The sequence below is a fragment of the Poecilia mexicana genome, unplaced genomic scaffold (genome assembly GCF_051168715.1).
Source record: "Poecilia mexicana isolate PSO_F unplaced genomic scaffold, ASM5116871v1 scaffold_16, whole genome shotgun sequence".
Taxonomy (NCBI): domain Eukaryota; kingdom Metazoa; phylum Chordata; class Actinopteri; order Cyprinodontiformes; family Poeciliidae; genus Poecilia; species Poecilia mexicana.
Window position 1 is genome coordinate 11472566 of NW_028263385.1, and position 130983 is coordinate 11603548.

A 130983-nucleotide genomic window follows, 5' to 3' on the forward strand; every position below is an offset into this window, starting at 1 on the left:
TCATTCTTGTAATATTGCTGGTATTCTTTTGGACAATGAACAACATTCATGTCGACACACTGAAGATTTATTGGATTAGCCTTATATACTGCAGAGAAACATGTTATTCACTCCATCTTTTCAGTGGAAGCAGAGACAAAGATTTTGTTCTCATAACATCATTTCTCTCACCTCGCACATTATTCTCATCCACATCTGTTGATGCATATCCTGCCAGTTGAATTCTAGCACCAGTAAACAGGTCAAAATGGACGACAACAATATAGAAAATCAAAGGAGTCATCATGAGGAACAAAGCAGGAAAGAACAAAAATAAATCAATGAAGGACTTCTTCCTGTGAGGGCCATATAACTTTTCCCTTCTCTGGTGGGCGGCCGGAGTCAGTTTGTAACAGAAAAGGTGTGATGATTGTAGGAGTGCCTAAATGTAAAAATGTATTGTTTTCCAGAAAGCACAATCAAATAACATTCTGTGGGTTCTTCACAGAAAAAATCCAGGAAGGATTATAGTCCGTATTTTCCTAACTATGAGCTGCACCGGACTATAAACCACAACTCCAAAGTTTTTATTTTTTTTTTAAATCAGTAAACATAAACATATAAGCCCCAGATATCTCTGCCGCTCCACAGGTTTTCCACAGTGATGCAGCAGCAGAGGGAGGCGGACACCCAAAACTTTAGTCATAACAGGTCAATTGAATATCACATTTATTACGTTGAAAAAGAAAAGTTGCCAAGTTTAGATTGAACTGAACTGATTACGGTAGTTTCCAAACGGTAACTGTAACAGTAAAAGTGCTGATCCTTCGTGTCTGCTACTAGCATGTGCTAAATGAAAATGGGCACTTTCTTCTTCTTCTTCTTTAGATTTCAACAGCAGCTTGCATCCATTATTGTTGCACTACTGCCATCTACTGGATCCTAATATCTATACCTCAAATTCTCATAATAATCCCAGTATTATTTAAAAAACAGTTAAATAGCATTTCCCCTCAATGCTATTTAACTGATCAACAACATTCTCAAATTTCAATTCCCTATTAAAACCCAATTCCGTTTTAATGGGTGCGTTTTTCTTTTATTTCCAATTTTGACTTCCAATGATTCACTTTGTAATGGTCTCGCTATGGTGTCTTGTACCAAAACTAACCATCAGCCAAACTCCTTTCACACGAGTCAGGAATAATTAGTTCTTCCTTTATTTCCATGTAGAATGGAGTTAAACTGTCAAAACACAAACAACTCAGGATGAGCTCAGAGCAGCTAACAGAAGTGTTTTACATTCAGATACATACATTAGAAGTACAACTGATACAACAGCTACCTCAGAATGCTATGAGCTGCAATGCTACGTAACGACCTAAGAAATCTTAGCAGCCTAGTTAGCAATGACGTAGCACATAATCAAATCGCCCGCAGATATTTCCAAAACTAATTCAATAAACAAGTTACTTCTTTTATCATATGTTAACATAAAGGCTCGTTCTGAAGTATAAACTGCTACTTACAGGCATTGCTTCGAAGAACTCGACCTGGAATGCGGCGCTCATCTGCTCTACCGCTATCAAACAACCGTACTGATTAAATAACATAAAAGTCAAGCAGTTCCCTAAAAGTCCAACAGATGGCAGCAATGTGCCATGCAAAACAAAACACCCACAGTTTACAGGACACACTTCCTGCTAAAGAGCCCCCTGGTGGTTGAAGAAAAATCCACATATAAACCGGAAAATACAATATATGAAAAACAATCTGAATGCGCTCTGGTATAGAGCTTTGGAGCGTGACGTCACTGCTCTAGTCTGAGGGGTATCAGCGCCATCTTAGGGGTCCATAGACAACAGTCTCGCAGTATAAAAAAAAAACAGTCTCGCAGATTTTTTCAATCCAAGTTACTTAAAATAATTTAGCTATGGTACGAACTTGCTACGTTATTGTCTGTAATGTCCGATCACACGACTGAAACAGTAAAAGGATATAAGACGGACTTTGGTTTCACTATTATCCTGCTTGGAAACAACGTGAGGAGGCTAAGCTATCGGTGCTAACGAAAAGAAGACGAATGTCCTGGTATCAGCGGTGACACGTCTTGATATCACGTTCTCCAAAATCCCCAGATACCTACAAGTTTCCTCCAGACATTTCCTTTCTGGTGAGTGTCTAAATTTGCTTTGTTGGTTTTGTGTCATAATGTTGTTCTATGATTTTGTCCGAGTGTTCTTACGTTCAGTTTCTGTTGTTTAGCTCGGGCTAATATTGTTTATGTAGCATAGTCCGAGTTTTGTCAGTGGACATCGAGGTTATTACATTATTGTGAAGTAAACTATTTTACTAGTGTTATCAAATTTACAGCTTTAATAGCGATGTGTTCTGATATGTCCTCTTAAAGGCAAACCGACGTATGAAATGGATGAGCTCAATCCTGACTGGGGTCCAGCGCTGAATGTGGGTCACTGCGAGGTAAACGCCACAACATCGGACCGACATGGGCGTCAATTAAAGAGGCGATACAGCAAAACCATCAACAGGTTACTGAGACTGATTTCATTATTTACCCCAGAAGAGGTAAATAATGAAAACACAGTAGCAGAGGCAACAGAAGAGGAGCAAGTTGGAGAGGCTGAGGAGGAAGGAACCCCAGGAGAGGAGCTCAGCAAGGCTGCAGACTCTGAAGAGGAACAGGAACCATTTGTGTTGAAATACAGTTGGAAGTGGCTGTTCTCTCATTTAATAATTTAATGTATTAAACATTCATGAATCGTTTGATTCAAGCACTTCAAGTTGCATGTAAACGTGAAGAAAAGAATCACATTTTAAGTAACAATTTGATATTTAAATATTCAGGTAATAAACATACATGTAATGAGATTATATTTTTAAATAAATATTTTATGTGATTAAAGTAAACAATTATATAATCAGACATCTGTCAAGACACTGGGTTTTTGGGTTTGTTTTGCTTTTCATTTTATTAACTTTGTGTTTCAATTCACTTAAGTGGTTCATGGTATTTAGTGTAGTTAGAATAATATTATTGCTTTTCCTTGTTTGTCTGAGTCCATGTCAAGCCTTCTTTAATGACTATTCTATTTTATCCTTCTAGTTATTTCTTATTTCAGCCTCCCTGCAGGGTTTCTAGTAATGTTTATTTCTTAATTTGATCACCATAGGTTCAGTTATTGTTTCATGTCTGAGTCTGTATCTTTCTGTGTCATTCTAGTTGGGTTATTTCTTTGTTTAGATCTTCTAGTTTCTCTTGCTCTGTGTTCCTTAGTTCTTATTGTTAGATCAGCCTTGTTTCTACATCCACATAAAGTACGTCCACTGCCTGCTGCATTTGGGTCCACCGCCACATCATGACACAAACCAGATGAAAGAGCCCATCTTTAAACATTTAATGTGTAATTAAACAATAAAGGTGACAAATTTTATGAAATAGACCACACTTTAATAAATATTTGTTGTATTTAACATATTTCAGGTAAGTGAACATGTAATGACATAGATCCTGGCCTAGAATTTTATGCAATTGAACATTACGGGTAACAAGTGATGATCATCTGAGGTAATACATTTTATGAATTTTCTTTTTTTTTAAATATAATTCTGGTTAAAAAAGGGGTCAAAATGGAATAAAAATATGCCTAATCTATAGTTTAATAGAATAATTGTACACAGATTTTGAGTTAATAGGTTACATGACCTACAAGCTAAGAAAAATAAAAAATTTGACTGCAGAAATAGCTAAAAAATATATAAAAGGTGTTCAAATGTAATAAAGGTGAGTGTGCCTCATCTATACAATCTAGTAGAACAATTTCAAGCAGATTGAGTTAATGGGACACAATTTGGAAGCTACTGAAGAAAACATTTAATATTAAAATTATTGAATATGACTTAATATTAATAGAGGATAGTGTGCCTCGTGTAATAGCATGAATGTCCACTTTTTGGTATCAGTTGGTCACAAGACAAAGCATTTATGCACAGGAGTGTTCGGAAATTGACAGCAGCAATGTGAAACTCCGAGCGCTTGTGGAGAGACTAAAGAACAGCTGGCCGAAATTAGCGTTCATAAATCGGATCAACCTTGAGCTGAACGTCTCTTACTCCGTGGAGCTCGGTTTATCCAGTATCCAACTTGAAAACAACTTTACTGCGGTTGGTAACACAATGAAAACACCGGTGTTCTGAATAGTTTGTTTTGGTCTGTGGACCCCAGACATGGCGCCGAGCGACGAAAACGTCATATCCTGTGACGTCAACTCCAAAGCTCTATTGTTCAGGGGCCGGACCAAATGTGGAGGTGGGCCGGATCCGGCCCGCGGGCCATAGTTTGGGGACCCCTGGTCTAGCTAATAAAGTAATTGTTTTTATGTGCAGTCTCATTTCTTGCTACTTATTTGTTAACTAAGAGATAAAATGAAAACTCAGTTAACAAACTGTTTTAATCAGTTTTCTGCTCCATTATCAAGACAGTATTTAAGAATAAACACTTTTTGACTGATAACCTTTAAAACTAGTCAATACATGTGAATTTTAAAACTGCACTTATTCACATTTGTACGGATGTTAATATCAATATGACAGTACACAAAAAAGACCAAGATTTTTTTTCACATTTATTGCAAAGGAAAGCAAAAAGAAAATAACTCTGTGCCCCTAACTGCCAATATTTCCACGTGATTATTTTCCAAACTATATCACTTGTTTTACTTGAGTTTCCAGCCAATTTATTCATATCAAACCGTTGTTTTAAATAATAGTAGCTGCTGAAAATTCCCCTAAGATGAAAACATATTTGTATAATTGGTATACAAATATGGTATACAAAACTGCGGCCTGATAAAGTGTCAGGCCGCAGTTTGAGGAAAATGCCTTTAATACTAACGTATTAAAGGCACTATTAAAAAAGAAACCAAAATATCACACCAGCATTCTGTTCTTTGTAAAAATTACTTTTGCAGTCTCGTTTACGGTTTTACATTGTAGATATAAATATCAGCAAAATTTTAAATTTTGGCTGATTAGTACTGTTAAGTTTAGGGTAATTAACTGCTGGCAATATTACAATATTTTTCTATGAACTTTACAATTACTTATATTTTTACAATCTATTTCTGTATTTTCCACATTCATGACTGTCAAAATTACTTAGGATATATGTTTATTGAGTTATGATAATTCCACGTATTTTCTACGGTAGTGTAATGTTTTGGATATTATGGTCAGTAACTGTTGGTATTTCACAGTTTTCTTACCGTAAATTTACGGAGTTTTTTTGCAGTGTTGACTTACGGTAATTCCATGTATTTTCTACGGTAACAAAATGTTTTGGATATGACAGTCAGTAACTGTTGGTATTTCACAATTTTCCACCGTAAATTTACTGACATTTTTTTGCAGTTTCCACTTACGGTAGTTCCATGTAATTTCTACGGTAATGAAATGTTTTTGGATATGACGGTCAGTAACTGTTTGTCTATTACAGTATGTTACCATAAAATTACTGACTTTTTTTTACAGTGCAGGAAATATGTTGTTCCTGTTTCATGGCTTGGCCACACTCTCTCTCTGTCTGACTATAATTTCTTGTCATTAAGTACCAGAAGAAATAGAATTAAAGCAAAGTTTGCATGAGACAAAACGCAACAAACACAACCTGATTGATTTCATTGAAGTTTGAGTCTACTGTTGGGTCTAGATGTTACTTTATGTGATAAATTTTAAAGGTATATGAAGTATTGTTACTGTGGAACTAAAATCTCCAGCATGGGGAAATGGGATGAGCTCGCGTTTACTTGACAAACTTAAACAATGTAAGATTTACAGTATCCAGAAAAGTATGTTCATAAGTTAATTTCCTGTTTGCGAGTCAAGTACACGTTGAGAAACCACACTTTGTAGTTGCTTTCTGGGGGCAGCAAACCACCAACTTTTCACGTTTGCAGTGTATTTAACCAGATAGTTTCGTTTCTCAGAGAATGTTAAAACCTTACCAACTGTGTAGCTCATTGCATCGTCTCCCTGCTGGTATGTAAGTAATTATTGAAAAGAGACTAATTGTTGTAATTTCTGTTTTGGTTGATTTTTTTTTTGTTTGTTTTTTTTTTTAACAAACTTTTTTTTCTAAAAATGAAGTGGTAATTTTATGATAACTCCTATTCAAAAAAATTTGAAAAATGTAAATGTGGTATCAGTTTTACAAATAGGACATATCTAACAAGTCAGTAGTAAAATATTATCAGTAGCAGTACTTTGAAAAGATGTGAAGATTGTGTCTATTTGAAATAAAGAATCGCAGTCTAGATTAGTAGGTCGCGTCAGAACTTGATAATGCTGCCAAAGCTTTCCTCTCGTTAAAACAAACATTTTCAAGTGATTTTACAACTTTCTATTGGTAATATTGTGTCTTTGTTCTGGTAATATTATGAATTTATTATTTTAATTCAAAATATCTACTAGAGTGCTCCAATACTCTGTCATAGAAAATAAGACCTATGAAGAAGAACTAATACGGAAAAAACTAAGACATATAAATAACTCATAATTAAAATGTGCTCGTTCTTCCTGGTTTTAGTGAGAAAGCGAGCAACATCGTTCTGGATCAGCTACAGCTGTTTGATTTGTTAGTCAGAACTGTGAAGACACTGTTGCAGTAATCAATGCGGCTAAAGATAAACACATGGATGAGTTTCTCTAGATCGCGCTGAGACATCAGTCCTCTAATCCTGGAGATGTTCTTCAGGTGATAGAAGGCCGACTTTGTAACTATTTTTATGTGGCTCTGAAGGTTCAGGTCAGAGTTCATCACTACTCCCAGGTTTCGGGCCTGATGCACAGCTTCAGTTTTTTTTAGTTTTACAACTGAAGCTGTGCATTGACTCTTTAGGCCCAAAGATAATAACTTCAGTCTTGTTTCTGTTCAGCTGGAGAAAGTTTTGGCACATCCACACATTGATCTGTTCTAAGCATCTATTCAGTGACTGCATGGGTTCTGCGTCACCTGGTGACATCGTGAAGTTACTATTAAGTTAAAAATAGCTTATTGCTGTTTAATTTAATAGTGAATTTTAATCAAGGGGGGAAAACACCAGAATCAGGAAGGGCAGTAGAGAAGAGAAAGCAACTATAAAATAATTTTAAATGGAATTTACAAATAGCAGCAAGTTTCTTAGTCATATTAAAATATAGGAATTTTACTCACTGGTTCACTGGTTTGTCTTAAACCAGTGAGCCTTTTACATAGCACAAGATTTTTAAGACTTTTAATAATTATTGTTTAAGTTTAAGCATTTTAATGTCAAACATACATAGGAAAAAGGAAGTGAAACCAAATAAAATTAAAATAGGTTATGTGTGCCAATTTCTTAGTTATTTTTGGATTTCTTGTGGAATCACTAAACTAAAACATTTTAAGGTGGTTTAACTTTAATACCTTAAAAATGCAACATAAGTCAAAAAGAAAATTTTATTGATCTTAACCAAGAAATTAAAGGTCACAAAGTTGATTTAACAACAAGAGAGAAGTTGCCTAAACATTGTTCATCTAAGTTTTAACTTAATACTGCAATTTAATAATTACTTTACAATATGCAAGAAGACAACTGCTTTCGCCTAGTTAAAAAGACACATTTCTCTAATATTTTTACTCACTATATCAAGTTAAAATAACTACTTATTTTACTCTAGAACAATTCAAATTCTTGTAGTAGACACAACTAAAAGTGGCTCAAATGTTTTACAGTGTAAATGCTTTTATAATTGTATGACTGTGTTGATCCCATATCTCTTGTGTTGTTTTGTGACATTTGAAAAAAAAATCTAATTTCCATTTGTATCTGTGGTTTGATAATAAGATATCTGATGAAAAGTTGGAACTGTAAGATAATGAAGGGGAAAGATTTAGCTTTAAATGGGTGTTTTTTTGTGATTTTTGTGTTTGGGCTTGGAGGTTATACTTCCATGTCATAAATCTTGAACTGTGTCAAAAGTGTGAAAGACAAATAGTCAAGCAAGGCCGACACGGACGTGGTCTGCATGGTCTTAAAAATCACGTGAAGCAGGCAAATTGGCATAAGGGAGATGAGAAGGGGAATGATGGTTAACGATTTTATTACAATAAATCTGCAAAAGAAGCAGTTAAATCCCCAAATATTTAAAGCTGTAAAAGCCGAACAAAAGAGAGCGAATTGAAATACCTGATAACTAAAACCCAGATAAACGTCTTCACTTTACAATTAAAGTCTGTATACCACCGGATACATAATAAAGATTGATTATTTTGCTCTATATTCTTGACTCTAAAATACCAATGTCACCAAGAGCAGGTAACCACAGAATATATTTTACAACATTTACCATTTCCATACCTACAAAGACAATGTAGATGAAGCCTGGCTCTTTTTCCAGACGAGGCTTTTGTGTGGCTGAGTGAAACAAACTCTGGCATCTCATTTTTAACAGATAGTTAACAGCCAAGAAACGTTAAACCCTCCTTAGCCTCAAATATGTGCAGAATAATATGCATAGTTGTATGAACACAAAAGGATTTGATTAATACTGATTGGACCACATTCAAGGTGCAGTCCTATGATTCTGGGTGCTTCACTGGAGTAGCGAGCTTTACAGATGGGTGTTATGAATATGTGTCTTTCTTCTAAAGGCACTGAGTAGTACAGGAAAAAATCTGGTTTTCACCTTTGCAGCTGTGCACCACATCACACCCTTTGCTGTTTTGACTGCTGCAGCTGACCTACTTAGCACCTATAGTTTCTCTGCCAATAGTTTATTTTTTTCTCCACCAATTTTCTTTAAAACCTAGAGCTTCTTTTTAACTAGGAGTCAGACTCAGACAGCTTTGTGTAATTTTGTCTTCAGTGCCACTACTGAAACACTCATAACATACAAGAAAAAGAAAAAAAATTTTTTTTTTTTTTTTTGTGGACAGAACGAGATGTGGGTTTGTTTAATATATTGCTTATCCCTCCCGTACATTATAGGTTTACTTTTAAAAAAATTTAATTCTTCATACATTTTGAAACAAGCTAAAGAAAAAACCCTCCTTCTTTCTTACAGATGTAAATGATGGAAGGGGTCATGAATCCAACAGAAGAAACCACACGGTGGGCTTACGACGTAGATTCGTGGCCAAATTATGATTATCCGCATGATTATGACTTCGAGGAGCATAATACTTGTGGCCCAAGCTCAAACTTTGTAAATGTGTTCATCCCAGTTGTGTACTCACTGATGTTTGTTGTGGGGATCCTGGGGAATGGATTGCTGCTGGGTGTACTGATAAAGAGCAGAAAGGTCTGGAGCACAACAGACACTTTCATCCTTCACCGAGCCGTGGCAGACGTCCTGCTGTTGGTGATGCTGCCCTTCTGGGCTGTGGAGACTGCCAGTGATGCTGGATGGGTGTTTGGGATGTTCTTCTGCAAGGTCACTGGAGGTGTTTTCAAGGTAAGTGCTGTACAGTAAGAAACACGGTGTAAAAAATGAAAACCACTTTCTGTGACTGATTTCTTTTTATTTTCAGATAAATTTATATTGTGGGAGTTTTCTCCTGGTCTGCATCAGTGTGAGCTACCTCCTCTCAATCATCCCTTCAACCAAAGAGTTCATGAAGAAGAAGCCCTGGGTGGTTCATGCCTGCTGTGTGGTGGTGTGGATCCTCTCCATTCTCCTCTCTGTCCCTGAATGGATCTTCTATACAGTAATAGAATATGACAAAAGTAGATGTATTAATCATATAGATGTCGGTATCCATAACGTTTCACTCGGGCTGTACTACACATTTGGATTTGCGTTTCTCTTAGTCGTCCTGGTCTTTTGCTTCTTCTGCATCGTGTGGCAGCTGTGGTGTGGCACCAAAGGCCTTCAAAATCAGAGAGCTTTCATAGTTGTAGTAGTTGTTGCTGCAGTTCTCTTTCTCTGCTGGGCACCGTTCAATATTACTGTTTGGGTGTACAACAATAGTGTACATCATTGTAATAGATCTCTGAACATAGCTTGGCTTGTAACTTCTGCTCTGCGTCACTTCCACTGTTGCCTAAATCCCATTCTGTTATTGCTTGTGGATGTTAAGTATCGGCAACAGCAGCATGTGGACCAAGACATCGAACTGACAGCTCAGGTTTCTTAGAAGCTACTAGAGTACAGCAGCTAAGTGGGAACACAATATTGATGAAGTAACATTTTATTTTATCTGCCTCTCATAGCTTCTTCGTTTCCTTTTTCTGGCAACCAATCAACACTGGTGAACTAAAGAAAACATTGAATATGCTATGATTTTTTTTTATTTTTTTTTTTATTCTTTTTACATTTGAACTAAATAAGTGTTTTTGTACTTTGTTTCAGCACCACAATTATACAACAGATGGTTTTGAGACATTAGCATAAGGTAAATGAAAACATATCAGTTTACTGAGAGCATTGTTTGTGTCCGTGAGGCTTTTTCTGATTTGAGCCCGACTGGGAGTTCAATTATCCATTCAAAGCCATACTGAGCGGTCAGTCTACAGCCTTCAGTCCACATGTCTCTAATCATTGCAGTTTTCCATCGATCATAAATGTGGCATTTTTTTTTTATAGTTATCTTCAATTACAAAATCATTTAGCTTTGCAAGAAAAAAGGAAAGTCTCAAAATTCTGATTTGTATCCATCATTAATTCTGCAAGTACATTTTAAATGTTTTAATTTTTTAATCAGAGCTGACCATATGTTGTAAATGAAGTGTTTGTGTTCTGAAAATGTTAATCATAAAACAAATTGGGGTTGGCGCTCCTTATTTAAATGACAAATTCAATGATGATTAGCAAAATTTTGTTTCAGAGAGTAAAAGACAAATAGTTCTTGCTGTTCATTTTTATATTCAGAATTAAGCTCAATAAGTAAAATATGCATTGACGAAATGTTTGCTTAAATAAATGAAAACCTAGATCAATAAATAGTATTTTAACAGACACATTCTTACATGTAAAAATAAATGTTAAAAGCTGACATCTGCCAGTTATGGTAAGAACAAAAAAATAAATAAAAGCCTACAAAAGTTTAATGTTTCTATGAATTTCCTCTGTTGCAGTTTGCTTGTTCCCCTGGTGCCTCAGTGGGTTTCCTCCAGTTTATTCCCAGATCTCACAATGATTTTTTTTAAGTGTATTAATACTTAGTGTGTGGGAGATGTTTGGCCTTAAGATGAACAGATGTCTCCACTGTCTTTCCCCCCTGCTCCTAGTTTTAGATCAGTTTGTTTAAGAAAATAATTTGCTATTATTTGAAGTTTATTGCAAGAAGTGTGTAATAGAATACACACGTATATAGTATAACAAAATCCTCCGCAGTGTAGTTTAGTGGTGTGACATTATGTCGTGTTTCTTGCTGAAACATTCATTTGTAAATAAAAAGTTTATGAATCTGTATGCTGTGAATTCTTTTACTTCCCCATCTGTTCCCATCCGTCACACAGGCAACGATATTCATCCGAACCTTTACAGAACAGAGTGACAGGAAATGGTTTTTAGAGGGAAAAAATCCCCACCAAGTAGCATTAAAACTTTATCAAGAGACAGCTTCAAACAGGGACAATGTAGGAAACCATCAGTAAAAACATAAACGGTGAAGGGTCATTACTTGATTCTGAAAGGCCTACAGGAGGGAAACTAACAGGAAATGGGCAAAAAAATCAAACACCCCAGAAACACGGGATCAGTGAAAGTGTACAGGACATTAAAGAACAAACAGCACCACCATGTGGCAGCTAGCAAGCGGCACAGACAGTTTTTTTTGTTTGTTTTATTCTGCAGGTGAAAGTTGCTTCGTCTACGACTGAAACCTGAACGACCAAATACATTTTGTGGCAGTAAGAACATATAGTTAAAAAAAACAAAACAAAAAAAAACATGCATTCACCTTCATAATCTGCTGTAAATGTCACTTAACATTCATTTGTAAATAAAAAGTTTATTTACTCCCACTTTTATTGCTGATTACAGCAATAAAAGTGGCAGCACTGAGTTCTTATACACCAGGAACAAACTTTCTCACAGATGCGAATGATGGAAGTTTCTATTAATTCATCAGATGAAGGTCAAGGTGTTCAGACCTGGCAGATGACTTTGGGGTTGCTTGCAGTCTGACAGAGTATGAAACTCGAAGCAGTGTCTGTTCCTGTCCCAGAGTTTCATCGAAACTGGACACAGAAAAACTGGGCCTTTTTTCCCCCCAGTAGATTAGATTTCTACAATGGTATTTTTCTCCGTAAAAATAATATTTTGAAGTTATGTGGGCCTGCTTCATTCAAAGACATTCAGCTGTGATGTGAAGTTAGGAGGATTTTGCAGGGCTTTTACGTGTGAAAAGCTATTTAGACACTTTACACACTTCTGTGGCAGAAAACACCAGGAACTGTCTGAACAGGTAATCTTGTTACACCATCACTCTGCATGTTCAACAACTGCCATCTCAATAATCACTGCACGTGTTGACATGTACAAAACTCCCATAATGTTAGATTTTGAAGACCACTTCAGCCATTATTTGACATGCACAAGTGTCTTTACTGTAATTCCAAAAAATAAATGACATACAGACAGACAGGGTATGTACGCCAGCCCATTTGTTCAATATTTTGACCATTATTTGAGGCATTGCTAATTTATTGTGACCTGGTACAGGACTTGTGTCAAGAATCTTTCTGTATCCTTTTCAGTCCCACTTTCCTTGGATAAATTGTACAAATAATGAGAAACTCTCAAAGCTTTCCGTATCTTTGGAGTACTGCTGTCACCAGCTTTACTCCAGGGACTTAACATTTCAGTTACAAAATCAATAAACAACTTTCGTCAGACAAGTTCAAACAGGAATATTTTACTGTATGTGATTTTTCCAAACTAAGGACAACATTATTATATATAGAAATTACATTTAACCTAAAAATATATATTTCTATAGCCAAAGTTTCAATTCTTCTGTTTTATTGTCTTTGGGGGAAGTTTCGAAATATTCTGTGATTTAAAAAATGTTTGTTGCTCTCCTTACTTTTAACTCCTTACTTTTAAGATCTGAATTGTTCTTCAGGTCTGTCTAGTGAAACAATGAGCTTTGACAAGAAATGTTTTGGTGACTTGCTAGCAGAGCTGTGTAAAGAATAGAAACCACAGATTTGATCTGTTAAAATGTACTTGCCTCAACTTGAACAGTACGGTTATTCTCTCTCACTCTTTGCTGCTGCAAGATAAACAAAATAAGACAAAGACGAAACTGAAAATGATGCAGTTTTTATTATTATTACAGTTACAGTCATTGCATTCCTGCTCATAAGGCCTGGCGTGACGCAGCAGCACCGTTCCCTTGTGGTCAGGATTTGATGTCCAACCCACCAGAGACGTGTTTTTATTTCTGGTCTGGTACGGCCACAAGAGTTCTCATTGCTCATCCTTCTGTTTAATCTCACTTTAGACTAAATCTAACTTCTGGTGTCCAGATTTGTGAACTATGACATCTGTTTACAGTTTGATAAGTTAATATTTCACGTTTTTAGATTGGCCTCATAAACCGTAGTGGAAACACAAGCTCATATACTGTTATTTGATTTTGCTTGAATAACCAATCTAGTTTTTATTTTACTTTCCTTATCTAGTGCATTTTATGTTTATAACAGTACATGAAGTACTGGGAATCGATTAACCAACTACTAGTCATTTTATGATTTAAGTATTGCTTTGTCTTGAGAAATGTGCAAAAATCCCAGTAGCATCATTTGAAAAGCTCTTAGAAACTTATGCAAAGCAACTTGCACTTGCTGCAAAATGGAGGCTCCATAAAGTACTGAATTTCAGAGGGTGAATAGCAATGTATGTTCAACTGTTTTTGTTATTTTGTCCCATTTATCGTTTCCTTCACAATAATGGACTGGAATGTGGCACCAAAGCAAAGCGCTTTGTTTCTCTAATATGACACCTGTGGAAGACACAGTTGACCATAGAGGAGAAGAATGAAGAAGAAAAACCTCTCTGGATGAAGCTGAGATGATGACTCAGACTTTGAGTTACTTTCACTGCAGCCTCAGTCCCATCAGTGCATTTTTTTTTAAGATATGAATATTCAACATTAACTGCAGAAGTTCCGTATAAAGACAACTGATGGTGCAATTCTCTGACATGTTCTCAGTTTATCAGTACACATCGGTTCAACACAGACAACAATGATTCAGTAATGTTCACAATGCATTCACATGTTCCTCTTTCCATTTACTGACAGGGTGGCAGTTCAGCCCATTCACATCCACTGGAAGAAGCATAAAGTATTTCTGGATCCACACCAGCCAAGAAAGTTATTTAATAAGTTGAGCAATGCCAGATACTGATCGGTTCAGATTGTCCCAGAAGAATTAACAATTGATTTCTACTTCAGACATGAGAAAAGACAAGCAGAGGTCTAAAGGGTGTCGAATAAGTACCTAGAGGTTATGCTCATGATAGTCTCATAAAAGTGCATGGTATATTTTAAGCAGCCAAAGTTCAGCATTTGTCTGTAGCAATGTTGAATGTTGATCCCAAAGGAACTGGGAGAAATTTGCACATTTTAAGGAATCCCCTCATTCACCTTTTCAGTCTTTTAGAGCAGTGTTTCCCAATCCTGGTCCTCAAGGCACACTGCCCTTCATGTTTTAGATGTTTCTCTGCTTTAACACACCTGATTCAGATGCAGGTTGATAATCAGCTACTGAAATCAGGTTTACATAAGCAGGAAAAGATCTAAAATATGCAGTCTGCATTGAGGACCAGGGTTGTGAGACACTGTTTTAGAGGATGTCTGGATCATTCATATTATTTGAATGAAACATTAAAAGTCAGCGACGTCAATTCAAGGGAAGCTGAGAAAGTAATCAATGTTTTTACATAAATTAGAGGAAATCCTGCACAACTAAAGGCCATCATCTGGAGCTTGGTTACTCCAGATTAACAATAGCCATTGTTTACTCCTGATTAAAACATGAAGAATGCAAATCAAAGCATTTAAAGGAAGCTGAGCCAAAGATAAGGAGCTTTAGTTTTGAATTTAAAACCACTTTCTATGAAACAATATTTTACGTAATTGAATCCAAAGTCCATTCCCAAACTATTTCCTGATTTTGTCTTTTAACTCGGATCACAATTTGTAGATTTTTTTTTCCAGCAAATTCAAGAGGAAGATGTTTTTTTATATGTATTGAAAAGTTTAAAATAAGAAGGGGCAAATTTCAGTCATGCTCATTGCTTTTACACAAACAGGTGTAAGAAATTTCCTGCACAAAATGAAGATAGAACGGGCTCTACTGTGGCTACATGTGACATAAAATAAAAATGAAAATGCACAACAGTTTACCTTCGCTAATTTTATTCCAAAATTAAAGATGAATCTTCTTGAAAAGGCTCAAATTGGCCTTTGATGTAGTAAACCTTGTGAGATAAAACAAATTAAACTGGATTAAACTTTGTACAGTTAAAAAAATAGTGAATTCTTTTTTCCAGAATATTTCAGAATAGTTCAGTACTCAGTGTGGTGAGACTGTGGCTGCTGTGTAAGTTTTAGTCGTGTGTCTGTTTCTCCTGACCACAGGCCAACTCCCCGCAAATTCCAGACTCTGCTACTGACAAGTCGGCACAGCCTCATGGAGGCATTCAGCTTTTCTGTCATGCTTTTGTATCAAAAACCACAAATGCAAGGACGAATATGCATTAGGAACTGAAACATTTTACATGCATTTAGCAAGAGTTGACTGTTTTAGAATCCTTTTGATTCAAAAAAAGGATTGATTGATTGATTGATTGATTGATCAGTATTTTTTCCAACTTAAGGGTCTGTGATAGTTTTGATATCTGACATGTGTTTTCACTATATTCATTGGTCCTCCTTAATGTCTGCAGTCTCAGACAGTATTCTTGCCATGTTGGTGTTACTTTTACTTTCTACTTTCACTTTGCTCCTTCTGGTTCTAATTTGTTCATCTGTACGCCTAAATTACCTTTACTCCTTTGCTCCTTCAGTTTAATATAAAGCCAAGCTTTAGTCATAGCTCCCTCGGATTACCACATCCGGCCTTATCGGGGTTTTTTGTGCTTCCTTTTGTTACATTTTGGGTTATATTCAATTGCCATGTTCCTTCCTATGATTAAAGCTATTTTAAATTTCTTCTACCTGCCTCCACCTTTTCAGTTCAGCATTTGGTTTGGCAGTTTCCAACCTTGTGACATTTTGCACGTTGATATGTTTCCATGATGCTGGGTTCATGCATAGCAACTAAAAATATACTCTGCTCAGCAACGCAGTAGCTATTGCAGCTAACATAACTTCAAGATAATCTCATGCAATGTCTAAAGGTCAGCAAATAATTGAGACATTTCTGATGTTTAAAGGAGTTAGTTTCAAAGAAAAAAAAGCCTTGATGACATTCTGAGGAAATCATTTACATCATTCAAACAGGAAGCCTGACAAAGGTGTAAAAGCAAACTCACAACCTAAACCACATCGGTACAGCAGGAACAGGCAGCTATATGTAACAGAGGAAAAAAGTGTGCTCCAGTATAATGTGTAACATTTAACTGATGCTAAAACAAAAACCTTCAACAGTGTGTCTCCACTGTTTCCACTTCATTTACATCAAACACAAACGTTTCCTTCCAGCAGATTGGGGGGATTTGAGTTGGCTCACTGTAAGCTTGTTGCTCCTGAAGGAGCCAACCTTAGCATTATGAGCTCTTCCTCCCTTGAGACGTCTGTATGCAGTCACCCTGGTTCTGCAATGCCAAGTAAACCAACCAGGTTTCCCTTAATTGCAAACTGATTGTTCAAGTCAATCATCTGACCTTTTGACGAAGGCCGAATGCGCATCTGACTCTGACAAAAGCTAGAGATGCAAAAGCAGCTTAGTCAGTGTGTCTGCGGTGCAGCAAAGTGTTTGGTTTCTTTATGTCATTTTGTTTATGCATGAAGACCTTCAGCGCTGGGCGACAATGAAAGCGCAACAGTGACGAATGTGCACAGAGCAACAGATACCTTATACAGGCATTAAAATCAGAACCCACCCCTGACCTGACTGTAGTTTCCAGTCACTCCATATTTAAACCAGAGAATCCTGAAATAGATGTAGCTCTTATTTTACTCTCGTCTTTCTTCAGCAAACCTGTAGGTTTCCTGATGAGGCTTTTGATAGCAAGTTTTGGTCTGTTGTACTTTCTTTGTGAGGCTGATTAACTAAAATGGCAGTGTTGTCTCACAGCATAATGGAAACATGATTTTCAAGATTTTATTTTCAAATGTAAATCTGCAAAGTATGGCATGGATTTTTATTCAACCCCTTTTAATCTGATACCACTGAATTAAAAGCAAAGAACAAGTAGAACCCACCTGAATGTAATTTATCCTCACTATTAATCCATGTATTTCTATTCTGTGAAGGCGTAAAACATTTGCAAGGGAACAATGTTGAAATAGTCAACATCACAACGATACCTGAAAGGTCAGGCATACATTTAAGAAAAAGCTTGAAGTAAGGTTAGATCATTGAACATCTCACTGAGAACTGTGTAACCCGAAGAGCATTTCACAAATCAAGCAACAGCATGGTTGTCTACTTAAACTGACAGACGGAGCAAGAAGAGATTAACCAATGAAGGTCCAAAGCAGAATCTGTCACCATGACAACCTTTAGTCATGCGCTCCGTAAATCTAGCCTTTATAGAAGAACATAAGGAGACATGAAAAAAGAAAGTCATCGGACGTTTCACTTGCACTTTCCCACAAACTATTAATGGACACAGTCGACATGTTGAAAAAGATGCCAAAATAAGAGCAAAATTAAACTTTGAACAACATGAGTGAACAGTAATGCATGCTTTTTCAGATGTTAGTTTTGTGTTGATTTGTGTCTGTCTACACCATTAAACCACAATAACAAAGCCTGTGGATGCAGCAAGACAAAATCTGAAAAAGTTCAAGGTACGTTAACAGTTTTGTAATTACTGATGAGGACAGTTTGGCAAGCTTTCATGTGTAGTATGTTTAAATTTGTGGAATTTAATGAGGACTTTCTTGAGGGTGAGGAAGAGCCCTCTGAAAATAACAGACTAGGGCTTATCAGGTCTAAGAGGCTGTCAAGAAACACCATTAAACCAGCAGTCAGTAATCAGCAGAGTTGTTTTCATCCTGTAGTCAGACATTAAATGTTTTTCTTCTAGGGGTAAAAATGTAAACAGACCTAAATATACTGATGTATTAGAAAGTTTAGGTAAATATGTCATTTTTTATGTGGTTATATGCTCTTCATCTTCCTTTACATATTCTTGACAGTCTTAGCTCCAGCAGGAAATAGCAACTCAGTCCTAAAGACTCACATATGAAGTGTCTGATCTTGTAGCCAAGTAGGATTTTCAGTAATGAGCTCATAACATAGGACATGAACTGTAAGCAAACAGGAAGCAGAACTGAAATCTAACTGCTTCCCTCATGAATGTACAGTAAGTTTCCAGAAGTAATTAACATTCACCTCAGTTTACATTTGTAGTCAATGTGAGGGGTTGATAATAGACATTTGGTTTGCAGGCTATAACTTGCAAACTGGCTTAGGGGATTATAAATAATTTTGTTTTTCAGGAGGTTTACTTTGATCCTCTGCAGAAAGACTTTTCTCTCCTCTGAAGTCTCTGGTTTCCCACCCACCTAACAGACCAAGGCCTCAAACACAAAGCACTCCACAGTGCTTTTCACCATGCACAAAGATCCACTATGAAACACAACCACACAGCTGGAAACGCTGACCTCTCGGCCGGGGTTTCTGTCAGCCGATGGATGACATTAGTGCAATCTCTTCTTAGACAAATGGAACTAATCCAAACAAACAAAAAACAAAAGTTGATGCCAAAAATAAATTCCTCCCTATCACTGAGTTCTTTAACACAGAGCACTGCACAATCCTGGAAAGGTTGTGTTGCTTAAGATAAGAAAAGAGAAACCAGAGCGTAAAACGGAAAGTGAAACAGTTTATTGCGTGTAACTGCATAGCTTCTGAATACAATTGCTGAAGCTTTTCATCTCCACAGGGATAAAATGTAACATAGTACACGTGATGAGGAAATAACACTGATAAGAAAAAGAGCTTATAGCATCTGGCTCTAGTTTTGACATGTATTGCAATCAGAAGTATTCAAAATCCAAAGATTTTAAAGCTTCTTAAACGTAACTTCTCTGCAGAGAGCAACATTATGTTTCAGTTGCTATTTTATGAGTTGAATGATACAAAAATATAATCACAAAAAAGCTTGATTAAGTACTTTTCTGTTAGCTAGGATAGCCATGCCAAGTATTCAACCCATGCCTCCTGTTTTTAAATTTGAACATTTTTAGGGTCTTAAGTGGAGATAAAACTTTTGGAAGCTCTTTATTCATCCCTCATTTACCTTATCTGTGATGCAAATTCAATGCCATTAGGAGCAGTGTAAGGATGGGACAGCTGCAAACCTGCTTAGCTGTGGCAGGGAGGCCAAAACGTCATCAATAACCATTAGCAGCTAACTGAGGACATCTAAGACAAACCCCAATGTGACTGAAAGACACCTGCAGGTAAATAAAGACTTGGACTGAATATACAAAGACACCATTGCACAATTTCAAGACACGCACTTTGACTGACCATATGTGAAGAGCACATGAAGGAATCTGAATAAGACTACGAAGTTTTGGGAGATGATTCAATCCACTAATGAAGCCAAACTGGACCTGTTTGGACGCCTGGATCAGGTGTATGTCTGGCATTGAAGACTGATAACGAATGGTCAAGCATGGCGGTGAGTGGTTCTGTTGATCAGAAACAGGAATTGCAATCTTGATCATGTGCCTGGCCTCACGGATATTAACAAACACCATGCAGGTCATTCAAAAGAGGAACACATTGCTCTCTGTTGAAAAATCCAACCTTCTGATCACTGGACTCTCCAGCAAGATATTGACCAGAAGTACGACTCTGATTCAATCACAGATGATTTAGAAAAAAAAAATCCCATACTTGAGTGGCCTTTGACAAAAGATTAAAACTAGGATGACAATGTTTAAAACCTAAACAAGGCAGTAGCAGCACAGAGAAGCGTAATCAAACACAATTTCCATTTGAACTTTGAAGTCAAGTCAAAATCATTTGTATATCGAAACACATTTTGACATTTATTGTCAGTTTTCTTCATCCACATCAATACAGTGACTTGAGATAAAGAGGCTGGATATTTCTGATTGCAAGTGTTATTAGTTAAAACGTGTAATATGACATCTGCGTACTTGGTACATGTAAAATAACACATATTCCATTAATATGAAACACAACAATAGCAATATAATGTATATATGTATAAAGATCTCAATACTTTTTAAGTAAAAATGATAAGCTTAGTTTGTGCAGCAAGAATGTGAAATATTTCTGTGACCATGATGAGGCTTGAAAACTTTCACATTACACAATTTGAGTCTTTTCCCTTTTATTCTTTATATACATCCACTTTCCACATTCCAGTCTTTCGGCTTTAAAACTTCCCCTTTCTGAACAGGACGTCCTTCAGGTGATGTCTGAGTCACTCTGGGGGATTTTTGTTGATCATTACTTGCTTTACTTGTTGTTCTACACTCGTCATCTCTTCCTGTGAGTGACACTGGTCATGTGGCGCCTCCACGCCCAGCTCCCACAGCGAGCTCTTGCCTTCAACCTTAGCACATTTAATGACACTAAATACTGCTTTCCGGAAGTTTCCACAAAACAAAAAATATAAAGGAGGCCTGAGGCAGGCACTGATGCAGCTTACAGCCGAGGTGACTTTCACAGCTGTTTTTAAAGAATTAATATGATCTACAAACAAGTTTCTGAGAAAGTCTTTTGTTGTGTAGCAGATGATGTCTATGAAGAGAGTGATGTTGTAGGGGATCGAGGAGAGTAGGAAAGCTCCCACCAGAGATAGGATGAGCAGAACAGGCCTTAACCTGATCTGGCGATTGGATCTGCATCGTATAATGATGTGGGAACAGAACACGATTTGGACAAGCGCAGGGAGCAAGAAGCCGACTCCAAGGTGGAGCGCACTTGAGATTAGCTGCCAGTCATCGTTAGTTTTGGGGCGAGGGTGAGCAGTGAGGGCTTTTCCTGGCATTGACTCAGTGTTGACAAGAAAAATCCCATCCAGGACGGTAAGGGTGATAGAAACGAGCCACCCCAGGAGAGAGGCCAGGGTGGCCAACGTGGCTCTGTAGCTTCTCCACCGACCGGCATGTATGGAGGACAGGTAGTGATCCAGGCAGATGCAAACCAAAAGAAAGGCCCCAACATATAGGTTGATCTAGAAAAAGAAAAACAAAGTCAGAAGAAAGCCTCTTATGGAAGTCACTAAAAATATTCCCACGGCCTCAGGAAATGGACTATTTGATACAGTCAGTCACAGTTTGACTAGACTGGTTTGGACATGTCTGACATGCTTCAAGGATCTCTGTAGCATCTTTGGCTAGGACATATTCTTTAAATCCTGTTAAAAAGGTATTTAGGGCATCTTACCATCACTTCTGCAACAATGCCAAATTGTTAGCGTGTTATGGTTATGTAATAATATTGTCATAGTTAGGGATTATATTTCTAACTTGGACTTGGTTCCATGCAGAGTTGGCGCTACATCAAGAAACCCATTGAATATAATTAATTTCCTTCACTTGCATCTCCCAGACAAAACCTGGAAAGCTCAGATAAGGAAAGTTCGTGTTCCCAGAGCAGTGTCTCATAAGAGATTTATTTTATAAACAGGATATAGACAGCTGCTGTAGCCAAATTATTTCCACAGAGCAGAAATCTCTTTCACTTTCACTATCAGTGAAAACCTACCTTAAAAAAAGCTCCAAAGACCATGAGGACAGTCTGTGAGCAAACTCCACAGCTTTGAGTGGCATGGGCAGCATAGAAGGGCAGGGTCACCAGCAGCAGGATGTCCACCACACCTAGCTGGAGAATAAAGCTGTCCGATATTCTCCAGGGTCGCCTCTTCTTAGCCAGGACTGCCAGGAGAAGTCCATTCCCCAGCAACCCAACGATCACCAATACAGAGAACAGAATCGGGATCCACACTGCCTTCCCGGCATTCTCATCTTCATATTCGTAGTCATTGTCATAGTCGTAGGGTTGAGTGTGGTTAAACAGTCCATCCAAAATGACCATTGTAAGCTTATGAGACACAGAAACAGGAGAGAATTAAGAAGTGATGCAGCTTCTCAGCACCTCAAAAGCAAACATTTATACTCTCTCCCTCTTTGCAGCAGAGCAGAACTATATAAAAAAAAAATCCTCTGGGAAATCCAGCTAATAATCCAGCCTATGTCTAAGACTCAGACTCAGTGGTGCAATGTCAATGTGACGCAATTAAAAAAAAACCCAATTCCTGTTAGTCACTCACGCATGAACACAGTTTTATAATTCAATATAAATTTAGCCAGACATGGAGTCGGTCAACTCCATGTCAAGTTTGTTGTAAAACATTATTTATTTGAGATAAAGTCTGTCCTCCAAAAAACAAGTTGTGTTGAGCACATGCCTAGGATGACATCACATTAGGCATAAGAGTTTTAAGTACACACATTTATATTTCTTTTAATGGTTTTACAGCTGCTTACTCATACATATTGAATGAAATTCCTTAAAAAAATGTGTTCACTGGAAATCCGCAGTAAAACTTTTAATGTGTAAGCGTTCGTCAGCATTATTTACGGCAATAATTTATCACGAGAACAAAGACAGACTGAAAAGGAACTTCGGGATTTATAAGAAAAACACATAGCCATAGTGTACACAAATACAGCTGATCAGCGCCATTCTTTGCCTCTTGTGATGTCATCAACTCAGAAACGAAAAGTAGAGTTTTTTTAAATCCTCCTCTGTGCTTTTTAAAGTAACGTGTTTTGGGAAATCATGAAGTGGAAACTCACACTTCACAACCTCAGTGTGTTAGTGTTGAAAATGTCAATTCCAGCTACGCTTTCAACCTTAAGCACGCTTACAGTAAGCTTCGGTCATTTGCATTTGACAACATACCGATACCTTGTCGAAACTAAAAGGTGAATGCAAACGACAGTTTTCAGCAGCAGACAAAAGAAGTTGTGCGAACCATAAAAGTGATCACTTACCGATAATCCCCCGAAGGGTTTCAGCTGCAGAGTTTATTGAGGCGTCACTGTGCAGAGATAAACGCAACAGTTTGCAGTCAACTCGACTCGGACAGTCAAAGAGACGCTCCCGGTTTTGGGTAAGATGCCAGACGTTTTGCAGCAGCTGACAAGCGGCTGTCAAGTTCCGCGGAAACACAAATCGCTGCTCACAGACAGACCTTGTTGGTATTCTTAATTATACGTCAGTGATCATGACTTTTTATCAGCAAACGAAACCCTTCGCAGCGAGAGTTTGGGGGTGGATCTTCAGAAACAAAAAAGAAAAAGAAAGACCTTAAGACTAACATAGGAGAACGCGCACCTGCCGGAAGTTGTGCGTCTCTGAGGCAAATCTGACTGTGAAGTAAAGTCACAGAATAAATTAAAACGAACAAAGACAGACTTTCTTTTTCTCACTTTGATGCTTTTGATTTTACAAATCGCTTTTTGTTTTCCCCTTTCTGTCAATTGACATGACCTGAAGCCTTTTGGTTGTTTTATTTTTCAAAATAAATTCTGTAATGAAATATATTTACCTAAGTACAAATATAAAACTTATAAAAACATAACACAAACAATTGTTTGAATTTGCACGTTGCGGTTTTTTCAGTTAACTGGGAAAAATAACATGCCATAACGAAATATTTTAAGGAGCTACAGTACAATTTTGAAGACAACCTTTTCTCACTTCCGCAAACGTCAGTGTTGAAGTGACTTGACAGCCACTGTGTGAAAAACACAAAGCGATGCTGCACTAACAGGACATATCCACCAGAGGGAGCTGTTGTATCTGACTAAAAACAGACTTGTCAGTTATTTAGCGGAAAAAAGTAACAGGGTTTTCATTGTTCCAGGTGAAATTTATTTAAATGTAATATTTTAGTGGGAACAGTGGGATTAAGTGAGGAATAATTTATCGTCTGTTATTACGTAATGACAGATAGAAATCTGTATTTAAATATCTCAAGGGTCTTATAGCTTTGATATTAGGTTATCCGTTTTCCAAGTGCATGTGTGGGATTTTTTTCTAGATACCAAAAACTTCCAAACATCGGTAGCAAATTTGTCTATCCTGTTTTTTTTGTTTTTTTCTTGAAAATTAGGTTATATCCCCTTGATAGACTGTGTGATCTTTACTTTTTGACAATACTATACTGTATATCTGGAGACAGTGCACCATGCTTAATAACTGAAGAGAAACTTAGCTCTAAAAGTACGTTCAGAATAATAGTTCCACTACAATTTTTTTTAAACATTTGGGTTTGTTGCCTTTCTCTAGCTTTACACTACATTATTCAGCCACGCCTCCTGGCTGCATAGTTCAGAAGTCCTCTTTCACGTACTTCCCATTTTGAACAAACCTTAATGTAGAGACAGTTCATATGTGGCATTAAATTTGTACAAAGATGACATAAAGTTTTACTGAGCATTACTTCAGGAAGCCTGAGTCATGCACACCTAAGGCCGCATGTACCACAAGTGGTGAAACCGTTGCTGTGAAAGTGTCTCATCAATAACACAGACATTGCTAAGTTGGACTTTAGCAAAGGGCTGCAGAGGCAGTAGACAAAGGGCCCCAAGGTTTTTTTTGTTTTTTTTTGCCTCTGTGAATTTCTTTTCTTTAGATTGAATTTATGTTTTGCAAAAAGAAAAAAAAAAATCTTTAAAAGAAATTGCCGAAGAATTATTAGCAAATTATTTTATTCTTTTTTCTGATTTTCATATTGATGGTTAATATTTACCATTTTTGTATGTGAAGATATCATTGCCAGACTTCTAAGGTAATTATGAATTCAAGCACGCTGGATGTTACCACAGCAAACTTTCAGACAAACTTTAAGTTGAAAACTTAAGTTGTATTTTGAAGCAGTGTCACATTAATGGCGAGTGGCATAGTTACTGTAACATTTTTCAGCACCAGTTTCTTTGTAAAGCCAACCATTTTGTAAAAATGTTGCCATATTTCAAAGTAACTTTAAAGTGGGCAAAAAAAAAAAAAAATCATTTTGTAAAACGAAACAAGTTTCATTTGTACCTAATAATCTGTCCATCATAATGTGTGCACAACCTGGGTAAGCATCCTTTGGCAAAATGTCTTGCATATATTAAATAAAACCACCTCGGAGAAACTTTTAAGGCTGAAATTCTTACCTTTACATTGTACAATGTTGCTCATATCTTTAGCATTTCTGGCCAAAGCTTTTAGGAGCCATAATGGAGGGTTTAAAGAGCAGATGATTCTATCAATCAATCAATCAATCAAATTTTATTTGTATAGCACATTTCAGCAGCAAGGCATTTCAAAGTGCTTTACATAATTAAAATGAAAACAGCATGTGACATTGAATAAACAGTGAGAAAGAGAAATAAAAAGAAATTAAAGATAAAGAGATTTAAAAAAAAGTTACTGATCCTAAATCTGGCCTTGTATCGTAATGAGATAATACACTGAATCTGAGCTTTTTCTGATGTTAGAAACATTTTAACATGTTTGAGAAACTTATTGATACTATGTTACATGTATACTGGAGCATGGCTTTGAATTGTGTACTTTATAAAACAACAATGAAAACTTAAACTTCACCACAGCTGCTTTGTTACTCTTTTTATATTTTCTTTTTAAAAACATGCACCATGACTAAATGTCCAATATAAAATCATTCAATTTGTTAAATCCCTAATATAAACACTGAAGGCTCATTTAGCAAAAAAAAAATTAGGTATAGTAACAAGAACATTTTGCTGACAATGCTTTTATGTCTGCAAAAATATTGGTATTTATGCCAACAATATGTTTTTTTTTTTTTTTTTGCTGACCTAGCACTGTCTTTTTGCTTCAGCTTTAATTGCTGACAATAAATAGTATTTTTGCTGATATGTTGTGGGTATTATTGGGTTAACCTGCTACAAAAACAAGAATAGGTTCTGACTAATAGATTTGTAAAGGTCAACTTTCATCCTGTCTCATTGCATATTTGTCTTCTCATAGCATCACTTGCATTGACCCAGGATTTGCACTTCATCGCTGCAGAAAGTCAAACAACATTCAGAGAAAGACACTTAATCTTAATTGCAAAACATTTATTTCAAAGAAATCATCCATAAAAAACATAGGGAAACTTTAATATGTACAAAATCCAGGTTCATTTCCTCTTTTACAGCAAAGTTTTATGTTCTACATATCTGTCTGAGACAAAAAAAAAAAAAAAAAAAAACATCTCATGAAAAATAGTAAGATAAACCTTTAACACATCCAGCAGTTTAATATATACAGGTGAATCTCCTGAGAATTGGACAAACAATAAATTGTGACAGTCTGAATGCTGAGAGTGAGGTCAGGCTTTAAACTGCTGAACAAGCTTTTTTAAGAAGTATGAAGAAATCCCCATATTTCTCAAGATGTAACCCATGGACAGAAAAATCTGCACGTTCCCAGAAACGCTATACAACATCAGCTTGTACAATCTATGCAGTGCCACAATGTTGACAGTAAGACATAAAAAACAACATGAAGAGAACTACGCTGACTTTTAAGCACCAATGTTAGATAAACAAACATAAAATGTTGTCACTGAGAACATTTTCTGAAGTTTCTATATGTCAAAACCCACTCTCCACCACTCAGCCACATTTATCTCTTCATCTCTAACCGATATCAGATCATGACGGAGTAGGAGGTTTGTTCACTTTCTGCAGATGTTAGAGACCCGGTGCTTTTTCTAGATCTTCTATTCTTCAACCTTTCAATTCCCACCCAGCCTTTCTGCCCAAGCATCTCCTTGCACATTTTCAGCAGCTCCCTCCTGAACTTCACCCCAACAAAGCCGTACAGCAGAGGGTTCAGGGCACAGTGTGAAAGCCCCACGCTTTCAGTGATCAGGATCCCAATGTCCAGCACTTGGTTAAAATCGCAGCCCCCAGCCACCACACGCAGCTTCTGCAGGCTGTCTGCCAGCTGGAAGCAGTTGTACGGAGCCCAGCAGATGACGAACACAGATACCAACGAGATGATGAGACGGAGAGACTTGCGCCTCTGACGACGGGTGGCGTTGCACAGAGACCTGAAGATCTGGACGTAGCAGTAGAGCATGACGAGCAGGGGAAGACCAAAACCCAGACTCAAGCTGACAAGCTGCAGGCTCACCTGCCACTGGTCGGAATTCTCTGTGAACCATATTTGGCACACCTGCATCCTCTCGTCGTCGTTATGGCCCACTGGCACCACTTGTTTGAATGCAATGTCAACTCCGCTCAGGCCGAGACACACCACCCAGATGGTTGCACATGCAAGCTGAGCGTGGCAGGTGTTGCGTTTCCACCCTGACCTGACGGCGTGAACGATGGCCAGGTAACGGTCGAAGCTGATGCAAGCCAGGAAGAGGATGCCGCTGTAGCGGTTCAAGGAGAAGAGAGCACCAGAAATCTTGCAAACTGCTGTGCCAAACACCCACTGATTGGCCCACTGCACTGCAAACAGGGGCAGAGTGAAGGCCAGCAGGAGGTCAGAAATGGCCAGGTGAAGGAGGAAGGTGTCTGTCAGGGAGAAGGCGCAGGCTCCTCCGCTCTGGGAGTTTCTGTAGCGTCTGATCACACACAACACCAAGACATTGCCAACAACAGCCAGGACAAACACCAGGCAGTACACAATGGGGGAGTAGTTCCTAGCAAAACCATAGATGCTCTCTTGATTGCATGGAGTTGCAATCACCTCCTCAGTTCCTGGAGAATCGTTGTCATAATCGTCGTCACTCTGGTTATCCAAAGGAGAAAAGAAGACCTCAGTTAGACAGATGAATTTCTTATCTATATTATTAACACATTTTCATTTCTGTTGGAATAACACAATTTCCTTAATTATAAGAAAACCAGAATGATTACAGAATGATTATTAAAGTGTCTACTTACACCATCATAATAATCAGTTGTTGTTGCTGTTGGATCCATGCTTGCAGAAAACAAAGAGGCAGCAGAACGACTGAAATCATCCAAGAGCACACTCAGCTCAAAAAAGCATCGGCTCAGCCACTGAGTCTGAAACGACGAGGGATCAAAAAGAAGAAGTCAAAAATTCAGGAACTGAATCTTTGTACACTTTGGACAGATGTGCACAAAACTATAGTAGGAATGGATGAGTGTGTCAAGGAAATTGTGACATATTTTTAAGACGTCTGCAGACAGCTACAAAAACTTCTGCTTAATTCGATGTGAATATGGAACTTTTGAGGATGTATGCAGATTTTTAAAAATATTTCTACAACATTCAAACTGCATTTTACTATACCAAAAGTGAAAATTTGGAATTGACAGAAAAGCAGAAATAGCTTTTACTAAAATATAAAAAAAATATATTATTCCCTGGAGAAATGAAAGCGCTTGCTGGACAGAAACATCAGTGTTGTTTTGCTCAGCTTTGGTTTGTCTCTGTCTGGAGCAGTAATCTTGTACACATTTATAGAAGATTTTTTCTAAATCTTCTATAGTTTTAAAAAAGCTTAGACTGTCAAAATTGAACTCATTTTCAATATTTACTCAAGAGATCTAAAGAAATGTAGGATAATATATATATATATTTAAAAAAAGACTTACCTACTTTTGAGATTTTGTGAAGAAGAAGAAAGGATGTGGCAAAACGAGGCGCAGACACAGGGCAAACTAAACCAACATATCACAACATTAGCGAGAAATAAACAGAGCAGGATATGAAGTCATTTGCACATCTATGTGGTTAAAAAGTCCATATGCATGTGTTCCTATAAGATCATTTTTTTGTTCTGTTTTTTTTTTTGTTTTGTTTGCGTTCACCATGCCATCTGTCTGATACAATTCAGCTGAAAAGCAAACATCTGCTAACAGGAAATATGCAAAAAATGAAAAAGTTGCAATAACCTGGTTGCATAAGAATATGCAACGTGAAACCAATGCTTTGCTACATCACATTGATTCAGTTCCACAAGCAATTAATTGTATACCCTACGCAGACGTGGCATTTCCATGTGCCTTGGGTGATTCTAAGTGAAAGAGTCTAACACTGAACATTCATTGCTGACTGATAGCATCATAGGTGCCTTGCTTTAGATCTGTATGAACACATAGCCATGTTCCAGACAGGGATGCCACCTAAGCAGCAGTAGTTCTGCACATATCATCTTAGGTATAAGTCACTGACATGCATTTAAATTACGTCTTTTGTGGTCATTTAAATGCATAAATTACCACATTGGACTTGGTGTTTTGGACATATCAAGTCCAGAGGACATATCAAGTCCAAAGGACATATCAAGTCCAGAGGACATATCAAGTCCAAAGGACATATCAAGTCCAGAGTTCCTGTGAACTGACAAAAGTGTCAGTTCACACGAACACTGACCCTTTTTCAGTGAGATTTCACAAAGTTCAAGAATTTTGTCCTCTGGATGAGTGAGTCTATAATGCAGTGACTGTGGCAGGATCATGAAACAATATCATTAAACTAAATGGAGAGAAAAATATCTCTCATGCATTGTCCTCCACCTTTTTCCACTAACTCCAAAAGTACAACTTTTAAATAAGACAAAATCTTATATTTAGATAATTGCTGAAAGCTAATTAAATATTTTTTTTAGATTAGCAGTAAGTAAAACCGTATAAGGAATGTTTTTCTTTTTTTCATCAAAACCATTTCAGTTAATGCTGCTTAAAGAGAAAAATGTGTCCCAAAATGGACTAACAAAATACTGTTAATATCCTGTTTAGGGTATGCAGACTGGTTGTTGCAGCATTTTTTAATATTTGTTCCTGCAATACATTTTTGTTTTTTGTTCAGTTTTCCAAAATAAATGTCAAATTGGTGACAAACGTTCAAAAATCTGCAAGCCTGCTAATATTCAAGGTTTCTAAGACTTTAAAACCTTTAATTTTAGCAGTTTTGCTGATTTTTGATGCTGTTTCAGTGCATTTGTCCTCTTTAGAAAAGTTAGATTTTTAAATGAAACAAAAACATATTTTAGGTTGGAAAGAAGGCTGAGTTCAGACAAACACAAGGTGACAAACCTCTGTGCCGCTTTAAGAGCACATATGAATCACACAGTGAACCACAGTCACCAACTGGGCAGACAGAGCACTAAAAAAAAATCCAGCCTATTAATTTGGAGTGTTGGTGTGATTTTTTTTTTTTTAACTTTCTGAGGAACTGAGGACTCTTGTGGTTAGTCGTGTTTCAAGTAAAGCATCTTATCTGAGGGTCTTCTCGTAAAGCAAATGTTGCGCAACAACCAGCATGTTGTGCTTTCTCAAAAGATCGGTGTTCATACTCAACTCATATATTTTTAGACGCCATTTTGTCTTTGATGGGGGCCAGATATGTATATGTTGCAACAATTTTCAGTATAAATCCAACATTCTTTTATTTCTTCTCGATCTGTACAGATATACTGATATGCCTTTCTGACGGGAATAAAGCAAGACACAATCTGGTCAGAAATTAGCTTGTCACTGCCCTCTGGTGGTCAGACTCTGTAATTGAGGATTGTTGTGGCTGAAACATTCTGAAGTATTTCATTAAAGAACTCGCATGTTTAAGAGATTTTGTAGCTAAAACAATATCTACAACTTCGATGAGACGTTTTTGTCCATACATGTTTAATGGGAGTTGTATACACTTTTTAACTATTTGGAGGAAATGCTCAGATTTCCTAATACATGTTTTTACAGTAAGAAACAATAATAAACTGTAGTAAGTTAGGATGTATGTTTCTGTATATGGCACGTTAAGTTGAACACAGGTGGTTTTCAAATTTTTAGTGATATTGAGGAAAGCTTAATTTTTCTATACTTATGTTGCAATCAACATGATTTGTCTCCATTGCATTAGTTTTTAACATGATATGTTTATTTTATATGATATTTGATCTGTGTTGTTTGAGTAAGGTGTGGTGGAAAAAGGGTGTTTTAAGAGGTTGTATTAAGCAACAGGTGCTTGTAGCACTAAAGATGCTAGTAAAAACCTGCTGCTAAAACAGGTGCTTATAGTTAAAAATACAATATTAGAGTAAAATCAATATTCAGCACCCTTGGTCCAGGTCCAAACTAAAAAGGAATATAAGTAATTAATGTCTGATATTTGGGATGGTATTGAGGATTTTGAAATAATCCAGGAGAGGAGAACATATAGCCAAAGACATTGCAATCAACAGTGAGCGTGTGTGCGGTTTAGTTACTTATTCTGTCTCTGTTCCGTTTCCAGTGGGAAGTAGTGGTGGAGTGAGTGCTGGATGGGTCAGCAGGTGAATGGTGTGGGATCTAGGAGGGCAGCTGCAGGAGAAGCAATAGGACTTGTGGAGGAGGTCCAGAGAAGGAATCTCCCAACAGACAGAAGAGTTCAAGAAAGAAGCCGACTGTATGAAGGAGAAAAGGCAATGGTAAGTACTCATACTTGGAACTAGCAAGTGATAGAATTACAGAGCCTTATTACCACATAATGAGAGAAAACAATCTGACACTTACTTCAGTTAAATTAGTTCCTCCTGGTTAGTCTTGATGAGCTCCACCTAGTGGCCACACCTGTTAGTCACACCCTGCGAGGATGGAAGGTAGGGGAGACACACACCCACTCTCCTGCACACAACTTCCTTCATAACAAAAATTCTCAAGTTTTTTGAAAAATCCACGACATGTTTACATGTGTAGTGGAAGGACAGATATTTTTTTCCCCTGACATCACTTTCAAATTATGTTATGCACATTTAATCATGCTGCCAAAACTATGCTCAGCAGTGGGGCCGCTGTCTTCAGGGTGAAGTATTTTTCATCGCACAAAGTGTTTTCATGCAAGAAAGTACAATTTTCTAATTATCTCCTCTCACATGTTACCTGTCATTTCCATCTTTGCAGGTCTGCAGTAGCGTTAAATATATTCAATGTTAAGATTCTGAAGTAAACAGCGTCTTTGAGACGTTCAAAACTTGGGTTTTGTTTTACCTGTTAGGCACAACTATTTATACAGGAATTGAATTACCCAGAGTAGGACACTATTAACAAATGGTGTCCTACTATTTCTATTTAAATTTCAATTACGTGCTACTTTTGTTAGTCTGTTACATTAAATCACATGAGATAAGTTGAAATTTAATGTCGTAGGATGGACAAAATGTTTGAGGGGAATACACACATTTGTAAGGCACTGAACATTTTCAAACATATAAAGTTCAGTTGTGAAAACAAATTTTATTATCATTATTATAATTTTTGGGGGTCTTCTGTTCAGTACAATCCCATTGTACAGTTTTTCAGATATTCTAGGACCTGTGTGCCAAAGGAGGTACAGCGTTTATGCTTCCGTGTTGAAAGATCTTTGTTTTATGACAACACTCTTCTGTCCTTGAGCTTCACAGTTCATGTTCTACTCTTTGTTTTCATTACACTCAGCTGGACCCCTCAGCATGTCAACACACCACACCTCACCAAAGTGGCTAAAATATAAATAGCCTTCTTTGTTCCATAATTACTTTTTGCTGATAAAGTCCAGCGAACCCTTTCAAAACATGTAATACGCCCTAAAAGCTAAATGACTCTTTTCTATGCATAATGTTTGCACTTAGATGGTCAGACTGTTTGCTATGTCATATCAGCAGAAATTGTGCTTTGAGTTGTGTCTGTTGTCACGCCAGTTATAAAGGCAGTTGCTCTGCTTTTTCTCTCCAGTGATTATTTTCTGACTGTGGCCATCTTCGACATCAGAGAAAATACTTTGAGACACCAAGAAGGTAATGTCTATAATATTTTTGGTCACAGATGATATAAAGTTAAACTTGCTGGTTGATAAGTCTGAAAATATTCAAACTCTTCTTTTCTTTTGCTTTTAGCCATGGCATTCCAGTCTAATGTTGTTACCTCACAACCTACCCAGTACACAGTGACAACTGGACGTTCTTCAGACTGGAATACAAATGTGTGCGACTGCTGTGAAGACTGCGGCATCTGTATGTGTTTTTATGGGATTGCAAAAGGAAGCTGGTTACGTTTTCTTCTCCAATAAATCTAAATTTTTATTTGTTCTTCTGCCTTTCATCTGAAGGTCTATGTGGGGCATTTATCCCATGCATCCTTGGTTGTAAAGTGGCTCAAGATAATGGGGATAGCTGCTGTCTACCTTTCCTCCCAGGTGCCATGATTGCTTTAAGAACAAGCATACGCAGCAAATACAACATTGAGGTGAGTGGAAAAGTTGATCATTAAACAAAACAAAGGAGAACACAAATAACATGCTAAATTAAAAAAAAGAACCCATTTTGGCGGTTTTGAGTCTAGGGATCTTTTGTGGGTCTAAGATTTTAAGTATATGTTAAACTTAATATTAATTTTTCACAATTTGTCTGATGTTTTTTAATTTTAGGGCTCTGTGTGTGACGACTGGGCGGTCATGGCCTGCCTGCCTTTATGTGGACTGTGTCAGATGGCGCGAGAGCAGAAGATGAGAGGATAAACAGATTGCTGATTAATTTTTAAATAACTGTAAGAAAAAAAAGAAAAACAAAAACATTGCATTGTGAATGTTAAAAAAAGAAAGGAAAATTAAAGACATTTAATGTAAACGTATCTTGTATTACTTTAACATTTCTTAGTATTATACATCTACTTTATAAGCTGGGAACTGTTAATGACGTGAAGTGAAGGCATAAATACAGAATGTTAAAACTAAGCTAAATGATCTTACAAGCCTTATAGAGTTACTGTGTTGAATTAACAATAAAAAAAGACAAATAAAAGATAGTGACATTTAAAACAATTCCTTTTGCAGAAATAGTTTTGGACAAATAAGCATATAAAGGTTTAAAAACATTGTTCAGAACTATTTTATTTAATTATGTTTCAACAGTGCATCATGTTTTCTTTACAGCAATGTTTTGTACTTTTTGTATTCACTTGTGCTTACACAGTCACTGGTATTTCAATAAATCAAATGGGAAACAGCTAATTGTGGGTTTCGTTTATTTTAACGTCATGTACTCTAGCTTTATCTGGAAGGACTTCAGTGGGCTGCCACTATCTTCCTCTTTCTGACTAAGTCCGTGTTTTCAGTCATGTAGCGTCAGAGCTTTCTGAAGGAACAAGGGGGAAGGATCAGGGCTCATCTGAACAGGTAAGGAAGTGTGTTAGTAAGTTTGATGTGTTTTAAGGTCAGTCTGAGACACTAAATTTACTAATTTTCTTTAAGATATAAAGTAAATGAGTAAGTGAATATGCTACTGTGCCTTTAATTTGAAAGTGATGTTACATTATCACATGACGGGTTTTGCACAATAATAGGTTCCTTAAAGACGCACTGTACAAAAAGTTTACTTGTTTACTTATGTCTTTATTTTACAACTTATGCTGCACTCTTGGACATTTTCCTCTGACTTGTTGACAAAAGTTTGAGATGCAGATTAGTTCCAGATTCTGCTAACAACTTTGGAAATTCTCCAGGCTAAAGTAAGGAGAAGAAAAACTTCTAAATATTAAAATAGTCACGTGAGGCTGATGAAACAGTCTTACTCGTCACCAACTGCTGTGATTAGTGCATGTACTGGCATGTTAGTTTCCTGTTTCACATGGCATGTCTCTTTTCTTTAAAAAGAAAAAAATGAGCTGTATCCTTAAAGTGTAACTAATGTAATGTAAAGATTATTAAAGTTATAATACTGCTATGCAAATATTTGTTATCTTGATCAAACTAAAGCAATATTACATTATAAATGTCTGCCAAATTTAGTAAGAGTTATAGACCTAATTGCACAGAATATTTAGAGCTATTTATGATTCACAGAATCTGAGCTGATAATAGAAGTTTATTTAGTCAGGCTATCTTCTCTGGTATCATACTGCAATCAGCTGGTAAACAGACATACACCAAGTACACCGACTGCAGTTTTAAAACAGTAATAAGGGTAATTGGAGGTTCCTAGTTTAGATTACATTCCACCAATAGTGCATATTGTTAATGGCCATCAGTATGTTCTAATTGAAAGATTTGTCTTTTTAAAGTTAAAAGGAAAAAAAAATGAAATACCACGAGTGTGCAACAAATCTGTGCTGCTCCAAGCTCTAATCAGCCATTGAAAAGTCTGGTCATTTTGGCGCTTTCTCTGGAATTTAATTGAAATTACTTTTAATTATAGGATCATTTACAATTTTGTCATTTTAACTACCTTGGTGTACCTTCATATTACTTACTACCGTCAGTAAACTCTCATTTAATTGATATTTGGTGGAGCAAAAACAAACAAGTTTGAAATAAGCATTGTGAAGATTGCAGTGACACAATGTAATTATACAAATGAGAGGAAGAAAAAGAGGGAACGAGGAGTGGGGATATGAAAGTATTGACAATAGTGTATTATTTTTATCACAAGGTCACAGTTTCATGACAAATACAACCACACCTGAATCATACAACTCCATCTGAAACTACAAGGAAACGGGTAAAACTGAAATTTGTCTTTGCATTTACAACTATTGCTTATTAAATCATTGAAGTATTTAACACAATCTGATTTGAAATTAATCTCTGTTCACAGATTCACAGTGCAGCTACATTGAGGTCCCATCTGACATCACAAGAAAACCAACAATGGCAACGTTCAAAACCTTTTGAAGTCTGCTTTTCTCCACGTCATCTAGGCAAAATGGCCACTCTGACTTATCAGCTTAGTCTGCTCGGACTTATTCTGTGTGCAGTTCAACTCATCAGCAGCTACAGCTTTAAAAGCTGCATTGCAGATCCATACTATATCCTGACAAGTTTCAAATGCAAAAATCGAAACAACACGAAAATATCTGATATTGTAAAAGATCTCCCAGGATCTGCTGTCAATCTCACAGTTTCTTTCAACCCTGTGCAGCACATTCCCAACAACAGCTTTGCTCATTTACCAAACTTACAGTATCTCAGTTTGGATAAGAACAAGCTGAGTGCTATTGATCCTTTGGCTTTTCAGACACTGCATCAACTTAACCATCTAAATTTGTCCTTTAACAATTTGTCAGACCTCAGCCCTTTATTGTTTCAGGACCTGCATAACCTCACCTCCCTTTTACTGACAAACAATGTTTTAAAGGCATTGCCTGAAGACATTTTCTCCAATGTTGCTAATCTAAAAACCTTAAATTTGAGGAATAACAATCTTACTAATTTTTCTGCAATTGTGAAGTCTGTATCACATCTAACAAGTCTAAAATTCTTAGATCTTTCCTCCAACAACTTGACTTCACTCAGTGATTTAAATATATCTCTACCACAATCCCTCAAGGTTTTAGACCTATGTAGAAACAATCTGCATACTTTGGGATGTAATCCATCACTCCTCAGATTCATCCAGGTGCTTGATCTGTCATTTAATTCAAAGCTTTCCACGAAAGCTCTAGAAGGAGTGGATTTGAGAAACGTAAAGAGGCTCCAGTTGCGGTCAACGAGTGTCAAGGCAGTGGAGTTTTTAAACATCAGCAACATCAGTGCAGGTCATGTAGTTTTCTCAGGGATGGGTCTAAAGAATGACAGTCTACTTATAGATTTATGCACAATGCTGAGAAGAAAGCGGAGTTGGATTAAAAATATAGATTTAACACATAATGGCATTCATAATGCAACAAATTCTACCTTTTCTGTGTGCCCTCAGATCATTGGAGCTTTGGATTTATCCAACAATGACCTGAATAAAGTACACTGCTTGGACTTTTTAGGCAAACAAGTTGGTATCAAGAAGTTTAATGCCGAGCACAACCATATTACTTCACTCGAAAGCTGTAAAACGATCAATTTTAACAACTTAAAAGAACTGAGCTACCGTTACAATCGCATCCTCTCAGTCAGTGGATATGCTTTCAGTCACATGCCAAAGATTGAGACGCTAAAGCTAAACATAAATAATATTGCTTTTCTCCATCGCAAAGCCCTAAGAGGGTTAAAAAATCTTAAGACCCTCCGACTGGACAATAACCTCCTTACTGATTTGTTTAATGACACATTTAAAGATAATTACAACCTGCAAATACTCAATCTGCGCAATAATCGCATTTCTGTCATATTTAATGAGACTTTTATGAACCTAAGAAATCTAATTACATTGGACCTTGGAGGTAATAAGATCACTCAAATACATCCTTCTGGCCTTGATGGGTTAAGAAGTCTTTCAAAATTCTACCTAGATGGAAACAACCTGAAACAAATTGATTCGTCACTCTACCATGCATTTCAAGACACACTTACAGTGCTGGATTTACAAAAAAATTTCATTCGTTTCTACAAAGAAAGTGTCATTTCACCATTTGTAAACCTCAGCAAACTCAGTGATCTGAAACTGGACAGCCAGAGAAATTATGGCCTTGTTGTTTTACCTAAAAATTTTTTCAAAGGACTCCATTCGTTAGAATCTTTGTACCTCACCAACAACAAAATTGATTTTCTTCCTCCTGAAGCCTTTGATGATCTGACAAGCTTAAAGTTCCTCACACTGGATAACTGTTGTGTTGGAGTGGCCCAATTGAAACCAGGAGTCTTCAAGAATCTCAGAAATCTGACCAGGTTGGTTGTAGAAAATATGGGAATTCAGAACTTCTCCAAGGATGTATTTGGGAATCTTACAAAGCTACGCATGCTTCAGCTAAATCGTAATGTGATGCAGAGCATTTCAGTAGATGCTCTTGAGAGTTTACCTAAACTCCATTACCTTGACATGCGTAATGTCCCTCTTAGCTGTACCTGCAAAAACAGCCTTCTGCAAAATTACACAGTAAATAACCCAAATGTTCAGATAGTCTATCTCTACGAAATGAAATGTCAAGTGGATAAAAAACAAAAATTTCACAACTTTGATACAAAGGTTTGCTATATTGATCAAGGAAAGTATCTGTTTTTCAGCACAGCAGCTGTGATCTTTCTGTTTACAGTCTCTCCTTTATTTTATGTCAAACTGTACTGGAAAATCAAGTACAGCTACTATGTGTTCCGCTCCTGGTTTAGTGATCACTGGAGGAGACTCAGGGAGAAGGAGGAAAAGTGTGCATATGATGCTTTCATCTCCTATAATTTCTCTGATGAGGAGTGGGTCATGAATCAGTTGTTGCCCAACTTGGAGGGAAATGGATCATCTTTTAAGCTCTGCTTGCATCACAGGGACTTTGAGGTGGGTCGCTACATTGTGGACAACATCGTCACTGCAGTGTACAGCAGCAGAAAAACCATTTGTGTCGTGAGCAAAAACTTCCTCCGGAGTGAGTGGTGCTCTCTGGAGATCCAGCTCGCAAGTTACAGGCTCTTCGATGAGCACCGAGACGTCCTTCTGCTCGTGTTTCTGGAGCCAATTTCCGAGAGGCAGCTGTCATCCTACCACCGCATGAGGAAAGTTATGTTGAAAAAGACCTATCTTCAGTGGCCTGGCCCTGACTGCACTGATCCCTCACAGGCCCAAGAGCTGTTCTGGAATCAGCTACGCAGGGCAATCAGAGCAGGCAACAGACTGGAAACCGAACAAAATGACCCAGATGAAGACTTTGCTCGAGCCAGCAATGAAACAGGAAATTATGAGAAACTCTTATCGGACGATGAATATTATTTGCAACCTTAAACAGGTGCCCTTTGTTTATTGACACAAGTTATGTAATGCAATTGTAAATGTATATAAATTATTTTTTATGCAAACACCAATAGTAGTTAGCATGTTATGACCAATTTATTTCTATGTTCATTTATATTCTTACAGATTCTCAGATGTTCTGTCATACAGTTTTTTCCATAAATGTACATCGTGTTTGGCAGTCACAATAAGTGAGAAACAACTTTCAAAACAGCATTTTCTAAACCAGAAAAAAACGCAAGCTTCTTAAAGAATTGTACACTTTTGTGCATGTATTTGTAATGTAGCACTCAGCATAATAAAAGATGTTCTAAAGATGCACATAATGCATAATTGGTTGTTGCCTTTAATGAACACAAATTGAACCAAAAATAGTTTGTGATGACACCTATTGTTGTTTTTTCAGTTTAATACTGCTTCAAATAAGCACACATGAATACTTTGTCTAAATGGTACAAAACTCAGAGAGCAATGTCAGCAGGCAGTTGTCCATTCAGAGCTTAACCACGTATTAGTACAGTCTCATAGGAGGAAAAGACCATTGCTCCGGACTTGGTAAGGATGAAGATGGAGGTGCCAGGTTTCTTTCAAGCATGTGTGATGGGGGGTAGTGCATCATGTCAATAGGATCGGGCCGGAAATTTTGGTGAACAGGTGAAAACTGACCAAAACCTTGTAAGTGATTACTCTGCGAGTGGCGGTGACTTTTTGATGGGAAGAAAGGAGCAAAATAAAACCTGTCAGTTTTAGATGGGTTCTGTTCCTGGGGAAAAACATGCAGATCTGCTGAATGTCTATCTTGGTGGGAAAAGAAAGGCTGGACGTTGCTATGATGTGGCTGTTGCTCACTCAGCCGCTCTCTCAAGTTCGTTGTTTGGTTCACAAAATTGTTTTGAAACGAATCAAGCAAATCTGACTCTTGAGTCTTACATTTGTTGGTTTCCCAGAGTTCACGCCCTGAGACATTGTCTTGTTGGTATGATATGGGAGAGTGAGCAAACAAGTCACTCACTGAAGTTCCAGAAGGCTCAAAGTCCATGTGAAGGAAGGGAGAGAAACCAGGTTTAAAGATTTCATCCAAGGGTTTGACGAAGGTTTCCACAGGGTTTGCCAACTCTTCAGTAATCTTAACAAAAAAAAACAAAAAGAAAAAAAAAACAGTGAATATAGTGTCTAACATTAAAAAGCATTTAAAGAAATATAGCAATTAAAAAAGTTAAAATGAAGTTTGAATGAAAAAGTCTAAAGATGACAATACCCACTTTGGTTTGTTCTCTCAATCCTACTTTTTTATGCAGTCTAACATATATAATCCTGAAGCCATATAAATATTGAGCTGTACCTCTGTGTTTGCAGTGATAAAGATTGTAGCTTTAAGATCTATACCTGTTGTAGATTGTTGCGTGTCTGAGGACTGGATGTCCAGCATAAACGTTCACTTCCTGTGGTTTTCACAGATGCATCTGAAAGAGGGAAGCAAAACTAAAGAACTGCTATAAATCCAAGAAGTACTGCTGCTTTTTAAAACAAATATCGACTATGTATGTATTGTAATCTATTGCTAAGCTACAACTCATGACATGAAACAATTTTCAACCCAGTTTGAAGCATCAATACCATTTGAAGCCGTCATAAATAAAACCAAAAACTGGATTAATATTTTCTTCAACTACATTTGCCCCAAAAGAAATCCCTTTTAAATAACCTACTTTCAGAATAGTAGGTTATTTAAAACCTAATTTAAAAACGATTAAGAAAACCTTTGAAAAAGATATAATTTTTACTTCATTGATTGATTGATGTGTTCCTATGAAAAGATATAAGATATTTTTAATGATTGTTCGCTACACAGCATATCATTGTATAATAATACTGTTCAAGGCCCAAGATTGCCATAGTATGAACATGAAGAGTAGGATGACCAAATTTTTCTGTTTAAAAAAGCCATCCAAACTGACGCCGTTATCAGAATTGAAGGGTCAAACTATGAACTACTATGTTTCTTTGAAAGTTAAATGATAAACATAAAAATTAAGTAAATGTAATTTTTTTTTACCTGTAGAAAAAAGCTTGTCGTCTCCCATCATGTGTTGTTCTTGCTCAATTGAGACCTGTGAAGGATCTTTATAAAATCTAAGCGTTCGCTGCATCTCCTGGAGGTTTGCTTGAAGGTGGGGCCCATGTCTCTCTTGCAGGGCTTTTAGTAACACCTCCCTGGTTTCTGACGATAAGTCTCTCCTGTGTGGTACTGGAAAATGCAGCCATTCACTCAAATGTTCTGCCACTTCATGTGTCGTCTTCCATACGTGTTCTGGATCTTGGTGTAAGTTCTGTTGGTCAAAGTTGTCAGCAGAGAGTGAGGCAACATGTCGTGGACTTGATACTAGATAATCTGTTTCAGATGAAGAGTCCTGGTCTCCATTTATTGTCTTGTTCACGGTCTTAATTTTATCTCTAGTATCAAGAGGCTTTGGTTGTAAGGCTTTGTCCATTCCAGACATACTACTATCAGTGTGTTTGGTCTTTGTTGTTTGGAAGCGTTTTTTACTTTGGTTGGTGCTTTTAAAACTTTCACAAGAAGAGGGAAGTTGTTGCTGAAGTCTCTGACCCGATGTGATATCTGCCCCTGGATTGCTAAACTGCAGGTTCGTCATTTCAATATCTTGGGAGTCATCATGGGTCTTTGTAGAAGTCTTTGCTTTCTTTTTAACTGGTACATCAGCGTCCGCACCCAGCAAACCATCACTGGAGAGCAGAATGGGATTAGAAGGTGTGGATGATAAATAGGGGGTGTTATTGTTCTCATTTGTTTTTTCTTCACTTTCTTCAAGTTTGCTCTGCTCACCTAGCACACGTTCAATATTGATGGACTTCACCTCATGGTTGAAGAGACCATGGTGTCCTAAGAGGCGGCTTTCTGTGATGATACTCGGCTCCTGTGTAACAGGAACAGTGCTTAAAATTTGTGCATTTTTCCTTGTGGGTAAATGACAACTGTGGTGATTGTTTGGGTAAAAGATCAAGTTCTTCTTGCTTTGGGAAAAACAGTGATGGTGGTGTGACTTGTTTTTTGAGGTGTCTCTCTTGTCAGCCCTCATCTGACATCTCTCCTTGCGGGTCCTAAGACGTTTTATTTTGTGCTGCTTGTCTCTGCCATGGATAAAATATTTTGAGTCTCCAGTCAGTGTGGTGACACAACACTTTTTATCTGTTGCTTTGGACTGATTTTTGTATGAATATTTTTTTTCTGATGAAGACCTGCCACATACGTGGCTCATGCTGCAAGGGGATCTGTGGAAAGATAACATAAACTGATAAATGAAAATGTCTGTCTCCTCAGGGAAACTGCAACTGAGATTTCTCGTAGCTATTTTTCAACTATTTCAATTCTTCCATACAGGCGGCTGGCTATTTCTTGTTAAATTTGCAGTGATGTAATATGCTTTCCATTTTCAGACAAGGGATTGAACAGTGCTTTGTGAGATGTTCAAAGGTTTAGAGATTGTTTAATAACCTAACTGTGCTTTAAACTTTTCCATAACTCTAATCTAACCCTAGTCTGTCTGCCATGTTCCTTTGTCTTAATGATTCTATTTGTTTATGATGTTTACTAACCCTGAAATAAATTTACTTTTCAAAACTGGTCTAATTTATTGAATATGACTGAATTTCATGCTACCCCAAAATAACATGAAATCCCCTATTTCATTGATTTTATGGGAAGCTTGGGGAAATTGTATTAACAAGGACAGCACAGCTGATACTAAGAGCATAATGGTTGCTTTAAAATATTTTTTCTTATGTCAACAGCAGTTTCCCCCAATTAAAAACTTTCTGTCATCATTATTGCTTTGCATCAAAAGGGCTCAACAAGCAAGAATATATCTATTTGCTGAAAATAATGTTTCAGAGTACCAAAGAAAGTTCAACAATTTTCAAGACTATCTCCAAACACCAAAGGGATTGAACAAACAGATCAGGTTGTCAGCAGTGCAGAACCTGCTTAGGAATGACATCTGGAAGGTGGGAGTGTTTATAGAAGTACTAGAAGAGCACTAAAAAAGCCATCTTATTCAAGAAAATCATCAAGGACCAATCACATTCAGGATTGGGGTACAAATTGACTAAAGTAAAAGTATTCTTCATTAAAAAACAAACATGCAGAATAAGACTGTCTGGAGAAGAAAAGAGTCATCCCATGCTGACAGTGAATCATCCAAAAACCACTCAGAAATTGCCTAAAAATCCTGCATTAGTTAAAAATATTATCAAACCATGTTCCAGGAGCGAGTTCGTCAGACAATTCAGGACCAATTCTGGCGATGAGCGATGCTTTTCACTGTACAAAAATGGAATCAACCTCAAAACTAAAGTAAGAAATAAGTGGCTTTGGGACCAAAGCATTAAAATCCCAGGTTCACGTTCATATCATGCTTTTCAAAACCTGTTAGCACTTTAGTAATGTGATGTACTATTCAATGAATGCCTTCATTAATTGATTAAATGTGTATTAACTTCAATGTATCATACAAACATCTGACAAATATTGCAAATAAATGTAAAGAACTAAACTCTGTACAACAAAAAACATTTTTGTCCGTTTTAAAACTTTTGGGGATGACTGTCCCCTAAATAAAGCTGACAGGGTGTTCTAGCATTTTAAACCAACAGTTGTACATTTAGGGGAAATGAACTGTGCAAACATGGACAAGTGTAATTTCTAAGAATCTGTCAGCAGCTACTAATGCAGGGGTGGGCAACTCCAGGCCTCCAGGGCTGGTCCCCTGCAACTTTTAGATGTGTCCCAAATTCAACACACCTGAGTCACATAATGAAGTCGTTAGCAGGACTCTGGAGAACTTGACTGCACTTAGGAGGTGATTCAGCTGTTGGATTCAAGTGTGTTGGACCAGGGAGACATCTAAGAGTTGCAGGACACCGCCCCAGGATTGCCCAGAGATGGCGTCCTTCTCACAGAGATCTGAGTATCATCTGTTCAGGCTACGTTGGAAAAGGTCCACAACAATCAAATCTATTCCTGCCAGAAATCACAAGTAACTAAACTGAGATGGAGCAGACGAAGCTCTTTTAAGGTGTCAAAAGCAATGGTGTTGAGCACCTTTGAGTTTTTCTTCAAACTTGAATTAGAATTAGGACATACTTTTGATCCTGTTATAAAATCATGATGTAGAGCCATGTGTACCCACATAATTTTCAACAACGCTGATATAGAGGAAGCTAAGCAAGGGCCACCTAAAGCATAACACCAGCAGCACCAACCACTTATAAGAAAATGAGTCACCAAGTGCGAGTCATAGGAAATACTAACTACAACAGAAACAGGGCATCCACAATCCTGTATCAAACTGACAAAGAGTTTCCACACTAATTATATCACGTCTGACAGCATTTATGGGCTCATACATTTAATAAACCCTTATTTCTGGGATCGTCCAATCAGTTAACAACGGTTAGCCAGCTGGTAACGTCAACCAACAGGTGTAATCTAATCTAAATCATGAAATAGCTGCTGTGGATTCTAAAAAACAAAACATGCACACATATATAAAAACGAATACATTTACTTTAAATTTAGGTTAATATTTAGTGACTAGAGAACATGAAGGTAGTATTATACAGTAACATAAAAGTGTTTAGACAACACTTGTGCCTTACCGAAATGGTCCGGTACTTTCCTCGTCCTTGAATCTTTCGTTGCTTGGCAACACACCGAATCTGCGTTTCTTTGCGCAGCCCAACTGCGCAGTACTGACACCCTCGAACGACGACAAGAAGGGCGAAACCATTTTTGACAAACAATGGGGTAGATCTGTCTCATTACTAATCATATTTTTGTTTAAACGGTGTATATTTTTGCTAATTTTTAACAAACTCCATGCTAGTATTAAACTAAAAACACTTATTGACCGTACTATTAAAATTAAAATTGAAAATGCGTGGAAATATTGATGTTATCGCTCTTTGGGGACAGTGGTTCAGGCACACACTCAGTAAAAATTGACTTCCTGTAACGGAACTGGAAGATATCGATATTTTTTTTATTAATGTTAGCCATTTAAAATCATTATTTCTGGATGTAAGGGTTACTTAAAACTCTTGCGTACTCCATTCTGCACACAACAGCCTTTTTACATATTCAGTGCCTGGCCTTTTATGTTTTAAGCTGCATCTGTTTGTACTCTACCAAGTAGGCTAGCTATTGTGGCTAATTCTGTGAGCCTCCATAGATTTCTGTAGCATACAGCGGTTGGCGCTTAGCTGACTGGTGTGCGTTGTGTTGACAAAACAGAAACAAAACGCTACGTGACCGCGTTCTAAGAAAGGTAAAACCAAAAATATGAGCGCAGAAGCCTCAAACCCAGCCGCCACACCCACTCCCTGTGAAGACAGTCAGGGAGATGGACGGTGGATGTCTCAGGTATGTGACACAACGTGACCGTCGTGAGGATTGGGTTACTTATTTATTTCGATTAAATGCATATAAGACCATGTAAATAAAGGTAAATGCTATCCTTTACTAATGCTGGATTTCAATCATCTACAAGTTAATCTGCTGAGATTTCCATTACCCCAGTCTTATTCCAAGCAATTACCCTCAGCCTCCCAAAGTATAACCAAATATGCAATGTTATTTTGTTTTGTTTGTTTGTTTGTGTTTAGTATTATAGTTTGCATAATTTTGACGGTTTGTAAGTAATCCAATTATAAATATATTCTCTCCTTGTAGCACGTCCGCTTTGTTTCTGAGTGCAAAGAGAGAGAGCCAGATGTCGTATTTGTGGGAGACTCTCTTGTTCAGCTCATGCATCAGTTTGGGGTAACATCACAGGACACATTCATCCACAGTTCTACCTTAAATTAGAATTTCAAAAATGTGTAATATGTAATTGCACTGAATACTTATGTGCTCAAGTTTGCTGTAGTGAAATTAAAACAAGACGCATCAATGAAATGGAGAAAGAGAACACTGTAAGAAGAAACGACACGCGAATGCAGGATCCCTGGACATGTATAGCTTACTGTAGCTGTAGATAACTAGTGCTTATTCATAGTATAGCAGAAAACAGAAACATAAAAGACTATTCTGTCAGATTAAGACAAATTTAATACACCTGACTGTGCAAAGATTAAAGTACAAATGGACAATGAGTCAAAAGAGAGTGTCAGTGCAAACAGAACAAGTCGTATAATAGACCTTTTCATGTGAAGAAGTTGTATACTCTGCAGGGCTTTAACCAATCACCTGATTTCTCTAGACAAAGCAGTGTTTATTCTACAGAAGACAAACCGCACAAGGCCGGAAAAGAACCCTCATTGATAAACAACTGAAAACAGCTGAAGTAAAAACCTGAAAAATGACAATTTATATAAAGATCTACATTTAAGCTCATTTAATTTGTTTGAACCTGCCCCAAAACTTTCTTCTACGTATTACAGAGTTGCTATTTATGAGCACACTATATTTAGTGGTCATTTCAGCACCTTAAAATGAAAGTTTCTAAACTTGTGTGCCTGATATAACTGTAAGCCAAGATGCATAAAGTAAAAAAAAAATAAAAAAAATGCAAGCCTATTTTGATAAATTCCCATATGTTTTTCTACAGATATGGCGGCAGTTGTTCTCTCCTCTCCATTGCCTTAACTTCGGAATCGGTGGCGATGCAACGCAGCATGTGCTGTGGAGGCTGACCAATGGCGAACTGGATAACATCAGCCCAAAGGTTGAGAACCCTGCCGGATATAGAGAACATGAGCTCGCTTGTTTTTGCTCACAAAAGACTGCTTGTGCTCCATTTCCAAGCTCCAGGTACAATGACGCCAGACTATCAGTGGCATATGCTCAGCCTTTTGTATTCTGTCTCTTTTTTTGCTCCAGGTCGTGGTGCTGTGGGTTGGCACGAACAATCACGGTCACACAGCCGAACAGATTGCCGGTGGTATCATGGAGATTGTCCAACTCATCCACAACAAGCTCCCCAACGCCCACACGCTTGTACTTGTAAGTTTGTCCAGATAAATGCCTCTTAGGAGGTGCTTAATCAACTTACCTTCATGACTGGAGAAAAAAAACCAAATGAAATTCACACAACCATCAAACTTTAAAGTTAAGTCACCTCTTTAAGTCACATCTCAGCTTTCTCAATTATTGAAAACATCAGTTTCCTGGAGACAGTGCGGCTTAACACTGGATTTGTTTTGGAGAGGGAGTTGAGATTATGTCAAGAGAATGCATGCTTCACAGCCTTTTAAACTTTTAGGTCTTTTATGTAATATGTACTCAAGCGCGGTATATTGCAAGAGTATTCATACCTCATTAACTTTTCTACATTTTGTTACATTATAACCACAGACTTTAGTGTATTTTTTTTGGAAATTTTAGGTGATTGACCAACCCAAAGCAGCACACCATTGTTAAGAGGAAGCATATAACACTGTGGTTTCTAAAGTCCTTTACAATTAAATCTAACAGGGTGTCAAGCATATGCGTACACCTCTTAAAAATATATCCCGCAAGTATTCAGGATATATTTCTACGTTTCTGTACGTCTGTGGAGTGTAATGTTTTTCTGATTCATCTTTGTAGAATAGAACTAACCATAGTCAGACTAATTAGGTGGTGTGTAAACATTTTAAATCTTTTTAAGACACTCATGAAAACACTCTCCTACATAGTTGAAATATTATCTGACAATTGTATCAGATAGCTGGATATCATTATTGTACTTTGAACATGTATTTGTATGAAGTGGAAATTGATGTTATGTATAGAAGCAACTTTCCTTCAGACTTCTTGACATATGTAAATATAATAACTGTGTCTATCTATTTATCTAAAGTTGCTCAGGAAATTACACCATCTCTTTTTCAGGGTGTACTTCCCAGAGGTAGAATGCCAAACCCTCTACGAGAGCGAAACGCCGAGGTGAACAAGCTAGTCCAGGATGCCTTATCGTCTCTGTCCCACGCCTCCTTCTTTAACGTGGATCCAGGTTTTGTCCTTTCGGATGGAAGCATCTCCCATCAGGATATGTATGACTACCTTCACCTGACTGCTCACGGATACCAGGCTGTGTGTGAACCCCTGCATGCTCAAATCAAGTCTCTGTTAGAAAAACCAGCAGAGAACTGAGTATCCGGCTTAGAAGCGTACACTACCACAGTGGTCTTCGTCCCTGTTTTCAGAGAGCATTGCCCTCAGCTTTACAAGGCTTTGGATGTTGGATAGAATCAGCTAATTATAAGGGCTAAGAGCATCATTTAATCTGTATAAGCCTTCTCTATAACCAGGGTTGGTGACCACTGTTATTGATAAACGGACCATAAGGTTTTTTTTGTGTTTACGATACAGTCAAAGATGAGATGTGTTGTACTATAGAGAGACGGTGTCCTTCTTGAACCCCTATAGCTTCGTATTCCATCTCTTTTAGGTTTTTTTTGCATGAAATTTATAATTGTCACTGTTACAAAATACACAGATGAACATGATGAAGGCATCTCCACACATCACTGGTGAAAGAAAATCGGATAAATTCACATCCTCAATTTCTCTGAGAAGACGTTAGAATTATGTCAACTTTCCAGTTGAATCCATTCTTCAGGCCAAAACATTACACTGCAGAGTAATTGAATAAGTGTTGCACATCTCATCCCTTTTGCTCCAGGAACCTGCAAATTTTCTGATAGATTAATGAATGAAATATTTCACTACTACACTGCCTTTCTGACGGAACTGGATTCAATGCCCAGTTGGAAAATGGTTTGAAACCCGTCAGATTTGTGCCAGAATTTGCATGCATGCTAGAAACGGCGAACCCTCTCACTTGACCTTTTGTTTCTTTGTGTCAGTAATTTCTATGGGTTGGTTTTATTTTATTTTATTTTTTTCGAATTTGATTTTGCTCTTTGTGGTAGGAAAAGCTGAGGTGGTATACGAAGCATTGAAGATGGCTTTACTTCATGGTGAACCAGGAATCTTGATGAAAGTTTCTAGAAACGAACTGGAAAACAACCATCGTTCATGATGCAAAATCAGACAGTGCTTTAAAAATGTCTGTATCTTTACTGTGATTTTATTTTCCTTTTGTATATGTTAAGTCCAATGAACAAAAAGTTGTCTTTGTGGCGAATAGTTTACCAGTCAGTTTATTTTACATCATGTCACATTACCTCTTTGCCTTTATACCTTTTTCTCCTCACGTATTGTAATGGCAGTAGAGTTCCATGTTAGTGGCTGTATATTTCTTGTGATCATAAATGTATTAGATTCATCTAGTTGCTTGTGCTTCAAATTTGAACTTTTCTGCAACATAATGGCTCACTCGCCCATTTAAGATGCTTTACTTCACACTATGATGCTTGGGAGCCGCTGGGATAAGCAAGGTGCCACGGAAACTTGAAATGGTCAATGATGAGTAATTGTGTAAGTGATGAAAGAAATGCATTAAATTTTCAAACAAAACGGTTTCATTGTTGGCTGACTGATTTTACCTGATCTCTTTTTGTTGAAACTGACATTCTGACTGCCACTGAACCAAAGCTGCAGTGCATTTTCATGTCTCCAAGATTGATTGCTAACCATTAGGTTCAGCAAGAGTACACACACAGCGAAGCACTTTTGCTTGCACAGTTTTGTTCTTTTCTCAGGACACCGTTTTAAAGAGATATTTACCTTTCTGAAAACAAGAACATGTTATGCCCTGTTAGCTACATATCTCAAAAATCCACACTATAAACTTCAGACTTTTAACATTTTGCACAAATGCCAAAATAGTGCATATGTACTGTATGGTAAGGCCCATTTATGTTTTACCCACATGAAATCCAGTGCAAGTGTAATTTTCTCATTAGTGAGCTCATTAACACTAAGTTGTAATTGAAGATCATTATTAATCCAGTTTTTCCATAAAGTCCTCCAAGTTTCTTTTAGAGAACAGAGAACATGTCTCTGAACAGGTCAGGGAGAAAGTTGTAAGTTTAAAGCAGGGTTAAATATCTCAAGTTTAAAAACTTAATAGAGCTCCATTCAGTCCTCTGAAAGTGGAATGGAGTATGGGACAACTGCAAATATACCAAGACATAACGGTGCACTTATAAAGATCCAGTTGGGAATAGAGAGATCAAATATAAACTTCCTGGTTAGGTCTAAATATTACAGTAACAAAACACCTTATTTAGGGAGAACTGGTGGCAGTGTCATGTAGTGCTGGGGCTTTTCTTCAGAAGTGAAAGGAAAATTAGATAGAATACAGGGGAACATGGGTGAAGAAAAATACAGGGAAGTCATGGAAAAACTTCCTTTGTACCCTGAAACAGGGTACAAAGGAGTAGGGACTGGGTCGAGGTTCACCTTTCAGCTGGATAGTCACGATGAGCAAACAGCCTAAAATGTAATTGTGTGGTTCAGTTTAAAACATGTTTATGCATCAAAGTGACCCAGAAGTCCACAACAGGGGTCCTTTAAAACCTCCGCAATGGGTTTTAATAACTTTGGCTAAAAATGCTAACCAATGTCTTTTGATATAACGGCAAAATAACATAAGATTTTGAAATCAAGGACGATTTTATTTCACACTGTAAAGTAATGCTAAAATTATTGAAATTCTAACTGGTTAAATGAAACATAAGCTTGAATTCAATACTTCAGTAACAGTAAGTCCATGTCAGATTTACATGACAGCAGTAAATCCATCGACCGACATCAGTCAGCCGACATGGTGACTGCTGGGTCTGAAAACATGCTCAAATTTAAGTTGTATCCTAAAGCAGTTTTTTTTTTGTTTGCATGACGCTTTAAAGCAAGTCTAAAAAAAAACAAATAAGATGAGCACACACTAATATAATTTATAATCAATGATTTCAACATACAAAAATCAAAAGTAATATGATCACAGCTTAATCTTTTAATGAAAAAATTCCAAGGTTTTGTATTTCAGGTCAGTTTAAGCTGCTATTTTCTCACAGCTACAAGCTATTACTCAAACCAGATAAGATTTCTTGGCAAGTGTTCATGTCCTTTCTCAAAACATGATGGGTGGGACAGGCTTCATCCTGCTGGCTGGGGATGAATGTGCTATGGATATGATTTCAGACACAAACACCAACCTTTATAAGGAGCCAGGTGGACTGGTAAAGGTCTTATTTTCTTTCCTGAAATTGTAGTTAGGAGCAAGAGCCGGATTTCTTTTACTGAACAAACTGAAGATCCTGACTTCACAACAACATGGGGCCACAACAGATTTTGCTGCTTGGGCTTGGATTGCTCATTCTGATTGACTACGGCCAAGGTACTATATCTATATATTCTATATGTACATTTATAGTCCTTTTAAATCTTGGTAGTGTTCTTGCGAGATGTTTTCATGCTTTATTATATAGATATTTTTTTCTCTTCGTAGGTCTTTCTCAGATTAAGGAGGAGTCTCTGGTTGATGGGCCAAATACTGACGGTATGCAGAGTCGATTTTAACACAAGTCAGTAATTATAAAACTCAATTTCTCTTTTACTTTACTTTGCATTTGTATTTGTTACAGTCTTCGCTGATGGACTCCATAAGATAACATCACGTTCAATCCATGGCAAAAATCACAAGAAAAGAATCTGTCGCTGTAAAAGTGAGACAAGTCTACTATAGAAGACCAATACTACAAATAAAAAAGTATGTTAGCCTAATCCGTTCACTTTTCTTCTTTTCCCCTCCAGATGCTGCAACAGGAAACGGGTCAGAAAAAACAACTTGCCAGTTCGACCCTGCACAATGTGAGTTCCTCACAGTTTTACATAAACACAAAATAAACTGCATGATTTTAAATATCCCACAAATAAATGACTTTTTTTTTCTCTATTCATTTATTTGTTGTAAAAACTAGCGGACCAGTGCATGGAGATATGCAAGAACCCGAGGAGGTGCAAGTCGAAGCAAGCCAAACTCCAACATCAATCTAGCCCTCTCTGAGCAACGAGACCTCCTTGTGGCATGTAATAATACATACTTTATGACTATCATGTAACTTTTTTATTTGTTTTTATTTTCATACATATTTTACATTTTAAACAAAGTGCTGATTACATTTTGCAGACAGGCTGTCCATGTTAACACAACAATGTTATAACCTCTTCAATAAAGTCTCTATAATCAATGTTTCTGTTTATTTTATTGATTAGCAAGTAAAAACCAGCAAATAAGTGTGTGATAACATTACCTTAAATTAAATATGATAATTAATTAATAATTAATTGGTTATCTAAGAAAAAGATCAGGTATTAAGTGTGAAGAATCTGTAATGTGTGCCAAAGGATTTGCAGGCTATTTAAAAGGATTGCACTCATGACTCTTACTGTAAGACAGTACAGATATGCCTTGTACCACATTTGCACATGGTACAAGCCAGTAATAAAATTAACAACAGTGACAGAACTGGAGAAGCATATAAATTATTCAGTTTTGACCCAAACATAGAGATTGTTGTGTCATTTCAGTAGTAATATTGTGAGATTGAAGGCTGTGGTGGGAGCCAGTGGTCCGTCAGGCAGGACTCAAAGGAGCAGCAGGTGAACAAGGACAGAGCACGAACCCATGAGCAGCACAGCTCCTTTGTTTGTGATGTGGTTTGCAGAGGCATGATCTGATAAACAACAGAAGTAAACAGAAATGTTAATAGATTGTAAAAAAAAATATTACATAATTATACATTTTTCACATTTCTTTGACACTCTCTTTGACAAGTACATGTCAAAGTTATAATTTATAGTGAAGTCTTTTAAGAATAACTTGGGGGGAAAAAGCCAGAAAAATTTGGCTTTTCTCACCAAGACTATTGAGACTACCATGACAACACGATATAAGGAGGTTGGGTCAGTAAGATTTACTCACTTTCAATAGTAAAACTTTTAGTTTGCGTCATCGTGACGTTTGTCACTGGGTTTGTTGCGACGCATATGTAATCCCCTACTTTTCCTATAGTTGCAGAGAAATTGAAAAGAGATCCTATCTTAAGAAGTGATGATTTATTATTAAAGAACCAGTAGAAGTCACACTTCGGGTAAGAGTCGACAGTGCAATTCAGAGACACAAAGGCACCATCTTTTGCTGACCCTGGACCAGAGATGTTTATGTTCAAAGGACCATCTGCAAAAAGAAACAATATGTTAAACACGTTAATACTGTAGTTTAGTTCTTTGAAACAAAATCCCCAAAGTAACTTTAAATTCCCCTTTTTCAACCCGAGTATGGTGTAATGTATATACACCAACAGGCCAATATGTTAGGGACACCTGTTCACACACTAAACGTAAATCAGTCAAAACCACAAGGTAGCAACTCAAAAGATTTTAAGCATCTATACTTGGCTGCAGCTGAGCATTATAGCGAAGTAGAAAGGGGATTGAGAGGGCATGGCTGATGGCGTCTTAGTCTGAGTACTTCAGAAAAATCTGATCTATAAGGATTATTTCCAATTTACAGGGGGAAAAAAAACAAACTTTTTTGATGCCACAACAGACTGGGCAGTTTAAAATGATAGAGAGGCTCTAAAGAAAAACATATATAAATATGCAAAATACTAGTTATATAAGGTATTTATTTTCTAAATGTGCAACATGTCAAACCTCGAAGCAGAAGACCACACCAGGTGATGCTCTTCTATACAATAACAATAAAGCATTCTGGTTCCGATTCTGGTTCTTTTAGCTAAGAGCACAAAACTATTCACACATATTCACCATTCAACATTCAGACTGTAGGGTTGGAATGCAATTTAAACAACCTGCAAGCATAGTCATTAAAATCTGAGGTATATTTTTGCTGACTGTGTTCATCCTTTAAAGACCACAATGTATCCATTTTTCTATGGCTGCTTGCAGCAGGATGATGCACTATGTCAAAACAGCTAAATTATCTCAGAATGGTCTTCCTCTGTCCCCAAATGACCTCTGTTAGTTTTGTCTTTATATGGACCAAAGTCTCACAAGAGGATTTCTGACACTTTGTTGAATTTAAAGAATAAAGTTATATCCTTGTACTGGCAACATAAACCCAGTGAAGTACTTGGTGAATGAATACAAAACTAAAGATGTTAATGATTCAGCATAGATTACAATTCACATTTTCTAAAAGTTATAAAAGAAAAAACAGTCAACTTTCTGTGATACTTACAGTGAACAAGAAGTTTGTACTGTTGACTCTTATGCAGAGCAGCCTTGTTGGTTGCGACACACTGATAGGCCCCGTTCCTCTGTGTTGTCAGCTGGGTGAAGTGCAGAATGTTGTTTTCAGTAATGTACATGGATGGGGCTGGATCGGAGGCATTCAGGCTGAGCTGCATGCCATCTTTCATCCAGTAGAGGGCGTCATAGGGCCCAACAACGCGACATGTGAGGGTAAAATTTTCATTGATTATTGGAGTCGAGTTGTTTTGAATCATCACTGAATCTATTCCCTCTGCAAATTCAAAAGAGAAAAAAAAAATTAGGATATACATAGGGATTAAGCATCATAGTCAGCATTGTTATATTTGAATAAAGTATGTTAAAATGTCAATTTTGTTATTATTCATTTTAATTTAGGACTTAATACCTATGACAGTGAGCATTGTCGAGGTTGTGCTGTTCTTCTCTGTCACATGATTGTGGGCCACACATGTATATGTGCCACTCATGTTGAAAGAAAGCGGCCCAGCTGTGAACTCTGAGGTATTGGCCATCAAGGAGTCATTAAACCACCAACTGTAGGTGCTGGGAGGCATCGATGCGGCAGAACAGTTGAAGACCGCGTTGCGTCCTGCTTCCCCAAACTCTGGCCCATGAATTATGAGTTCATCTGGTCCAACTGCAAAACATCAAGGGTTACATTGAAAACGTATTTATTTCCTCAGTTTTTATTTCCTCAGTTTTTAAAGTGTGATATTTACGTACAGCTGAGAACCTTTTTTTTTCTTACTAACTTACACCCAAAGTTTTCTTGTTACTAGCTCAGTTGTGTAAGCAAAAGTCTTCTCTCTCCTATTTTTCAGACATTTAGCGAATAGAAATATTACTTGTGATTCTAACTGACCAAAAAATACAGTTTTAGTAAGATATAACGTAAAACAGGATAACTTTGTATCATGCACAATAGAATAGAAATTGTCAGTACATAAATACATGAATTTAAATATTCCACTTACAGATGACCTGAAGCAGGTAAGCGCTGCTCGACAGGTTTCCAACGGCATTCACAGCCATGCATACATAGTGTCCAGCATCATAACGATCTACTGGCATAAACTTGACTGTCTTGTTGTCCATAGAGAAAACAGTGCTGTTGTCTTGATGAATTTGTTCACCATTTTTCATCCAGTAAATATTATCCACAGCTCCAGTTACATTGCACGTTAAATTATATGAGTGACTTTCCATGGCATCCGATGTTGGTGTATCTATTTGTACATTTTTAATTGATGCTGAAAAGGAAACAGTACACAAAATAGTTAAAAAACTGGCCTTTGGTTAATGACGTTGATCAAATTGTGTTTGTTTTACATAAACATAAAAACCTGCATCTACATCATCTTACCAACAGCTGTGATTGTTATGCTGGCACTGCTGTTCTTCCCTGTGATGTTGTTGAAGGCCATGCACGTGTACTTTAGACTCTTCTCTTCAGTGACAGGAGGTGTCATGTACTCTGACATGTTGGAAACCAGAGTATCATTGAAGTACCATCTGTAGAAACTAGGTGGGTATGATGGTGCGTAGCAGGAAAGTTTAGCACTGCTTCCTGGCTTCACTGCTTTTGGTCCTGAGATAGTTGGCATCTCTGGTCCATCTGTGTATACAGATAGGTTTAATCACTTTTAACCTCATAAACAATGCATTTGTTCTATTTTATCTTCTAAAATTACAAAGCTAAGTCATCTAACATGACAGTGTGTGAGAGATTAGTGACATCTGGTGGTTTGATATTGGACTGCATTCAGATTCTTTACCAAGCTTGTAGGAGAAACTCAAGAGAATCAAAATATTAGTTCTCCAGTCTTTGTAATGGCATCTTGGGAGTGGAGACAATCCTGCTAAATTCACTCATAACAATGTTAAAATAAGGCTTTGAGAACTTTCTTGTTGGTGTATTTTTGGGACTTGTGTATGTCTAAATTAGACAAAACATTTACAAACAAAGAAGAATGGAAGTGCACAAGTTTATTATTGGGATAAGAATTGTTCTAAAACTGAATATTGACTATTGTACACTAATTTAAAAATGCAAAAGCTTCATTGGATTATTGACAAGATATTACCTGATACGCTGCAAGAAAAAAAAATCAATGTTTAAAACTATCATTAAAGAATGTATGACTTAGTGAGAGTTAAATATCATACTCACAGATGACAAGAAGTGTGTAGTGAGCGCTGGTCATGTTTCCCAAAGCATTTACTGCCACACATTGGTAGTGTCCACTGTCAGAACTGTTCAATGCCAGGAACATGACTGTCTTGTTGTTCATAACGAAAACGGTTCTGTTGTCTGCAAGCAGCAGATTACCACTTTTCATCCAGTAGATATAATCAGCAGGCCCAACTACGTTGCACGTTAGATTATGTGAATAATTTTCCATGGCAGAATTCATCTGAGCTTGTATTTCCACACTCTGTATTGGATCTGAAAACAGAGCACCACCCACAACAGTTGAGCTTTTGGATTACACATCATCTCAGTAAATAAGAAAGAAAAGGAATATATGAATTTGAAAATCTCCAGGCAAATCTCACCAACAACTGCAAGCATCATGCTGGCACTGCTGTTCTTTCCAGTGATGGTGTTTAAGGCCATGCAGGTGAACTTCCAGCTCATGTCTTTGGTGAGTGAAGGTGTTGTATACTCAGACATGTTGGAGACCACAGAACCATTGAAGTGCCATTGGTAGAGACTTGGGGGCACCGACTTTGCATGGCATCTGAGTGTGGCATTGTCCCCTGTCTTTACTGCTCTTGGTCCCATGATGACTGGCATATCTGGACCATCTGAAAACATTGACATAATCTTAGTTGTTGACAGCTTTAGGATGACAAAAGAGCTCATTGTCATCGTCATGTTTTACTTACAGTTGACCAGGAGCATGAAGGGTTTGCTGGTCATGTTTCCTACAGCATTAGCAGCCAGGCATGTGTAGTTTCCAGCGTCATTTCGCTGCATGCTCATGAAACTCATTGTCATATTTTCCATGAGGATTGTAGTTCTGTTGTCTGGATTCAGTTTTTCACCGTTTCTCATCCAGTAAATATGGTCAACAGTTTCATTTACTCTGCAGGTTAAATTATAAGGATGACCTTCAACAGCAAGATTCATCTGAGCTTCGACTTGAACATTTCGTATCGGATCTAAAAAAAAAAAAAAAAAAAGTAAATTCACAGTTGTTAAAGTTGTTTTTGGTTGTTTTTCTTCCCAAGAAAAACAGAAAATAAAATATCAATCTAAATCTCACCAATAACTCTGAGCATTATGCTGGCACTGCTGTTCTTTCCAGTGATGGTGTTTAAGGCCATGCAGATGTATTCCCCGCTCATGTCTTTGGTGAGTGAAGGTGTTGTATACTCAGACATGTTGGAGACCACAGAACCATTGAAGTGCCATCGGTAGAGACTCGGTGGAACAGATTCTGCTGAGCAACTGAAGGTAGCAGTGTCTCCCGACTTCACCACATTTGGTCCCATTACAGTTGGCTTCATTGGTCCATCTGTAAAGATACAATAACTGGATTGGCCTTATAGACATTTAGCATCTTTTCTCAAAGCAAGTATCTAGTTACATGTGTGTAGGCATTTACTTTACAAAATGATTGACATTTATTATCTATAGTCCTGTGAAAGCACATTTTCCCCTTACATATTTTTTCTAGTTTTGATTTTTAGTCACATTTAAACGTTTTATCAAATAAATTGAATATCAGATAAATATATCCCAAGTAAATATAAAATGTAGCCTGGCCTGATAAGAAAAAGTTATTGCTTTGCAAGCTTATCAAATGGTTGAGCCACCATTTGATAAGCTTGGGCAACACTACCATCAAGCATTTGTAATTACTGACAATGCCACAGCATCTCAATTACAATTAAGTCAGGACTTTGACTAGGCCACTAAAGAACTTTGTTTTGTTCTTGCTCCGACTCGGAAGTAGACTTGATAGTGTATTCAGATTTATGAGTATATTTAGTTTGAACAGCTTTTTCCCCTTGATACACAACATATTCGTTTGAAATCTGCCCTTTTCTATTTTCTTTGTCTGATATCTGAATAATTTATTGTTTTAAAATAGCACGAACAGATTAGATCTGTAAGGGGACAAACACCTTTCCACATAATTGCCTTTGATTAATTTTAAATAATAAAGAATAAAAATCTGTTTCTTACAGTTCACTACAACAGCGAAGGGGCCGCTGGTCAAGTTGCTCACGAGATTAAAAACTTGACACGTGTAGAGTCCACCATCAGAAAGCTGGACTGGATTGAGCGTCAGAGTCTTGTTGCCAAACGTAGTTCTATTGTCAGGAGTTATTCGGCTGCCGTTTTTCCACCATTGGATGCTGTCAACAAGTCCAGTCGCTTCACACTGGAGACTAAACGCCTTATCTAGTACTGCTGGTCCATTAGCCTCACTCATGACCACTGCTGATATCGGATCTGTAAGAGAAGGAGCAAAGAGGTGGCTTGAATATACACATATGAATGAGTTAAATTATTCTATGTGTTTTTGGACAATTTGACATTATAATCCAGTACGTCTGCATTTACAGTTTCCATTGCTCTCTCTCTCTGATTGATAAAACGGTAACAATCATTTATTTGTTAAAAGAAAATTTAAAAATTAGTATCAGTCACCTAAGACTCAAGAGATGTGCTCTCTGTGTCATGTGACCTACTCTGCATTGAGCTTAAATATCTTAAACAGCAGTGTTGAGAGTTGAAGCACAAATTACTAAACCTCATGATGTTCAAAGCAAAACACAGTTCAAGAAGCAGCATAACATTTTCAGTATGTTCTGTTCTTACATGTTTAACTGGAAGTGAATTAATAATATGTTAGTCATATCAAATCACAGGGTAAAAGTGCTAATGTTAGCTTAGCATTAAAGCAAACAGCTCAGGCAGAAAACATTCTTTGTAAAAAATGTCTAACGTCATTATGGTCTGTCTAACGTCATTATGGTCAGTCACAAAAATCTGGTTTAGTTCAAAGAACAAAGGAAACAATATGCTGGAGCTTCTCAAACCATAAATCTGTGTTAGACTCAGAAGGAAGTTGGTTGACCTAATGGATAAAACACCTAAACAAACAATGGCTGATGGAGCGTGTGGTGGACGCAGTACAGTGTAGGGCGGAGTGTTCAAACCAATGTAAAGAATAAACAAAAGCTGATGTCCCATCACACAAAAGGAAGTTCTGCAGGACACGCTTCACCCTCATTACAGAGGACAGTCACATGTGACAAGTCAGAATGACCTGAAATGACTCAGAGGACTGAAAAGTCGTGTCTTCTTGTGACTGTTTCAGTGATTCTTTCAGCTATTTCTCATGACACAGGAACCTTAGTCATTATGACCTGCATGGGATTCTACATCATTTACCTGCAACTCCATAGACTACAAACCTCAGTTTCATGTTTTACAGTACATGTTTGTGTCAGTAGCAGGGATCTTATTCCTGCAACCAACTCAATTTGGTGTCAGATTAGTTAATTTACATACTTCCAGTTTACAGAATAAAACACAACCTGCTTCCAGACCTGAGCACCTTAATCTAACATGAACTAAAGTTAAACAAAGAGAGAAAACCTACCCATCACCCGTATCACTGTACTGTCACTGCTGAACCTCATTGTGACCGTGTTGTGAAACAAACATGTGTAGGTTCCTGTGTTGTTTTCTTTGATGTTCTGCAGGTGAAGCTGTAACCCAAACTGGTTAAGGTTGACTCCATTAAACATCCACTGGACCATTGCTGTGGGTTTGGACTCCACGGAGCACCACAGTGTGATGTTCGACCCCGATCTGTACATGTGCTTCACGGGGTCGACTGTCATGGTTGCATTATTTGGTCCGTCTGAGACAACAAAAAAATATTTCATGTTCATGTCGCAATTACTTGAGGAGGATCCCGTGCATTTTTATTTTCAATGAAACTTACAGCTGATGTTCAGATAAAACGGTGGGCTGACTACATGTCCAAGTCCATTGGACACATTGCACCTGTATGGTCCCTGGTCATAGCGGGTCACCCCGACTATGCTAAGATTGGCACCGCCATTGCTGAGCTGCACACCTGCCCCAGTTGATATTTCTGAGTTATTTGCCAACCATTTATAAGACAAAGACGTCCCGGTGGAGACTGAGCAGACAAAGACCGCTGTATCGTTGAACTCCACCAGATCCGTCCTTTGTGCTGATAAAGTCACATTTGAAATTCGCTCTGCAGAGAGAAAAAATAAGTTACTTAGTTTTGATATCTGCTTGAAGACATCCATCAGGGTTCATCTGACATTTTACTGTGTGCTGAAACAAAACACTGCAAATAATGCATATGGATAAACTTAGCAAGCTACTGATTAATAGTTTACCTAAATTTGTGTCGAAACTTTTTGCCTCAACCTGATTTACAATTTACACAAATTATTTTGTTAAGTCTCATGAGGTACAACGGAGGGTCAGATGGTGACTTATCAAGCAGTTCTTCGAAAAACAAACAACAACAAAAAAACATTTTCTTCATTGGTGTCAGGAAAACATGGTCACAGATCAAAATGTATTATTTGTTTGTTACTGGAATATTGACAGTGAATATTGTCATCTAGACCAGAAGCAATAAATTGTTTTGTTGATATTAGACATTTAGAAACATGTTGATAAAATAGATAAAATACTAAAATATAACAAAAAGGAAAGGCAAGAGACTGTTGTAAAATTATTTTTTCCCACTGGAATTAAGTTACTGCATCTCCTAAATGAGAGGCTCAGTGAGCTGAGTTAAATTGTGAAATTCTAATTGTTCGAAATGAAATAAATTAAAAAGAACTTTTGTATAGGAAGTCGGCTTTGTGTGGTTGTTCTCATTTTCCATTTAGCCTACAGCGCCCTCCACAAACTTTTATCCTGGCAGTATGACCTCATGATGGAAAAATGTCTGTGATCATTAGAGATTAGGGATGAAATGTTATCATGGAGGCTGATGTATTATGCAATATCTTATTTGAAAATAACATTTATGTTATAGAAAGGGTCTTTACAGACTAATTTTTAAGATGTAGTGAAGTTACTGATATTTTTGGGGTTTGAAAATAACTAACTTTCTCTTTTTTGATCTTGTTTTTGCTGGGAACCTGTTTTTTCAATCAGTCATAAAGGTTTTACTTAAATAACAAAGTTTAAAGCATTGAAACATGATCTCATTTAATGTTTAATCGTGTAATTGTTGTGCATAGTTTAAGCAAACAGAGTAAAGCAAAAGAGAAAGCAATATTACATGTATGCTCATTAAAAAGATAAAACAAGTCTTTTCTTTTGTCACAAACACACAGTCCTGGCTCAATAACATTTTTGACAAATTAGGGAAATACATTTAAACAATGACTTTGGTCCTGACCAGTTTCCCTGTTAGATGTGTGTCCTCCAAAGAGACAAAAGTTGAGAACAATATCTTGACAGCAGTCTCGAATATCCAAAGGCTGCTGTCGTTTTGGTATAATTCATTCAAAAGCTGTATTTATCTGTCATTTGAAGTTTTATCTGGTGCTAATACACTGGATTTGGGGATTAAACGATTGTTATTGTGTTTTGGTTTGCTTGGTTGATTTATTACCAAATGCTAAATGTTATTTGTACTCTGGAACTAAATGTTTCCCTGCCAATGCAGATGGTTTGAATTGCAAATCGCTTCTGTGGAAATACTATTCATTCAGAGTTGTAGCATTAATTAGATAACATTGTCCAGGGTGTTCATGCACGTATGCTAAGAGTCTTACTTAACATTCTGCTCCATTAAGAAGTGTTAGAGTATTCTTACCTTGGACTGACAGCTGCACCTGAACAGAAAACTTGTCCATTTCTTCTAACTTGTACACACCAGAGTCGGCCAGTTGTGCTGATATTATAGTCAGAGACGATGTGCTGGAATCATAACTAAACCTGTTACTTTTAGCTGTACTTAAACGAAACCCTCCAGGGTAAATTAATGCCAGGAGATTGTTGTCGAATGTCCATGTTCCCAAGGTAATGTTGGTATTGCTGATGATGGTCACGTTGCTCCGCAGTGGTACGGGGTTCTCAGAAGGATATATGATTTGGCTGTGGACAGGATCTAGAAACACACATCAGAGAGTTTAAACAATCAGTCGACTTTAATTAAATCTTTAATTGGAAAAAAAAATAATAAAAACCCTAATATTGGTATTTCTAAACATTTTACCAATTTTTTGTCTTGATTTATGATGGAGCGATCCTTAATCAAATGAATGGTTCAGTTTCATAAAATTAACACAATTTAAAAATAATAGTGAGGTGTAATCTTTGCACATTAATCTAAGTTAAAGTAAAAGTCAAGTTTACCTGTAAAAGTTATTGTGGTGAGGATTAGGAAAAACAGTAACGGAGACTCCATTCTACTCCCCAGCTACTTCTTTTCCAACCAGAACTGCTGCTTTGATAAATCCAAACCTGGATATATTATTAGATCAGAGCTCTTCAACAAGCAAATATTTGCTCTGTGCTCTCTTGATGCTTCCCCAGCCTTCTATTGCAGTGGCACATCACTGGCGCTGCCTGCCACACCTTATTTTGCCCTGATGCACTGAGTTTTTACAGGTGCTCACATAGGAGTGTCAATTTACTGTAAACTCATGTTCGTGATTTTTCAACTTTTAATCAACCAAAGCCTCACATGGGGTTATTTTGAGGGATCACTTTGAGCCATGTGATTGCAGAATGGTGGCATAACATGTCAAAAGTCTTCAGATGTGAGCTTATTTTCTTACAAGCAACTTAATGATGAAATTAGTGCTGAAACAGGAAAGTTAAAATAAATGTGAAACACATTTAATAAGGAAATTGTAAGTAATGCTAAATTATTTAAATCTCAAACAATAGATTCTGGATGGCATTTGAGTTGTCCGCCATAAAATGAAGAACTGACCTGAACATATTAAACGTTGACAGGCCTTGTTAGAGGTCACCGGACTGTTCCTGTCTCTTAGTGGCCATGTTCTTCCCCTTGCTTTGTTTACTATAACCACAAACCCACAGTGATATCATATTTGTCTATGAACAGACCTTCCCATTGCTCCTAGAATAAAATGGTTCAATAAGTTGAATGAGTTAGTTTGTTTTCAATGGAGTGTCGTTTATGCATTGAATAGTGATTCAAGGTTAAAGTATCTCATATGACTTTTGTGCTTGGAGTCTCTTTCTGTATATTGACAGAGCTCAAAAGGGTTTGAGCAAACAGATAGCCTCAATGGTTGGCAATGACTTGAAAAGACTGTTTGATGTCTGTGATTAAGGGACAAAAGGAGTGGCTGGTAATGCACCTGCTGCTCTGGATTTATTATTTTGAATTTGTGTTTTTACTCATGAAGTCTTATTGGCTGTTTTATTGTTGGTTTTTATGTGGCAGATTGTACAAGTGGATTAGTGAATGTAGATGTTGAAATGAGTTTCCTCTGTAGAGTGGCTGGGCATCAGCGTCAAATATGGGATGTGGATTTACACATCCTATATCACTCTATCAAGGAGCAAAGAGAGAAAAATGGGATTTTTTGTGAGTAAAAAGCATTTGACTATGGTACATCAAGAAAGTATTCAAACTCTGACACTTTTTATGTTTTGTCTCATTAGAGTCTCAAACTTTAGTTTGTTTTATAGTAATTTGATATGAAACATGAACATAAAGTTGTGCATAATTGTGAAAAAGATGTACAACGATACATTCTCTTTTAATTGTTATTAAACCAGATAAGTTTTGGCCAGGTGTGCTGAAGCTTGATTACCTGTTAGTGTAAGGATTTGGTTGTTTCTGTGTATTTATTTAGGTTTCTGTGTTCTGTTGAGTCACTGTGTTGTCCCGTCTACAACTGTTCCTTGTTTCCCCTGATTGCTCCCTGTGTATTTAAACACACCTGTGAAACTTGTCATCTTGTCTGCTGTCAAGTCAGTTGACGTTTGTTCATTTACTACCAGAAATTTGCTCCGAGCTTTGCTCACTCTGTGCTGCCTGGATTTTGGATATTTGTGTACAATCGTCATTGAATCATAATTTCTCACCATAACCTGGTGGGTCTGCTGCGTCTACCTCACCACCTCATAACCGCTAATCCTGACAGCTAGTGAGACAGTTTTACTATTTAATTCAATTCATTGAAAGGTTGCAGGACTCTGACTCTTGAAAACTGAGACCACTTATGTTCCTCACATTTCTTATAAGTGTCGTCAACTTTTTTCTTTTCTTTTTTTTTTTTTTTGCTTAACTCACTTTGGCATATTAATTTTTCTTTTGAAAAAGAAAAACAAACACAACACAAAATATGTAAATTAATCATCTTTTACCTGTGGCTGTATTTATAAAAGAAGAAATCCAAGTTAACACAACGTTTTTGGCCTGACATAATATTGGGTTTATTGAAAATGTTTTACACTCATTATTCACAGAATGATTAAACTGGAAAGGATCAAAGATGCATTAGAAATTTCTGAAGCAAAGATAATAAAATTAACAACTTTAAAAGGTATTTATGACATATCAGAGTAATTTTTGTTGTTGAAAATGTTATCAAAATGGTATCAAAAGGAATTAGAAAACAGAACCTAAGACACTGGAAACTCATGAAAACATATTAAAACTTGCAGCAATTTTAGCAGAATAAATGTATTGATAACATGAATATGTACAAACCAGATGGTAATGTCACCTTGTTTTATTTAAATTTAGCTAAATGATTAAATTAAGATTTTCCCATTTATTTGTAAATGTGTGTCCCATTCCTTCAAATCCTTAACAAATTATCCACATGAAAAATCGAGATGGTGCAGCGTTTCTTGATTGAGTCATCTAGAGACTGAAATAGCCACAATGACCTGTAAAACAGAATAAAATTATAGTTATTTGTTAAATTGCTAATGGAAATCAATCATAGGACATGTTTCTATTTTAAAAACTTTAGCAAATTTAATTCATTTGAGTCTTGACTAAAATTAGTAACAAGTCCATTTGCTCTAAATCTTTTCAGCATGTCTGATTGTCTGTATAAGGCTTTATTTGTTTAAAGGTGGACAAATTATCTTGTTGAAAATGAAAAAGGAAAAACATGTCCAATATCACATTTTAAACTGACAATGTTCATATTTTTAAAAGGTTTATAGTTAAAAAATGTACAACTTGCCTGAAAGTGACAAAGCGAATCCAGCCAACAACAGCAGAGGAAGAAGGAAAACATTGGCTTGCAGTCGTTCCGACCCTGAGCAGGAAAAAGCAATAATTACAACATAATCTTCATATTTGAATAAAATGCTGAACATGAATTCTGAAACCAACCACATACCCAGATATTTTAGAATAATAGTCTTTCAATATGAAGGGGTAGATATACAAACATCATCTGCAATACGGAAGTTCATTAATGCCTTTAATGCATGTGCTTTGGGCCTAATGTTGTAGAGTAATTTATGGACATTAGTCTTGAAAATCCTTATCATGTGTTCATGAATCTGAGTAGAACAAGTTTCAAATGGATTCCTGGCTTTAGAGCATGAGCTGACTACCAGATGCTGTTGCTGGTATTTTAAATAGAAAACAAATAAAACATGTTTAGCTCCATCATATGCTGCCAGTGTGTATCATAAAGGACCTTGAGAACTCCTTTAATAATCTTCAGAAAACCAAATGTATGTCCATTTTAAAAACACAGTGGTCTACCTGAAAGGTGTTCTTCTAAAGCCCCCTGACTCAAACTAATCCAAGAAGAAAACTATGATTTATGAAAATATTATTATTATTATTTTATCTCTAAAATAAGGAGAAACTTACTCGATATTGTGATGTGTGTTGTTACATTGCTGTACAGGTTTGTGCGGTTGTTGAAGGCCAGGCAGGAATATGGACCGCTTTGGTCAAGTCTGACGTGGAAAAGCTCCAACATTGTCCCTGTAGCATTCACAAGATTTCCCCTGAAGCCCCACTGAAGCTGAGCAGGAGGGTTGGATTCTGCCAGACAGAGCATGCTCAGATTGGACCCAGCAGAGAAGACAGTGGCGTTCAGTCCATTCACTGTGAGGCGCATGTTATCCGGGCCGTCTGAGGAAGTGACAAAGAAATGGGCAGGAAGACGAATATACTCAAAATCAGCACTTTTCAGTGTAAAACAACTGGCTGTGTAGACACAAATCAACAATAAGCCAACTCACAGCTTACAGTGAAGTTTACTGAATCACTGGTCCCATTACTGATAGGATTAAATGCTTCACATCTAAATGGTCCTGAATCGTAGCGGCTCACTCTGACAATATTGAGAGAGGAGTTTCCGTCGGTGAACTGAACTCTGTCAGCGGCTGTGACCTCAGAGCTGCCGTTCATCCAGCGGAAAGAGAGAGAAGATCCAATAGAGACGGAGCAGCTGATGAGGCCTGACGCTTGATGCTCTATCAGATCGCTCCGATTAACTCTGAGGGTCACGTTGGAAATGGGTTCTGTGGGAGGAAAATAGAGAAACTGTCCACAAATTTACTGTGTAGGAGAAACTGGATCAGCCTAAAGATAATAATAAAAGTTAAGATGTTATTTATTAAGCAGTCTTTTAATTTAAGGAGTTTAAAATGTCTGCTGGTGTTGCTGACATTGATCTAGAGCAAAAGTCTGCAACCTTCAGTCCAGTTAAAAAGAACTTTTTCTGCAGCTTCTAATGCTACATGACTTTTTGAAATAAAAAAAACAATGTAAGCTGTCAATAAATTTGTTTTCACTTTTAAAGAACCAACATTTTATCTTTGTGCATATGTTTTACAATTAAGAAAAATATCAAACTTTTGCATTATTTTACGGTAATAAAGCAAAAATTGAAATTCGGTTATTGAAAACAAATTAAAAATTGCAAAAATCTGTGTTAATAGAATTCTAATTAAAAACATTAATTTATTTTTAGTCATATTTTGCAAAATTATAAAGAACCAGTTATAGCTGAAGCTCAAGACTTTTTTTCACAAAGTGCATTTTTTAAAGGTTAAAACCATTAAATTCAAATAAGAATTAAATATCTCAAGCAACTTTTAGTTAACCTGAGAACTCTTTCAGTTTTATATCTAGAGCTATATATTACAGGTAGTTTATATATGAAGTATTCATTGTTCAATGCCTTATTGAAAGTATTGACTCTTCAATCTTAAATATGATTGGTCAAAAAGAAACACTTTGATCCTAATGAATACTTAGTAAAAATACCATAACATGATATTATTTTGAGCTGAAAAATCACAGTAAAGTTTTCAAGTGCATAGATTTGTTTTGCTCACTCGGAAATTCAAACCTGGACAGCTTTTCTCTTGTTACTTATTCCTTGAAATGTTCTGTGAAATTATTTGTTCGCGTGCACAGCAACACAAAGGAAAAGGGTGAATGTTGACACTGAAACTAGCCAGAAGGCACAGTCTCGTCTCCATGACACCTGAGCGTGAGCCGGTTTATGACCGCAGGTAAATATCACAAAACAGAAACATGAATTCCTGTAAATCTCCACCCTCTTTGAAGAATTTGCTGGAATGCGTTTTCATAACAATAGAAACCTGTTCCAATGAAAATTCATCAGCACTTTTTCTCCTCAACGCACTGTTATGACATACTTATAATTATATCACCTTGGGTGGTTCAAATATAGACAGTTTACATGTAAACGTATAAAAGGGGACATATTATAAAACGTAAACACTTCCAGCATATTCTCACCTACAACAGTGAGGAAAACACTGGCCTTCAGCAGCGGGTGGCCGCTCTGCACCTGGTAGAGCCCTGAGTCGCTGACGGTGAGGGCGCGCAGCGTGAGCGCTCCACTGGTCACATTCACAGAAGCCCTGCCGCTGTAGCCCGGAAAAACTGCCTGCTGCTCCCCGAGCCACGTGAGGATGAAGGTTTCATCCACTGCCCAGTTTCCACTGGTCAGAGACACAGAAGGAGTGAGCGACAGCATCACTGTGCTCCCCACAACCGCTGGGTTCATGGAGGGCTGAATCTCCACAGCATCACAGGAGAGAAAACCTACAAAAGCAGAAAATTAACTAAACATCCTACACATAAATCTCACTTTAACATTTTTAGCATACTATTTACCATGTACCTTGAAGTAAAGTCAAAAGAACAACTATTGAAGCTCTGCAGGTTCTTTGGTCCATTTTTGTTTTCAGTGGTCTGACAAACTTTTTCTCATTTCGGGTTTGCTATACCTGTCCACTGTATCCAGCCCCCAACCCATAAACCTGCCCCCTCACATCTTATCTGCAGGTGGTTTTGGCTATTTCGTGTTAAGTTATGACAAATTTACCAAAGGTGAAAAAATTTTGTTTGCAATAATGGGTGAAGTTCGGTTCAAAGATAAACGATGGCAGAAGGCATTTCGGTGATAATGGGCTGCAAAGGGGCCAGGCTCACAGTTCGCCCTGAAAACACATGTTGAAATTTGGATTTCTGGTCACCAACAATGTGTTATTTAGCTGATGAAGTTGTTTCTTATTAGTTCAAGTGTTGCTGGAGTCTTCATCTCAACAGATATTTGACCCTTTCCGTACACCTTAGAGCAGGGGTGTCAAACTCAATTTCACCGAGGGTCACTTCAGCACATTGGCCACCCTCAACGGGCCACGTTGATGGTACAAATCAGGAGGGCATCCCTGCTAAAACACACCCAGACAAAAGGTTGACTTCCCTCATTCAGTTCTGTAGAGGCTTATAATGAGCTTCAATTTCAAAGAAGCCGACATTGAAGTCGATTGGCAAATGAACCATCACGAAAGAGGAAGGCTCTTGTTGCCTCACTGCACCCCAAGAGATGCATAACCTACAAAAACTGTTTCTGTCTGGTTTTGAACCAGAGACCTTTTGCATATAAAGCAAACATGATAACCACTACACTACAGGAACTGAACTTGTCTGCTTTGTTTAAGTTTGAGGTTCCAAAGTTGATGATGTGAGATGCAGCGCATGAAAATTTCAACTCAGGCTTGCACTCAGATGCCTGGATTCAGAGTACAGACCATGACACCACAGAACCCTTGTTGACCTTTAGTAAACACCTGTGATGAATAGAAAAAAAACTTAATCTGTTTCTGTCTGGTTTCGAACCAGAGACCTTGTGCATGTAAAGCAAACATGATAACCACTACACTACAGGAACTCATGCTCTTTGGAGTGTTCCTGGTAGATGATCCACATTTTGTTAGAGACTAATGTCAACGGGCATGGAACAATGTCAAATACTTACAGATCCTCTCAGAGAGCACAGTAACTTGGTGAACAAACTGTCAGACTTATAATTGTGACTAATTTCACATCACAGTCCATAAACTAAGCCTGGGATCAAAAAATTGTATTGAAGATGTCATTAGCAGAGACAAATGGTTCTACAGAGACTTGGCTAAATGGCTATAAAATAAAATCAATACTTACAAATAAAAATAAAATTAACACATTAAAATAAAAAAATATCTCTGAAATACAATCAACACTTTAAAATTAAAAATGGTTCAAAAATACAATTAACACTTCAAACTACAAAATCTCTGGAAAATAAAATATTATGTATGTTGTTTTGAAAAACATTAGAATATAAGCACTTTTATCAAATCTTCATTCTGGTAAGATCATGTAAGTTCTTCTTAAATTCATAAGGTAGGTTAGCTCAGCAGGTTAGAGCACCATGCTGGTAATCCTGAGGTCATCAGTTCAAACCCCATATGGGGAAATTCATGTCTGAGGTCCCTCAGACAATCAACACTTCAAAATAAATAAGGGTTCAAAATCAACACTTCAGAACAAATAAGGGTTCAAAAACAAAATCAACACTTTAAAATTAAAAATGGTTCAAAAACAAAATCAACACTTCAAAATAAATAAGGTTTCAAAATCAACACTTCAGAATAAATAAGGGTTCAAAAATAAAATCAACACTTTACAATTAAAAAATGGTTCTAAAATAAAAGTGTAAAATGTATTTTTGAACCATTAAAAATGGTACAAAAATAAAATCAACAGTTCAAAATGTATAATGGTAACTGTTTCTGTCTGTTCAGTTCATAAATTAAGCCTGGGATCAAAAAATGTATTGAAGATGTCATTAGCAGATACAAATGGTTCTACAGAGACTTGGCCAAATGGCTATAAAATAAAATCAATACTTACAAATAAAAAATGGTTAGGAAGTGCATTACAAACCTTTGGTTGAAATGGAGCGTTAAATTCAAGTCTCCATTACAGACCAGAGAAAACTAAAGAGAATGCAACGTTGTGTTAATCCATTTGAGGAGCCGGCAGTTTATCTTGAGCCAGAATCTTTTGGATATGTGTCAAAGTTTAAATAGGATTTATTATAACTTTCCTTCACCAAAATAAAACTATAAGTTTCTTACTACTCATTCACACAGGCAGAATTTTTGGAACACAACACTAAAAATTATTCTGTCAACAGATTCCCTTCCTTTTGGTGAAGATTTCAACTCATTCAGAGTCACAACGGGCTCTTTGAGTGTCTTTGCGCCTCCTCACTTTAGGAGGACGACCTCATCTTGATTTTGTGCCACACTCCCCATTTTAAGGTGATCAATTATCAGAGCAATGTAAGCAAATTTATGTTACACCTATTTTAAAAATCTTCACAACTGTGACACTGATTTATAAGTTGCTATGATATTTAATGAAGTTTTTTTGCAAACTTTTGAGCTTCACAAGGAGATTGCATTACACAAAGGGACACTCTACTATTTAATTGACTTCTAAATAAAGGTGGAAACCCTGGATTAAAACTCAGTTTCACAAAAGCAAGGTCAATTAAAGAGATAAATAAAATGGTTACAAAAAACAGCTGATGTGCAAACCAGGCGGACATGAGAAACAAAGCTTCTTCGCTAACAGAATGGCGTAACTGCAGAAAGTGTAAACAAGAAAATGAGAAATAGCTGGAGGGAAATCGCAGTCAGAGGAGAGATGAGGAGATAGAAAACAGCTGACAGCTGCGCAGATCAGAGTGGGAGGATGGGAGAAAAACCTGAAACTAACATTAACAGTAACATCAAAGGAACCTAAACGCTAAAGTACACAATAAATAACTAATGAGTAAATAAATAAATGGAAAATTTAAGTGAATCAGCAGCTAGGAAATAATCCAAATAAAAACATACAGTACAAAACCAGTGTACTAAACCGAAATCTAATGAGATACAAAAATAAGCTAAGAACCACATCTAAGGATTAAACTAAAACAAAAATAAACAAGCATGAAAGTCAAAACACCTGAGCTTTATTTAGTTTGATGCTGTTAGACAAAAGGGGGGAAATGGATAACACAGTATTTTAAAACAAAAAAAAAAAACATCAAGCGTCTTTTCTGCCTGGACTGATGGATGGATATTATTTTTCCACTTCACAATTAAACAAATGCTATTTTCTTGTTTATCACACAGAATCTGAATTAGATAGTTGATGGTTGTACCTTTTTATTGCACGTTTTCACAGGCGGTGGTCACAAAGTGCCTCACAAGAATGGTAAACACAAAAAGATATGCAACAATGTATAATATAGAAAACAAACACAATTTAATCATAAATGCATATCTTAAAAGCTCAAGTTTAACCATACCATTCTCTTGAAAGACTCCAGACTTTACAAATGACACTTTCTTAGAGCTTTAGCAGGTTTGTGTGTCAAAAATAAATTCTATAATGAGCTCATGTTTTTTTAAATAAGTTTAAAAAGGCAGAATAAAACAGAGGCATACTCTGCATCCAGCATTGTGCTAAATGTTGGGTTCTCAAACTTCCCTTAATCCTAATCTCAAAGGATGAAGATCACTTTCTAATCTAAGTGACAAATCCTGCAAATGTATAATAAGGTGTGATTTTTTACAAGGCTCTTATCAGCTCCTTCCTGACATTCAAATATGCCTTTTTTTCAAGCATCATGTCTCAAATAGAGGAACAATTGTGTGCTTCACAATAGCTCTTAGTAAGCAACTGGGGCTCTATTGTGACTGTGGTGGAGCAAGGCTCAGTATTTGATTGAGGTCATGCAAATGACCTTAGAAAGACTGATTGATGTCTAGATAATTTGTATAGCATAAAGGTCAGTGTGTTTGCAATGTAAAAATGCAGATATTGTCTTTTTGAAACCTGATATTTGTTCTTTACTTCACAGGAAGTTGAAGTGACTCTGGATTCGAAGACAGGCGCACCCTGGATAGATACCCAAAATGTTACAGGAAACAGAAACAGAGTACGCCACGCTCACATTTGTTCAGTTTAGCAATAAGTCATGTCTTTGGCGTGTGGGGGGAAATCTGAACACCTGCAGAAAACCCAAACAGGCACTGGGAGCATGCAAAGTTCACACAGGAAGGCAGAGCCGCTGTGACTGTAAACCACTGCTGCACCGGGCCACTCCTTTTATTATCCAGTTTCTGTTTCTCCATTTCCTGCCATCATGCTAGAGGGTAAAGGTGCATACACAGACATCCCTGTTTCAACATCGCCTGGACTTCTGCAGCCCAACTTTTACCATAGCAGAACCTGGACCTCTTGCCAGAATCAGGCTTTAAAAAGCTTCAGCCTCTAATATTATGTTATCACCTTTTAGCATCAGTAGGAACAGTAGTGGATTGTTCTAAATAAAAGAAATCTGATCCTGTCGCATAGTTTTGTTGTAATGCAGTAATATAAGTGTTTTTACCTAATTTCATTCTCTGGAATCACATTCCAGCCCATACTTACCTTTTCTATTAAACCAGTTTTAGTTTATACTCAAACCAAATTGTATTGTAACCACAAATTTTAGTTGAACTGTTTGATTTGACTCTGGGTTCCAGCCAGGGTCGCAACTACATATTATTCAGGTGGATGTGAACACATAAATTGCGTGAACAAGGTCTCATTTTAATGAATGGCCTTCAGATAGTATTATGTAACTGCATAGTTAAAACCTGACCAGAAGAACCACATTTCCCAGAAGAACAACAAAGCATTCTGTTAAGTCGGTGTTTCTTTTCTCAAACTCTTGATATTTTAGTAATTTTGCTGCAACAACTTTCAAAACAATATGAACAACTAACTGACAAATGAAATGTAAATACCAATAATCAATATCTTTCCCAGTTTAATTTGAACACAGAATACATGGAGTATGGGCGCAGTAATTTGTGAGAAGAGCGCCTCCTTATGGCAACTAAGAAGTATAACACAGACCAGAAAGTTGAAGGAAAATAAAATTAGTGGCCATAAAAATGTTTTTGTTTTTTTTTGGAAAATAGAGGAATGTGCAGATTGCATTCTTCATTGGTGTCATGGTTATGGATAATTTCATATTCATAGTAAATTTAAAGAACATTTGCTCCATTTGATTTTATGTTAAAAAGCAGCACATAAAAAAAATATCTGATGGGTCGAGGGTGTATCTACCATCTGTCATATGGTATAGGTACAAAAGTGATAAACATAATCTTGGTCTTCTATTATTCCACAGAAAGCGTATGAAAAATATTTATTATTGTTGAGAATAAATTGGCAGGAGGCGGCAATGGGATGTTCTGAAACAAAGTCAAAAGTTTGGGCATTATATTAGATTTAAGAACATTGATTCGTGCTATGAGTGACAAGGTCAGGTAGTTCACTCTGTCTACACAGGCAGCAGTTCAGTCTATCATGGGGTCATAATTAACCGCAACAATGTCATTTATACGTGATACTATCCTAATCGCAAAATATGTAAAACAATTTACATTTTTGAATCGGGAAGGATTTCTGACACTGTTTCTTTCTTCTGTATTAAGTAACATTAACAAAGACTTAACATTATTTACTTTATATCCTGATATTCTTCCAAATGTGTTTAATAGATCTAACAAGGCTGGAATAGAGTCTATCAGTTTTTGGAAAAATAGAATGACATCATCAGCAAATAAAGCAATTTTATGTTCCTGTTGGCCTATTGTCAAACCTGTCATGTTTTTATGAGACCGGATCACAATGGCAAACAGTTCTGTTGCTAGAATAAATAAAGGGAACTGGGGGCACTAAAACTGAAAAAATAACAGTGAATTTCAAATTGTGAAAACATAATCTCTAATATCAACTATATAAATACCCACTGTACTGTTACAATATGAAGAAATTACAGACTTTGTGAAATGCTTCTAAAATGATTTAAGAGCCACAAATCAAAGAGAGAACAGTCTGTGACTAAAAAACATCCCAAACTGTTAATATACAAAATACATGGATTCTTTTATGACCTCAGTGTGTTCTCATTTATTTTATTATTTCTTCTTTTTTTTATATCTTTATTTAACCAGAAAAGGCTCATTGTGATTAAAAACTTATTTTTAAGAGATTACTGGCCAAGAGGCATCAAAGATTCATTACAAATTACAAATAGTTACACAATTAAAATGCCACACAAATAATAATTAAAAACGGTCCCAATTTAAAGAAGTCATATCTAGAGCTCTGTCTGGACTTAAAAGTGCTCAATGAAATAAGTTTGGTTGATTTTCAGTCTTTTTGAAGACAGAGCAGAGTAAACAGTCATTTTTTATCAATGTTTTCAATCGACTATAAAACTTTGGAAGGATGCTTTTGTTAGGAAATATTTCTTTGTCACTCTTTATATATCTCTTTTTGTAGCTAAACTTCATTGCCATAACAAAATAAATTTTTAACCAGTTTGAATTTCTTCAGAACATGAAGAAATACACATTTTAAGATTCTCATCTGTAAATGAAACAATCCCAATGAAAAGGTGAAGTAACATAGCCACTTACTAAAATTTCAACAGGTATTTGAGAAGAGCAGAGTGAAAAGTTACACTAAAAATGTATTATGGTGAATATCAGTTTACACACTGTTTTCTAAATGGTGTAATGGAGAACCGCCCTATGAAGCTACAGGACTTTCACAGTTTTTGTAATGTCGTACATCTCCCTCTTGTGGTAAAAATATGTTTATACATGCAAAGAGTAAAAAAGTGAGTGGTGTCAGAAAGATTTGGTAAAGATTTAGATTTTATCTAAAATGTGCAGTGTCATCTCGTTTTGCTTAACTTTGCTTATTTAGAATGAGATCTTTTCTCATTTTGTAAGATTCAAAAGAAATGCTGTTTGCAAACACCACCTTTTTCTCACAACTGCTTTCTTTCACAACTGTAAGTTTCTTACTGGTTATTGAGTTGAGTTTTTATTTTATTTAATTTTTTTATCCTTTTCTAGAAAAGCCTGATTCAACTGCAAGCACCATTGCTGGAGTTGTGGGGGGATGTTTCCCTATTGTTGCTGCAGCAGCTGGTGTAGGGGGGCACTATATCTATAGAAAAAATAAAGAAAATGACATTCATATTGGAGACATAGTAAACATATAAGTATGGTGACGCAATATACAGCGTAAAATGTATGAAAATATGAGAAATAAATCTAAAGATCTGAAATGCTGAAAAGTTGTGAGCGTGTATCCTTATGTCTACTAGGAAATCCAGGAGTAATTTCAGCCAATCTTACGCCTCCTTTCAAACAAAAAAGTTTGTTTAGTAGAAACATATTCAGCACAACATCAGATACTGATTGAAGCTTTCAGACGTTGCTGACGTCACTGTTTACGGGTGAAACACTTTACCATTTAAAGGGACAATATTAAGTATTTTCTAGATGCAGGGAGCCAATTTATATCAAGTAACTGTTAACATCAGCTGTTATAAAAATGCATTATATATGAAACACTACATATCCCCGGATAATCAACAAAGATATTAATACATGAAAAATCTGTCTAGTACCCCTCCTCTCACCCAATGATGAAGGGACACAGATATCACCCCAACTTATTTTCAAGTTATTCCATGTACTTAGAAAAATTATGATGGCCTTAAACACCTATATTTAAATAGTATCAACAGAGAACATTCTTGTATGAAACACAGAGTTTCACAATAATCTACCCCTGTCTCAAAATAAATGTTTAATATAGAGCATATAGAGCAGATGCTACTGTGTATTTCTGTACTCCAAGTCTCTAAATGTCAAATCTTACTTTAAATTCATAACCCAAATGAGTGTTTGTCCCACTTATTTTCAGTGTTGTGTTTCAGTGTGTACTTTGGACATTTAAGCAGAGGAAGGTCAGTTTTATCTGATCAGAGCAACACCTGATAGAGCTGTATAAACCGGATTACAGTTTCCACATTCTCTGTGGAACAGCTTTGCACTTTAATCGAATTATCAAAGGGCAACATTTTGACCTGTGTTTTTGTGTGAATCAAGTGGAACTGCAGAACATTACTGCATTATTGCTTAATTTATGGAAAAACTGGCAGGAGTTCATCCTGTAACCAGTTTGAAACTGTCAGTCTCAGTTATTGTGTCCTTAAGTAAGACACTTCAACCTGGTGGTCAGAGGGCCCTGTGGTGCCAGAGCATGGCAGACTCATTTCTGTTATACTGCTTCAGAGCTACTACCTTATATTTATAGGTAAATGACTGAAGGTATTGGGAAGAACTTTGCAGTACTTTTGACTAGATAAAGCACAATACAGGTACAAGCCATTTATGATGCTACAAATTTTAGTTATAGAAGATTTTTTCACACAACTATCATGGATCAATGTAATACTTAAGTGAACAGAAAAGGGTATATTAGTATCTACAACTCTCTATGTCTTCAAAAAAAACAACACAATATAAATGGTATAAATAACATTTCATTTTGGAGTAACTATGATCTTATCCAGACAGTTTTACTGAATTTAAAATAGGTAACTTTTGAACGTATCTTTGCTTCAACACACCTCAGTGCGTATGTCACACAGTGGAAATTTGTTTTTACTTTTTAAGTGTGGTTTTTATTGAGTGTTTTTGCTGCATGTTTTGTTTTTTATTCACTGTGGACTCCGAGAACTAATAGTTGATTCCAGTCACCTGCGCGGGGTGGGCGTGCCCGTAGGCAGCGTACCTGGAACCTGCAAGACGCTGGCAGTGGCTCTTAAAAGGCAGAGGACTTTGTGTTGAGAAGAAAAAGAAAAAGGGGAATCCAGGAAGGTTCGTGACGGAGGACTGCGACCCCGAACGAGCCAGTGGTTGGCAGCAGAGGATACAGTCAGTGGGAACGGCGTGTCGGACCATCAGCGGGCAGAGGGGGAACTCTGCCCTGGTCAGTAAGTAACGTTTCCACTGATTGTCTTCAGGGACCCTTGCTGGGACAGATAAAACATCCGCTGTTCAGCGATCGCTCTCCTGGCCAGGTGTTTTTGTCCTAACAGGACGCCAGCGGGCGGCGCTTTACGCGGAGCAACTAGAGTGGACTGGAACGACCACAAGAGGCGGTGGCGCTGGGGCCGTGACTGCAGGCTGGACGGAGCGCAGGATTCGCCGTCCTCACTGGATTTTGTGGATGTGGATCTTGGACGATTTTAGTTTGTTCTGATTTGGACATTTTAATATTTTATTGTTATTTTACACAAACAAGAAAACGGAGCATTTTATTCCGTTGGGGAATAAAAAAAGAGCTAACTAACTGAATTGTCCTCCCTTGGTGTTGTTACTGTTTCCCTCCTTGTTGTCTGAGAACCCGGGGCTATCAGCTGACGTTAAGCTGGGCTCTGACATAAATTGGCGTTGTTGGCAGGACGACAAGCTCGGGAACAGTGTTCAGCACCTAAGGTGTAGATTTAAAGAAAAAAAAAAATGATGATGCCGGTGTATCCTGGTGCTCCTTGGGTACCAAAATATAAGGGTTCAGACTCTGATGTCTCCTATGGAGATTGGAAAGAACAAATACAAGGGCTATTAAATGCTCAAGAAATAGCTGAGGCTCGGAAAGTAGATATCTTAGTTGGAGCCCTGGGTGGTGAAGCTAAGCGTCAGGTTGGGGTACTAGAAGAACAACAGAGGGACCAGGTTAGAAAAATTTTCACATATTTAGACTCTCTATATGGCGACAATATTCCTACAGCAGTGTTGAGGGCACAGTTTTTTAGCTGTATTCAAAAACCCAGTGAGTCTGTAAAGTCCTTCACTTTGCGACTCAGGGAGCTGTTTTGCAGGCTGCAGCAGCGTGATCCCACTCATGCACCCACCGAAGGGAGCCTTCAGGAGCAGATGCTGTTGGGTTTATGTGAGGGTCCCCTGTCACAAACTCTGCGAGCTTATGTGCGTCACCATCCAGGAGAAGATTTTGCAGCAGTGCATCAGGAGGCACTGCACTTGGAGGAGGAACAGCTGGGACACCAGGGCCTGCAAACTACCTGTTTTACAGTGGGTGAGTCTAGATCTAGTAGACCACAATTTGAATTGGACTGGAAAGAAAAACTTAAAAAAGAGATTACGGAGGATGTTAAACTTCAAATGAGAGATCTCGTGAAGGATGTCGTAAGTGAAATTAAACCTCTTTTGCAACAGCAAAGTTCAGCTAATTCAGCCACTAGTGAGCAAAGATTTAAACCAAAGCGACCTGGGTACATGAACCGCTGGACTAAAGATGGTGAACCCATATGCCATCACTGTAAGCAAGTCGGACATATTGCTAGGTTTTGCCAAAATACACCAGATCAGCCGCCTTTAAACTAATACACCCTGCTGCTGAGGCCCAGGCGGTGGGGACGGGATGTCTGTTAAATAAACAGGGGGCCATCACATCTTTTGTTGGAGAATGTCCTCTTATAGAAGTGTGTATGGGGGGAGTCAAAATGACTGGATTATTGGACACTGGCTCTCAGGTTACACTGGTGCAACAACAGGTGATGGATCACCATTTTCCAGAAGTGGACAGAACTGATGCACCTTTGGTTTTTGCCCTAAAAGCTGCAAATGGTCTGGACATACCATATTCAGGCTATGCTGTCATGGACTTTGAAGTTGAAGGGGTGAAAATACCAGATAAAGGGGTTGTGGTTGTGAGAAATGATTGTTCAACACATCCTTTGATAATAGGGATGAATGTCATCAGTGCGTGCTGGAATAATGTTTTTATCAGAGAAAAATCTTTTTCCCCTCAGAAGCTGAAATCCCATAGGGCTTGGAAAGAGGCTTTTGCTGTTTGCCAACAGGCTGCCACCACAAAGACTGATGGGTTTCTGGGCTATGTCCGTTCTGCTGGTCACAGAGGAGTCCGGGTGCCCCCAAACTGTGAAGTTATGGTTTGGGGACGAACAGCCAAAGGCAGGAGTCCAGCTGAACGAGTGGTGCTGGTGGAAGCTTTGCCTGATGCTGAACCTTGGGGAGTGGCGAGGACTTTGTCCATAGTTAAAAGGGGACGGGTCCCCATCAGAGTCTGTAACCCCCATCCCTACGAAGTAACCATTGGACGTTATCAGAAACTAGGACAGCTGTATCAGGTGGACGAGTCTGATGTCCAGGGAGCCAACGACCTTACCCTGACGATGAGTTCAGATGGTGTGGTGGAAGTTGCTGTGGTGGAGACAGCTGGGATGGAGGAGCCTACAATACCAAAAGCGGAGGTGAGCAAACTACTTAACTGTAAAAGCTTGACCCCACAACAGGAAGCAGAGCTGCAGGCCTTACTTCAGAGATGGCAGAAGGTGTTTGCTGTGAATGAAGAGGATCATGGAAGAACTGATCTGGTCCAACATCAAATTCACACAGGTGACGCACCACCGATTAAACAAAAGTATCGTCCCCTACCACCACTGATGTATAAAGAGATTAAGTCTCTTCTTACAGACATGTTGGAAAAAGGCATAATTCGGGAGAGTAGTAGTCCTTGGGCCTCCCCGATTGTCTTGGTGAGGAAGAAGGATGGTAGCTGGCGTTTCTGTGTGGATTACAGGAAGCTTAACGCAGTAACGCATAAAGATGCTTTTCCCCTTCCTCGAATTGAAGAGACTCTGACATGCCTGACCAAAGCACAGTGGTTCTCCACCCTAGATCTTGCCAGTGGATATTGGCAGGTGGAAATGGATAGTAGAGATCGGGAGAAAACCGCCTTTACTACTCCATTAGGCCTATTTGAGTTTGATCGGATGCCGTTTGGGCTTTGTAATGCCCCAGCCACATTCCAACGCCTGATGCAGCGGTGCTTAAGCAATCACCTGTCTGAATCTGTGTTGGTATATCTGGATGATATAATAATCTACTCACCTGATTTTTCTACCCATCTTCAGCAACTGGAGAGTGTTTTCCAGAAGCTGTGGCAACATGGGTTGAAGCTGCGGTTGGATAAGTGCAAGCTGTTCCAGCAACAAGTGAAGTTCCTTGGACATCTGGTTGACCAAGAGGGGGTGAAACCAGACCCAGAGAAAATCCAGGCAGTCCAGGATTGGCCTGTTCCATCTACCATCCGCCAAGTCAGAGCCTTCCTGGGGATTGCAGGTTACTATAGACGCTTTGTCCCAGGATTTTCTAAATTGGCTCGACCTTTAAATGCCCTTTTAAATGGAAGTTCTAACCGCTCATCAAACACACAGGTCCAGTGGTCCACGGAATGCCAGGAAGCATTTGAACGTCTGAAGCACGCCCTGATTGAACCCCCCGTTTTGGCTTATGCAGATTTTTCAAAGCCATTTGTGCTCTATACTGATGCTAGCAACCACGGCTTGGGTGCGGTGTTGGCCCAAGTACAAGATGGGCAAGAACACGTGATTGCATATGCCAGCAGGAGTTTACACCCAACAGAGCAGAACGACAAGAATTACAGCTCTTTTAAATTGGAACTTTTAGCCCTTAAATGGGCAATTACAGAAAAGTTTAAAGACTACTTGGCGGGGGCGAAGTTTGTTGTATTTACAGACAATAATCCAGTAGCCCACCTCCAAAATGCCCGCTTGGGGGCAACAGAGCAACGTTGGGTGGCACAGCTGGCTGCATTTGATTTTGAGGTGAAATACAGAGCTGGAAAAGAAAATGCTAACGCCGATGCTCTCTCCAGGTTTCCAGCAGGTTGTCGAACAGCCCAAGTAACCACTGAGATTACTCCTCCAGGAGATCTACAAGAACCTCAGCTCCACAGGGATGACTGGAAGGGGGCTCAAGAACAAGATGCTGGACTGCAGATGTTGAGAACCTACATGAAACAGGGAGCCCTCCCTGATGCCCCAACCAGGAAAGCACTGCCTGAGTCGGTGCAGAAGTGGCTAAAACAGTGGAGGCGGTTCCAACTTCGGGATGGAATGCTGTGCAGAGAGGTGATGGACGCAAGGACACACGAAATCTACTTTCAGATCCTATGTCCCACAGAAAGACGCAAGGAGGTGTGGCAGAGGTACCACGAGGCAGCTGCTCATGCTGGGGTGGAGAAGACTCTGTCCAGGATACGTCGCTTCTTCTATTGGCCCTGTATGGAAGGTGAGGTGCAGGAATTCCAGCTGGGTTGCGCTGTCTGTAGCCTGCGAAATAGAGAGGCACCTAGAGCTCCTCTACACCCTATTAAAGTGTCTTATCCTTTGGAGGTTGTAGCTTTAGACTTCCTTACTTTAGGGAGGCCCACAGACAGGTATCAGAACATTTTGGTCATGACAGATCTTTTCACCCACTATGCGTGGGCAGTGCCCACGAAGGATCAAACTGCACAGACTGCAGTGCATGCCCTATGGGCTCATGTAATCCAAACATTTGGCTGCCCTGCTAGGCTACATTCAGATAGAGGAGCGAGTTTTGAGTCGGCCTTGATGTATCAGTTATGCCGGTGTTACGGTATTACAAAAAGTAAAACTACACCATATCATCCTGCTGGGAATGGTGGGGTTGAGCGGTTGAATCAGACTCTGTTGCATATGCTTCGTACACTCGAGGCTGATAAACAACAGAGGTGGCCAGAATTCCTCCCAGAACTGCTACAAGCATACAATAACACTGTCCATGGTGCTACAGGTTATGCACCATCCTATCTAATGTTTGGGAGACATCTGAGACAGCCAGTGGATGTGAACCTTGGTGTTGACCCAGAGCCCCTCTGTCATGACCTGAAGGGGTGGGTTAGGGATCATTATCAAAAGTTATCTTTTGCTTACGAAATGACAAGGAAGAACAAGAATAGTGCAGCCACCCAAAATAAAAGGGTTTATGACAAAAGGGCTCAAGCCCTGCCATTAGTCCCAGGGGAAAGGGTGTGGGTAAAAGACCGGGACAGACAGGGCCAGGGAAAGCTCCATCCAGGTTGGAGTCCTGAACCACATGTGGTATTGGAAAGTGTGGGCGACACGGGTGTGGTTTATAGGGTACGTCCAGAAAAAGGAGGGAGGGAAAAGGTTCTTCATCGGAACGCATTAAAGTTGTGCATTACCCCTGAAACGGATAACTATTCACCTGCTCCAGAAGACAACCAGGAGGTGCAGACCCTGGTTGAACCGCCATTTTATTGTGTTGTTCCTAATGTTCCAGCTCTGCAGGATGGATTACCTGACCTGCGGCGCTCAACAAGGTCGAACTTTGGCCAGCCCCCTGCACGGTATAGACTTTGAATAGTGTGCCAGGGACTGGCACAGTTAAAATATGGGGAGATGTCACACAGTGGAAATTTGTTTTTACTTTTTAAGTGTGGTTTTTATTGAGTGTTTTTGCTGCATGTTTTGTTTTTTATTCACTGTGGACTCCGAGAACTAATAGTTGATTCCAGTCACCTGCGCGGGGTGGGCGTGCCCGTAGGCAGCGTACCTGGAACCTGCAAGACGCTGGCAGTGGCTCTTAAAAGGCAGAGGACTTTGTGTTGAGAAGAAAAAGAAAAAGGGGAATCCAGGAAGGTTCGTGACGGAGGACTGCGACCCCGAACGAGCCAGTGGTTGGCAGCAGAGGATACAGTCAGTGGGAACGGCGTGTCGGACCATCAGCGGGCAGAGGGGGAACTCTGCCCTGGTCAGTAAGTAACGTTTCCACTGATTGTCTTCAGGGACCCTTGCTGGGACAGATAAAACATCCGCTGTTCAGCGATCGCTCTCCTGGCCAGGTGTTTTTGTCCTAACAGGACGCCAGCGGGCGGCGCTTTACGCGGAGCAACTAGAGTGGACTGGAACGACCACAAGAGGCGGTGGCGCTGGGGCCGTGACTGCAGGCTGGACGGAGCGCAGGATTCGCCGTCCTCACTGGATTTTGTGGATGTGGATCTTGGACGATTTTAGTTTGTTCTGATTTGGACATTTTAATATTTTATTGTTATTTTACACAAACAAGAAAACGGAGCATTTTATTCCGTTGGGGAATAAAAAAAGAGCTAACTAACTGAATTGTCCTCCCTTGGTGTTGTTACTGTTTCCCTCCTTGTTGTCTGAGAACCCGGGGCTATCAGCTGACGTTAAGCTGGGCTCTGACACGTACAGTGATGTGAAAAAATATTTTCCCTATTAAAGATTTCTGTTTCCGCTATTACCAGTGGATCTCCAATAAAAACTTAATGAAACTCTCTTATTTTACATCTTCAATAATTCAAGGACGCAAATGTTTGCAACTTTGAATGCAGGAAACACTATAAAATCCCTGCATTAGCATGCCATTTAGACCTTGAAGGCTATTCATTAAAAATGAAGAGCCATCAGATAGTATTATGTAACTGCATAGTTAAAACCCGACCAGAAGAACAACAGAGTAATCTGTTAAGTCGGTGTTTCTTTTCACAAAATCTTGATATGTTAGTAATTTTACTACAACTTTCAAAACAATATGAACAACTAATTGACAAATGAAATGTAAATACCAATAATCAACATCTTTCCCAGTTCAATTTGAACACAGAATACATGGAGTATGGGCGCAGTAATTCGTGAGAAGAGCGCCTCCTTATGGCAACTAAAAAGTATAACACAGGCCAGAAAGTTGAAGGAAAATAAAATTAGTGGCCATAAAAATGTTTTTGTTTTTTTGTTTTTTTTTTGGAAAATAGAGGAATGTGCAGATTGCATTCTTCATTGGTGTCATGGTTATGGATAATTTCATATTCATAGTAAATTTAAAGAACATTTGCTCCATTTGATTTTATGTTAAAAACCAGAACATGAAAAAATATCTGATGGATTTATGATGATTCATTTAAGCTCACTGAAAAATCTTGAAATGCATGTATTTCTTTAAGAAAAGAAGACAGAAGTTTGTTAAAGAGACCTTTTTTTTTCTTCTTGTGTTTTTTTTTTCTGGTAAAGCAGTGCTTAACATCGTATCTTTAGAAGGATAAAATTATTGGGCAATCAGAAATTTTAAAAATATAAAGTTTGGACCTGTTCATATAGTGTAAAGTCAAGCTGCTGCAGATTTTTGTCAGTGCTTTAAAATCACTCCAGGGTTATACTTTACAAGAAAAATAAGCTATAAAGTGCCATTTTGGAACATTTCAGCCAATCATTAATGAGGGTCAAGTGTACAAATCTACCAAACTGAAACCCCAGTTTTGATTCTCAAACACTTAAATAATAACAGTTTACAAAGAACAGACATAAAGGCTAAGATACGATTCACACGGTTCTGTTTCTGAAAATCCACTGAAAAACAAGGTGCAACAAAAAAACCTCAGTCATCCTGAGTTTGCTCAGAGTGATATACTTATCTGTTGTATTTGCTCAGCTTCAGACGGACACAAAAGAGACTGAACAGTCATCACCAAAATATGCCCAATGATAAGCCCTGGACAAATTAAGATTAACCTGTTCATAATGTTCTGAGTTAACTCGTACTCCTAGGAATGTGAAGTCAAACACTGAGCGATAAAAAGACTAAAATTCCTGAGGCTGGTATGTTAGCAGATATAACGCACAAAAACACGTCTGATCCAACATATAACTTTTCTTCTTAATCGTTTTAGAATTTCAGAAAACAACACAGGATGTGATGTAATGGTCACTGAACTTTAACGAAGAGCCATTTAAATTTTAGCAATAATAACTTCTTTCACAACCTCTTTCATAAGCCTGAACTTTCCTTAGACAAATGCGTCATGAAAACACTTGATGATATGTAGAAGGTGTTTTTGAAAAAGAGAACAGCCCAGTCTTTCATAATAAACTGATCATTTATTATTGATCAATGCAGCATCACACTAACAAAAACTCAACAAATAAATTAAGGTAATTAAGTTATTTAAGGTTTAACCTGATTGTTACATTTTGTTTTGTTTAGCAGCTTTGTGTAATCAAGTGTAATAACAATAAAACAGACAAACTGAGGAAATGTTACAAATAAATAGCACAAAAAGATATAATTTAAAACTTAAATCCAGGTAACAGTTGTGTGAATCATAAAGAAACAGAAAACCAGCAGGGAAAGTTCACTGAACTGAACCTCTGATCCAGAAACTGGAACACCTGTTTAAAGATATAGAAAAAATATATGAATTAATACATTGATCATATATTATTAGACAAAAGACTGCTGGTCGGTCGTTACCTTTAACTTCCACCATCTTTGTGTATTCAGCTGAGCGTCCTGCGGCTTTGTTCTCTGCGATACATGTGAAGTTCTGAAATGTCCCAGGATTGGAGGGAGTCCACCTGAGGCGATTTGTGTTGACTGAAAAGTGGGTTCCTACAGGAAAACCTCCTCTGAACTCCCACCTAATACTGCATTCAACATTTATGGTGCAGCTGGTCAGACAGGTGAACTGACTCAACCTGCCAGGAAACACAACGCCAGGCCCGCTGATGGTGACGTTCCACGGATCAACTGCAAAAGAGTCAAGAGTTCAGAACATGTCACAACAATGTATTATTTGTAGTTACTTAATCTCTTCCTCCAGATGTAAACTTACAGCTGAGCAGAAATCCCAGGCTGTAAACTCTCGTCTTGGATGTTGGCAGATAAATGTCACACTGATAGAAACCGGCATCAGAGGAGAGCAGGGAGTCAAAGTGAAGAGTGAGATTGTTTTGAAGGAACCTCATATTTTCACGCAGAGTCACTTCCTGTCCGTCTTTATACCAGACAATGTCTGATGGATCCTGGTGGCCTCTGGATGCAGAATCCTGGCAGCGCAAACTGAGAGGCTGGTTGAGAGATGGGACGATGTTTGGAGGACTGATCCGCACAGAGACCGGGTCTGTTACACAAGATCCAAAGGAAAGGAGGAGAACTTCAGTTCATTTACATTTTGGTTAGGCTGAAAGAACTTAATGAATTACATTCATTATATAAAGGGTATAGTTTGTCCTTTTAAATACACAATAATATCCAAAAATGTAGGAAGTAAACTACTATTCATAGATATTGGTCCAATATGAATCAAGTCAAGGCAAACTAAATTTTGAAAACTGTGTCAAGCATCCATCTGCATTCTAGACTTTTACATTATTACTTTTTATGCACAATTTACTATTTATTTGGGAGAATTAAATAATTTCTAGGATAAAAACATGTAAAGTTTAGAAAATTATTCTCCAATCAGACACATAATTGCCTTCCTGTTTACTTACTTTACTAAGAAAGATGATGTGGTTATTTATAGCAAAATGACTGAAAATACACAACATTCACACACAGTTCCTACATATAATTTTTGACCAAATACACTTAGTTTCTCTGTACTTACTCCAAATCTCTACGATGGTGGTTGTACTTCTGGTGATTCCTGTTTTGTTATTGTAGACGATGCACTGCAGTTCCACTGAAACATCCTGTCCATTTGGCGTCCAGGATAATGAGCTCCCATTGACCGTCCTGCCATTAAAGTTCCAGCTGTAGACGCAGTTTGGAAAACAGGACGAAGAGCAAGTGAAGGTGGTGCGGGAGCCAGCGGTCACCCTGCCGGTCCAGGAGATCTGCATGGATGCACCGAATCCTGGCGAACCTGAGGATGAGGAGGAGTCGACATGAGTGTCAACAACTATGGTTATAACCTGAAGAGAGAGTGTTCTTTTTATTCCTGATTAAAGCATTTAAACAAATGTCAAGATTGAATATAGATATTCTTAATTTTTAATTTATAACAAAGAATGTTCATACATAGAGATTATAAATAAGTATATGTAAAAAATAAGTTTTCTCACCCAGGAGTGCCAGCAGCAGAGCACAGTAAAGAGTCCTTCTGATCACAGTCTTCATCTCTGCTTGAAGAAATAATCTTGCCTCTGAATGTTTGATTCTTAAATTATTAGTTCAAACATTTCACAACAATAGAAATTACATAGTGATGAAATCATTGTGAGTCACAAAACTGGAAGTTTCCCAAGTGAAAAGTGGAAATTCGTCACCGAGTTGTGTTAAAATTGCTTAACAGTGCTGCACTTTTTTTGTGATAATTTCTGACGCCACTAGATGGCGCTGTGTGACTGAAACCGCTCCACATTTACTCTAAATAAAAGTTTATTACAAACCTATTTTTCAGAAGAAAAATCTGTTCAAATTTTAAATTATAAAATTGTGCTGAATGTCATTAGAAAGCAACACATCAGTTTAAATCTTAAACATCTCTCAGAGAACTTAAACACATTAATTTTATCTGCTTTCAAAACTGAACATCAAACTTTCTTCATTTTGTAATTTGTTTTGGCAATGTTTGACATTTATTGATAGGGAGAACATCCAATGAAATGAAATCAGCTAAACCTTTCTTAGCATTATATTTATTCTCTGACTATATTTTTAACAAGCTGAATCAGATAAAATTGCATATGCAATTGATAACTGACTCCTTCTTTCACAACCCTGCCATCTGAGTAAATTGAACTGTAATTGCATAGTTATTCACTATAAAATTTGAATAAATTGTTACAATATTCTCAGAGGAATCTATATAAATTTGCCTGATTACTTCTTCAAACTTTCTCAATAACCTTTTGTAACTGAGGGAGAGTAAAAAGTGGAAAATTCAGGCTTGTCTTTGTGTTTGAACTTTGTAATACCATTAGAATATGTATATTTCTTGATGTACAATAAACATCAAAATAAATTCCTTCTGATTAACTTGTTTTTAAAATATCTGAAGTAGTGACAGATTTCTAATACATTATGAAATTAACAGAAAAGTTAATGTTATAAAAGGCCATTAAAATGCACACTACAATTAGAACCACATTAATTGTAGTGTGATTCTGTAGTGTGCAGAATCACACTACAGTTATAATTGGATTGTTTAAAAAGACACAGTGATATAACACCTCCAAATCCACAAGGACCAGCAACTGAACATTTTTATCATTATTAGAAACCACATAATTACAAAATACAAAATTCATCTGCAACAGCTGTAACAACAAGTGCTTAGTCACACATTCACAATTAATTTAAGCACTGCTACTTGTTCTTTCTCTACAATTAACATGAAATGACAGAGAATACAAGTAAACTTTTGAGATAAGCAAAAACAAAGTTTCAGATCAGGGAAAAATGTACTGACTCAGTATGAAAGGGAGTTCACATTTCATTGACGTAGAGTTTAACGTCTCTAAAGTTACATGTTGAGGAGGAAGTTTAAAGTTTAATAGGCCTCATCCTGAACTATTATGAACTTCCTCAAACACACTTTGTTCACCTTTATTACCCAATGAAACCCAGTAATAAAAGTCACTGTATGTGATACTGAAGACACAACTTCATATGGTAACGTTTCTTTTCTAGCACTTTGGAGATCTGTTAAGATATTGTCTAAGGAAGGTTTTTCTCTTTATCTTTTCTCTTTATCATATCAGAAGAATATTGCGCCTTTATCGTAATCCAGTTCTGAATTATCATCCAGTTTCCACATGTTTGGTTGACATATTTACATCCTTATTGCCCAGAAACTGATCATAAAACAAACCTTGCATTTCTTCCAGCATTGAACTAAAGATATGTATCAGTGTTTTATTTAATTTATAATTAAAGGATTTTTTTTAAATTTTGTGATATAATTCCTATTATTAAAATTCTGATGCTAACAATATTAGTTTTAACACTTATTCACTCAAATGTGTTCATAGTTGTGACATTATGATGATTTAACTGTAGTAACTAATAGCACGTAAATTAGCATCAAACCCTTAAAAACATCAGTTCACAGATGATCTTATGACATCAACATAAAGATAAGTATGGCTCATTTCACATCTTTTGTGGTCCTGGCACAACAATAAGGAAATGTTCTGCTTTCTGACCATGCAGCCGTACCTGGTTAATTATTTAGACAGTGTAAACGAAAGATCAGATGTGATGACAATAAACCAACACGTACAAGGAAGTACATCAATTTTATCTTTAAAAGGTGATTATCAAGGCTATCTGGTGTTTATTCCCTTAAATTCAAGGACCATTTTAAACTCCATCAGGGCTTTATTTTCTTTTTCGTTCTCATTTTCTTTTTAATTCTTAGAAGCACATGTAAAAGACTAGAGAAATAAAAGTAATCTTTTTTTGATTTTCTAAACCTAACAGCTGCTGAAAAAGCATTTACTCTCATAAACTCTCATTATATGTCCTCTTCCTGGTTCAAAGTCTGATGCCTTCTGTTGTCACTAGATGCTGGGAAACTGATAGACTCTCATTAATCTCATTCAAAGCCAATAAGGAAATGTGTTTTAAACCAATCAACTTGTAGCTCCGTTATTATCATTACTGTTATTAATATGTCATAGATAAAACTTGGTTGATGTATTTATTCATCCTGACTAAAATTACCCAATATGGATCAATAATGTATGCTAGAGTATACTGCTGTATTCTTCACAGACATCCTATGATTTCTAAAGGAAAAAGAAAGAAACAATATTTTCCTGTATTTTCAAACAGATCTAAGTCTCCCAACTGATCAAATACACATTTTCTTATCCCCCATAACTGTGTATATATAACACAAAGAGAAAACATCTCATTCTCATTGACCAACAAATTCAAAGCCTTCCAAATAAAGCTTCTTTTTTCATAACTACATTTCAAATCAAAGTAACTCCTTAATTCAGTAAAACATATTCTCACTCATGAGTTTCACCAGCAGAGGCTGACAAAGATGTTTGCAAGCTACTTATAAGTACATCAAAATTATTCCACATTTAAATAACGCACATATTTTATTAAATCAACAGTTAATGACTAAGTCCATGCTAACATGTTGAAATTTCTGTATTCTTATGTTTAAGTGAACTTATAATTACTGAGTTTGGAAGGTTATTGATGTGTGATTTTCAACAGTTTTTTATCAATAAGAAAAATACGCCTAAATAAATTTAAATCTATTATTTTTTATTGCATTACTTATTAATATTACAAATATTAATGTTTCTAAAATTAATAGTTTTGAAATGTTTCACTACATGATACAACACCAGATGGCGTCTTGTGAGGGTTGTTAATTATTACCTATTGACCCTCCTACTAAAGTCCTCCATAAAATGTTGCCTGTCTGAGCATGTGTGGATTCACAGCACCAAACATTAGAGTTTCATAAATAAATGACAGCATGCCCAGAAAATCAAATAACATTTACCACATGAAAGCCAGTTTTTATTGCATCATGTATAGAAAGACTCTTATGCGTCTTTTTCAGTTTCAAATAAAATTAAAATACAAATGTCTTTTTGCAGTTGTTTTTACAATTAACAAGTCAAGTTATAGAACTGCTGTTCTATAACTTGACTGTCACTTCATATTTGTTCATATGAACTTTGATTTTGTTGATGTTTAGTTCTTGAAACAAATTGATGACCCCCTCTTCTTTCATTGATAATTTTATTTCCTTGTAATTTCTGTTTCTTCTTAGTTACCAGAGCTACACTAACAAGACAGTTTGAATGAGTCACAACTGCTAAAAATCCTCCTACTTGCTCAATTACTTATAGACTATGGAAGAAATATGAAAGAAAGTTGATAATGCAAGTCATGCATTGACACTGACCTTTTACACATTTTTATTTGCCGACTACAACAACATAATTAGCAGGCAAATAACTTTGAACTTTGAATTTATTGCTGCTCTGTTACTGGAAGTGAATTTGATATGACATGAGATCTACTTCCTCATTTCCATCATGTTAAATCTTTATAATTTGTTTTCTATTATCTTTTAGCAACAATAACTCTACTAGATTATCCAAAAGACATTGAAATATACACTGGATTATATATGTTTGACTTAATTTGTTCAAAGGTTTAATATTTAGTCATATTATTTTTATGGACTGATTGGAGAGCAGCTTTTTGCTATCGCAGGGTGAAAAATTTTTTATTTGTTCAGAAAAACCCAGATGATTTGTTGCTGCTACTTATATATATATATATATATATATATATATATATATATATATATATGTGTATATATATAACCCCTAACCCATAACCAAAACAAACATAAAAATGACCAATAAATAAATGTAAGTGAGAAAAATGCACTGTCGAATCATTTTCTTGCTGCGTCACAGATTGATGATTGATAAAATAACTGCTGCGACGTTAAGAAAATGAGTAAAATATTCTCCTTTCTGCAATAAGAAACCCATCACATATATATATATATATATATATATATATATATATATATATATATATATATATATATATATATATATATATATATATATATATATATATATATATATATACACATATTCTATATATATATATATATATATATATATATATATATATATATATATATATATATATATATATATATATATATATATATATATATATATATATATACGTATATATATATATATATATATATATATATATATATATATATATATATATATATATATATATATATATATATATATATATATACGTATATATATATATATATATATATATATATATATATATATATATATATATATATATGTATATACGTATATATATATATATATATATATATATATATATATATATATATATATATATACGTATATATATATATATATATATATATATATATATATATATATATATATATATATATATATACATATATATACACATATTCTATATATATATAAAATATGTGCGTTATTTAAATGTGGAATAATTTTGATATATATATATATATATATATATATATATATATATATATATATATATATATATATATATATATATATATATATATATATATATAGTATGCTTATATGCTTTTTTGAAAAAGAATAAAATAAGGTGTAGTTGCAGCATCAGAGGAAGAATTGAACACAGTGAGCACTCCTGACTCAGCAAGCCAATTCAACGGTAACACATCGCTACAATGGCTTCTGATCAACGGAGGTGCTCACTATTCCTCTTATTTGTGTGTTAATAATAATAAAAAACCATGAAACCACATTGACTATTTACAGAAGCCACAGATACTTCATATAAATCTTCTCATACAATCCGATGATAAAGGATTAATTTTGATACATCAACTTGGTGTAGTTTCAAATAGTATCCAGAATTGTCCATGTCTTCAAAACACCAAATTAATCAGATTATGTTTAATTTTGGACCAACTATTATCTTATCAAGACAGTTTTACTGTCTTGATAATTTAAATTTTAATTAAATATTACAAGTAATAGGGGAAGACTGATGACCTGAATTTTACCTGAATACTGAAGTAAAATAGAACAATGAGAAGTGTTGTGTTTATAGCAAACAGGTGAATCATAATATAGCTGTCAGGACCCTGGGTTCTTTGGTTGGGTTTTGTTTCTTTGTTTGTTTATTTGTTCCTCTTTTATTTATATTAGTTATATTCTGTTTCACTGTAGTTCAGCCCTTTTCGGTTACTCTTTTCATTAGGTTTCTTTAGTTATTCTTAGTGTCAGATTTATTTTCTGTTCCCCTAGTATTCTCCTTTGCCCCCGATCCAGTTTTCTCTGTCTGCCTCCGGCTTCCTCCACTCACACCTACAACCAGTTAACTCATCAGCCCAGATCTTTTGTTCCAGCAGTCAACCTTCCAGTATTTTAACACTTCATTGTCAGTCATTACTTGCCAGTTCATCTTGTGATTTCTCCCTGGTTTCCCAGAGATCTCTACGTGTCTCCTCTTTGGGTTTGTTTAGATTTTTTTGTTTCCCAGGACTTTCTCATTTTAGTAAGTTTGATTCTTTGTTTTTTTCATTAAATATACAACATAACTTTCATGTCTCTCACCTGCTGCAAATGGGTCCACTGACTTTACACATCATGACAATAGCACCTTATTGCTCATAAAAAAACAGGCAAATGTTCTGCCTGCTGACATCAGTGATAGCAGCCACTGTTAAAACTGGTTGATCATTAAACCAGTGTAAATTTAAGTCTACCTGAGTAAACTTAAAATTTAAATTATTATCTATAAATAAACTTCAAGGGAATTATAACGTTTTGTCTGCCTCAGCCTGAGATGCTTTCATCAGATTCTGTTCCTTTGACTTTCATTCTCATTCATTACATACAGTTGATCACGATTAAGACTGAGGAGCTTTTTCTCTTACTAGTATGTGAACATTATAGGTGGGAGTAGAGAAGGGCAAAGGTATATTGCTGCTCATTCTGATGTGACTGTAGTTACGTCAAAAAGAGTGTCTGTCAATTTTCACCCTGAGCCAAGCTATTGTTTCGGCAGTTCCTGAAACTAAAATGCATCTTAATCCTGGTTTAACTACAAATGTCAATTATGTCAAATTGAGGTTCTCATCTGCAGATGTCCTCCAACTTGTGTCTATAGTTTAACACATCTGAATAAGATAGTTAGATATTTAGAATAACTGTTAAACTCAACTGAATACTTGGACCAGGGACACATCAAAAAGCTTTCGGACACAGTTTCTGTGTCATCAGTGATTTTATCCCCATTGACTTATAGAGTCTCTCACACTGATGATATGAAAGAACCACTAAATAGAAAGTAAAATAACTATAAAATATTACAAGTAAAGCAAAAATGTATTAATTGCTTCATTCATTACATTTATAGGAAGTGAATAAAAAGGTATGCACATCAAAGGGATAGTGATGCCTTCAAGTTGAATTATTCTTCACTGACGTTGCATAACCTCAAAAATAAAGAACTGTTTGTAATGACCATGAGAATAAGTTAAATTGTTTGTGAATTAAATATTTTAGAAGTTATATGAAAGACTTGTAGATATTTGAGTAAACATACACTGATGTAAAACATTTTTTGCCCCATTAGACTTCCTTTCCTGCTTCTTTGTAACTCTTAAATGTCAGAGCCAGAAAATCTGATACTTCTGCATTTCAGACATCTTGTTCAGAGAATGACAGGAGTTCAAACCTGGAAGTTTACGATGTACCCAAATAAAAACACAATATATTGCTTGGAAAAAAATATTTAATTTGTTTTTGTTTTTTTGATACACTTAAATGCTTCAGCTCATCAAACAAATATTATTATTAGACAAAGATAACTTCAGTAAATACAGAAACATGTTTGCAAATGATCACTATATTTATTTAGAAGAAAAAGCTGCAACTCAATTTGGCTTTGTGTGAAAAAATAATTGCCCGCCTACACAACCAGTGGTTGTAACACTCCAGGTGGCAACAACTCCTATTAAGCTCTGCATTGTAAACTATTTCTAATAAATTCAGAAAATGATCTCAGAATCCTGACAATGATTTGTTAAGCAGCTTGTTGAGTCAGCTTAAAACCTAGAGATGATCCACTGGCTTTTTATTAACTGTGTTTAATAATAGCAAATTCTGGAAGATGACACTTTTTTATTGTTCCTTTTACAAAATAGGGAATTTAACTTTATATTCCTGTGTCAAACATTTCCTTCTTTTAATTTTAATTATATTGGTCGAGTTCATCTGGTATGGATATTCCATGAATTTTAAATACAGTTGAGGTGCAAGCTTCTGGAAGGGTTTAAAAAGTTCAATCAGTCTTGGTATCCAGACATCATCTACAACCTATTTTATTTACAGCAGCTCTGTTCCATACAAGGAATAAAGGCTTATATAAGTTTAAATATATCTAAGAATGTTTAATCAGGAGAAAATATTTTCATAATTTCCTTAAATACCCTTTTCACATAAGAAGAAAATAATAGTAAACACAAATTCACCATGAAACATATTTGGAGGAATAACATAAAATTTCAAAAGCATGATTTTTGTGTCCTACATTTTGAATAATTGGAAACTGTCTTTGATTTGTTGAGCATGGATTGGTTCGAATGACAAACCCATTAAAGCTTTTTCTTTTCTACGATTATTTTGTTACTTCAGTGGTTTCATGTTGGTACAGTATAAAAAACCATAACAAAGAATACATCACCACGCTAAAGAATGACCACACATTTGGTTGTATTCATCAAAGTAGCTTAAGTGCAGTGCTCTGATATTTAGACAATATTTTCTTGCTTGAGCTTCTCAAAATAAAATTTGCACTTCTGCTTCCAGAAAAGTAAATTATTACAGTAACCTTACTGGATAAGTGATGTTTAATATCCCCATTCTAGACCTTTCCTGTTACTAGAGGTGTAATTGTGCACATATTAATACTTAAAGTATTGATTAAAGTCTACTGAAACTGAACCAGACTGTGTGTCGTTGCATCCCTAAACATTGGAAGATTTCTTTTTAATCGGTGCAAAATCTGGCATCTGTAAACTGAATGTGGCTGCAGCTTCTTTATAATAGCTTCACATTTTATCTTTGCACTATCGCAAGATTAGTATTATCCAAAACTGAAATGACAAATTAACAAGATACGCTAACTTCAGATTGGAAGCAAGAAAATCTGTATATTGAGTATTTTACTATATCTATATCCACTCCGAATCTATAATATCTGTATAAACTTAAGTTTTGTGAAAGAACACGCTACACATTTCAGGAATAACATTTTGCATTATAATATTGACCAGATTCGTACTAAAGGAAATAATTAAGCTATAAAGAGAAGATTGCTGCTCGCTTTAGATTTATGAAAGTCATAAAATGAAAAGAGGGAAATATTCTGCCTTCTGCTTTCTGTTGCCAGTAAGAGCTGGGGTTAGTTAATCATTAAATACTAAGGTACCAGAATGAAGTAAACTTATGCTGAAATTTGCTACAGCAAACCAACAATCTCATCTCTCTAACAAGCATCAGCCAGCTCTGTCATTGTTGGCTTTTGCTTAAAGAAATGTCAAGTCTTAGCAGGATTTAGTTAAAGCCAGACAGCCAGCCTGTTTGGTTTCAGCTGCATGTGGGCAGAAGGAAGAGTGCTTTAGTTTCTGTTGACCCTGATGTCAGCGTAGGTTGATGAGGGATTGTCTGATTCCCACTGAGGTTGCACATTTTTCTTGTTCTTTGCAAACCTGATAGCTGCATAGTTCAGCTCCTGCATGGTAAGAAAGAAAACAAAAAACAAGAAGATTTGAGAGAAACATCTTATTTAGAAATCAAAACTGTTGAATTTGCAAACTGTCTGCATTATCATCATGCATAAAATATACTGTATACTGAATGAAATGGACTACAGGTATATCCAGCTGTATTTAGTTTTCCTGGTGTAAAGTCCAACATTGTGACTTTTTGGACTGCAGGTCTGGCCCCGCCCCCTTGCGCCTGGCCCTGTTGTACTTTCACCTTGAAACTGGGTGGGGACCGACATATCAATCAAATTCCTATTGAAGCTACCGAGCCCATTTTCCCAGAAACTGTGGAACACTTTCGTTCTTCGTTGTCCAGTCCAACTCCTTCTGTACACGATTGTCACTGAAGCAGCTGAGGAAAAGAACTACCTTAACATTACCCTTTAATTAAATCATTAAAAAAATTCTTAGCTGTGAAGCAAGATCAGAAAATCCCCTGATTCAGAGAGTCTTGCCGACTTCTGATCGCTTCAATGAGTCGTGGCAGACTGGCTCTTGTACTGGAGGTTTCTTCCTGTAAAACGGGAGTTTTCCTCTCCACTGTTGCTTCAAACATATTTGGTATGAGGATTTGTTCTATAGTCAACAACACAATGTAAGCGATTCTCATCATGCTCGTCTAGGAGTGAATGCTGCAAGTCAATGACTCCATGCATTCTGGTGGGTTTCCTTAGATTGAAACTACTGTTTAATCTACTGAATAATTAATTGAGCATACTGTACTGTTGGATACAGGATAAATTGGAATGTATATGTCAGTGAATTGAACTGATTTTTTTGTAAAGTGCATTGAGACAACATTTGCTGTGAACTGGTGCAATATAAATAAACTGAACTGCATTACATTCAATTGAATTAGAGAAACGCTCAACAATTTAAAGAACTTTGGCTAAAGTGGCACTTGTATGTTCGTAGCACAGAATGTAGATTCATCCTCTAGATTAGCGGTTCTCAACGTGGGTGGTACCGCCCCCCAGGGGGCGTTCAGAGTACGGCAGGGGGCGCTGGCGGACATTTTTACAAACGGGGGGGGGCTGGGATGCCTTTGGGGGGCATTTGGTCGAAGGTAAACTTTACACCTTAAATGCACAACAATACCAGTTTAGACTTTGAGCAACTTGGTAAAACTGTATTGTGTAACATTAAACCATGCTCTGCTGCAACAATATGCATGGCAGCTCTTCTTCTATTCAGTGTTTGTTAGCTTCTGTTAGCTTCTTGGCGCGACTCCGTCCTCCTGCTACTGGTAGCTAAAATCACGATACCCTCACTGTGTATCCCTCTGAAAAATGAACCCATTCAAATAAAGAAATCCCTCCATAGTGATACCTGATAGAGAGCCTTCATTTTATAGCGTTAACACCGGAGCTGTAAGTGGTCCTGTATGAAACTGGGGTGATGGAACAACACGGCACTTTTAAATTTCAATAATCAGAATGCCGAAATTGTTTCCGTTGTTTTAAAAGGTTTATGTCAATCTGCCTTTTCCCCAGAGATACGCTTCCCGACCGCCCTGCACCCTAGGGGCTTAAAAAAAAAAAAAAAGACGCGCACATTGCGCAAAACTCTGAAACAGGAGAAGCGAGACATAAAACGGAGCGACGAACTAGATGTGAATTATGGCATAAAAACAGAGAATCCGACGCTGAACAGTGAAAAATTAACACATGATGTGAAACATGACGATTAGGCGGCGCAGCAGGTGATGAGTGAAGATTAATGACGGTGAGCGTCAATACATGATAAAATAAATCTAGCAACAGGAAAGAACTAAAGTGGACATAGCAATAAACCAAGAGAGGATAATACTAATCAAAGGAAACTAAATGGGAATGAATGAATAACAAAATGCAAGAATAAACTAAGAAACTAAAGTAAATACAGAGGAATAAACTGGTATGGCAAGGCCTTTCGATCAATAATTAATACAGAGGACTGTATGGCAAGAATAAACACACTATTTCCAGATAAAAAGTAAAATAATATTGTTGATATGTCATGGGTTTGTTGAGACCACATCTAGTACTGAGAATAAATATATCTTACAGATCATAACAGTAAATAACTGATCACTTATTTATGTTTTTAATTAGATTTGATTAAGAACCAGATTTGTTCTTTGTAATTTCTGTCCAGTAAAACTATTAATCTATAAATCAATAGACAGGTCTATATAAAGATATAATCAATGTTTCTGTCTCATATTTCTATGGCATTAAAGGACCTGGAACTTTTGTTTTTCCACTGAAAGCTCTGGTTTGCACAATAAATGCCACGTGGGTGAAATTTTATGGATGATACTCTGATGTCTCATTCTCCTGAAAGCAGCACAGAGCTGCACCACCAGAAACTGACAGAAACACTGAAGAGAAGAAGAGCTATGATTAATGTAGTTACAGTTCTATCCATGTTTTAATGCTGCAGAGCTCAGTCGTTTTGCAAATAGTTCAAAGTTTAAACTGGCATGTTGTTCATCTTTTATCTCATCATTTTGTGGAATATTTAACAACTAGAAAATGGCACAAAATACGAATATTTTTTCCACTCTGATTGGCTTCTGTTAGGCCTACCAATTTTAACTTTAATGTTCATTGCATTTTTCGTAGACGCCTGTGAAAATAATTTCTATTCCCATGGCTTTTTTGTTCTCTGGGAAATTATTTTTGATGATAAATACGGAAACAAGCATAAAAATCAAAACATCTACAATAGTGATAGTAATATTAATGATAAAATAATGGTCAGTGCAAAGTAGCCTGCAAATTTTTTGGTGGGGGGCGGTGAGGGACCTGGATAAGGGCTAAGGGGGCGCTGGCCCAAAAAAGGTTGAGAAACACTGCTCTAGATCAACTTCAAAACCCTGAAGTATTTGATTATGCATAAATGTTAGAGCCAGACATTTGTACATCAGAACACAAATGTTGCCATCTTGAGCCCATCTGGCTCTCATGGTTATAGAGAGGAAGGTGGAAGTGCTAACACTAGAGCCTAGTTTGAAGCAAGACCAGTGTCTCTGGCACTCTTCTTCAATCATCCCTAATCGTTCAACATCAGGTTGGAAATCATTGATAAAAGTGCCAAATTAAATATCAAGTGGATAACAATAAATCTTTTATAGTAAATTTAGGAAAAATACCTCATTAGTTACTAATGTATACAATGGTAGTCATGCCTCCAGTTATTAAGCAATTTTGCGCCTTTGCATTGAAAAGTTCAGATTTTCTGAACTTTCTAAACATAGAAACACAAACTAATTTACCCCGACTTTCACTGTGACTATTTAACTATGTTTTAAAACAATGTTCAGTATGAAACACTGAAACATGAAACATTATAGCATTAGTGATTTTTACCTCATCAATGTTTACACCATTATTCCGTTTGTTCCCACCTGTAATACATAGATAAATTAAAATTAAACAACAAATACTGAATAATCAACAGACAGCAGGTAGCTACACACCTACCTGCTGAAATATTTCTATTTGAGGTTTTTCCCCAAGGTTTTCTGTTTAGACAAAAAATAAAATTAAAAATAGAATAAGTTAGAGATTTACAAATATTCAACACAATCTATTTTCCTGTCCTAGTTTTTCATAGTTATTTAGAATCATATAAAAAACAATGCAATTACAATCACTGCATGGATATTGTTTTACATTTACAATTATATTTAATGCATTAATAAAATACAAATGACAGTACATACAGTCTAACCCAAAATTATAATTATAGCTAGAAAATAAAAGCAGTGCATTGTCAAGATACATAGACTATGTCATTTTGTTCACATTTTTAAAGCATAATCTAAAAACATTTTCGCTCAACATTATTATTAATTACATAGGGTTTTATTTTCCTTATGTTTCCTGTGTTTAATTCCAGGGCTATTTTCCACTTACTTTTTTTTAAGTATGAAGTACACTCCAAGAACAATTAAAGAAACGCATACTAAACACCCAATAACAATTCCTGCAATGGCTCCAGAGGATAATGAGTCGCTGCTTTCTAAAAAGGAATAAAAAAGAAAAATATGCTTACAATGCAAAACTGCCAAGTTACACAATGCCTTGTCAAAAGCATATTATCTCTATGCACAAAACAAGAAGCAGTAATGGATATGAATGGTGCCAGAAATAATATTTTTTACAATTAAAACATGATTCAGACTCTTTTCTGCTGTGAAATAATGCAATCAAAGAACTAGAGACCAAGAATAGAAGCACTGAAAAAATGTTTCTATTTTTTCAGAATAGAAGCATTTCTATTCAGAAAGAGAATAGAAATGCTTGGGAAGTATTGGTAATGCTTTCTGGAGAGGGGCTAGATGTGATATGGTTGTATCATAGAAATCATCTAACACCTTTACCAATGAAGTAGCCCCTTCACATAATTATCTGCCCTTCTAACCCTACACATTACCTAAAAATGCTATTCCAGCAGTGAAAGATGCCTGTTACAAACTTATGCTGTTGGGACACTTTTCTTCTAATTAGACATGAAACCTGGTTGTAGTTGATGGTATGATGGAAAGAACTAAATAAAGGACAATAATGGAAAAACTATTAAAAGGCAGCAGAAGACCAGAGATTGGGATGGAGGTTCAGCTTCTGTCACGAAAACAACCCACAATCTAAAAGATTTGAGCCGCATTCAATTGTCTATTATCTTCTAAAAATAAACTTGCGAGTTTTAGATTTTGAACCTAAATGTGTCAATTTGTGAAAGGTAAACTTACAAAAGTAAGTTGTATGAACATTTATTAATGTTGTCAAACCTCCAAGAGTTAGATAAGAGTTTTCAGATTAGCGCTTCAGAAAGACTAAAAGGAGGACAGGAGTGGGAACTATTTCCCAGAGTGCTTAGCAGCATGTTTCTGTGTCCTGTGTTGCACCGTGAGCGAGATGGAAGTGTGTTACATTGATGTGACTCTTGTGTGTTAGCAAAGATTAAGGTTAATGTCCTGTACACATTAAATAATGTTGGGTGGAGTTTATTGTAATGTTAAATAAAAATTCATTTTCAGATCAGAAACTTCGTTCATGCAATTTGAAATAAGAATTTAAATTATTCTAAAGTAAAATAAGTAGTTGTTTTCACTTGTCAGTGAAAACAAAAGAGAAATGTGTGCCCATTAACCAGGTGAGGGTAGTGTTTTTCTTGCATATTGTGAAACAATTATTTGGTTTAAATTGTAGCATTGAGTTAAAACTTACAAGTAAAGATTAATGAACTTAATGTTTAGACAACTTGTCTCTTGTTAAATAAACTTTGTGAATTTTAATTTCTGAGTTAAAACCAAAACAGTTTTCATGTCGACTTAAATTGCATTTTCAAGGCAGCAGGTGGACTTTCATTTTCAAGTTAAACCACCTTCAAATGTTTTACAGTGCAATACATACAGCCAGAGCTACAATGGCATATTTACCGATTAGTATGGCTGGCCTAGTCAAAGTCCAGACACTAAATTGAATTTAGTCTAAGTAAAAGGTGGTCCTAGAGGGCATAGGAGGGCTGAATACAAATACACTTTTGAGATTTTCATCTGTAAAAGATTTTGAAAGCTGTTTCTCCTCTTCTTTACCAAAATGTGTTGGTCCATCACATGAAATAAGAATAAAGTATTTTAAAAGTTTCTGAGTGTGATGTAGCTTACCTGCTTTGGTGTTATCTTCTATAGAGATAACTGAAACTTGAGATGTTTGATATCTTGAGGTTCTGCTGTTAAAGGCCTGACAGCTGTAGTTTCCACTCTGATTCTTCTGAACATTGAGGAGTTCAAGCTGAGATCCAGAACCAGGCAGAACATTTCCATTAAAGAACCACTGAAAAGTGGCAGGAGGCCTGGAGTCAGCTGAACAAGACAGACTGATGTTCAACCCTTCTGGATATTTTTGAGAAGGTGATTCTAAGTTGACATTTTCTGGGCCATCTGTAACAATTAATATTAATTAATTCTCCACATTTACCTTATAACCAGTTTTTTCAGTGTAGTGTTAGTTTAACAGCTGCTTCGTTAAGTGAAATAGTACAAATATTTGAAAAAGAAGCACATGCATGATTAACTGATGATGTTTTGCAAATATGATGGTGTTGTACTTAATCTGACTTTTTAAAAATGTGTTTCTCATATTTTCTCATTTAACGAAATAGCAACAAACAACAGCTGTTTAAGCTCCAATAGATGTTGTATTAATTTCAAAAGGAGGTTATCATAGTGTTGGAAAAACTCACAGCTGACAGAGACATATACAGGATCACTGATGGCACTGCTAACAGGATTGGACACATTACAGCTGTATAATCCATCATCATATCTGGTCACATTGACTATCTTCAGATTGGATCCTCCATCAGTATCAGTGATCTGAACTCTGTCACTGGCTGAAACCTCAGAGCTGCTGTTCATCCAGATGAAGGAGAGAGAAGATCCAGAGGAGGAGCAGGAGAAACTGACAGACTCACTGAACTCAATCAAGTCGGTGACATCTAGAGTAACATTTACATTAGAGACTGGTGCTGTGGGTGGAAAGCAAAACAAAAATCAACCAAAGACAACTTTTAGTAGAAGATATTCATATTTACTCTTTATGATTTATATATACTGCTGAATGTTGAAAGCAGAGTTAGTGGGTTAATGAAAAGGTTTATTGTGCAACTTTCTAAATTGATACAGACAAAAAGTTGTAAGGGTTATATTGGAAAATGTGTTTTAAGATGTCTAAATCAATTACATATCATTTGGAGGTTCCTTTTCATTTGGATCAAAATATGAAATACTGAGGTACAGTTAAGCCCAAAATAATTTGTATTGCTGGAATATCTTATAGTTGCACCAGGATGTTTGTTCTGAATGAAAGTAATATAATTTGTTTGGAGTGGCTCAATTAGAGTCATGACTAGAAGTCTTTCAACTTGAAGGACTTAAATTATCAAAATTTGCTAACTTTTATGTCTCAGACAAGTTAGTCAACAATTATAAATAGATTAATTACTGTAATGCAATTAAGAAGAGTTGTTGCTTTTAAAATGTAAGTAAATGAACTGGTCTTGCTGATAAACTCTCTAAATAGATTATTTAGGTTGCTTGGGTTATTATTTAGGTTATTTACGTTGCTAGATTTACATTGACATTTTTGTGTAAATGTATTTATTTCTGCAATGTTCTGCCTAAACTGTCTCAGGTCTGGCCTCCATCGGCTGAACGACTCTTAGGCAGTTCAATTTTCCTATTGGTTGCAGCGGTACAGCTTGGTCCACCTTCGTCACTCAGTCTTGCGTTCAGATATAGCATCTCACTCTGACATGCAGCAGTCCCGGCCGGTGGCAAGTCAGGAGTTGGAATAATGAGCCAAGCATGACGCAGCGAACATACATAGATAGCATTACTCAGCCTTGGACATGTGTGATTTGTTTCCAATGTGGACACAGAGGAATGTGTCTCTTCTGTTCTGTCTACTGGTGATGGTGTGGTGTTGAACGAATGACTATCTCAGACTGACAGCAGTGCTGAGTAAAGCAGTTCACAGACGGGCTGCTTGCAGCTGAGTTACAGAACAATGTCTCCAACAACACAGAAAAAAAAAAATACTAGATTCTTCACTAGTTGTTGTGTCGAAGTCACTTAGAAGGGTCTGAAAAGTCGATAAATAATTTTGTTTAATGTAACTAAATTCCGAACCCTGTGAAAGAATAAACCCTCACAAAAGAGGCATGGCCTAGTCTGGGGATAAGCAGAGGGGATAAGTGAGGTTATGATGAAAGAACCACTGTTGTCAACTAACCCACTATATTTACCAGTTTTTCATTACCCTTTAGTGACTTCTTTCAACAACTAGTGATAAATCTACTGGCTCTTTCTCTGTGTTGTTGGAAATGTTCGTGGCGACAATGCTCTGCAGTTCGGCTGCAGCTTGGCTGCTTGGACGTTACTCTCCCATCATCACAACAAGGTCTTGGTGAAAATTTTATCCAACACTGGATGAAAATAAATCTTGTGATGTTGCTTAAGCTGAAATAATGCCAAAGTGAATATCTATAGTTATCAAAGTTAAATACAATCCAAGAAAATATTGGAGTGTTACGCTTGTTGTGATGACTTTTGTTTTTGCCAGATAATGTGTTTTCTACTAATTATTAGAAGTATCCATGTGCCTGCAACAAAGGTTGCAGGCAAATACTCAAAGCTATATCGAATAGCTTTGAGTATTTTGTTGGTATCAATGTGTTTAAAACTTCTGTATCATAATAATAATAATAATAATCTTGCTAAAATGCTCTTTAGTTTCATTACACATTTTAGCAATCTGAAGAAATTTTTCTTTAAGTTGAATTTTATCCCACTGAATTTAGTCCAATGAAATATGAATTTGGAGAGAAATTAGTTGTCAAGAACTCCTTAGATCTTAAATTTTTTAACTTTTTACAAAAACATGCAGTACGTCTTTGAAAAATCATATACGTGACTTTATATTTTAGGGAGAACATTAACTTTCTACCCATTATAAGTACTGCATTACTTATATATATATATATATATATATATATATATATATATTTTTTTTTTTTTTTTTTTTTTTTTTTTTTAAGGTACTGAGCCTAAGATCACACAGCAGTGAAGCTTCTTAAAGGCTGAATGGAAGTGTCAGCTCCCAAAAACCCTGAAATTAAGCAGAAAGGAAATGAGAGTAAAAGTCTGAAGTTACGCAGTGTCAGGATCATGTTTCTGTGTATTTATTTTTAGAGTTTTTTGTCTTCAGTTTGCTCCCTCTGTCTCTGTCTCTGCGTCTTCCCCGTTGATTGTTCCTAGGTGTGTCTCGTTCTCTTGATTACCCCTGTGTGTATTTAGTCCCACCTGTTGTCTGTGTTCTTTGTCGGGTCCTTGTCTTTGTTTGTCAAGCGTATGCTGCTGCGTCAGTCTGTACTCTCCAGTGGAACTGCCAAGTCCTGGTTTGTGCTTGCTCTCGTTTTTGTCCTTATTGTCAGTTGCTACCGGCATTTAGCTGTGTGCTTGTTTCCTGCCGTGCTGCCTGTCTTGGACTGCTTGTGAGCATTTTTCGTTATTAAAATCATCATCATCACCATAATCTGGGTCTCGGCGTCTCTCCTCACCTCATCCACTACACTGACCGTGACACCCAGGAAGATAACCTATACAATGAGTTTGGTCTGAAGTATGCTAACCATGTTCCTGTCTGATTTTTTTCCTCCGCTGCCCTCAGAAAACATTGCCACATCTCCACACTTTTCTTTCTGGTATAGTCTCTTCATACTTCAGTTAGTGAATGCCTGACTGTAGGTTGTGGAGAAAGTGGGACTCATCATTAACTTCCTCAAGCTCAAGAGAATAAAATATAATTGTTTACTTTTCCAAATTTTCCTGCCTTCCATAGGATCAAATTCAGATCTGAGATTTAATCTTATGGCAGTCTTTTAGTCTTATTTTCTTTGAGCTTAGACTCCAGAAAACTAGTAATCTACCTAACTGATGAAAGAAAAAAATGAGTTAATATTTTAATCTCTACAAGAAGGGTTTTATTAAAATGTACTTATGGCCTCCGCTTTAGCATCGAAAACTTGGCTTGAGTAGCTTAATGATTTTAACACCTTACCACTTTGCAAAACTTATTATGCTGCATTAAAAAGTGTCACCAAATACACACAGCTTCAGTGCATTGTTCTTAAATAAGTGAACAGATCTTAGTGATATGTGTATTGCCCACAGAGATGTTCTCATAATCTTAAATTTGCAACATATTGTGGAGCCCCTAGTAGACAATTAATGGGTGAATTTTAGATCCATACTTCAAATCTTTCTATACAGTGGGTTGCAGTGTTGACATTTTTGTCCTTTTATGTTATTAAACTAATATGATTATTATTGTAGCCACCAATAATTGTAAAATAATTTGGCTCTGTAATTGTTCTGGATTATAATAATTTTGAAGGTGTTATATGGTAATCTTTTTTGCAATACTAAGTGATTCTGCTGCTCATTTTTATAACACATATTTCTTTTTACAAGAACATTTTTCATACCTACCATGCACAGAGATAGGTGAAGGTTGAGATGTTTGATATGTCAGAGTTTTGCTGTTAAAGGCCTGACAGCTGTAGTTTCCACTCTGACTCATCTGGATATTCACCAGTCGGAGCAACGGACCGCTACTGCTCAGCTGGTCTCCATTCAGAAACCACTGATATTCAGCAGAAGGTGATGAGTCAGAAGAGCAGGTCAGATTAACATCTGACCCTTTCTCATGATGTTCCTTTAATGGATACACTTCAATTGTCACATTGTCTGGACCATCTGAGTGTAGAAACAGTAAGATGTAAAGAAAATGTAATTTCACCAACAAATGAGAAAGAATTGCGTTTGTGCAGAAGCAATTCTTAAAATAATTACAATTATTTTAATAAATATAAATATTTATTAAGTGTTAAAGTTAATAGTTTAAAATGTATATTAAAGTTGCAGAACCTTTCCAATTATATGCATATAATGGCTGCAGCACATTTAAACAGATGTTGAGCATGTAGATGAACAACTTACAACTAACAGAGATGTTTACTTGATCACTGATGGCTGAACTGGCAGGATTGGACACATTGCACCGGTATGATCCCTGGTCATTTCTGGTCACATTGACTATAGTCAAAGTGGAGTTTTCTTCATTTGTAGTGATCTGAACGTTGTCACTGGCTGTAACCGCAGATTTGTCTTTCATCCAGATGAAGGAGAGAGAAGATCCAGAGGAGGAGCAGGACAGACTGACGGAGCCGTTGAACTCAATCAATTCTGCACTCAGTAGGGAGACATTTACATTGGAGACTGGTTCTGTTGGAGGAAACCAAAGTTGTCATCAAATACAAGAGACAACAATCTCTTCTGTATTTCTCTTCATGAAAAAACAGTACACATCTTGACATGGGATAAATTATAAAAAATTTCAACAGTATGAATTTGCGTCTTGTTTATGCTGAATAAAAGCTTACTCCTCAAATAACCTTTATTATTTTCAATTGAATCAACAAGTGCCTATTTATATGATTTTCTGGATATTTTTAACAACAAAAACTATTACATTTAAATCAATTCTAATCTGTATAAATCTGAGAATATTTAATGTCTACATTTGTGAAAGTTTTATTCTGCAACGTTTAACTCCAATTTTAAATCAACTTCCATCAAACCATGTCAGTTTTATTTTATATCCCTAATCAAATATGACATGTTGGAAACAGAATAGAAAACTAGTACAGCGCTGACGAGGAAAAATCTCCACTCAGCAAACTCTACCATAAAAGTAAGAGGAATTATTCACTATGCTTCCTCCCATTTACTCTTTTTAAGGTACTTTTTTAGGCACATGAATAGAAAACCATTTTTGGCTAAATTTCTTGATAAACATTAATCTCATTGGTAAGTCTGAAAGCATGTAACAGGCTGAAAGCTATGTCTAAGTAACAACGTAACTGATCATGTTTCTGACCTTTTCTGATAATACCTCAAGTTTATTTTCTTATTTTGACCAATGTCATTTTAAATGCCCTGAAGGAAATCTGATTTTAAACAAAGTAGTAGGCCATTCCACTAACTCCTTAATTCTTGTTCCCACAAAATACATTTAAATACTTCAAAGTCCAGAATAATAGCCTACAGCTTTCACTTGTTTAAAGGGTTATAAGATGGATTAGAGGGTGAAAAAAATAAAATAAACTGCAGTGAAAGTTTAGAGACTGAAACATGTTCATTGAATCTTGGCTTTCAACATCTACTCACCATAAACATTCAGTTTAGTCTGTCCTATCTTTTGTACCAGTCCATCTTGAATGGTAATTACGTAATCTCCACTGTCATTGAGTTTCAGATTCCTGAGTTCCAGAGATCCAGTAGATCTGAAGATGGTGATCCTGCCTTCATATCCTGGTCCAAGTGTGTCTCCAGTAGTCTGAGAGAGAACTATGAGTTTAAGTCCTGAACCAGGATCAAACTGCCAGTTGACAAATGTAAATGGTGTCTCTGTTGGATTCAAGGTTGTTGTGAACGTTACTGTCCCTCCAACAGAGGCAACCAGAGGACCATCTGGTAACACTCCAGATCCATTAGATAAACCTGGAAAACAGTTGCAAGTTTAATGCAGTATTAAAAATGGCTTAAAAAGTCAAAAAACAAATCTGGATAGAAATGAAAGGTTAGCCTACTATAAAATGCTGAAAATATATACCTAATATCTAAGGTATATTTTAATCAGTTTGAGCTCTGTTTAAGAATAATGTTTAGCTGGTTGTTAGATGATAAAAAACTTGACCGAGGCTTGAAAACATTTTACTCATACAAATCTCTTACCTATAAAAACCACAACGACAAAAAGCAGTCGTAACATTGCTTTGATGTAAATCTACAGGTGTCAGTGTAGCACAGCTCAGAACTCGAACTGAAACTTAGAAAAGCTTTGCAATGAATGGTGAACACTTTGTGCTGTAAATTATTACAGTAATGAGAGTCGCCTTGAGAATCAACAGCATGTCCCACTGGAGTTAAAAAATTGCTTAACGGCTCCCTCCTGTGGTGAATATATATTTTGTGTGATCTAAACAGAGAGGTACAGTATATTTTATGACTACTTCATAATGGATAACGAAAATGTAATAAGAATCAGGTTGGGCTTACAGAGTATTTAATTTAACAAGTTCAAACTCCATCCTTTTTCATTGTGATTTATTTATCCAGATTTTAAAGCTATATTAGCCAGTTAAATGTAATTAGAGTTTTTAATAAATTGTAACTTATTTAACTTCACCTTTATAAATTAATAATTTATTTACAGGAATTAACTTTGAATGGGTCGATAGATTGATGGATGGACCCAGATTTTTTGTTACTTTTACATAATATATATCAAAATAAATTTAAACTACGACGTTTATAAAAAAAAAAAAAAAAGCCCCTTACCCAACACTACTTGAGGGTCTAGGCTCTCCTGCTGGTTGCGTGGACTGTGTTGAGGTTTTAAAATTTACTCAATCACTCTTTGTCCATGACATGCACTCTAAAAAGTGTATTTGGGCTGCAGTTCATCTTATGGACTTATTTACATTAATTTCATTTCATTATTTTGCTTTTGCTATGACAACTTACTTTTTGTGTTCAACTAACTTCAAACTTACAAATCTTTAACTTAAAGGAACTTTTCACTTTGACCTTACTTAAAACAATTGAGTTCAATGTCAGTTTTGTATCCTACGTCTGGCCAACTAAGTCCTTCCATCTCAATTTGCTAAGTTTTTATAACTTAATTCATAAGGGGGTTTAACATGACAAAATTAAGTCACTCTTAGTCAAATAGTTTATTTTGTTCAAATAAACATTTATACAGAGCCCCTAAGGGGACATGGAAAAAAAAAAAGAAAAAAAAAAAAGAAATCCCGACTTAGTTTCTCGAGATCCCGCGAAATGTTTGAAAAATCGCAATTTACTTTTATGGGGGGAAAAGGCATTTTTTTATGCGGTAAACATGGTGGAGTGTGTCTACATGCATCATGGAGGATGACTTATATCATTTTCTGAGGTCCAGATATGTCACAGAGGAGGATATCATGCAAATGCAAAGAGACAAAAGTAATTTCTCCGTCTGAGACGTCTTGCCTGTCTCAGTGCCACCTGTTAATTCTCAGTATTCAGCCACGCCCTTAACTCCTCCCAACTCTAGCAGACTGACTACTGACCAGCTCTCCGTCTCACGGGTCCGAAAAGACTCTAATTCTTGGGTATTACCGCAGATAAGAATTTAGAGAACTTTTGTTTAAGCTGGGAGCGGGAGAGATGCGTCCAAGTTCTAACTACCTACATCCAGACGTTATGCCCCGCTTCTGTCCATGATCCCAACAATCGGAGTAGCCCTGCCGGTGTCCGAACCAATGAACCACATCTGTTAACGGTAGCTCTCTCCCTAATAATTAACGTGCACTTGGTAACCGACTTGGATAGTTTTAGTGACTAGGAATAAGTCCCAGGGACATTATTTATCTGAACTAAAGAACGTACGAAGCCACCCTAATTTACTAGGACCACAAGCATTGATTTTACAATGATCAGAAGAATTAAAGATGACTCAATTAATTTAACTGTCCACAACATCAAATTAGACTTTAGTATTTTATTAGCAAGCTTTAGCAAGGGAAAAGAACATACAGCATTTCAATAAAAAATTAAGAAATTAAAACTTTTAAGATTCATCAGAAATTACTCCTACTTCTAGCCCTACACCGTGTCTAAATCTAAATAGAGGCTTTGGGGGGAGGCAGTATTACTCGAACCCAGATGCAGAGACGATCTAGGCAGCAGAAACTTTAACGTCCATGGAAGGAGTCCTGTCTTTGCCTTGGCAGAATCCTTTCAGAATAAATCCAAAGTTGAACTGGTGAGAATCCTCTCTGAACTCAGCTCTTTATCCAAACGATCTTTGCCTATTCCCCATGTCCACTGCAGCATTGTTGTAATCCTTTGGGTTGAGCGTGGGGCCGCAGTCGAATCAGAGTCCCGGGTTGTGGGTAACCGGATCTTGTTCCTTCCTTGGGCAGCGAGCAGTCGTCCCGGGGTGTCATTACGCAGCCCTCCGTTGATTCTGCTTCTCCATGTGTGCTCGACTCGAACGCCGCGGAACAAAGAACCCCGATCCTTCTGGGTTGTTACTTTTTATTCTTTCTGCATCCGTTCATTTCCCTTATCTTTACTTTTTCCATCTCTTACGTGTCACTGACCCCAGGCCCACACAACTTTCCTCTCGTCAACACTTCCTTGGTTAACCAAAACCTTTAGTCAAACCCTTTTTCTTTCCGAGTTGCATTCTCGGTTCCTCTTCTGCCGTCTGCACCTGTTTCCTGTGTGCTTCTCACAGTTTCACTTCCTGTTACTTTCCATACTAACTGTTCTCTCACCCCCTCAGTTCTATTTATGACACTTGACATTTTGTTAACTTTTGTGATCTACTTTAACCTTTCATTTTTTCATATGATCATCAACAGAGTTATAGAAAGTTTATAACTAGAATCAATCATTATTTTTCAATCAAAAGAATTACATATTTCTCTTATTGTCATTACATCTACATAACTTTGAACTACAAAACAAATCAATCATTGACTTTAATCACAATACAAGATTACTTTGTTTACTTCAGGCCTTTTTGATCTGGAATGTGTGCGCTCTGGTGAGATCTCAACCAGTTCCAACCAGGTTTCACGACACACCCCTTGGGGATCCAATTCCTTCAACACCAAGCGCATATCTTCTTTTCTCACACGAATTCCAGGCTCTCTGCATTTAGCGTACATCCATCGGTAACCGTGAAGCTGTCCAGAGGACTGCAGCTGGTTATTAATGAATTCAACCAAAACTGCCAAAGTCAAAACAGGACTTGCGCCGAATGAGTCCCCGCACACTGAAAACTCTCTTCAGATGTCTCTCACTTATACAAAAACTATGTCTGCTGTCAAGCCCAAGCTCGAAATAAAAATCTATATATCTACCCCATGGCTGTGTGCAGGGCTGTGCAGAGACCAGTAAAGGGGCAGGTGCTCAAAAAAAGGGCACATCTAACTGCCTTCTAGGACAGAATATTAACAAAGCCACTCAGCTTTCAGAGTTGAATAAACAATGATAAATTATAAAATTGTGAGAAATACAATCAAAGCTAAGGAACATCTCTATATAGAGCATACAACTATGAATATGCAAGATATTTTATTAGTAATTTCTTTCTGCAGGTCTATTTTGTTATAGGAAAGTATTGCAATATTCAAACCCGCAATTTAGCAAGATATGTAAATCAGAGCTAGACCACCAGACATATTTTGTCTTTACAGAATTACACTATTAAAAATATAAACAAGGGAACAATGCAACCTTTTAGTGTACAGTAATCTATAAAAAAAAGAGCTGCCTGTTTGCTGCAGTGGAGATGAAGCTGCATCAAATTTTAATGTGGAACTGCAGAAAAAAGAAACAAAAGCAAAAATTGAATTGTTAACTCATGTCACCATGAGAAAAGCCTACTGAGTTTTGCTTAAAAAACTGTTTGTAAAATTAAAATCACCCATTTTTGTCTCATGAAGTGAAAAAATTATTTGAAAACAAACTTATTTGCGCATGTCAGAAATCTTTTCTTGCTATTCTATGTTTTTGTTTGTGACTCAAAGTTTTGCTTGTGATTCTCACATGACGCTGTGGGCAGGGTCCAAAATCACAACAAAAGATTTCTGATGTGTGCAAATAAAAGTTTATGTTTGGCAAATGACTTTTTAAGTTCACTAGACAAAAATGAGTTATTTAATTTAAAAAAAAAAGTTTTTTAAACAAAACTTTTTGTTTAAAAAAATAAATCATTACAATTCCAAAAGTTTTGATTACAATTTTATTTTACTTAACTGAGGTTAGTTTATTTTTTCATTGAATAATTGGGAAAAAACAAACAAAAAAAAACTTTATATTCTGCAAACCAGACCATAAACTTACTTAAAGTCTGGATTGAGTGTTTTCCCCTTCATTAATGACACACTTTTATTACATACATTATAACTATCATTTAGTTCAGGGTGAGCTATTTTTAATTCTAAATGAATATCCTTGTTGGATTTTTATTTAAGTGCTATTCTCCTTGAAGATACATTTTCCTAACGCTAGAATAAATGCAATGTACATTATGCAGCAAAGGAAATCAGAAGATCGGACATTTATCCATTATGGTGATGATCGGTTTTGGGCGATGTGCCCCTATTGCATAAACAATACTGAAGAATGACTGCTATCATTAACATACAGGGAAGAAGCTTTTCAGTTATCTAGCTTTGCTAGCAAAGTCGTTAGCTAGCAGCTAGCTAATAGCACAACAGCAGCCTAATGTCTGTATGATAAAAATACTGAATCGATAGATAAGAACAGTTTTTCCTCACCTGGCTGTCTCCTCCCGCTCAGTAGTTCTTCAGAGAAAAGCAGATGCAGAGGCCTGTCAGTGTCTGTTGTACCTCTCTGCTTAAACCGCGACTCGGTGCTGAAGCAGAAACGATACAAAGTTCAACGTGGTTTTCCGTCATCTGACAAGTAGCTAGTCTACTCCACTTTATTCACCAAAATCGTTTTTTTTTTAATTCACCAAAAACTGTTCTGTAATCTGGAACGTTCGCTACGTTGAGCTCCAGTTAGCCGCCTTATCTCACTGCGCTAGAGGCAATTACGTCATGCGTCACGGGTAAAAGGTGAAAGGTAACAAGGTGACCGTCTTATTATGTTGTACAAAAAAAAACAACAACATAAAAGCAAATAATTTTAGTACATGTTGTTATGTGTCAAAAGAGGGCTTAGGAAATAATAATACCAAAAAAAAAAAAAAAAGAAAAAATTTGACCAATAGGGCACTTGGGGGCAAGGAGCAAAAGCTCAAGCACCCCTAGTCCCCCCCACCCCCCTCTTCACTTGCCTGAGTGTGTGTCCTCCATCCCTGTGATTATGCCACTATGTACTGATCCTGATCCGGATAAAGTTTCTCGGGACAGGGATTAAAATGGGTGATTTTAATTTTACAAACAGTTTTTTAAGCAAAACTCAGTAGGCTTTTATCATGGTGACATGAATTAACAATTCAATTTTTGCTTTTGTTTCTTTTTTCTGCAGTTGTTTGATGCAGCTCTGCTTTCCTGAATGGACCATCTTCATCTCCACTGCAAGTGTAGCAAACAGGCAGGCAGCTCTTTTTTATAGATTACAGTACACTAAAAGGTTGCATTGTGCCCTTGTTTATATTTTTAATAGTGTAATTCTGTAAAGACAAAATATGTCTGGTGGTCTAGCTCTGATTTACATATCTTGCTAAATTGCAGGATCTCTTGCTAAGATCTCGAGAAAATAAGTTGGGATCTCGAGAAACTAAGTCAGGATCTCGAGAAAAAAAAAGTCGGGATTGCTGTCTCTCAAAATAAGTCAGGATCTCGAGAAAGAAAATTGGGATTTCTTTTTTTTCTCTCTCTCCATGTCCCCTTAGGGGCTCCGTATATTTAAAATATCTTTGACTTAATTCTACAGGAAGTCAACTCAAACTTTTAAGTAGTTCCAAACTAAATATTTTACTAAACATATATACTAAACACTCTTTTTACAGTGTCCTCTAAATACGCTCTAACTTAAAAGTTACAAATCTTTTCCTTAAAGGACCTTTTTACTTTGACTTTACTTGAAAGAATTAAACTTAATACCATATTTGTATCCCACAACTGACACCATGACTCAAGCTTACCAGGGACAGATTGTGTACCAACCAGGGTGCTGTGGTGGTGCAGGGATAGAGCACAATCCACAATAAGGAGGACATAGTCCTTGATGCAGCCTTCACAGGTTTGATGCCCAACCTGATGACCTTAGCTGCAGGTCTTCCTCTCTGTCATTAACCACTATTCTGAATAACTACACTCAAATAAAGGCTGCCTCATCCAAAGACCCTTTGGAAAAAAGAGATCCTTTATTAATTTACTTCTTTATTTGAACTAAATAATTTGAGTAAGACTGACTTAGATCAGTCATCTAAAACATACTTAATACATTTGTAAAAAAAATTATAAATTGAGTTGGATGATTATAATATATTGAGTTGGTTAAACTTAATTGAATTGCTTGTTACAGTTGAACCAATTCAATTAAGTTGGTTCAACTAATTTCCTTTTAGAGTGTACAAACAAACATTTTGACTTGACATCTTGCAACTTCAGCATAACTGAACTTGACCTCAAAATTGCTGAGAGAGCAAAAATGGCGGATTCACAAAATTGATTTGCCAGATGTCATGACTTTGTTCAGGAGCAAATGCAGTGATGTCATAGACAAGAAAACATAATACGAAGTGAAGAAGAATGAGCGGACTGAAACATATGACCCAAAAAGGACATAAAGATATCTATGCAGTACTGGGACAGAATAGATAAAAATCGTTTGCTCTCATAGACACTCAAAGTACACAAAAAATATTTATTTGAGGTCTAATGAAATTTTGCTATTTCTCAAACTTTATATAAAATACTGAATAGAATAGCTATTCAAATAGAAACCTACACTAGGTGAATGTTGTTTGCATAAATGTGAATCATTATGCTTAGTTTTTATTCTATAAACTGCAGAGGCAGGAGCCAGGGACCAGAGCAAGCTCTTGTAAATGATTGATAAATGTAGGCAAATGATCCTCTCAGCTATTCAGCTGTTTAACTTCCTTATACAGCTGTTCTCAATTAGTTCCTGCAACTCGACGGTGGTCAATGAGACAGAAAGAAAAACTTTTCTTTTTATACTTGGAATAAGATGGAAACAGCAAAAATATGTTTAACGATTCTTGGAGCCATGGCAGGTAAGTTTTTAAATGATACATAATTTTACTCTATTTTTAGAAAACATACAACTCTTAAGAACTCTGTGTAGACAGAGCTTAATAGTGCCTCTTTTACTGAGGAAAGTTATGGAATAACTCTCTTGTGGATGACAATGACTTTTACAAAATACATTTTGCTGACATGCCTGATATTTCGGTTATTTATTTTTTTATTATTATTTTTCAAATTCAAAAACACATTTTTACCACATCTTTTATACAGCAGATAATAAAAAAAACTTGCTGCATTTGTGGACAAATCCAACGAAACCTGTGGGCCAGCAACTAAGCTACAGCTCACAAATTAGGAACATTTGAAGCAGACAACAAAACAGAACTAGCTATAGTCTGAAATAGTTTGATGTTTCTTTTTTAAAAGCAAATAACTTTTAGTTTTGCTCAAGGTCTAAATCGGGGACAGACAAGGATAACTTTTAATCCATGCTTAAGTAAGTTTAGCAAAATCAGACAACCTACAATGGTGACTTTGTTTAAGAAGCCAGTCTTAAACAAAGACTGGCTTTGTTTAAGACTGGCTTGTTGTTGTCTGCAATGGATTAGACAGGAGCCATAAATTCAGATTTAAATCATCAGTTGCAAATGTTATTTGCTACATAAGACAAAACAAAATGTCTCCCATTACCCTGAAGTTTAATTGTCTTCTATGCCTCCATGGCTCGATGAGACAGACCAGACAGACTCAGCATCTTACATCCCAGCCAGTGTCATCTTTATTAAGGAGAGAACTTCAGATCATTTATCAGTATAACCTAATGTTTGTCACATAAAAAAACAGTTTCATTCAGTTTAACATTCTCAAAAAACAAATAAACATTATGCACAAATTGTGTAGAGTTTAATTGTGAAGAGTTTTTATTAAATTAACAATTCAGTGAACTGAAACAATCCAGATGCAATAATACTTCTGGGGGCAAAAACTGGAACCACATACTGCTTGTCTGAACTCCTATTCAAGAATTTCACATTTAAAATTCCTGAATAGGACTTCAGGAAGAAAACATGGTGAGGCATTTGTTACTCTTTCTACAATAGCAAACAAAGGTCTTTACAGTTTTGGTGTGTTTAGTGACAGTGCCAGATAAATGTTACTTTCTTGTTCTTTTAAACTCAAATCATTGGTGAGAATACATTTGAAATGTCAAATTAAACCTTTTCTCTGGTTGTGCATGCTCACAGAAACCAGATTGTAGCATATTAAGAAGAGGAAATGTTTTGATTATGGAGTCCTTTTGGGGGCTTTGTTGTTGCATTTTATAGTAGGCTAACCTTTCATTTCTATCCAGATTTGTTTTTTGACTTTTTAAGCCATTTTTAATATTGCATTATACTTGTAACTGTTTTCCAGGTTTATCTAATGGATCTGGTGTGTTACCAGATGGTCCTCTGGTTGCCTCTGTTGGAGGGACAGTAACGTTCACAACAACCTTGAATCCAACAGAGACACCATTTACATTTGTCAACTGGCAGGTTGATCCTGGTTCAGGACTTAAACTCATAGTTCTCTCTCAGACTACTGGAGACACACTTGGACCAGGATATGAAGGCAGGATCACCATCTTCAGATCTACTGGATCTCTGGAACTCAGGAATCTGAAACTCAATGACAGTGGAGATTACGTAATTACCATTCAAGATGGACTGGTACAAAAGTTAGGACAGACTAAACTGAATGTTTATAGTGAGTAGATGTTGAACGCACATTATTTTAATTAGACATTTTTGGTTAGTTTAATTAAAATTTTATTTCCTATGTTATGTTTTGACATCTTGTTTCAGCCATTCGTTTTATTCAAGCCTGTACGTTTTTATATGACCGCAAATCATAATAGCACATAGGTCTTGTGAATAATTAACAGTAGCATAGAATTATAGCTATAAGTTAGTTACATAATTAATTATTAGCTTCTTTGTATAAATTATTGCCAGAAGTCCCATTGAAAGATTTGGGTGATTCTATTATTTTATATAAAGCACAACTGAAAGCACATTTGTTTAAAACAGCCTTCTGCTATTTCTATCCAGATGATTTTCTGATTTTACTAATGTATCTTTTCATTTATTTTATGTATTTTGTATGGTGTGTTTGAGGCACCTTTAAATAAAATGTTTTATTATTGAGGAAACTTTACATTCTAAACCTACATACTGAAGCATTAAGCTGAGGATGGGCTTTTGTGAAAAGCAGTGTTATGTCTTTAATATGACCCTGATGGTTGTTTTCCCTTTTATAAAATGTCACTTTAAATTAGAAATTTTTTGTTACCTCCAACAGAACCAGTCTCCAATGTCAGAGTCTCCCTACTAAATACAGACTTGATTGAGTTCAGTGGGTCTGTCAGCTTCTCCTGCTCCTCCTCTGGATCTTCTCTCTCCTTCATCTGGATGAACAGCAGCTCTGAGGTCACAACCAGTGCCAGAGTTCAGATCAAGACAAATGAAGAAAACTCCAATCTGACTATAGTCAATGTGACCAGATATGACCAGGGATCATACAGATGCAATGTGTCCAATCCTGCCAGTTCAATCATCAGTGATCCAGTAAACATCTCTGTTAGTTGTAAGTTGTTCATCTAAATGCTCAACATCTGTTTAAATCTGCTGCAGCCATTATATAAATATAATTTTAAAGGTACTGCTTCTTTAATGTATTTGTTTTTCTAACTTACTGGGTACTTCATTTAATTATTTTAAGATTTGAATTAATTTTTCAGTGAAATTACATTTTCTTTACATATTGCTGTTTCTACACTCAGATGGTCCAGACAATGTGACAATAGAAGTGTATCCCTCAAAGGAACATCATGAGAAAGGGTCAGATGTTAATCTGACCTGCTCTTCTGACTCATCACCTTCTGCTGAATATCTGTGGTTTATGAATGGAGACCAGCTGACTGGTAGCGGTCCGTTGCTCCGACTGGTGAATATCCAGATGAGTCAGAGTGGAAACTACATCTGTCAGGCCTTTAACAGTAAAACTCTGAGATATCAAACATCTGAACCTTCACCTATCTCTGTGCATGGTAGGTATGAGAATGTTTTCAACAGCTCTACCTCTGTTTTTCATTAGTAATGTCATGAAGCAATACGAGTTACTCTGCTGTTAATGAGTAGAATATCTTTTCTTTTAGTGAACACTGATAGTGTTTTGCTTTGAAGGAGAAAAACACCAGGCAGTTTGAGACATTTGTCCTAAAAGCCTTTTTAAAACTTTTTTATGTAGAGATACGTAGTTCAGGTCTTCTGTAATGATTCTTTTCTCTTTTGATTAAACTTCTGTTCAATTATACTTTATTGTCATGTAAGACTGATTTCTTTTTTTTTTCCACCCACAGCACCAGTCTCTAATGTAAAAGTTACTCAAGACGTTACCCAATTGATTGAGTTCAGTGGGTCTGTCAGCTTCTCCTGCTCCTCCTCTGGATCTTCTCTCTCCTTCCTCTGGATAAACATCAGCTCTGTGATTTCAGCCAGTGACAGAGTTCAGATCACTGATGGAGGATCCAAGCTGAAAATAGTCAATGTGACCAGATATGATGATGGATCATACAGCTGTCATGTGTCCAATCCTGTCAGCAATGCCAACAGTGATCCACTACACGTCTCTGTCAGCTGTGAGTTATTCACCACTATGATAAATTTATTTTGAAATGTAAACAATAGGAAATTTATTGGTATTTAATGGCTGTTTTTTGTTGCTATTCCTATGAAATTAGTGAAAATATGAGAAACACTTTTCTTTTTAAATCAGATCAAGTAAAACACCACCATAATAATAACACATTATCAGTTATCATTTCAGTATTGACATTGAAACTCTGATTAAGATGTTAATGTGGAGAATATTAATTGTTCTATATAATTACAGATGGCCCAGAATATGTCAACTTGGAACCACAGTCTCAAAAATACCCAGAAGGGTCGAACATCCATCTGTCTTGTTCATCTGACTCCAGGCCTCCTGCCACTTTTCAGTGGTTCTTTAATGGAAATGTTCTGCCTGATTCTGGATCTCAGCTTGAACTCACCAAAGTTCAGAAGAATCAGAGTGGAAACTACAACTGTCAGGCCTTTAACAACATAACCTCAAGATATCAAACATCTCAAATTCTAGTCCTATCAATAGTGGGTAAGTATAATAAAGTAAAAGAAAATGCAAAAGTAAAAATTGCTACTGTTCAAAAATGATTTTAATTTTTTTTAACTTTTTTAATAGCTAAATGCCAGGTAAATGAGAGATTAAAAAAACTTATTTGTTTTTTCTAAAATGTAGTTTATGTGAGTTTTCACCAGTATTTGTGGTTCTTCCTCGCTGTACAACACTCATTATCACATATAGGTTTGTATTTTATTGTGCTTTCCTGTTTACATGTTTTTGTTTACTTTAATTCTGTTCTTTCTTTATTCTAGTTTATTATATGTATTTGTTGTCTCTAGTCATTCCTTGTTCTCCAGTTCAATTATGTCTCTTAGGTCCAGTTATTCTTTGTTAGATTAATTTCCTAGTCCCCAGTGTTCTTTCCCCTTTGTCCCTGTGTCATCATCTCATCTCGATCTATTCTAACAAGAGTACAGATAGAAAACACTTATAAAATACAATTTTATGCTTTGCAGTACATTATATCCATTACAATATATCCCTGTCTCATCAGTTTAATTTTGCATGTCATGACCACTGGGGTTCAAGAATTACCACAAAGTGTCACTCTTAAGAAAATCTGTCAAGTACCATTAATGGAGTGTGACACATCTGTTCTTTCTGTCTGTTGACCTCGACTCTGTGTTTTTACTGGCTGTAAAAACACAGCCAGTGATCTGAGTGCATCATGATCACTCAGATCATGATGCACCTCCTGTGCGCCCATTCTAGGTGTGCCAGCACTTTGCATTCATCAGCACTTGGCTGGTTTGCACTTTTTCTAATTTACACCCAAAACAGAGTAGTAATGCTTGGTGGACTGAATGAGTGGACTTGAAATGTTCCAACACAGCGATATTTTCAACAAGTAATCCAACTAATTTTCAAAACAAAGGATATATTTTTTAACATTGTTAATTTTTGTTTTCTGTTTCATTTTGTCCTGTGTAGAAGCTGCAGGTCTCTCAGGCGGTGTCATTGCTGCAATAGTAATTTCATGCTTGATAGCTGCAGCTCTAGTAGCAGCTGGAGGCTTCTTCATTCATAAGAGAATGTAAGTTTCAAATCACATTAATTTAGCAGACAAAGTAATGTGAAAAAATTACAATGTTCTATAAAAATGTTTCAGGAACCAGTGCAATCTCCTTCATTTTTTGCAACTGTTTTGCTCTTCCTATTTGGTATCATTTCTACGCTTGATTCACAAAGCAGTTTGGACTAAATACCGTACATGCAGGTGCAATTTTCCCCATCAAGCCTAGTAGAGTGGCACAATTTGTTTGTACTCTATTCACCAACCCACACTTTGAATGTGAAAGGGAAAGACACATATATTTTGTTTTACTATTATTATTTGCACTGACCTTCTGGGTCCAGTGACAAGATAATGAGCTTTTTAACTTTTATTTCTTTATAGCCTTGAGTGTATTTTTATAAATAGCAGATTAGTTGAGAAAGAGATTAATTTTACCTTTCCTGACTTTTTTCTTCAAATCTTCAACATGTTTTGGGCTATGAACTGCTATTCAATTCAATCTATGCTATAATATTCTTAGTGGAATCCTCAGACAGCTATTTATGTCCAACTATAGTGTTTACTCTCACCTCAGTGGACACGCCAGTGAAAATGTATTTTAACATGACAAACTTTGAAATGCTGAGAATTTTTATTATAATCATGTACTCTTGATATATATGCATTCTTTTCTTTTTTTACTCTTAAGTTAGAATAACTTCAGCAGGTGTTCATATTTATTCTTCACTAGAGAGTTTGTTGTGTTAGAATAACCATCCATATTCTGTACACCATTGTCCCTTTTGGGGCTGAGAGGGTTGCTGGTGCCTCTCCAGCTAACGTTCTGGGCGAGAGGCGGGGTTCACCCTGGACAGGTCGCCAGTCTGTCGCACACAGGACAAACAACCATGCACACACACACCTAGGCAGAGTACCCAGAGAAAACCCACGCATGCACAGGGAGAACATGCAAACTCCATGCAGAAAGACCGGGGCCGGGAATCGAACCCAGAACCTTCTTGCTGCAAGGCAACAGCTCTACCAACTGCCCCACTGTGTTAGAACATATTAATTAAAATATAATAAAAATAAGCAGGTTTTCATAGGGTGTTCCTATTTTTCACATGACTAAAAGCAACATGTTTCTTTTTGTACTTTTTAAAAAAAGATCTGCTTGATTGACTGACTGGATGTTAACTTTAATTTGTTTCCAATATTTAGAAAAAATGTCCAAGCTCAATCAGAGTCAGGTAAAACTGGTACGTATTTTAATAGCTCTACTTCCCCACCCTCACATTAGATGAATGAATATCTATTTAAACTTTATATGGGCATATGCTTAAATAAAATGTTTTGACTTGGGTCCACCAAACGCTAACAAGATAAACACTATAATGACTTGCTAATATTATGAAAAAGATGTATAGGTGGAAGCATTTTCTTTTCTGGACCTTCTCTATTTAATGTGGAGCTCGATTTCTCTTTCATCTCTGATAATGTAGTTTTCTCTACAGCTGCAGAAATTAACTGCAACAAGATGCTAGTGTGCTTTATTTTCCCTAATTTTTATTTTCAGATTTTTCCGGTATTTGAACATTAATTAATTTTGTCAGAGTTAAACATAATGGGTAGAAACTGAATATATGCATAAAAGACAGGTCAATGAATGAATGTAGCACAGTATTTAAAACATTAATGTTATAAAAAGTTACCTCTGACATTTAGTATCAGAAGCAAAAAAACCTAACTAACTTGTCTGTCATGTTTTCCAGAACAAGAACATGAGTATGAGAACATGTCAAACTTATATGATAGAAGGGTATAAAATATCCAGTTCTCCTTTGTTAAAAGGTGAGTTCTGAGTTATTGGCTCTGATTATTGGAAAAAGAAAGTTAGGATTTGTTGTGTTTGATTATTTTTTATTAAAATATTTACATTCATAAAGCATTGCTATTTCAAGAGGATTATTTATAACCCATCTAATTCATTTTTCTTCTTTTTCATCTTGCATATCATCAGAAATTAAGAAACCAAGGTCGTCTATAACCATATGGAGAATTAATAATGGTACTCTACATTTTTTTGGTAAATCTGAATAAAGAATAGCATCTTAACCCTTGTGTTTACAAATGGGGTCCAACTGACCCCACACCCATATCACTTGTATCAGTTGCCTCAGTCCTCGCACGCACAAGGGTTAAAGTACTTTTATTTTAGATGTTTACACTCATTTACATTCTTGCAAGTTGCAATGTGACATTGGTAAAAAAAATGTTTACCTTAAAAACAATATGTAAAATATGTAATGCTTTGAGTCTTTTAATTAAAAGTATGTTAATTTGTGTTACTTTGACACAATGTGGAAAGGATGATTTACATTTTTTGCTAATAAGTTAAGGTTTAAAGTGACCATTCAATTTTAGATTGTAATTTTTACATTTTTGCCAGATATCAGTTATCTGTAGGTAAGGAAGAAAAGTGGCTGAGTTCTTCCTTTTATGTATATAATAAATCTAACAGAGTTTTTGTCCTTTTTGTATATTGTATTTTGCTGTTGATTAAACTGGTTGCAGGTCTGCTTATGAATCCATGGCACTTCAGCTTTATTTGCCGTCAAAATCTAGAAAAAAATGTTATAATGAAGAGCTGTATTTCTAAAACCGCAACATGTTTTAATGACTGAAACTGTATTTCCAAATAAATGTTATTCCTACTCATATTAAAATGTATACTTTTTTTTTATCTTAATGAATTTATGAACCAAAAAAATAATTCTGTTGGCCTTAATCAATTCTGTCCGAAAACTCAGAGCTGCTTATTTTTAAGAGTTTTAGATTGGTACAGTTACTTGCTTCTTAATACAGTTGTGAATGGTGTTAGAGTTTTAAACTAGGTAGGTTAGAGACAACAACCGATATAAGAAACAAAAATTGAAGTATTAAGAAAATGCTTACAATGTCAACCAAAGAACCAAAAGGAGACTCAGACTTTTTACTTGGAGACAAACCGAGTTAGTAGTTATTCAGACAAGATGATTAAGAAAATATTTTTTTATCAAAGAAAACTGAAATAACCAGCAGAGGTTAAGCTTTATGTAAGGTTAAGCTTCTCAATGTTACAATATTGACAAGTATTTGTAGTTGAGATATATCTACTTAGCTTTGTATTTTTTTGTCAGTAGACAAGAGAAAGAGAGAAATACAGGCAAACATTCTGCAGTGAAAACCCTTGAGATGGAAGAAGCCAACGTTGTTCTGTATACATTATAACTCTTCAAATTTAGAAATCCATTTTATCCTCTTCAGCTGAATAATCATACACCAAGGTTTTTGCTTGTTTCCAACAACTGTACAAAATGATGGTTAAAAAGTTTAAGTTTTAGAAGGTCTGTTTATAAAACTCTTGGAAAGTATTGATTAAATGCTCCATCATTTTACACATGTTGACAGGTTTTTGTTAATACATGTTCAAATGTACATTTGATATGATCATGTTATTATTAAATTGTACCTTGTATCACAGTGTTGTGTACATGTCTAATGCTACCTGAGAAAATAAAAGGCAAATCTATTTTATCTACTGGTGATGTTTTGACCTACATTTGATGCAAAACAGCTTCCTTATTGTACCACTGAACACTTTTCTAGTTCTACATTTGACAAGTTTTATTATTTTATGGCCTAGCTCTTTATGACCTGGCAGCATTTCCTTGTTGGAGAAAATGACGACTGAATCCAAAGTTCACAAACTATGAAAACCTTTTCTGTTGTACAATCAAGATAATGAATAAAAAACAAATGAAACCCACTCCACGACAGCTGTATCTGTCATAACTTAGACAGCCAGTATTCCTTATATTTACAAAAATTAAAGAGAAGAAATCTTTATTTACAGTGAAAGTTAGAAAAGTTATACTTTCAACATTACAGTAGGTATTGCATCCCTACATTTATTTAGCAGATGTTTTTTATTCACAGTACCTTCAACATTTCAGCTGGAGAAGCCATTTATGCCACACCACTCTGTCAGATCTTTTCTGCGTTTCTCTGTTTCATTATCAAAGATCTCACTTAATAACTGAATTATTTTCTGCCTATTTTACCACATTTTTACAACAACCATTGTAAAATTTTATGTAGATCTTCTAAAAAAGGCCAAAATGTAACCAGAAAATCACTCATAGAAAGAGAACAAATAAAGGACAAGATGAATGAGATTTTAACTTTATTATATTTGATTCAATTAAACTTTTTTCTGTTTGCTTATACTCGGAAATAAAACAAAGAAGTCTGTGGTCATCAACTATCAAGCATCCCCTCCTAGTGGTAAAACTATGTTATTGTAGGACAAATCTGAAAGACGTTTCACTGACAAACTAGATAAAAAATGAAGCTGCAGATTTGACATTTGAGTCACTAGGAGTGAAAAGTTTAATAGAGATATACTGTCAAAAGTAAAGTTAAACTATTTCTTATGTGCTGGTATTAATTGAAGAAAATGTGAAATGTTTTCTCCAGGATGTTTTAGACAATATGAGGTTTTATTCTAGGGATCCACATAAAAAATGTACCACTTTGTATTGAGGCTTTTTATGACTTGATGGCATTTTAGTTCAGAAGGAAGCAGCAGCTGAGTCCAAAGTTTCCAGGAACTAAAAGACTGGTGCATAATTACACTCAAAAAATGTCTCATGATAAATCTCCCATGGTAACAAGTAATGTATAATGTAAAAGGTCTAAACTTTTGTGTCAGAATTGAAATAGCATAATGTATTTTATTGCTGATCTAAACCACATTAGCTATTTGATTTATCTTAGAAATATATCATATATTTTATCAAGAGTTTTTTTTTTTTTTTTTTTTTTTTTTTTGTAATTCAAAAGTCATCAATAAATAAATGACTTTTGAGTGCCATACACTCAAAAGAGTTGCATGGCGTCTTTAAAAGGTCCAAGTCTCAGATTTGATAAATATCTAAAAAGTTTTATGCAAAATCAGGGCTTTTCTGTTACAAATGTTGAATATTTTCCATTTACGATTAAATCTTGAGAGCTAAGGGTTAATGAGAGAAAAATGACAGAATAGAAATACAAACATTTGTCTTGAATTCATAAATCTTTACTTTCAAGTACTTATTTACTGTAAAATCTTCCAGCTTAGTTAGGCCTTGTATTTGAAAACAGGAGGTCCAGTGTCAGATTAGTTGGTGCTGGATGATCTTTTATTAGAACCTTGAATGTTTATATACAGTCTTTTGTTTCAGGTTCCCCCTTTTTTCCACTCTGATTCTTCTGAACATTGGCAAGTTTGAGCTCCAATCCACTCAGGAATCAATGAAAAATGTCCGTTGGTCTGGGGTCAGATGAACGAGACAGATGGATGTCCATCCGACCCTTCAAGATATTTTTAAAAAGGTGATTCTCAGTTGACTTTCTCTGGGCCATCTGGAATTGTAGAGAAGGTTGCTTATATTTTTCCAAATTATGTATAAATATCAACAAACAACAACCATTAAGCTCAAATAACTTTCCCGTTGTTTTGCTTTATTTCTCTTTTCCAAAATGTGCTACTTTTGTTGGTCTATCACATGAAATACAAATAAAATATTTTTAAAGTTTCTGAGTGTGATGTAGCTTACCTTCTATATGGATACCTTTTATAGAGATAACTGAAACTTGAGATGTTTGATATCTTGAGGTTCTGCTGCTAAAGGCCTGACAGCTGTAGTTTCCACTCTGATTCTTCTGAACATTGAGGAGTTCAAGCTGAGATCCAGAACCAGGCAGAAGATTTCCATTAAAGAACCACTCAAAGGTGGCAGGAGGTCTGGAGTCAGCTGAACAAGACAGATGGATGTTCGACCCTTCTGTATATTTCTGAGAAGATGGTTCTAAGTTGACATTCTCTGGTCCATCTGTAACAATTAATATTAATTAATTCTCCACATTGACCTTATAACCAGCTTTTTCAGTGTAGTGTTAGTTTAACAGCTGCTTCATTAAGAGAAATAGTACAAATATTTGAAAAACGTGGACATGTAATGTTTAGTTGATGATCAATGTTATTACTGACATGATTAACTGATAATGTTTTGTAAATATGAGGGTGTGGTACTTGATCTAACTTTTTAAAAATGTTTTTCTCATATTTTCTCAAATTGTGAAATAGTAACAAACAACAGCTGTTAGCTACAATAAATGTTCTACTGTTTCTATTTCAAAAGAAGTTTATCATAGTGCAGAGGTTCCCAAACTGTGGGGCGCGCCCCCTAGGGGGGGGGGGGGGGGGCGCCATGTCATTGCAGGGGGGGCATGGGAAGCCGTCTGGATGAAAAAAAAAAAACATGAACACTGTATGCGCTGGGTTTTTACCTTAGAATGGCCAACTCTCTGTTATTCCTATGTCAATTTGATACAGTAGAGGCTTCCACACTTCCCATATTTGTGTCCTCTGTCACTTTTATCAGCAGTTAAAACTGTTTAATCCGTTGTTAACATGTTGTAACCTGTTTTTCCGAGCCGCCTTTAAACGCAACATGAGCGCTACGACGCTCGCGCTGGGTTTACACCTGTGAAGGAGACCTGCTGCTGGGCGGAGCTACGTAGGTTTGTGTTAGAATCACGGCAGCAAACCAGCAAAACGCAAAGAACTTTTCACAGTTTTTCCCTCCAAACTAACCGACTGAGTTGAGTAAAGCTGTTGGATGCAGGTAATGTTAGCTAAAAGATGACTAGCTAATATCAATACAGAACCTTAAGCTTAACAAGTACCTCGTAGGCTACCGATGTTGGTGTCTATTTTCAGCTACGTACATTCATTTTGCCCCCCAAAAAGTCGATGCCTCCCCTCCCCCCGTCACACGCGTCGTTTCAACCAGATAGCCATTTGTAATCCATAGGGGGGGCGCAGAAAATGTTTGGAAACCACTGTGGGGTCGCAGAAGAAAAGTGGTGAATAAAAGTGGTGAATAACTCACAGCTGACAGAGACGTGTAGTGGATCACTGTTGGCACTGCTGACAGGATTGGACACATGACAGCTGTAAGATCCATCATCATATCTGGTCACATTGATTATAGTCAGCTTGGATCCTCCATCAGTGATCTGAACTCTGTCACTGGCTGAAACCTCAGAGCTGATGTTTATCCAGAGGAAGGAGAGAGAAGATCCAGAGGAGGAGCAGGAGAAACTGACAGACCCACTGAACTCAATCAAGTCTGTAACGTCTTGAGTAACTTTTACATTAGAGACTCGCTCTGGATGGAAGAACAAAAAGAAAGAAGTCTTACATGACAATAAAGTACAATTGAAGAAAATATCAGAAGAGAAAATTATTACAACATGACACTATGCATTTCTATGTAAAATTCAGTTTTAAAAAGGTTTTTAGGACAAGTGGCTGAAACTTTATCGAGATATTTTTGTTCTCCACAGTCAAGCAATCACTGTCGGTGTTCAGTAAAAGAACATGCTTTACTAGTTAAAGCTGTAGCTGTTTTTGCTTAGTGGTATTACTATCGCAGAGTACAGGTACAGCAGCATTTGAAAAAAATTCTCAAACCTACCATGTACAAAAATGGGTAAAGGCTGAGATGTTTGATATGTCAGAGTTTTGCTGTTAAAGGCCTGACAGATGTAGTTTCCACTCTGACTCATCTGGATATTCACCAGTTGGAGCAATGGACCGTTATTGATCAGCTGGTCAGCATTCAGAAACCACAGATATTCAGCAGAAGGTGATGAGTCAGCAGAGCAGATCAGATTAATATCTGATCCTTTCTCATGAAGTTCCTGTGAGGGATACACTTCTATTTGTACATTGTCTGGATCATCTGAGAGTAAACATGAAAAAAATGTGAAGTAGATGAAGAACTGGACAATAATGAAAACACAGTAAAGTGAACAGATCTCTAGTGTTTGCATGTGTCTTTCTTAATATGCAAATATGAGCACAAATGGAAACTTACAGATAACAGAGATGTTTACTGGATCGCTGATGACAAAATTGACAGGATTAGACACACGGCATCTGTATGATCCCTGGTCATATCGAGTCACACTGACTATTGTCAGAGTGGATCCTCCATCAGTATCAGTGATCTGAACTCTGTCACTGGTTGTGACCTCAGAGCTGCTGTTCATCCAGAGGAAGGAGAGAGAAGGTCCAGAGGAGGAGCAGGAGAAGCTGACAGACCCACTGAACTCAATTAAGTCTGCACTTAGTGGGAAAACTCTTACATTGATTGGTTCTGTTGGTGAAACAAAAAGCTGTTGTCAAAAAAGTAAAAAGATGAACAAACTATAGCAAATATGAACTAATTTATTTGAAATCTCAACACGAGGAGAAGTGATAAAATTTAGACAGTGTATATTTGTCTTGTTAATGCTGATAAACAACTTTAATCTTCAAATTACCTGATCAAACTTTATGGTTTTCACTTGAAATGACAAGTACTGTATATACTTTTCCGGATTTTATTTAGACTGAAATCAATACTTGAAATAAATTCAGTTGTTTTAAATGTGCAACCTAATGCATAAGCTTTACAATAGTGAGATTTTAAATATGTTGCAATTAAATCCACTTTTAAATCAACTAACATCAAACCATGCACATTTTATTGTGAAGCCCAAATCAAGCAAAATTACATGTTGAGGCAAAGTACAAAAGAAAACCTACTGCAGTGCTAACAAGAAAAAAAATCTCTAATCAGCAAACTCTAAGTTGGAGAAATTATGTACCTTGTTCCCTCTGACTTACGCTTTTAAAGCTTCTTTTTACCAAAGTCAACAGAAAATTATTTTTGCAAAGCTACTTGATGAACATTATATGTTGATAAGTTTGAATGCATGGAGCAGGCTGAGAACTACAGTATGTCTAAGCAACAACACACTGACCATGTTTCTGTGCCTATCTACTGAAACTCAAGTTCTTAAATGTTCTGAAGGAAATCTGATTTTAAACAATGTAACAGACCATTTCACAAATTTAATCATTTTTGCTGTCACAAAATACATTTAAAATAGTCCAAACTTCAGCATAATAGCCTACAGCTCTCATTTGAATAGGGTGCATGAGATGGATGGAGGAAGCCAGACAGATGAGGATAAAACAATAAAATAAATTGAGGACAGACTGTAGAGACGGAAAAATGTTTATTTGATGTTGGCTTTCAACATTGACTCACCATATATGTCCAGTGTGATGCGTCCTGTCAATTGATACGGTCCATCTAGAACAGTTACTAAATAATCTCCACTGTCACTGAGTTGCACATTCCTGAGTTCCAGAGATCCAGTAGATCTGAAGAGAGTGATCCTGCCTTCATATTCTGGTGCAGTTATGGTTTCACTAGTAAGCGAGAAAACTATGGGTTTAGGTGCTGAACCAGAATCAAGCTGCCAGTTGACCAATGTAAATGGTGTTTCTGGTGGATTCAAGTTTGTTGTGAACAGCACCGTCCCTCCAACAGAGGCACTGAGAGGACCATCTGGTAACACTCCAGATCCATCAGATAAACCTGGAAAGCAGTTAAAATACAGTGTTAAAAACAGCTTAAAAAGTTAAAAAGCCAATCTGGATAAGAACAAAAGGTTAGCATACTAACGTTAAGTAAATTTTAATCATTTTGAGCTCAGTTCAGACCCTGCTTAAGGATCATGTTTAGAACATGTTGTTAGTTTATTTAAAAAAAAATAAATAAAAAATTGGTTAAGGCTTGAATTTATTTTCAAAAACATGTTACATTTTACTAATTTCTTTACCTGTAAAAATGACAACCGCAATGAAAAGCAGTTGTAACATGGCTTTTACGTAAATCTGACTGTGAGGACAGCTCAGCACTCAAACTGAATCTTTAAAAAGAATTGCGATGAATAATTGGTAAACTCTTCTTGATGTAAATCATCACAGTAATAAGATCTGCCCACTTGAGTTATACAGTTGCCAGAGAGCGCCCTCCTGTGGGGAATAACATTTTTGTGTGATCTTAACAGTCTTATTCTTGAAAAGAGGCATGAGATAAACTTACAACGTATGTAATACATTTAACAGGTAGATACAAATCTCATGTATGGTGCTTTATGTAGTTGACTTTTAAGCTTGTATTACACGGTATTTGAGTATTTGAGTTTTTAAGAAGTAGACATTTTTGACTTTATTC

General features: G+C 36.6%; 14 protein-coding genes, 2 long non-coding RNA genes and 1 other non-coding gene across 21 annotated transcripts; 8 read left to right on the top strand and 9 right to left on the bottom strand.

Annotated features, from left to right (window-relative positions):
• Window positions 1-1773: 1773 nt before the first annotated feature.
• LOC148154990 (uncharacterized) lies at window positions 1774-2923 on the top strand. Its single transcript, XR_015765690.1, has 2 exons — window positions 1774-2152; window positions 2390-2923. It is a non-coding gene; the product is annotated as an uncharacterized LOC148154990 (long non-coding RNA).
• A 3039-nt stretch (window positions 2924-5962) lies between these two features.
• LOC148154991 (C-X-C chemokine receptor type 3-like) lies at window positions 5963-11063 on the top strand. 2 transcript variants are annotated; one of them, XM_088014109.1, is made up of 3 exons: window positions 5963-6033; window positions 9079-9468; window positions 9545-11063. In XM_088014109.1, exons 2-3 carry the CDS (start codon window positions 9085-9087, stop codon window positions 10148-10150), a joined length of 990 nt encoding a protein of 329 aa, XP_087870235.1. In that variant the 5' UTR covers window positions 5963-6033; window positions 9079-9084; the 3' UTR covers window positions 10151-11063. The 2 variants fall into 2 exon arrangements, with proteins under 2 accessions (XP_087870235.1, XP_087870237.1); XM_088014111.1 differs by having other exon boundaries at window positions 5998-6037.
• Window positions 11064-19006: 7943 nt separating this feature from the next.
• Window positions 19007-23560, bottom strand: LOC106916831 (C-X-C chemokine receptor type 3-like). Its single transcript, XM_014985391.2, has 3 exons — window positions 23186-23560; window positions 21894-22229; window positions 19007-21360 (listed from the first exon to the last, which is right to left on the bottom strand). Exons 2-3 carry the CDS (start codon window positions 22221-22223, stop codon window positions 20605-20607), a joined length of 1086 nt encoding a protein of 361 aa, XP_014840877.2. The 5' UTR covers window positions 22224-22229; window positions 23186-23560; the 3' UTR covers window positions 19007-20604.
• A 2712-nt stretch (window positions 23561-26272) lies between these two features.
• Window positions 26273-29306, bottom strand: cxcr3.2 (chemokine (C-X-C motif) receptor 3, tandem duplicate 2). Of its 2 annotated transcripts, none has more exons than XM_088014049.1 (3): window positions 28797-29306; window positions 28112-28237; window positions 26273-27956 (listed from the first exon to the last, which is right to left on the bottom strand). In XM_088014049.1, exons 2-3 carry the CDS (start codon window positions 28148-28150, stop codon window positions 26862-26864), a joined length of 1134 nt encoding a protein of 377 aa, XP_087870175.1. In that variant the 5' UTR covers window positions 28151-28237; window positions 28797-29306; the 3' UTR covers window positions 26273-26861. The 2 variants fall into 2 exon arrangements, with proteins under 2 accessions (XP_087870175.1, XP_087870176.1); XM_088014050.1 differs by having other exon boundaries at window positions 28793-29306.
• Window positions 29307-32635: 3329 nt separating this feature from the next.
• On the top strand, window positions 32636-34157 carry cnfn (cornifelin). Of its 2 annotated transcripts, XM_088014235.1 has the most exons (5): window positions 32636-32726; window positions 32885-32946; window positions 33046-33162; window positions 33258-33394; window positions 33576-34157. In XM_088014235.1, exons 3-5 carry the CDS (start codon window positions 33048-33050, stop codon window positions 33663-33665), a joined length of 342 nt encoding a protein of 113 aa, XP_087870361.1. In that variant the 5' UTR covers window positions 32636-32726; window positions 32885-32946; window positions 33046-33047; the 3' UTR covers window positions 33666-34157. The 2 variants fall into 2 exon arrangements, with proteins under 2 accessions (XP_087870361.1, XP_014840874.1); XM_014985388.2 differs by lacking the exon at window positions 32636-32726 and having other exon boundaries at window positions 32757-32946.
• Window positions 34158-34236: 79 nt separating this feature from the next.
• tlr21 (toll-like receptor 21) lies at window positions 34237-39119 on the top strand. 2 transcript variants are annotated; one of them, XM_014985383.2, is made up of 3 exons: window positions 34237-34322; window positions 35575-35643; window positions 35740-39119. In XM_014985383.2, the coding sequence occupies exon 3, from the start codon at window positions 35848-35850 to the stop codon at window positions 38782-38784; it is 2937 nt and encodes a 978-aa protein (XP_014840869.2). In that variant the 5' UTR covers window positions 34237-34322; window positions 35575-35643; window positions 35740-35847; the 3' UTR covers window positions 38785-39119. The 2 variants fall into 2 exon arrangements, with proteins under 2 accessions (XP_014840869.2, XP_014840871.2); XM_014985385.2 differs by lacking the exon at window positions 34237-34322 and adding an exon at window positions 34372-34654.
• On the bottom strand, window positions 38871-44761 carry prr19 (proline rich 19). Its single transcript, XM_014985386.2, has 4 exons — window positions 44470-44761; window positions 40850-42084; window positions 40180-40256; window positions 38871-39919 (listed from the first exon to the last, which is right to left on the bottom strand). The coding sequence occupies exons 1-4, from the start codon at window positions 44640-44642 to the stop codon at window positions 39305-39307; spliced, it is 2100 nt and encodes a 699-aa protein (XP_014840872.2). The 5' UTR covers window positions 44643-44761; the 3' UTR covers window positions 38871-39304.
• Window positions 44762-44818: 57 nt separating this feature from the next.
• Window positions 44819-49273, top strand: pafah1b3 (platelet-activating factor acetylhydrolase, isoform Ib, gamma subunit). Its single transcript, XM_014985387.2, has 5 exons — window positions 44819-45232; window positions 45542-45631; window positions 46419-46535; window positions 46691-46813; window positions 47684-49273. Exons 1-5 carry the CDS (start codon window positions 45152-45154, stop codon window positions 47942-47944), a joined length of 672 nt encoding a protein of 223 aa, XP_014840873.1. The 5' UTR covers window positions 44819-45151; the 3' UTR covers window positions 47945-49273.
• A 1672-nt stretch (window positions 49274-50945) lies between these two features.
• LOC148154992 (uncharacterized) lies at window positions 50946-51951 on the top strand. Its single transcript, XM_088014236.1, has 5 exons — window positions 50946-51098; window positions 51210-51260; window positions 51346-51426; window positions 51515-51571; window positions 51682-51951. The coding sequence occupies exons 1-5, from the start codon at window positions 51035-51037 to the stop codon at window positions 51765-51767; spliced, it is 339 nt and encodes a 112-aa protein (XP_087870362.1). The 5' UTR covers window positions 50946-51034; the 3' UTR covers window positions 51768-51951.
• Window positions 51813-62617, bottom strand: LOC106916824 (hemicentin-1-like). Its single transcript, XM_014985380.2, has 15 exons — window positions 62385-62617; window positions 61843-62136; window positions 59971-60252; window positions 59623-59886; window positions 58197-58466; window positions 57271-57522; window positions 56891-57166; window positions 56558-56809; window positions 56172-56447; window positions 55365-55616; window positions 54976-55251; window positions 54387-54638; window positions 53967-54251; window positions 52686-52940; window positions 51813-52437 (listed from the first exon to the last, which is right to left on the bottom strand). Exons 1-15 carry the CDS (start codon window positions 62434-62436, stop codon window positions 52349-52351), a joined length of 3627 nt encoding a protein of 1208 aa, XP_014840866.2. The 5' UTR covers window positions 62437-62617; the 3' UTR covers window positions 51813-52348.
• A 1803-nt stretch (window positions 62618-64420) lies between these two features.
• LOC106916821 (cell adhesion molecule CEACAM6-like) lies at window positions 64421-68216 on the bottom strand. Its single transcript, XM_014985378.2, has 6 exons — window positions 68150-68216; window positions 67762-68070; window positions 66231-66512; window positions 65854-66120; window positions 65210-65284; window positions 64421-64904 (listed from the first exon to the last, which is right to left on the bottom strand). The coding sequence occupies exons 1-6, from the start codon at window positions 68202-68204 to the stop codon at window positions 64879-64881; spliced, it is 1014 nt and encodes a 337-aa protein (XP_014840864.2). The 5' UTR covers window positions 68205-68216; the 3' UTR covers window positions 64421-64878.
• Window positions 68217-68876: 660 nt separating this feature from the next.
• trnai-uau (transfer RNA isoleucine (anticodon UAU)) lies at window positions 68877-68949 on the bottom strand. The gene has a single exon. It is a non-coding gene; the product is annotated as a tRNA-Ile (tRNA).
• A 13385-nt stretch (window positions 68950-82334) lies between these two features.
• On the top strand, window positions 82335-83317 carry LOC148154994 (uncharacterized). Its single transcript, XR_015765725.1, has 2 exons — window positions 82335-82863; window positions 82969-83317. It is a non-coding gene; the product is annotated as an uncharacterized LOC148154994 (long non-coding RNA).
• Window positions 83318-84980: 1663 nt separating this feature from the next.
• LOC106929155 (cell adhesion molecule CEACAM2-like) lies at window positions 84981-87252 on the bottom strand. Its single transcript, XM_015005845.2, has 5 exons — window positions 86969-87252; window positions 86512-86769; window positions 85735-86022; window positions 85374-85649; window positions 84981-85291 (listed from the first exon to the last, which is right to left on the bottom strand). The coding sequence occupies exons 1-5, from the start codon at window positions 87021-87023 to the stop codon at window positions 85197-85199; spliced, it is 972 nt and encodes a 323-aa protein (XP_014861331.2). The 5' UTR covers window positions 87024-87252; the 3' UTR covers window positions 84981-85196.
• Window positions 87253-94191: 6939 nt separating this feature from the next.
• On the bottom strand, window positions 94192-108626 carry LOC106932377 (cell adhesion molecule CEACAM5-like). The gene is made up of 10 exons (XM_088013992.1): window positions 108590-108626; window positions 108023-108355; window positions 106793-107077; window positions 106283-106549; window positions 102475-102759; window positions 101897-102172; window positions 100143-100248; window positions 99708-99748; window positions 99594-99631; window positions 94192-96206 (listed from the first exon to the last, which is right to left on the bottom strand). The coding sequence occupies exons 1-10, from the start codon at window positions 108624-108626 to the stop codon at window positions 96093-96095; spliced, it is 1782 nt and encodes a 593-aa protein (XP_087870118.1). The 3' UTR covers window positions 94192-96092.
• Window positions 108627-115621: 6995 nt separating this feature from the next.
• LOC148154995 (cell adhesion molecule CEACAM6-like) lies at window positions 115622-123546 on the top strand. Its single transcript, XM_088013993.1, has 8 exons — window positions 115622-115628; window positions 117016-117348; window positions 117943-118227; window positions 119536-119796; window positions 120757-120859; window positions 122042-122079; window positions 122593-122671; window positions 122841-123546. The coding sequence occupies exons 1-7, from the start codon at window positions 115622-115624 to the stop codon at window positions 122643-122645; spliced, it is 1080 nt and encodes a 359-aa protein (XP_087870119.1). The 3' UTR covers window positions 122646-122671; window positions 122841-123546.
• Window positions 123547-126242: 2696 nt separating this feature from the next.
• On the bottom strand, window positions 126243-130625 carry LOC148154996 (cell adhesion molecule CEACAM5-like). The gene is made up of 7 exons (XM_088013918.1): window positions 130586-130625; window positions 130009-130341; window positions 128788-129069; window positions 128386-128652; window positions 127798-128076; window positions 126460-126735; window positions 126243-126265 (listed from the first exon to the last, which is right to left on the bottom strand). The coding sequence occupies exons 1-7, from the start codon at window positions 130623-130625 to the stop codon at window positions 126243-126245; spliced, it is 1500 nt and encodes a 499-aa protein (XP_087870044.1).
• Between the last annotated feature and the right edge of the window lie 358 nt (window positions 130626-130983).

Excerpts from the sequence above, each read along its gene's own strand:
- cxcr3.2 (XM_088014049.1), bottom strand. The coding sequence starts at position 28,150 with ATGGATCCAACAGCAACAACAACTGATTATTATGATGGT. Across the intron at positions 27,957-28,111 it reads CAACTGATTATTATGATGGT|AGTGACGACGATTATGACAA; the intron begins GTAAGTAGACAC and ends TTGGATAACCAG.
- LOC106932377 (XM_088013992.1), bottom strand. The coding sequence starts at position 108,626 with ATGTTACGACTGCTTTTTGTCGTTGTGGTTTTTATAG. Across the intron at positions 100,249-101,896 it reads AGAAGATAACACCAAAGCAG|AAAGCAGCGACTCATTATCC; the intron begins GTAAGCTACATC and ends ATTCCTTTTTAG. Across the intron at positions 99,749-100,142 it reads TACTTCATACTTAAAAAAAA|AAAACCTTGGGGAAAAACCT; the intron begins GTAAGTGGAAAA and ends TTGTCTAAACAG.
- cnfn (XM_088014235.1), top strand. The coding sequence starts at position 33,048 with ATGGCATTCCAGTCTAATGTTGTTACCTCACAACCTACCCAGTACACA. Across the intron at positions 33,163-33,257 it reads CTGTGAAGACTGCGGCATCT|GTCTATGTGGGGCATTTATC; the intron begins GTATGTGTTTTT and ends TTTCATCTGAAG. Across the intron at positions 33,395-33,575 it reads GCAGCAAATACAACATTGAG|GGCTCTGTGTGTGACGACTG; the intron begins GTGAGTGGAAAA and ends TTTTAATTTTAG.
- LOC148154995 (XM_088013993.1), top strand. Across the intron at positions 118,228-119,535 it reads AGTAAACATCTCTGTTAGTT|ATGGCCCAGAATATGTCAAC; the intron begins GTAAGTTGTTCA and ends ATATAATTACAG. Across the intron at positions 119,797-120,756 it reads TCTAGTCCTATCAATAGTGG|AAGCTGCAGGTCTCTCAGGC; the intron begins GTAAGTATAATA and ends TGTCCTGTGTAG.
- LOC106916824 (XM_014985380.2), bottom strand. The coding sequence starts at position 62,436 with ATGGAGTCTCCGTTACTGTTTTTCCTAATCCTCACCACAATAACTTTT. Across the intron at positions 55,617-56,171 it reads CTACACACTTCTTGTCATCT|ATGGACCAGAGATGCCAACT; the intron begins GTGAGTATGATA and ends CTGTATACACAG. Across the intron at positions 55,252-55,364 it reads CATAACAATCACAGCTGTTG|CATCAATTAAAAATGTACAA; the intron begins GTAAGATGATGT and ends TTTCCTTTTCAG.
- prr19 (XM_014985386.2), bottom strand. The coding sequence starts at position 44,642 with ATGATTAGTAATGAGACAGATCTACCCCATTGTTTGTCAAAAATGGTT. Across the intron at positions 42,085-44,469 it reads GAAAGTACCGGACCATTTCG|ATCCCCTTGCAGCATGAGCC; the intron begins GTAAGGCACAAG and ends ATCTTTCCACAG. Across the intron at positions 39,920-40,179 it reads CACGCAACAATCTACAACAG|ATTACTGAAGAGTTGGCAAA; the intron begins GTATAGATCTTA and ends TTTTTTGTTAAG.
- LOC106916831 (XM_014985391.2), bottom strand. The coding sequence starts at position 22,223 with ATGGTCATTTTGGATGGACTGTTTAACCACACTCAACCCTACGACTAT. Across the intron at positions 21,361-21,893 it reads TCTTTGGAGCTTTTTTTAAG|ATCAACCTATATGTTGGGGC; the intron begins GTAGGTTTTCAC and ends TTCTTTTTCTAG.
- LOC106916821 (XM_014985378.2), bottom strand. The coding sequence starts at position 68,204 with ATGGACCAAAGAACCTGCAGAGCTTCAATAGTTGTTCTTTTGACTTTA. Across the intron at positions 66,121-66,230 it reads AGTAAACTTCACTGTAAGCT|ACGGCCCGGATAACATGCGC; the intron begins GTGAGTTGGCTT and ends TCACTTCCTCAG. Across the intron at positions 64,905-65,209 it reads ATTCGCTTTGTCACTTTCAG|GTCATTGTGGCTATTTCAGT; the intron begins GCAAGTTGTACA and ends TCTGTTTTACAG.
- LOC148154996 (XM_088013918.1), bottom strand. The coding sequence starts at position 130,625 with ATGTTACAACTGCTTTTCATTGCGGTTGTCATTTTTACAG. Across the intron at positions 129,070-130,008 it reads CATCACACTGGACATATATG|AACCAATCAATGTAAGAGTT; the intron begins GTGAGTCAATGT and ends TTTCACCAACAG. Across the intron at positions 128,077-128,385 it reads TTTACCCATTTTTGTACATG|AGCGAGTCTCTAATGTAAAA; the intron begins GTAGGTTTGAGA and ends TCTTCCATCCAG.
- LOC148154992 (XM_088014236.1), top strand. The coding sequence starts at position 51,035 with ATGGGGCCACAACAGATTTTGCTGCTTGGGCTTGGATTGCTCATTCTG. Across the intron at positions 51,099-51,209 it reads TCTGATTGACTACGGCCAAG|GTCTTTCTCAGATTAAGGAG; the intron begins GTACTATATCTA and ends TTCTCTTCGTAG. Across the intron at positions 51,572-51,681 it reads CCAGTTCGACCCTGCACAAT|CGGACCAGTGCATGGAGATA; the intron begins GTGAGTTCCTCA and ends TGTAAAAACTAG.
- pafah1b3 (XM_014985387.2), top strand. The coding sequence starts at position 45,152 with ATGAGCGCAGAAGCCTCAAACCCAGCCGCCACACCCACTCCCTGTGAA. Across the intron at positions 45,233-45,541 it reads ATGGACGGTGGATGTCTCAG|CACGTCCGCTTTGTTTCTGA; the intron begins GTATGTGACACA and ends CTCTCCTTGTAG. Across the intron at positions 46,536-46,690 it reads TGGATAACATCAGCCCAAAG|GTCGTGGTGCTGTGGGTTGG; the intron begins GTTGAGAACCCT and ends TTTTTGCTCCAG.
- tlr21 (XM_014985383.2), top strand. The coding sequence starts at position 35,848 with ATGGCCACTCTGACTTATCAGCTTAGTCTGCTCGGACTTATTCTGTGT.
- LOC106929155 (XM_015005845.2), bottom strand. The coding sequence starts at position 87,023 with ATGAAGACTGTGATCAGAAGGACTCTTTACTGTGCTCTGCTGCTGGCA. Across the intron at positions 86,770-86,968 it reads TCTGCTGCTGGCACTCCTGG|GTTCGCCAGGATTCGGTGCA; the intron begins GTGAGAAAACTT and ends CCTCATCCTCAG. Across the intron at positions 85,650-85,734 it reads CCTGGGATTTCTGCTCAGCT|TTGATCCGTGGAACGTCACC; the intron begins GTAAGTTTACAT and ends ACTCTTTTGCAG.
- LOC148154991 (XM_088014109.1), top strand. The coding sequence starts at position 9,085 with ATGATGGAAGGGGTCATGAATCCAACAGAAGAAACCACACGGTGGGCT. Across the intron at positions 9,469-9,544 it reads TCACTGGAGGTGTTTTCAAG|ATAAATTTATATTGTGGGAG; the intron begins GTAAGTGCTGTA and ends TTTTATTTTCAG.